This window comes from Xiphophorus hellerii, chromosome 6, assembly GCF_003331165.1.
Source record: "Xiphophorus hellerii strain 12219 chromosome 6, Xiphophorus_hellerii-4.1, whole genome shotgun sequence".
In the NCBI taxonomy this organism is placed as follows: domain Eukaryota; kingdom Metazoa; phylum Chordata; class Actinopteri; order Cyprinodontiformes; family Poeciliidae; genus Xiphophorus; species Xiphophorus hellerii.
In genome coordinates, this window is record NC_045677.1 from 6,432,069 (window position 1) to 6,567,310 (window position 135,242).

The 135,242-nt window shown below is 41.0% G+C and overlaps 8 protein-coding genes across 21 annotated transcripts in view; 4 read left to right on the plus strand and 4 right to left on the minus strand.

Moving 5' to 3' along the window:
* The window catches only part of LOC116722125 (MAGUK p55 subfamily member 7-like), a 28,815-nt gene extending 14,620 nt beyond the window's left edge, over nucleotides 1-14,195 (plus strand). For 2 of the 4 annotated variants that reach the window (XM_032566286.1, XM_032566281.1), the window contains 8 exons: nucleotides 382-402; nucleotides 773-826; nucleotides 6,185-6,358; nucleotides 8,096-8,176; nucleotides 8,290-8,383; nucleotides 8,489-8,597; nucleotides 10,142-10,282; nucleotides 13,833-14,195. In XM_032566286.1, coding sequence (XP_032422177.1) covers nucleotides 382-402; nucleotides 773-826; nucleotides 6,185-6,358; nucleotides 8,096-8,176; nucleotides 8,290-8,383; nucleotides 8,489-8,597; nucleotides 10,142-10,282; nucleotides 13,833-14,063 — 905 coding nt within the window. In that variant the 3' untranslated portion in view covers nucleotides 14,064-14,195. The remainder of the gene's footprint in view (nucleotides 1-381; nucleotides 403-772; nucleotides 827-6,184; nucleotides 6,359-8,095; nucleotides 8,177-8,289; nucleotides 8,384-8,488; nucleotides 8,598-10,141; nucleotides 10,283-13,832) is intronic. The other 2 variants (XM_032566285.1, XM_032566284.1) reach the window with 2 other exon arrangements.
* Nucleotides 14,196-21,951: 7,756 nt separating this feature from the next.
* On the plus strand, nucleotides 21,952-36,408 carry LOC116722139 (homeobox protein Mohawk-like). Its single transcript, XM_032566316.1, has 6 exons — nucleotides 21,952-22,482; nucleotides 22,616-22,784; nucleotides 22,871-23,024; nucleotides 23,379-23,717; nucleotides 30,687-30,720; nucleotides 34,482-36,408. The coding sequence occupies exons 1-6, from the start codon at nucleotides 22,301-22,303 to the stop codon at nucleotides 34,804-34,806; spliced, it is 1,203 nt and encodes a 400-aa protein (XP_032422207.1). The 5' UTR covers nucleotides 21,952-22,300; the 3' UTR covers nucleotides 34,807-36,408.
* Nucleotides 36,271-41,961, minus strand: LOC116722154 (ras-related protein Rab-18-like). Its single transcript, XM_032566336.1, has 7 exons — nucleotides 41,756-41,961; nucleotides 41,333-41,388; nucleotides 41,157-41,218; nucleotides 40,642-40,714; nucleotides 39,632-39,750; nucleotides 39,304-39,370; nucleotides 36,271-37,422 (listed from the first exon to the last, which is right to left on the minus strand). The coding sequence occupies exons 1-7, from the start codon at nucleotides 41,821-41,823 to the stop codon at nucleotides 37,250-37,252; spliced, it is 618 nt and encodes a 205-aa protein (XP_032422227.1). The 5' UTR covers nucleotides 41,824-41,961; the 3' UTR covers nucleotides 36,271-37,249.
* Nucleotides 41,962-43,303: 1,342 nt separating this feature from the next.
* Nucleotides 43,304-55,367, minus strand: LOC116722122 (ATP-dependent zinc metalloprotease YME1L1-like). Of its 2 annotated transcripts, none has more exons than XM_032566277.1 (18): nucleotides 55,154-55,367; nucleotides 54,700-54,834; nucleotides 53,264-53,450; nucleotides 53,038-53,136; nucleotides 52,678-52,787; nucleotides 51,925-52,075; nucleotides 51,767-51,850; nucleotides 51,380-51,532; nucleotides 50,242-50,394; nucleotides 49,408-49,540; nucleotides 49,207-49,269; nucleotides 49,004-49,116; nucleotides 48,098-48,253; nucleotides 47,356-47,507; nucleotides 47,135-47,261; nucleotides 45,689-45,762; nucleotides 45,525-45,611; nucleotides 43,304-45,435 (listed from the first exon to the last, which is right to left on the minus strand). In XM_032566277.1, exons 1-18 carry the CDS (start codon nucleotides 55,184-55,186, stop codon nucleotides 45,292-45,294), a joined length of 2,154 nt encoding a protein of 717 aa, XP_032422168.1. In that variant the 5' UTR covers nucleotides 55,187-55,367; the 3' UTR covers nucleotides 43,304-45,291. The 2 variants fall into 2 exon arrangements, with proteins under 2 accessions (XP_032422168.1, XP_032422167.1); XM_032566276.1 differs by having other exon boundaries at nucleotides 51,380-51,553.
* A 1,245-nt stretch (nucleotides 55,368-56,612) lies between these two features.
* LOC116722126 (acyl-CoA-binding domain-containing protein 5A-like) lies at nucleotides 56,613-70,249 on the minus strand. 5 transcript variants are annotated; one of them, XM_032566290.1, is made up of 14 exons: nucleotides 70,043-70,249; nucleotides 67,892-68,034; nucleotides 67,409-67,532; nucleotides 66,038-66,110; nucleotides 65,713-65,860; nucleotides 65,568-65,606; nucleotides 63,975-64,145; nucleotides 63,669-63,884; nucleotides 62,642-62,736; nucleotides 61,258-61,444; nucleotides 60,121-60,323; nucleotides 59,930-59,980; nucleotides 57,717-57,832; nucleotides 56,613-57,621 (listed from the first exon to the last, which is right to left on the minus strand). In XM_032566290.1, the coding sequence occupies exons 2-14, from the start codon at nucleotides 68,016-68,018 to the stop codon at nucleotides 57,609-57,611; spliced, it is 1,563 nt and encodes a 520-aa protein (XP_032422181.1). In that variant the 5' UTR covers nucleotides 68,019-68,034; nucleotides 70,043-70,249; the 3' UTR covers nucleotides 56,613-57,608. The 5 variants fall into 5 exon arrangements, with proteins under 5 accessions (XP_032422181.1, XP_032422179.1, XP_032422180.1 ...); XM_032566288.1 differs by lacking the exon at nucleotides 70,043-70,249 and adding an exon at nucleotides 68,289-68,684; XM_032566289.1 differs by lacking the exon at nucleotides 70,043-70,249 and adding an exon at nucleotides 68,289-68,684 and having other exon boundaries at nucleotides 67,892-68,129.
* Nucleotides 69,571-101,432, plus strand: LOC116722130 (abl interactor 1-like). Of its 5 annotated transcripts, none has more exons than XM_032566300.1 (11): nucleotides 69,571-70,000; nucleotides 78,063-78,230; nucleotides 85,048-85,224; nucleotides 87,217-87,231; nucleotides 87,375-87,478; nucleotides 88,156-88,296; nucleotides 89,730-89,834; nucleotides 91,145-91,173; nucleotides 92,680-92,814; nucleotides 94,710-94,895; nucleotides 98,370-101,432. In XM_032566300.1, exons 1-11 carry the CDS (start codon nucleotides 69,884-69,886, stop codon nucleotides 98,543-98,545), a joined length of 1,353 nt encoding a protein of 450 aa, XP_032422191.1. In that variant the 5' UTR covers nucleotides 69,571-69,883; the 3' UTR covers nucleotides 98,546-101,432. The 5 variants fall into 5 exon arrangements, with proteins under 5 accessions (XP_032422191.1, XP_032422189.1, XP_032422190.1 ...); XM_032566295.1 differs by lacking the exon at nucleotides 91,145-91,173 and adding an exon at nucleotides 89,954-90,169 and having other exon boundaries at nucleotides 69,579-70,000; nucleotides 89,730-89,830; nucleotides 92,725-92,814; XM_032566298.1 differs by lacking the exons at nucleotides 91,145-91,173; nucleotides 92,680-92,814 and adding an exon at nucleotides 89,954-90,169 and having other exon boundaries at nucleotides 69,577-70,000; nucleotides 89,730-89,830.
* Nucleotides 101,433-102,056: 624 nt separating this feature from the next.
* LOC116722136 (amyloid beta A4 precursor protein-binding family B member 1-interacting protein-like) lies at nucleotides 102,057-121,272 on the minus strand. Of its 2 annotated transcripts, none has more exons than XM_032566313.1 (13): nucleotides 121,158-121,272; nucleotides 116,673-116,732; nucleotides 114,165-114,249; nucleotides 112,327-112,532; nucleotides 110,175-110,246; nucleotides 109,937-110,096; nucleotides 109,731-109,852; nucleotides 109,589-109,660; nucleotides 109,346-109,489; nucleotides 104,882-104,992; nucleotides 103,287-103,385; nucleotides 103,117-103,201; nucleotides 102,057-102,494 (listed from the first exon to the last, which is right to left on the minus strand). In XM_032566313.1, exons 2-13 carry the CDS (start codon nucleotides 116,730-116,732, stop codon nucleotides 102,484-102,486), a joined length of 1,227 nt encoding a protein of 408 aa, XP_032422204.1. In that variant the 5' UTR covers nucleotides 121,158-121,272; the 3' UTR covers nucleotides 102,057-102,483. The 2 variants fall into 2 exon arrangements, with proteins under 2 accessions (XP_032422204.1, XP_032422203.1); XM_032566312.1 differs by having other exon boundaries at nucleotides 102,057-102,935; nucleotides 121,158-121,271.
* A 2,240-nt stretch (nucleotides 121,273-123,512) lies between these two features.
* LOC116722120 (uncharacterized) lies at nucleotides 123,513-131,828 on the plus strand. Its single transcript, XM_032566270.1, has 6 exons — nucleotides 123,513-124,438; nucleotides 124,863-125,068; nucleotides 126,703-126,873; nucleotides 127,026-127,178; nucleotides 127,819-127,885; nucleotides 127,996-131,828. Exons 1-6 carry the CDS (start codon nucleotides 123,754-123,756, stop codon nucleotides 129,558-129,560), a joined length of 2,847 nt encoding a protein of 948 aa, XP_032422161.1. The 5' UTR covers nucleotides 123,513-123,753; the 3' UTR covers nucleotides 129,561-131,828.
* The last annotated feature ends 3,414 nt before the right edge of the window (nucleotides 131,829-135,242 follow it).

The window sequence follows — 135,242 nt, forward strand, 5'->3', positions numbered from 1 at the left end:
TGTCTGCCGTTCTTTTAATAAAGCAACTGTCTGAAGCCCTTTTCATGTTTTGGATTTTTAATGATACACAGATTTTATTTAAAAAAAAAAAAGAAAAAAAAGTTTATCGTTGGTAGGGAAAAAAAATCACAGCAAACAAATTTTTTGCATTTTTAGTTTGATTAATTTTGTGCCAGGCCATTAGTTTAAATTTGCCAATTTTGGCCTCCAGTGCAAAAAGTTTGGGAACCACTGCTTCAGTTCATAAAGTCACACCACCCGAAGAGCATAAAACACTTTATAAAGAACATCTTCCAGGATGAGAAGTGGAAACCACCTCCTCCCACCCCCTACAGGAGAATAACTTTTTTGTGTGTTTTTTTTTCTCCACATGCTCGGCAGATGTCATGGAAGGCACTGTCGGTACGCATTTTGTTTTTTTGAAAGCTTTCCTTCGGCACAACTCATAAAATAAGCACGCATGCGATGAATTGCTTCACAAGTTTAACATTTTAAAACGTTGACTTTTCCAAGATCGGTGTGTATTTTTCAAGGTTGCCTCTCCCCCGCCCCCAAAATATAAAATTTTTACGAGCCGTATCTTTGCTGTAAGTAAGATTGTTAAAAGTATCCATGAACTGAACGGGCTCCCTCATATGGTACTCACAGTTACTTAAATTTTACAAGCCTAACGTATTTCAGAACGTTTGTAATGAGCATGAAGTTCATGTTTCTAGATTTAAAAAAAAAATTTTAATGATGGTTTTTCACATTTCCTGTTTCTCTCCTTCAGTTTTTCCAGTCCCAGAGGATGTAGACTACGGAGCCATAACAGGAATCCACATTGGTGAGACGCTGGACACTCAAAGCACACTGACTCCTACCTGAGGACAGTTTTTTTTTTTTTCTTTTAATTTTCACTTGCAGCATAGAATAAAAGTGTTCTTGAAGTGATTCAGCTGTGGAATGGCAGAAGACGCTGCTTTAAAGTGTATATTTGCAACTTTTAATCCAAACCACAAAGAAGACTGCTAATCTTTTGGATTACCTTCAGCCCTGTTAGAAGGTGTCACATTCACAAGCATTAGCGTCTGAAATCCACAAATACTTCAAATTGTCTCTGAATATACTGTAGAGATACTGCCTATTTTAATAATCCAGACACCAAATATGCCACTAATACACCCAATGACAGCTGTTTTGCCACCAACACAGAAGTCAAGGTCCACAGTTTTTGCTATTTCCGCTCTTGAGAGTACAGCCAATCAGCTCCAAGGAAAATGAACGGAGGTCCCAGATTGGCTGCGTTGGAAATGCCAGCCGATAAGAGAGTTAAGTGGCATTATTTGAAGCTATTTGCTGGATGAAAAAAAAGGGGAAAAAATCCGCAAACAGGTGAATTTTTCACAAATAATTTGTTGGAGTTGTGATCCACAGAAAAATCTGTGAATAGATGAAATCCACGAATACTGAGCCGCAAATTTGTCTTCAAGTTCGATTTGTATGACTCTAATTCTTTTTGATTCAATCAAATCAGATTTATTTAAGTTCTAATTACAGTACAGTGTATTTTATTCAAAACAGTCTTGGTGAAAGGTTAAACGTCATTATTTTTTTGGGCTTAAAAATATGTTTTCCTTCATCTTCTATATTTAAGGACCAACAATTTCCCAGACATTGGCTTTGTACTTAGGTACTTAAAGGCGTTTACACCCCATGAAATATGTTCTGCAGTTATTGAGAAGTGCTATTAATAAACCAAAAGTGTGTGGGTTTCTTGTTTGCAAAGTTATATTTACGAGGGTGATGAATGTATTTATCAAAGTAATGTCAGTTGGAACAGATCCATTATTGTTACCTGAGTGCAAATTGACAAACATGTTGGTAGACAGAGGGATAAAGGTCAAATCTGAACCTAATATCAAACTCGCATCGCAAATGCTGTGGAAAGTACGTTGCCATAGCTACAGTTCTGTCTGTAAAAGTGCCGCAAGACGCCAGATAGAAGAGAACAAGAGTGAAACTGAAACGACCGCAGGGACTGAAATCTCTTTCACACCTCGTCTGGTAGTTCTGGGTTTCAGAAGTAAAAACGGTGTTGATGAAAGGAGTCGGGGCGCGGGGGAAATCCAGTACACATCACTGAATGTTTCAATTCTTTTTCGAGAAACGTTAACATTCTGATGTCGACCTGTTTCACTTGAGCAGGGAAATTAATTTTGTTTTACTCGTCAAGCAAAAGACCGAAACAAAAACGCATTTTCTAGACGAGGACAAAGTTAGGACGCCCTCCTCTCCTTGTGTGGCTAAAACGGCATGAGTGAGAAAACGTCTCCGTCTGAAGGTTTTACACTCATCTGTCCGGTCAACAACATTTCATTTAGTCTCTCTTCAGCAGTCCGGAGCGCTGAACTCAATATCGAACGATTTAAACAGCTCAAACCATCAAAGTGCTACAAAATGTCCAATAATGTCTGATGCGAGGGTCGTACGCGCTGACACGTTTTCTAAATAACATAATTACAGTAAAATCGCCAACCATGTTTTACCAAAAACCTCCATTTAGCCAAAAATATCCATGGATTACTGGTTTAAACTAACACACAGTGATGTTTAGAGCAATGCGTGAATGGAGCTCACTGTCACAAAACATCAAACAAAATATACCATAAAAAATAATTCATCCTTTTAATACGTGTATATGTGTGTGTTTGTGTATTAACGAAAGTAGAAACGTCATTAGACTGTCATAGTATAACACAAAACAGACTAAAATGAAGATATAAATTTGTTTTTTAATGTTAAATATGGACCTATTTTAAAATAAAGTGTGTGTCTTCCTTCAAAGTGGTGATAATAGAATGAGTTGTTTTAATACTTTAGCTTTAACACGATTTGTTTCTCAGGAAGAAAAGCGGATGCAGCCCGCTGCAGGTCACTAACGAGGGCCTCAAAACACAATGGCCAATAAACAACAAAACAATTATTACATTTTCAGGATTGTTAAAATTCAAAATTAAACATCAATATGTTGAAATACACTGCCTGGCCAAAAAAAAAGTCGCCACCAAAGAATGGTCACACTCTCTAATATTTTGTTGGACCGCCTTTAGCTTTGATTGCAGCCCGCATTCGCTGTGGCATTGTTTCAATAAGCTTCTGCAGTGTCACAAGATTTATTTCCATCTAGTGTTGCATTAATCTTTCACCAAGTTCTTGTATTGATGATGGGAGAGTCTGACCACTGCGCAAAGCCTTCTCCAGCACATCCCAAAGATTCTCAATGGGGTTAAGGTCTGGACTCTGTGGTGGCCAATCCATGTGTGAAAAAGATGTCTCATGCTCCCTGAACCACTCTTTCACAATGTGAGCCCGATGAATCCTGGCATTGTCATCTTGGAATAAGCCCGTTCCATTTGGGAAGACAAAATCCATTGATGGAATAACCTGGTCATTCAGTATATTCAGGTAGTCAGCTGACCTCATTCTTTGGGCACACAATGTTGCTGAACCTAGACCTGACCAACTGCAGCAACCCCAGATCATAGCACTGCCCCCACAGGCTTGTACAGTAGGCACTAGGCATGATGGGTGCATCACTTCACCTGCCTCTCTTCTTACCCTGATGCGCCCATCACTCTGGAACAGGGTAAATCTGGACTCATCAGACCACATGACCCTCTTCCATTCCTCCAGAGTCCAATCTTTATGCTCCCTAGCAAACTGAAGCCTTTTTTTCTGGTTAGCCTTACTGATTAGAGGTTTTCTTACGGCTACACAGCTGTTCAATCCCAACCCCTTGAGTTCCCTTCGCATTGTGTGTGTGGAAATGCTTTTGCGTTCACAATTAAACATACTCCTGAGTTCTGCTGTTGTTTTTCTTCGATTTGATTTGACCAAACGTTTAAGTAATCGCCGATCACGATCATTCAGGATTTTTTTCCGACCACATTTCTTCCTGGAAGACGATGGTTCCCCACCATCCTTCCAGTTTTTAATGATAGGTTGGACAGTTCTTAACCCAATTCTAGTAATTTCTGCAATCTCCTTAGATGTTTTCTCTGCTTGATGCATGCCAATGATTTGCTTCTTAAACAGACTAACGTCTTTTGCACGACCACAGGATGTGTCTTTTGCCATGGTTGTTTAAGAAATGAGGAGTTACTCATTGCATCAGCTGGGGTTAAATAACTTGTTGCCAGCTGAAAGATAATCGCCTATGCAGTACTTATCCAACAGGAGGCTTGTACCTATTTGCTTAGTTAAATCCAGGTGGCGACTTTTTTTTTTGGCCAGGCAGTGTATTTTTGCAAGCCTGTCTTGAGGGATGCTCTTATTTTCTCACAGGGCTGTACATGTTTCAAAAACAACCCAAGAACGCCATTTATACTTCATGAGCAACATCTGATCACTGTATGGAATAATATCCAGTTGTTTTTAAGTCTTTTGTGATGCAGAATGAAACCCGGATCATTTCATCTGTACTGGCTCAGTGCAAGACTCATTTGCAGCACGTCCAAACCGATCTGCAGCAGGATTCATTTGCAAACGACCTAGAGATTCTCTGACAGAAAGACTTAAGATAGAAGAAATATGAATTTATGTTACATTTCAGACTCAACGCAAATGTTTAAAGGGGCTTTCCAGGCACATAGTGCCATTTTACAGTGCAATCAAGTTACTATGTTAACTTCAGTTGTTATAAAATTGTTATATACTGTATGTCAAACTTGACTTCATAATTTAACGCCTTGAAATTGGGCCTCTGTCACTTTAAAAACTCTTCTGAAACTCCGCCTTCAGGAAGTCGTCACAACGTGGCTCCTCTGTTAACCCTTTAACGTTTTTACCGGCGTTGCACTGAGAAGTAGCTCGTATGATGAGTTCAACAGATGTGCAGCTCCACCAGGTGCTTGCTAATTGCTGCTGGCTAGTCTGAAGGAGCTGAGTGGGGGAGTCACGAGGGAGTGCTGCTCTGTGACGCGGAAGCTCATAGCCTTGGAAACTGCCACTTCTAGGGTGAGCTGTGCCTCAAAGGCGGGGCTAGGTCCACCCGGGCGTTTTGCACAGCTGATTGGTTGCCACGGGAGATTAAAGGATTTCCCAAACATGCATGAAAGAATCAATCCAAGCAACAATCCAAGTGTGTTTTTGATGTGGAAATGACATTATGACATGACATAAAACTAAGAAAACAATCCATTTTACATATTACTGCCCCTTTAACTTTTTCTTTTTTCCACAGAGGAACATTCTTCTTTATGTGACCGAAAAGGAACACATTTAAACATGCTAGAGGAGTTAAAATTAGTAGAAAAAAAAAAAGGACAATCTGGCTATGCCACCAGAGTGGTGGTTCTGATCGTGAGCCGATCCCAGAGGAGCCAGACCACAGATGTGCTGCAGCAGCTGGAAGTCAGACAGAACACCAGCAAAGCGTGACGGACCGAGTTGTGTCTTCACTGAGACATGCTCCCGCGTTGCACACTGCTCCTGAAGCAGGGCCCGTTCACAGTCTCCGCTCTGTGTTTAGCGCTGAGCTTTATAATCTGTCCCGTTAAACAAGCCGGTCCCAACTGGCCCGCCGTCAGGGGCAACGCTGAACGACTTGAGCAGGCCCTGAAACGATGCGACACGTCAAAACAAATAACCGTAATTTTGCTTCAGGATTTATGAAAATTTGACCTGATCTGAAACGTTGAGCTTTAAGTCGGCGGGGTTTGCATTTCTGCTTCAGGAGGAAAAGATGGCAGATTCATAAGCAGAAGGTTCTGACGCTAAATCACACACAGCACAACGTTACACCTGTCAACGTTTTGAATTACCATCTGGAAGCAGGATTAACTTAGCACTTTTTATAATAATTGTGTTGTAGTTTCCTTACTTTGTTTTTTACTGTTTGTATTGATTGTATTTATTGACAAAACTTAAATCATTTGTGTAACCTTTGTTTTTAGCGAGACACATTACTCATTACCCAAGAACAACAGATTGAAAATCACCTTTTGGCTAATTCTGGCACATTTACACAAATGTTCAGCAATGTAACTGTTACATATGTGATGTAAGAGTGACATGATGTAACTCTTCCAAAGAAATTATTAGCTTTATTAGTTAGCCACAACTGGCTAATTAATAGTTAGATTTTAGATTTCTGCAGTTTCAGACACTTCTTTAAAGACTATTGTCGGTTTTATTCCTCCAGCCGGTCTGAGAAGGAGCTTCCGACTCGGACGGAAAAGCAGCAGAGCCAGGAAATCTGCTCAGTTACGGAGGTGGAGCTCTGAGATTCATGGTGCAATCTGTCCCCGCACTTACATCGAGGTGGTACCCTACCATAAGGAGCCAAAGGACAGACACCGCCTCATTGTCCTGGTCGGTACGTGAAAAAAAAGTCAAAAATGCATCTGTATTCAAAGGCTGGATTTCTACCTGATGTGCATCAGCTTTGTGATATACTACACTGACGTACTGTACATAGTGAAAGTTGGTGGAGGAAAAAAAAACAAAACAACCCGTGGTGCTGTAGTCTGTTGAATTCTGCTTTATATCTGCTGCTTTTATGGCTAAGCAGAGAACACAAAACACCTTCATCCTATTTATTTAAATAAAACATGTCGAGCCTGTTGTTGATCAAAAGAAAAAAAGTAACGCCTTGATGAAGATTTATGTCTCCACTTTTGATCGGAAAAATGATCCCTTCCCATCAGACCCACGTAAACAGTGTCAGAAATCTGCGAGTCAAAATATATTGCGTTCACTTAAGTAACGCAGCGGTCCAACCCCGCATTCACTCCTCCTGCCAATCCTGCAGGTCTGCTCTGTGTATTTCTGAGCTCTATCTCCCCACAGGGAATTCCACTGCGAGCGCCGCCAAAGGTCTTGTTAATGTCATAATAGGATACAACTGAAGGTCACAGAAAAACCGAGGGGGAATAAAGCAAGGGAGGAAATGTGGGGAGTCGGAGGAAGAAAAAGTACATTTTGAGAAGTGAAAGACGGGACGGCGAGAAACACCAATAGCTGAAGAGATGTAAAAGCAAGGTCAGATAGGGAAGAGATAAAAGATAGCTGACTGGGAGGACAGAGACGAATGCTCATGAATCAGATCCCTCATGATGTCCGCCAGAAGGCGTATCATCAATCTGGAACACTTGAGACAGCTTGGATTTACATTTAGACTCCTTTAATTGAGTTGGGGCTAACCTCGACTCCGGGTCCCGTTTTACTGTCGACTGTCGCTGGGGAGAGTCGACATCGTTAGGTCATCATTAGGAATATATCGCTCACTTGCAATGAAAAGTTACAGACGGGAAAAACCCAAAACCGAGTCTCCCCTTTGCGAGACAATGAAGGCCGTTTCTAATCCAGGACCAGACGGAGGATGTTAAACCAAATTGGAGGAACATTGTTACCGTTTGCATCGCTTACACGTTTCGTCTTAAGCTAAAGACCTGTTTACCGCCAAACGGCGTGGTACGTATACCCTGTAGCTCTTACAAAGAAATTACGATTGGAGAGCGTCCAATGAGCCTGATGATAGTCCTCTGCGAGATCTGCATAACAGCTGTGGAGCACATCAGCACTGAAAGAGTAGCAAGTCCATAAACTGGATATTTGGTTATGCATCAAACTCATGGAACCCAGTGATGGAAAAGGCAGATATGACAGGAATCCTGCTTTTAGACTGCGTCCCAACAGAAACTGATACAATCTGGCTGCGCATCAATCCCGGCTGCTACAGTACTGAACATGTGGACGAATGCCTGCGCGTGTGTGTGGGGGTGTGTATGGGTGTGTGTGCAGATTCCGTCCTGTGTATCCTACATTATAACGACACCGATACTGCACGGCTTTGCAGATGGCACATTTAGATACGACGCTATGGCTTTCCCAGAGAGTGTAAGACCGATCAGACGGAAGGCTGTTTGAGCATCATTGTTCGAATGAAATCAGAGCTCCGTCTGTCTGACTTTCATTTGCTCTCTAATTCTCTGATGATAAAGACAGCTGTGTCATTTACCGTTGGGATTCGCTCAAGGAAAGCATTACCGCGCGGTGATATTGAGAATTAAAACCCACATTCAGAATACCGTGTTCTGATCCGTGTCTCCAGGGCCCAGCGGGGTTGGCGTGAACGAGCTGAAGAGGAGGCTGGTGATCTCCGAACCGGACCGCTATGGCGTCAGTGTGCCGTGTAAGTTGCACATCTTGAGGTTTCATTACTTTCGGCTTTTACGTCCTGCGCGGAGCGTAAATTCTCTCCCCGCGAACACAAAGCAGTGTCCCGTCTCTTTTCCCGTTTTGCAGACACGACGCGCGAGAAGAGGAGACAGGAGAGCGAAGGCCTGGATTATCATTTTGTTTCAGTTCAGGCGTTTGAGGAGCTCATCCTCAACCACAGGTGAGGGATATGTGGCACTACTTGAGCTGTTTGCCCATTGGGGGTCTTGTTCAACCATTCAAAGCCTTCTTACCCGGTTTTCTGCTTGCCTCACCGTGTCTGTAGGTTTGTGGAGTATGGACAGTACAGAGGTAACTACTACGGGTCGAATCTGGACTCGGTGCTGAGAGTGATGGCTGAAGGCAAAGTCTGCCTCCTTGATGTTCACCCAAGCGTAAGCATAACCCCAGCAAAAAGACGTTCACGTTCACTCAGTTTTGATGAACACGTTTCCGTTACAAATGTGCACAAATCTTTCCGCCAACGTCGAAAAATACAATTTCTCAATTGCTGTGTTTCCATTAAATAAGAAATTAAATTAAATTAAAATGTGGTGAACGAGCTTGTTCAAGCGAGAAGTCATTAAAAATTGTGGTAGCGACAGATGTAAACGGCTACATGAGATATATTCATATTTCAGCCATGGAGCTAGTGATCATCATCTATCAGAGGAGAGGTTGGCGTCTTATTCAGGCATTGGAGCAACAAACCCCTTATACTTAGGAGAGGCTACGTATTCTGCATTTTGGGGAATTTGTAGTTGCCAATTTTACAGAAGAGTTATGGATTCAATACGTTCAAATAACAAAACTTTTTATTAACTGTGCAAAGCTGTGAGCGCTCAGGTGGAGCCAGCTGCACTTTGTCCAACAAAACACAAACCATCACCCTCCTATACTTCCTGTCATCGTTTTCTCCAGTAGCAACATCCGGCTGTTGATCACGTGACTCGTGATGGTTAAAAAAGTGAAAAACCAAATAAAAAAACATGAATTCTTTTCGAAATTTCAAAATGGCATGTTTTTATTAAGCAAATTTATTTTCGTAATTGCAATTTTTTTCACAATTTTATGGTTAATGGAAACGCAGCTACTGCCTTGCAAAACTAGTCATATGGCATTTTGTCACATTTCTATCAGATTAGTTTGTTTATTTTTTGAATAAGTACATTATGCTTCATGTACTGCATGAATCATAATGTCAAAACTTTTGTTTTACATATTCCAGGAAGTGGAGTGGAAGTAAAAACTTATCAAAATTCCCACTCCTTACAAATCTACTTAATCTCACATTAAACATGTATCATCCATACATATAACAACTAAACCAGTATACTATAGCTATCCCATTAATATAGTATATATTTAATTTTAAAGTTCAGTATGAAAGTTTTATTAAAAATATTTCTCGGAAAGAAGATATTTAAAAAAAAACACCTGTATTCTTAAAAAATATATTCTTTTAAACATTCTTTATATGCACTGTTTACTGCAAATGAATTCATGTAATTTCAGTAAATGTTAAATCTGAGGGTCCTCTTAAAAATATGAGAACACCAAGGATTATAAATTCTTTTGCAAGGCACTGTATTATTTAACACTGAGCTGCATAAATCACAGTTTTAGTTTCTCTGGTATTTTTCAACTGGAATAAAGTTACTGGCATTTTCATGGCTTTTCTCCAATCTCATGAGGATGTTTCTGATTTTGACTGGTTATGAAAGAGTTACCTGAATCAGAAGTGGATCATGAAAGCGTACAAAATAAAATAAATAAATAAATTAACAAAACTTTTCCCTATGAATTGCAATTTCTTCCACAGTGTAGCAGTTAAAGTACATCGACAGACAAGAGATGCTCACAAACCATTAATCCTCATTTCTTTTATGCGTTCATCTGACCTTATCGTTTCTCTGTTATTTTTTCCCCCCCTCTGCAGAAAATAAAGCACGTTTACACTTCTGAATTCAAACCATACGTAGTGTTCGTGAAACCGCCAAGGATTGAGGAGCTTCGCCTCACCAGGCGGAGAGCTAAATTTGTCTGTGATGAAAACAGTACGCAAGTCAGGATGTTTTCAGTAAGTACATATGGATACTTTTAGCCTAAGCTCCAAAGTGAGCCTGTCGGTTCACATAACAACTTCACACGTTTAATTCTAGCTATTATTGTCACAAAGAGAGTTTTCTTCTTATCTGGAGAGTTGAAGAGTATCCAAAATGGTATGCAAGTAGTGGTACTCAGTGCAGTTAATACTTGGGTGGGCTTTATTTTGGCACTAGTAGGTAGCTTCAAATCTAGCACTGCTAGCATCGTTAGCCAGTCATGGCAATCTCATGTTAGCAAACTATAGGAGCCAAATATGTGTATTTTTGTTTTTTTGGTCTCTAGATGGGGCTGTGGCCTCCACTACATGAACCAAGAGGTGACAGGTAGTTGACAAGTGTTGAACCTGGAAGTGCATAAAGGTTTTTGACCGCTGTGGCGGAGTCATTGTTAACGCTGTTTCCGTGTATCGTGGAATAAATGGATTTTGTTCACAAATGGTTCATCTGACTGGAACAAATTTGGAATTTGGACTAAAAGAAGGTCTCTGGGATTGACTTTACAAGCGATCAACAGGTAAAACGTTAGCCGCTCAGAGCGTCATAACTACGCAGCAATGGATCAACGCATAACTAGTGCAGTATTAAACTGGCTAGTACACAAACCATTGTTTTTTATGTCATTGTAATTCCATTTCTGTTTTATACAAGTTACCCAAAATTTTGCTACATAAGCAATTTAAAAGGCAGTCAAACATAGATGCAACTAGCCACCAACCTAACAGCACATACCTTTATATCTGGGGCCCATAATAACATCGTAAGCTAACTTTACCAAACAATGATAGAAACTAGATAGCGCTTTGTGAGACAGAGTATATTATTGATGATTAATGTCACAGACCAAAATAATGTGCCTAGAGTTTTAATACCTTTTTCTTTTTTGCAAAAAAAGAAAAACATCTGTAAGGTGTGGTGTGCATTTGTATTCAGCCCCCATGAGTCTACAGTTTGTAAAACCACCTTTTGGTGTAAATGTAGCACCGTTTTAGGGTGCTACATTTACACCAAATGTAGCACCCTAGATTTGGTGCTACATTTGGTGTAAATGTAGGGTACCCATCCGTACCCATCCTAGGGTCACGGATGGGTATAATCCCATCCGTGACCTACCAATGTTGGTAGGTTTTCCGACCAACATCGAAACAGCACTGAAACTGGATATATGAAGTCAGGTGCTTATTGCATGCCTTGAGACTTGCAGGCCGGTGTGGGGGTTATAAACCAGGCACACACCTTGCGTTGACCGTGTAATTTGCTTCTTAGACACTTTCAAGAGACAGGAGACATTATGGGTAGTATGCGGGTGGTTTTCTTGGTCTTGGCTGTTTGCCCAGAAAAACGTTTGCATTTTTGTAGATGTGCAATGTTTCTAGGCAATGACTGAAAGCAGGTGGTGGTTCAGTTTATCTTGTAGGATTTTCTCCCCCCTCAAACAGAAGCATATAGATTTCAAAGTGCACATACATTTACTAAGAAAGACAAGTAAGCTTTTTCCTAATTGATATATGGCTTTACATTCACTGTCGGACTCTGTTTGTCCGTGTGGCCCTTATTAGAACCGCGATGCAGCAAGGCTTTGGTGCTTTGCCCGACACCAACAACCCAAACCTTCAAAGAGTCCGAGCCAATCCAAAAAGTCTGCTTTCAACTCGAACCACATCTGGTCTGAAAAGGTCTCATAGCCATTACGCGGAGCATGTAACTACTGTGGCATGCCTCCCCAGTGCAGCTCTGCGGTCATGGTTTTGTATCCTGTTGTGTTTGAGTACTTCAGGTTAAACTAAAACAACCATCATCAACAGCGAGGGCCTCTGTGAAAGCAGGTGTTTTAGCGGATTGCTGGTTTGGAGAATACAGGTGTGTTTTAGCAAATGAAAAGACATTAGCAATGACATCAAAGAAGCAATTGTTTGTTGCCCGTCAGTCTAGAATGGGTTACAAGGCCACTCATACACTAAGGAGATTTTTTTCCCCCCACACATTCAAGATAGTTGCCAGTCTTCACATGGATGTCCGGGAGAATTTACCCCAAGGATGGTCTGGGAAATGCAAAAAACCAAAGAAACCAAAACTTCAGTTGAACTTCATGACACGACAATCAGAAACAGGGGGAGTGAGTATTGCTTGTTTGGAGGGATTGCCAGAAGACGACTTCATCCCTTCAAAAGCAGATTAAGTTTTGGCAACAGCAAAAGACAGAACATTGGCACAAACATGTCACAATATCTGTCGAGTATGGTGGTGGAGGAGTGATGATTTGGGCTTTTTCTACAGCCACAAGACCACCAAATGAATCATGGAATTAAGGGTCATCTGGGTCACCAGAGAGAGCTCTGTCCAAACTGGTTTATATACAATCAATAAACCAGTTTGCACTATCTACTGGGGTCAAACAACGCAGTCCATTGACTGATTGGAGAGTTGGTTATAATACACAATACACTTAAAAATGTATTACTAATTCAAGTTATTGCCATTGAAATTTGTTCTGTTAAGTAACAAATCTTGATACTGTAATTTTTGTTTACTTGAGGTAAGATTTAATCTTTTCCAATATATCTTTTGTTATTTAAATGTGTATTGAATTTTTAGCAGAGCACTAAAACAAATAGAACAAATAATAGGAAAGACCAAACCAAGCTGCATATACACATCACACATTCACAACAAAATTTAAGATTGTAAACGCCACAAAACACTATTTGTCTTTAATTTTTTTAAAAAGCAAAAGTTATAGGACTCCTGTCAGTCCTGTAGTTTGGCTATCAATAAGTCAAAATAATTAGGTTAATCCGTTTTTATCCATTCCCTAAACTAAGTTCTATCTTGACGTTTCTTGAAACTATTCAGTACCAAAGCAAATGCATATTTGGACGTTTTTAAGCAAACATGACCTGCCTCTAGAAAGCAAAGCTGAACAGGTTCAGGCAAAGTTATACCAAGCCATTTTCCCGTTGTTCTGATTATTTTTTTGCCAAATAGGGCTGAACTAAAGGACCAGGCCCACATTGTATGAATAAAAGCACCTTCAAGACTCTTCCATTTTTCCAGCACAAGCTGTTCTCCAGTACACCCACTTTAAAAAGATGATTAGGTGTGAAATAATCACGGTTAAGTATCTTATTGTGTGTCAACTTTCCTTGTGCCTCTCTTATGAACCATCTAATATAGTCTTAGAAGTAAACCTTAGAATAAGGGTTAACTTTTTTTTTTATACCCGTTTTCCATTTTTCTATCTACTGGCGTCAAACAACAAAGTCCGCTTATTGGGGCACAGAAAAACATGGCAGCTAGCGACAAGCTGGAGACGTACCAGCACGCCAACATTTGTCGTCAAACCAGTATGACGTTTGCCCAGTGAGAGTCCAACTGGCAGTGGAAACGCTGTCCGTCAATAGTGAGGAATACGCCGGAGATAAAAAACAAATATGGCGTCCGACCGCTTAGTGGAAACAAAGCATTCGTAACCTTCCTTTTTTCAGGGTGCTCAATTTGTCGGGGTTGTTTTTTCTGGGTTCACAGGAGGAGGATTTTGAGGACATGCTCGACCAGGCTGAGACGCTGGACAGCCAGTACGGCCACCTGTTTGACAAAGTGATCGTCAACGGAGACGTCGCCGCGGCATTCAGAGAGCTGAAAGCCGACGTCGAGAAGCTGGACGAGCCAGAGGTCCAGTGGGTTCCTGCGGCGTGGATGCGCTCGGCGCCAACAAAAGCGTGGAGGAGCTGCAGCAGCTTGACTGGCTGGATTTGAGCGGGGATTGCATCAAATATTCCTTAAGGCCCTTTTTAAAATCTTATTTAATATAGTCTCCTTAAAAGTGATGCACACTATGTTCCTCTGTGCATAAGTACCGCGTTTGAGTTGAATAAATTTGGATAATAATCTCTGTCATTTTTATTAGTTTTTCATGATTCCCAGCTTCCCTAAATTTTTACGTTGGTGATCTAGTTTAATCAAATTCATCTCTCTCTCTTTCTCTCTCTCTCTGTCTAATGCTTTTTCCAGTCGTCTCGGACTCGGCTTCTCTTTAAGCATTTAGTTGACATAACTTTAATTTGTAGAGCGAAGAAGGGGCGGGGGGGGGGGGAAAACTTGATCTTGTGAAGAATTTGCGGCCGAGTGTCGTCCCTTTGCTGCCAAGTTGCAAACATCGGCATGGAATTATTCTGACAGCTGCTGCGCTTCAATTAGCTGTAATGTGCAGCAGTGAAACATTAGTAGCAGCCCGTGAGGCTTTCTGCCAGCTATGCGCTCGCTGTGCGAAACGCACATAAACAGGAAAACAATCATAGTTGAATCATAGGTGTCCACGCTCCTCGAACTTTTTCAGATTTCCTCATGTTTGAGTCGCCTCTCGCCCTGCGTTTACAGCTGTGAGCATTTTGGGGGTATTTATCGGCTTTATACATCTAGAAATGGACATTTTTGCGTCTTTGTGAAATATCTCAAGCTTAATGGGAGTAGATTTAACGCATCTGTGAACAGCGATCTTCAAGTTTTATCCAAAAAATAAAAGAGTGGACTTTAAAGGGGCCATTCTAACCCATGAAAAAAACTTTTATTTAGTTTTGTGGATTCATAATATGGCAGCAAATCAATGAATCTTATCTATTGTCCCTTGGCGATACTTATATATAACAACTTCAAATGCATACAAAAGACATCCAGTGAAATGATGAAGAAACATAAAATTCATGGTATGAAGTGCATTTGTTATGCGCCACATCATTTTCTGGAATTAAAAAAATGATTAGTCAGTCCCCTGGAGAAGATCTAGAGTACTGGACTCATAACTAAAACCAGCAATTAACAAAGCAGACTCCATTCAACAAGGCTTTTATCCAGACCACTCTGTTCTAGAACTGCCTGGCACAGTCTAGTCCATAAAGAAAGATACAAGTATAAACGTGGAATGGTACAGGAAAGAAGTAATGAACACATGTATGTTTAGAAAGCCAAGAAACCAGCTGAAATCTGGCAGCATTTAGAAGTCATTCTTGCTATGTGCCAATCCATATAGGCTGGTTTAATATTAACTCAGCAAAAAGGATTTTCATTACCAAATTATCCCACAGATTGTCACAATTGGCAAAAGCGGAGAAAGCTTCTAAAAAAAAAAAAGTTTCCTTCGCAAAACTTACTAACGGCCACGGTTGTGGCCGAATCTTTAAACTACAGAATGTTCCAGCAAGCTGTGCTTGAGCCGTAATCCGAAGTGGGACAGAACATTATTTTACCATAAATCAGCCAAGACCCGGTTATAGAGGAGTCAGAAGAATAATTAAAAGAGTCGAGGAGCCAAGGAGCATTCACAAATATCTTTTGAAAAACCTGGAAAAGTTAGGTAACAGTTTTTCAAATGAAACCAATGAGTAACACATTGAACTGCAACAGCCTCTGTGCACAAGACTTCACTGCTGAAGGAAAAGCTGCGCTCTTCGGATGTTAGTGCACACACACCGTGTTTGGGAGAAGAATGTCACTGGAAACGTCTCGGTCGCATCAAGCCAGAACGGAAGTTTGCAGGTGGGAACAGAGGTAGCCGTCTTACAGAACAGACCTGAAAGCAGGACAAATGGAGAAACGTCCCGGGGACGTCTTGATCAGAATCTACGGATGAAAGGAGTGTGGGTTTCCAAACGAGATCTTAGTCCCAAACACACAGCCAAGGAATGTCTGAAATGGTTTCAGAGAAACAAAGCAAAACTGCTAGAATGATCTAAATGTAAAAATCTATGAACTGAAGACTAGAGTGTATATAAGTGATCCCAAGAACCTTCAAGCATTTGAAGACAGTTTGTGTAGAAACACGGATCAAAATCGCACAAAAGAAATGCAAATGGCTAACTTCTCCATAGAGTTGTCATTAAGAAAAAGGGCTTTTCCAAAAAAAAAAATGGGTGTATTACAACCGCATACTGGAGCCATTGTAGGTAGAAGAAAAAAAGGAGGCATAAATTTCCACCAAAAAACTACAAAGAAATTTTGAGACGAATCTCAAAATTTACTCCTCTTTTTTATCCTACTTGCAATTGCCCTGATATGCCGTTGTAATTTTTTTTTGTGAATATAGATTACTTTGTTCCCAACAATGAAATGGTGTGGATTTCATTTAAATAGCCTCAATAAAGATATTTAAACGGAAGACAACGTTGATGAGTACAGTACTTGTATTTTACCCACTGTAAAAAGCATTGCAGTAAATCGGGGGAGAAAAAAAAAAGTCAAAAATCTGTTGTGTCAAACTCTTCATCTCCAGTTGGTGTAGTCAAGAGTGTGCCACTGAATTATAAGACCTTAGGATATTCTCTTATAACCGAACTCGGCTTTAAACCTCTTCACATCTTTCTATCCACAATTAGACTGAATTATTTCATTTATGGTCATCGGACCACAAATTCACGTCATACTCTTCACATTTGTATTCATAAAAAGGTCTAAAAACAAACATTTTTTTTCCCTATTCATGTTATGTGCTACTTAATGCTAGTCTACCAAATGAAAATCTCAATAACATACATTGAAACTTTTTGGTTGTTGTCTTATAAAATTTGGAAAAAAGCTCAAGAGATACTTTTGCGAGGTCTTTGAGTAGACGTCAGTGTTAGGTGTTACAACTGCTCGAACTCTCCAACTCCAAAGGCTTGAGGGTTTTTTCTCACCATCAGGAGGTACTTAATTATTCTTCCATTCCTCTAAAATTCACGGGAGTTTAACTCTCTTTGTCGGCGCTTCGCTCCATTACGTGTGACAAAGTGTTCATCTGCTTCATGTAGCGGGGAAAGTTGGGAACAAGGGAGCGCAGTGTCATGCCGGGAAACGCCGATGGCTCTCGAGAGACATGACCGTCACAGAGAAATTACGAGCTGCCACAAAAGCTGACTGTGTGGGTCGAGCACTGCCGCTGGGACGAAGAGACCGTTATTTCAGCAACGCCGGAGAAAGACGGTGGCAAAGTGTGCAGACGAGTCGCTTGGGTACTCTACGGCGCAAACGGACAGACTTTCAAGACGGCAGGCAGGCAGGCAGGCAGGCAAGCCTTGTGCCAGGCCTGAGGCGCGGCCTGGACCGAAACCGTGGCAGTATAATTTCATCGCCGCGCTGACAATCTGCAGGCACCCTGTGAAACTGTAACAATGCCATTAAAGACACGGGAGCCATCCAACCAAAACCCACCGTTTGATGTGCGCCGCACCTCCCACATCGAAAGAAATGCATGATGTCAGCGGGCCTTGGATCATTTCAGTCCTGATCGTCTGCCTAAAGTGTGCTAAAATAAATACAGTGAATGTTCAACATCATCTTCATCTTACAGAGTCTATGTGTGTCTTAAACAACCAGCATGTGTTTAACTCCTAACTACTAAATTGAGCAGCAACTGTTGTGCTAAGTAACCGGGCTAACCATTATCAGCAACACAAGCTAATGGAAAAGCATTAATACCATAAAGTAAAGTAAACATTACAGCTTTTTCCTTCCATACGTCTGTGTATATGTGACAGAATTGACATAAGACCAAGTGCTACTGAAATGTTGCAGCAATCAGGGGCGGAGTCAAAGGGTCTGGGGGGGCAATGGCCCCCCCTGATATCTAATTGCCCCCCCCAGATACCCTCCAGCTGATAACAGCACCAGGTCATTCCTATACATTATTTGGAATCATTGTAAGTCAACCTAATATCCAAAGAAGAAAAACAATAATAGACATATGAAAAGAAAATTTATAAAACTTTAAATAATTCCATGTGATGATATATATATAAATAGATTTATATCAGGCGCGATGCCAGCCTCCATTATACTCATACTCATAAAAGCAAGCTCTGCTGGATGTTTCTCTTGTGCTGCACTGTGTTGCAACTCAAAGGCTAATTCACACTTCATATCAGGTGTTGAAGGTAAAACCCCAATAAGTTATTTACTGAACCTCCACAAAAAAAAAAAAACTGAAGAAGGGAGAGGGGGGCAACGATGTTCGTAGTTTGGAGCAGAAGTTGCACTAGATTTTTTTCGTTGTCCGTCAAAGAAAAGAAATCATTTCATTTCCATTCTGTAGTCCTCAAGCTAAACATTTAGCTTTTTCTCTGTAGTGAGAACGTTTTTGGAATCAGGTAACATTTCACCAAATGAAGTGATCAGAATTCGGCAAGGCTCTGATTGTTACCTGATCCTGCACTCGCTCCCCTCGGGGAGAGAAAAATCCCGCAGAAGCGGATCAGCTGCACTAGCCTCTGGTCTGTTAAAGGGTCCAGATCAGAGGTGACACTCTGACAGATATTGTTCTTATAATGGTCGATAGTGAGCTCCGCGATGTTCTCTGTGCGTAAAGTTGAAACTGTCTGCGCACCAAGCGGTCAGCTGCGCGTCATCACAGTCTGGATACGAAACCAGCAGACTCTGTGCTTATCCAGACGAGGGTGAGGAGATCTGATGTGTTGCTTCAGTTAAGTTTTTACTGGTTTCGTTTTTAGACCACCATTAGCGTAAGCAGAGTAACTATATATTGTATATTTGTCGTTGGTCATCTGATGTGTGACTAGTTGGAGCATAAAGGTGGAGCAATTATTGTCCAGCGCACTGCGCTTGTCTCTGTCTCACGGACGTCTGTTTCTTTCCTTCAACAGCCACCTGCTTCTCCTTTATTTAAACTACAATGCAAATATAAATCCACACAACTTGATCACACATTCTCTTTAGGTTTTCCCTGTGTGCTACAAACTCATTGGCTCGGCCATTAGAAGCCCGACCCGGACCAGATTTCGGGTCGGGCTACAGATCTAAATTCTAGCGAAAAATGCATTTTTTTTTTTTAACCATTAATTTGATAAAGTATTGGAAGACTAAGCAATCTTATTGCTCCATTTGTGATTTGTTAAAGCAGTCAGAGAAGAAGAGTCAACCGTTTCTAAATACAAGAAATTTGTCCTCAAAAGTTCCTGTGTGAAATATAAGGACCAACATTTTAAACTGGCATCTCTATCAGCAACCATCTCTACAGTTGTACCTGATCTGATTGTCTTAAAATATATAGTGAAATGTTCACAAAGTAGGTTGAAATATTCAACAAAATGATTCAAAAAGACAGAATATTCAATTTATTCTATACATATACCGTATATACACACATTATATATGTGTATACATACACCTCTCATATATATACTGTATATATATATATATTCACACTCACACACACACATTCTCATTTTTGTCACCACCAGCCCCCCTCGAGATAGCCCTTCCCCTCATGCCCCCCCAACTTTAAAAGTCTAGCTCTGCCACTGGCAGCAATGAACCAGGAATAGCATTATTACCTAATCTCATTTTAATGACAGACACATAACCATGAGTCAGCAAAAGCCTGTAATACTCACCTATGGACCCCTTGAAGCCGCCGCGTGCAGGATCCCGCCCCCACTTTTTAGTGGAGGGCAAAAAGCCGCTCGCGACGACTACCATTGGTTTTAGCTGTTATCAATAAAGGCCCTAAATCTTAAATGTACCCCTGATATATAAGGTCAGGAAAAAGTTTTCAGTAAAGTGAGGGAGAGTGAAGCAGCTCAGTTATGGCTGCTTGACTTTGGCGACCGTAACGCGTAGATGTTGTGAGGAATTTAGTTGTGTTTCGGTTTTCAAGCGCGAAATTTCCGGACATGAACAATAACACGCAGGGGGCTCCATACCTGATGAAGACCTCATATGCTAGTCAGTGAAGTCTCCGTGTAATGTCACAGAAATATCTGACAGCCCGCTTGGAACCGCAGCTATTCGGCAATACGGCAAAAAAACGCCCATGTTTGACGAACCCTTCGCTTCTCCCCGGCGTGTCCTCGCTACACGTTTGGCCCTTAGGAGGATGAGCCTGGAGTTTGTGAACCTGTAAGGCAAACACCGAACACTGGAACGAGCGCCAAATTATCCAAACAACAACAGCGCTGCCGCGGGGCGGCTCGCGGAGGGACGGCGGGTTAAACGGCCTGTAAGGCCCGGCGCTCCTCCAGCCGCCGCCGAGGAATGCGAGCGAGGAATTTACGGCACCTACCGGAGATGCTTCTGCTCCATGTGGTTTTCAGCTCTGAACGCTCTAAAACTCAACCTGCCCATTCACAGTGCTGAGTTATGAACTTGGAAAAGACATTTGTCTTTAAGTGTGTCGAACGAGCGCTGCTTGAATTTCAGCCATAACTCAGAGGAGACCCCACTTAGAAAAATAATTACGGGGCCTCGCAGAAGTATTCACACCCCTTTTGACTTTTTTCCCCCCTCTCTCCACACATTACTGCATTACAAAGAAAACTACAAAGTTTTTATTTTTATTTTATGTTACAGGTCAAATCTTATTTGGGTATTATTTCAAAGTGGAAAGATTTTAAAGTGTAATGAAAACTACACATGTTTTTAGGTTTTGTTACAGATACAAATCGGTAAAGTTTTTACTTTGATAAATAAATAAAATGTAATGTTACAAAGACTTACTTCTAGCAGAACAGATATACAGCAAGAGCCACAATTGAGTTGTTTAGATCAGAACAGATGAATGGCCCAGTTAAAGCCTAGCCCTAAATCAAACTGAGTATCTCCTGTAAGACTTTTACATTCGTGTCCAATATACTTGAGCTTGACTTACAAATGGGAACGTGTAGGGCCGGACACAATCAATAACAATATATATAGCAATAGAATCGATAATACATCATTATAGAATATCGAATATATATAAATAGAATATTCACTGAGCTCCGATCCAGAATTGAACAGCTTTCTGGGGGATGTAGGCAGAGGAAAATTGTAGCTGCTCAACCTCTCACAGCAATCAGCAGCATCAACTAACTCACTCACTCTTTGGTTTCCTAGCAACAACTTGCCGATTAACTTGCGCAGCAGCAGTTTCAGGTTTCCTTGCCTCAGAGCTGCTTAAAAATAATCAACAGCGGCGTGGAGAGAACGCTGGATCAAACAGGAACGCCACCGGTTTGGCAGTATTTAGGACATTAAAAACTAGACTAATCGTAATTATTGATATCGACTGACATGAAACGCTTATATTGCGATATGGTTTTCCAGCACTAGGAATAGGTTAAAAAAAACTTTAGTCTCGAAATAAATTTTACAAGAGGCCGTATGTCGTAAACACGATGGGAAATCCATTAGAATGGACGCAATCATTCTACATGTCTGGATGGGATGAAGATGTGTCGAAGATGCATTTATGGTGAATTGTTTATGTGTGTATTTGTGATCCTAATTGAATAGTATCTACAAACTGAACGCGGTTCCTCTCTGAACAGCTGGTTTTTACTGAAATCCATACCGAAGTCCCCCCCCCCCCCTCAGCCCCTCCTGCAGAAAAACAGCGGGATCTCCTGCCTGACATGAGCCGTCGTTTTGTGGTTTTTAGCAACCGTGTTATTACGCTCGTAAATTTCCAGAATCCCCTGATAAAACATGGATTATTATTTGCTGACACCATTCTTAGTGATGCCGCAAGATCCGCAAGAATCGCGCGGCTCATGCCGAAAATATGAGGCCACGCTTAAGCGGCTTCGCGCAGACTGACAGAATCACTTTCTAGTAAATCTAATGACTGGGTTTGCTGATATTCTTTGGAGCGGACTCGTTTTTCACATCCAGAGGTACTTGCTGCAGGACTCTCTCTGCGAGGCAGGACTCTGCAAGGAAAGGCTTGCAGAGTGTTGCAGCGAGGCGATTGGCCGGCGTGAGGGCCAATAGTCTGCAGAGCTGAGTGTTATTTGAACTCTCCTCAGACAGAACAGTAAAACCAGACAACATCATCTGACTTTTCTAAAATTATTCCCTGGTAAGGTTCAGTTTTTATTTGCTCCTGAGACTCAAAAAAAAAAGGAGCAGTGGACATAATTTATATATATTTTCCTTGTCTATAAAGAATGAGGATCTACCGTTTGTGGACGTCTTTGGGAGTCTGTTGATGCACCTGTTGACAGAGGACAAACCCTTAGTGTTTAAGAATGGACAAATTTGCAGCGATGAAGACTGACGATGCTCAGTTTTGTTTGGACAACTACAGAAGAGTTGAAGACAGGACCGGGCCGAACTGTGAAGACTCACCTCAGACGAGCTTAACAGATGGACAGAGCCCAGACATGCAGCAGGCCGAGAAAATCTCTGCCATGAAGTACAGAAGATGCAGGTAAGAATCTCTTCTTAAAGAATTTTTAGAAAATTCTTTAAATTTTGGACTTCAAAAAAAATAATACGACCTGATTTATGGAAGTTCCAACCTAAAACAAAAAGATATATGGCATGAAGTATTTGTCTTGTAGCTCCCCCAGGTCTCGTCTCGGTGGGGTGAAAGCTCGTCACAAAAGGCAGGTGCTCCAGGACATGGCTCGGCCGCTGAAACATTGGCTGTACAAGCACCGGGACAACCCTTACCCAACAAAAACCGAGAAGGTTCTTCTCGCTCTGGGTTCACACATGACACTAGTGCAGGTGAGACCGTCTCGTCAAAGGACTGCTTTTTTTTTTTTTTTGTTAGGGCTAGTCATACTGATCGATCCAAGTGATGTCTGTGCAAGGTTTCCAACTGGTTTGCAAACGCCCGGCGAAGGCTGAAGAACACGGTGAGGCAGCCAGACCTGAGCTGGGCGCTGAGGATCAAGCTCTACAATAAATACATCCAGGGAAATGCTGAGAGGCTGAGTGTGTGCAGTGACGATACAAACTCGGACGGTGAGGCTTTAAGATTAATGGTTTGACATAAATCAGTCTTTTCGTTTCACTAGACAAGAGAATTCTAAGAGTTAGGTCTGGACCAGTGGCCCTCAAGGGCCGATGTCCTGCAACTTTTAGATGTCCCTCTTCTTCACCACACCTAGCCTAAGAGGCGTGAGAGAGATTGACTGCATGTTAATGAGGCAGTTTCACTGTTTACTTCAAGTGTGTAGGACAAGGGACACGTCTAGAAGATACAGGACTTCAGCCCTCGAGGAATGCAGTTCAGAAAGTCTAAACCTGCCGCTTTGTCCACTAAATCTCTCTTGTTAAGCAGAATTTGCAGTGACGGTTTTGTTTCCTCCTCTCTAGACGAAGAGTGCACCCTACCGACTCCAACGGCCCAATCAAACTTTGGCGGCTCGTCTTACCGCCGAAGCCTGCTTGAGAAACAGGCCAGCGTCCTCGCCGGGGCAGACTTCTCCAACGAAGACGACGGCACGTCTCCTCCGTCCAAGTACAAGAGTAGCTTGCTGAACCGCTACCTGAACGACACCCTGCGACACATGATGGCGGCAAAGGCTGACGCCATTGCCTCCGCTCATGGGAAGAGATGCCTTTCCCAATCGTTCAGCTCCAACGAATGCGATCGAGATGTTGTCTCGCCGGATTCTTCCTCCGAAGCAGAGGCCAACTTCATCTACAGCACGGGTGAGAGATTGTTGGCCTGCTAAAAGCTCTCGGCTATTAAGAAACGATTTCTTCCAGGAGACGTGAACTCTGTTGAAGGTTTCAATTTTACCCAGTTGTAAGGTATGTAATGCATCAGTTCAACACTATGAAGCTCACCGGAAATTGTAAACAACCATCCTCCAATGCGAAGAGAGACGTGGCAAACCAAACGAAGCTAATGGTAATGCTAATTCAATATTTGGAAGTGGGTCCAACACAGACTCAACAGCTTTGTTCACCTCCTCCGCTCCCATTGCTAAAACTACAGACAGACAACGATGCTAAAACTTTGCACAAAAATGTCGTCATTGTTCACAACCGGTAGAAATTTGACTCTGCTGTAAGCAAGATTTGAATCGAGTGGAGTAGCTCAGGAAGACAATGGCCAAGCTAGTAAGAGACGGTTGACCTTGTAGGAAGATGTTATATACATCAAGGTTGATGAAGAGAAACAACAGGGGCCCTCCGGCTGAAGAAATAATAAAGACATCTTCCTCGTTAATTAAAGATTAACGATGAATGCAAAGCACACTGGCAGTTTTACTACCCTGTTTCCTCGCAGCTCCATTTTAAAACACCACAGTGTGCAGTAAAATAAGAACACAGCAAACAGAAACCTCCAACTTGGCTCCCGAGGGCGATCTGACATTAATAAATCTCTGGCGTCCGTCTGTAAGTCAGAAGCTCGGCGAGATTCAATCATAAATGCAACGGCGAAACAGAGGGGGGGGGAGCTTGACACATGGTTACCTTCTCAGACTTAACGGGGAGCACGGCGCACTGGCACGACTCAAAGCCACCCGAAGGAGTCAGCCAAAGCCTCTGCAAAGATCACTAATAAAGACTCACGCAGATGCTGAAATCCTACATTTAAGAATTGGAAGGGGCTCTCGTTGGCTGCCACCGAACACCACAAATATCATTTCCATATACTTAGAATGTGCCATTTGTTCCACTTCGACTCCTAGCCTTGGTGGAAATGTCCAGTCCGGCCTCAAGGACAATTACAGCATGTCTGAGACTTTATTTCTCCCAGGGTGAGAAGTGGAAACATCAGCCTGGGTGTAGAAAGGGAACAGTCTGTCGGCAAAAAAAAACAAAAAACGCTGAAGACAGACAGATTGTAGAGTAAGTGCTGCAGCAGCCACGCAAATGTGAGGCAACACGCTAATATTTACTTGGCTTGTTCTAGCAGTCTGTGAGGATGTAGCTGTGTGCCTTGGCAGTCTGTATCTTCCATGTGTTGCTTTCCTGCTCGAAAGCAGCTTCATTTGCGTCGCATTAGAGGAGTTGTGTGTAGCGTTTCTGTGATCACTTCCACTCTCTAGCACCTCTACATACGTTTCACTCCAACACTAAGGACGGCGCTGCCTAATTACTCCTGGCAACAAAGAAGTTCCAGCCTCGCAAAGTTACTTAAGGAATGGGGTTTTTTAATAGTTCGAGTAAAACTTGTGTGTGTGAAAAAAGTAGCTCCGACGTAGGTTAGCAATTAAACAGGAGAAAAGTTTAACACCTGAACACAAACCTTCTGCGGTTGCATAGGCTCACGAAACGAGAACGTCACGTTCATTTTAAAGGCTCGTCATGAGCTGAAAGTACAAAAATGTAGGGGTTTCGTTTATGTTTTTGCTCTGTGAGGAGTTGTGTCCTTCTCTTAGTGGTTTTATCTTCCTGCTATCGGTTAATCAGCGCACCTGTTACTCATCCTGTGATCACTCTGCTGGTTTGCTTTGTTCATTGTCAGCCAGAACCCTGCCAGTATCATTACCTGCATATTGCCCTCTGCTTACCTTTGCTTTTGGGGTGCTGCGCTTTCAGGCGATTTTTGCATTTTCTCGATTGTCTCGGACAACCTCGCAATTTTGCATTGAAGCTACTCTCTCAGACATCTGCTTCTGGAGTCTGTCTGCACTTGGATTCATTTGAGCTGCTCCGTTAGGACAGGAAAATACCTGGAACTCTATAGTTTATTGTAGAGTTCATATATTTATTATATAGATCTCTAAGATCCCCCTAAGAGTTTCAGTGGTTCAGTGGTGCATCCAGTACAACAAAATACAATGCAATCAACAATTGAAAATCATCCCACAGACACTTAAATAAGATTATTCATTAAAACTAAGACTGTAAATCATTGATGTCACTTTTAAACTTTGCTTAATCTCTACTGCTTTTTAGAAATGTTTTGAACTGAAAGCTAAGCTGTGATTGTGAGAAATTCATTATAATTAACATTCCAGGAAAGCAGGTCTAATGAGTATAGCTTTACCTTTTCTAGAATTACTTTATAAGTACCTTCTTACAAGCAGAGGCCAGGTTTTGGATGAAAAATACGGTAAGGCATACAAATGATGCTAAAGCGTCCATTAAACAAGGCCAGAATGACAACAAAACTGGGGTTTTACAGTTTTCCTTCTCATGGTTTGATTTCAGGAGGTCCTGACAAAAACCATCTCTTGGTGTTTTAAGAAAACTGGGTCTGCAGCCATTAAACTGGCAGAGCTGCCTTTTCAGTTTGTTTTTAAGCCCAAACCGTATCTTAAAACAGTCACAATCTGGCTGCAGTCTTTAGCTAGCTATACTTAGCTGCAAGACTTAGCCTCTGAGATCTATGCTAAGTATTACCGTATTTTGGTGTTTTTTATTGCAGTTTGCCCTAAAGATTTCTTTTCAAGTTTTCCCCAACATTTGCAGTTAATGTTGGGGAGTCCATCCTGAAGACAAGAAATTAGGGGAAACAATGAAGCTAGCACGCTAGCATCTGTTGTATTGTATTGTGTTTAAAGTCTAATTCCTTCCTATGTTGTCAAACCGTTTGCACTGAATTTAAAACTGGGAAGCATTGTGGCTTAAAAACCATGATAATAGGATTAGTTTTTTTCTCAGCGTAACATATTTAGAATCAGGCCTTGCTTCGATATTATAGTGGCTGACTACATGCACAAAAAGCAAGGAAATTTGTGTTTGCCTAGTTATTCCTTTGTTTTACAATCCTTCCTCGCAAAAAATGAAAAAGCATTCGTTTGGAAAATCTTTTTTTAATATCCAGTTAAAATGGTGCTACATATTTGAAAGGAAAATGGATTTGCTGGTTTAACAGCAGAGTTATGCGGGGAACGCGACCTGCCAAATCCACTCCATGAATCCCTCCTTCTCTATTGACTCTGGTTTGGTGTTGGATTTCAGGCTGTTTTGGACTGGAAGATGACTGGAGTTTGAAAAATTATTCGTTTAGCAAACGGAGGCCAGAACAACACAGAGTGTGTATGTGTGTGTGTGTGTGTGTGTGTTCAGACCATTATGTCCACCTCCAAATCCTGGAAGTGGCCTCTGATAAACCCCAAATCGGTGGGCAATGACATGTTGGATAGTTTGGTTTCTAAGAGTGGAGATATGGTATTGGTTGCAATATCTCATCTCCATATTTGAGCTGAGACGGCCTTCACTGATGACATGCGTTATTTTTTTCCCATTAGGGCGTCGCCGCCTCACACCCTCACAATACCTCCACCAAGAGCTGATTGGCATTGGCAGAGAGGCCTTGGCAAGCCTTTCATGGGTGCTGCCAATACACTCAACTCTGCTTATTAACACACAAATGCATTTTCCTTACAAACGTGGCCCCGTTTAAGGGGGAAATAAACAGGCTCTCCAACAGTATAATATTAATTGCCAAGAAGCTTTGATACATCAAAGAAATAAATTGACCAAAGGCAAATTTCATTGCTCTTTGTGCTAAGCTTAGTTAAACTTGTATAGGAGTACTGTAGTCAAAGGAGAGTTTCTTTTAAGCTAAAAAGAGCTGGACACTTGAGATATTTATTAGAGATTCAGATACAAGAGACATGATTTCTTCTGCCAGCACAGATAAAATACACCGGATTTTGTCTGGAATATTTTTTATTAACTTAATGAAGAGAATGCTTTGTTCATGTAAATTGTCACTGCGCTTGTGAAGCCGTATGATAAATGATATCCACCCATTTTCCACTAGTAGTCATTAGGCTGAAGGTGGGTGCACAAGAGATGCTGATAATAATCATTAAAGCAAAAAAAAAAAAAAATCTAATCATAACTGATTGTTTTCAATTAACGATGTTCAAATTTAAATGTAATAACAAGCTGTTGTAAATTTTGTACATATAACAACATATAAAAGGTGCTTTACATATTTTACAGTGTAGATATCCTTAGAAATCAGACCGTTTTAATAGAAGTCAAACGTCTGTAAATAGCAATGTTTGCCATGATCTTTTTTTATTTTATTTTTTCAAAATGTCAGTTGGCTCCTTCACTCACGCAAAATGCTACGATTCCCTTTAGCGCTACTGGCAGAATTTAAACTATTAGCAACATTTAAGCTATTGGTTGGTTAAATGCTACCAATAGCATAGCTACATGCTATTATTGCAATAAATGCTATTGCTACCAATAGCATTTGGTTAGCTTAAATGCTACTTGTAGCACTTAAGCTACTAGTGCTAATTTTACTTAATTGCTAAATTAGCTTGTAGCACTTAAGCTACAAGCTAATGTTATCTTAAATGCTAACAAACATTTAAGCTAACAATCATTTATTGGAATGCTACTTCCAACAATTGCTACTTTATTGAAAGTAGCAATAATGTTTTTATCAACTCACTGAAGGGAATGCTTAGTTCATGTAAACTGTGGCCACACTTGTGAGACCATTTCAAGCTACTTGTAGCATTTAAGCTAACATTAGCATTTTAGCTCCTTTTTATAAGAAAGCTAAGAATTACATACTAAATTGAGTATGTCTTTTTTTTTTAATTTCTGGATTATTTTGGGCTTACCTTCTTGCTAGAATCCCCTAAACACTATTCCGCTCATTAAAGCTGCCCCTCTGGGTCATTATGGCTCCTCTGTGAAGATAAAACGGAGAGTCACGCTGCCAGAACATGACAGTCACCAGCACCGTTAATATGTTTTCAGAGTGCATGGGAGACGCTGCAGCAGCCACTAAACCTGCAGTGAGCCTGAGTTAGGTGATGCCGCTGGAGTGTGTCGTACAAGTTGTCAGTCTCAAAGGAGGTAAAACTATAAGGAATGGTTTACAGGGAATTTTATGATTTATTATTAAGAATTGTTTACAGTGGACACTAACACCAGCTCAGTTTTACCTGTAGGGATCCTATCAATGTGGATGGAGCTGTGTTTTGGAAATATTGCAGGACACGGGCCTTGCTGTGTTTTTTTTCACCCCTTTTTTCTCCCTCTGTTTGTCATTGTTTCAAAGTGGGGATTATGTTGCTAAAAAGATGTGTGCTCTGAGTAAAAAAAAAACAAAAAAACACACTTTGCACTAAAAAAAAGGAGAATGCAGCTCAGACAAAAAAAAAAAAAACTGGTCACATTCAACCGAATGGAGTTTGTCAAGCTTCCTTTTTTACGTTTATTTAACTTGATGACTTAATAAACTTAGTAAATTAACTTTGCATAAACTTAATATGATTACCCCCGAACAATCAACAACATATTTAAGTTGGATCACATTAAAGGTTTATGTAACGGTCTTAGGGAGTCTGAATGTTGTTCTTCTACAACAATCAGAGATTCCTTTAAAGTACATTTTCAGATTCATCAAGCTGATATTTAGTAATTGTTTATTCTATTTTCTCATTGTCTCTGTAGGAATCTATTTTAGTCTATATCTTGATGTACGTTAAGACAGATATGGATAAATATTTTGGTTCTGTCCTGCTAAGTATCAGAGTGTATCAGAATCTGCCTTACAGAAATTGTTAAAGTAATGTTTATCAGATCGTCCATTTTGTCTGTTTTCTGAAAGCCTACTTCTTTATGGCGTACCTCTGGGCTTTGTTTTGAGACCCTTAGTCTTTCTGGTTTCTGTTTTGATTTTTTTTTTAATTTATAAAACACAGTCATACATCAGACAGATAAAAAAAAAAATTATTCTTAATTTGTGTGAGAGTTTATGTATTAAAAAAGCTGCAGAAGGTAAATTGCCGTTTGTGGCCGTGGAAGCGGAACAGGTGCGCACAATGTTTATATTTCAAAGACCAGAAGAAGTTAAACAGATATTTGCTGCTTGTGCGCCAGACTGCAGCTTTATGAGCACAAAGCTACGATCTATTGCGCTTACATTTTCATATTGATTAAGATGTATACCCCACTGGAAACAAAGCCCTGATTGGATTCATTGCTAACTTATAAAATTAAGGTGTCACTAATTCCCTTTCGCATAATGAAACTCACCAGAGGTAAAAACCAAGTTTTTTCCCCCTGCCAATAAATATAGCAGAGGTACAGAGCTACTTTCTTGGCAGGGGCACTTTATGGCTTAGGAGGGACATGGTGAGGGATGTTCAGTAGCAAAGCAAAAAAGCATAACACACAAAAGTGATTTACTATCAGCAAGAAGTTACTTTTGGCTCAGGTCTGCGGTATGTTTCAGACTGTTAGCGCCGAAAGGCTTAGCTTCAGCATCTAATTTCTTTTTCTATTGGACTCTGAAGAAAAATCGGTTTTGGCCACTATCTATGTGCTCAAACCTAAAATAAGGCTGTAATCCAAAGCAAAGATGGAAAACATATTCTACAAATATCGCACATGTATGCACAGACCGCAAACAGAAATTGCAGGTTAGAAGCAACGTAACATTGGTTATGGTCTCTCTCTCTCTCTCTCTGTCTCTTCTTTTCCTCTCGTCTGCACTCATAAAAAACGTCTTCGAAGCCCCTTTGGAGAACAACTGATCCTTAGTTATTCAGGAGATACAGCCAAGGCATCCAGGATTTGCACCAAACATTTGAATAATTGCTTGGACACATGCAGAAAAATGAACCAGTTTCACACAAACATGCTTGATTTTACAAGAAGCACACGACAACCTAATAATCTGGTAAGTAGCTTTGTGGCACATTTGCTAAGTTTTCCATGTTTTTATGTTTTTTTTTACAGATACAACTGACAACACTTCAGTTAAAAGTTGCAGGTTAGTACCGTAATTCATATCTCATAACCTTGGCAATGCGGCTTGTACTTTTTCATACTTAAAAAAACAACAACAACAAAAAACTCTGCTTCCAGTGTTGAAGAAGACCTTTCAAAATAAATTCCTCTTTTATTGCAGAAGCATAACCTCACTGTTAATTTTAGCAAAGTTAAACCTTAACCTTGAGTAGGTCGATTGATTCAATGTTAAAGGGACAGCATTATCAAAAATCGACTTCTTTTAACATCATGTTGTAATGTTATTCCCTCATCAAAAACACACCTCAAGTGTTGCCTTTATTCTTTTATGCATGTTTAAGAAATCCTTTAATCTCCATGGCAACCATTCAGCTGTGCAAAACGTCTGGGTGGACCTAGGCCCGCCTTCGAGGACCAAGCTCCACCTCTGAGCTAAAGTTTCCGAGCTTCCGCCTCACAGAGCAGGCTCCACCCAAAAAACGTTGTTAAAGAGTTAATACAGGAGTGACGCTATGACTTCCTGAAGGCGGAGTTTCAGAAAGACCAGGACTTTTTAAAGAGACAGCGGCCCGGGTGCTGTGGTGGTGCAGGGGCAAAGCACAGCCCATGTATTGAGGCCGTAGTCCTGGTACCGGTGGTCACAGGTTCGACTCCCGGCCTGGCGACATTTGCCGCATGTCTTCACCGTCTCTCATTACCCTCTTTTCTGTTGAACTACTTTAAAATAAAGGCCACTAGAGCCAACAAAACCTTTTAAAAGAGAGACAGAGGCCCAAATTCAAGGCGTTAAATTATGCAGTCAGGATTGAGCTATGAAATGGTACTATGTGCCTGGAAAATACATAATACTACTCTATAGGGAATAACTGATTTGAGCAGAATCCTTGGAGTCACAGTTATTGACATCTCTGGTGGCAATACTTTAAAAAAACTACTTTTGTAAGTGATTTTTGCAAAGTCTCTTCAGATTGTCCAGAGTCCTGCGGGATCTGAGGGACTGAGACAAATATTGTCTTGGAGGAAAGTTGACTTTGTATTTCCTGTAACATTTCCATATTGTTTTGGCCATTACATGTTTTGGGTAGTTATTCTGAATGAGCCCATGGCGACGGCCCGTTAGAGACTACCAGTCCTGGCATTTGCTTTCAGTGTGATAGTATTTTGGACTTCCAGGTTCTCGGTGTATGTGGAGGAGAAAAAGGCCAACAGAATCACATATTTTCCACTCTGCTCAACAGTGGGCATGAAATAATTTCCCCCATGTTTATCCTCTGTTTCACATCAAACCCACATGGAGTTTGTTACCATTAAGCCCGAGACTTTGTTTTAGCAAAGTCCACATGTCCGTGTTTGTGTTGGAAGGACGTGTTTCCGTTTGACTCAGATTCAGTTCAAACATGCTTTACTTATCGCAAAGGAAATTAGATACTGTCAAAACTCACTGTGAGCTGCTGCGGGAAAGACGGATCTCCTGCAGCAGTCAGTTTCGCAACACATCTGAAGATGCCTCTGATTGAAGACTGTTGCACGTTGGTCTCACAACTTTCATAAGATGCTCATATTTTATTAATAGTTCGCAGTCAACATCGCATGGATGACACCATCAGTTGTTGGCAAGCACTGCTAATCCAACTGGTTTGCTTTTGCCGCCCCAGTTTAAATCTCTGACTGGCCGTGTGGTTAGAAAGCCGGGCTGTAATAATAATAATAATGGTAATAATAGTGAATATTATTTTTCTCTCTTCTCTTTGGACCCGCTTTTCATCCACGAAGCCTTTTTGTTTCAACTCCTCTGGGATTTTGGTTTTGAAGTTCAGGTTTTATTAGAGCTTTCGAGATGCTAACCAGCTGCTCCTGGATGTAAAAACAATACCGTTTTTTTTTTTTTTTTTACCACGGTTACGCATCATAACAAACTGTCCAAAAGTACAAAAAGTGAGAGGAATAATCCCCCGGCTGCACAGCATCCAAAACCAGACAGAATAACTGCCCAAACATGCAACGCCTCAACCGACAAAATGACGAACTAAAAGTCTACAAAATGCGACTCCACCGTGAGCGGCGCATAGAAAGAGTCTAACGGTTTAACTTGCTATGTCGTCATTTTTTTCGCTGTAGTTCCGTAGCAGCAGTAGGCTTTGGAAATGTTTTATTACCTCCTTCATCATGTTGCTCACCACATGTGATGGCAAGATATATATGGCTCTTCGTTCAATCTAGTGGTCAGTTGGTAAAAAAAAAAAAAAAAAAGAAAGAGCGGGCCTCATCATATTTATAGTCCATGAGAACGGAAAATTGTGGATTACGGATTACACTACAAAAACACGACATCTCACCGAGTGCTTCTGGTCTAGTTCTGAGTGCAAGCACCTCAGTACACTTTAAATAAAACAAAACCAACTTACACACGACTTTTCAGCAAGAGATATGATCTTGTTTTTAAGTCAATAAAACCTTAATTTTGACGAAGAAGTACTACTGGCAGATTATTTCACTTATAATATAGATTTTTAAATAGATTTCAAGCTTTTATTATTTGTTTATACAGCTATCAATGGCCTTGACCATCATCATTTATAAGAGTTGCTTAGCCTTGAATGTAATTTTTGCAAAAAAAACCCTATATATATATTATATACTTTTGTTGAAACTTTCATTATACTGAGACAGAATCATATGAGACAGATAATCTGTGAAAAAAATTTAACTCCTCTTCCTGCTCGCAGTGCTAACTACAAACAGCCAATCAGAGCCAGGGGGCGGGTCTTAGCAGTGTCGATCACCTTTCGTCTGGCGCTGCTCATCGCACTTCCCTCTCCTCCACTTGCTCTCTGCTATGCAAGGATCAGCTTTTCTCCGTCAGCAGATCCCGTCCTGAATGCTAAGGCTAGTTAGCATAGCCATTGATGACGGCAGACAAGGGTTAAGTTGTTTCTCTGCCATTAACGCATTTAGCAGCGCATACACGTGGTTGATTGAGGCTCCGATTGGTTGATTTTGGTCGTTGCGTCTCTTCAGACGGCAAAAGCAGCTCAGAGAGAGGGTGGAGGAGCTAAATCTTTTCACAGATTATCTGTCTCATATTATACAATCATGACATGGTGATCGATTTAACAAATATATAAAAACATACTTTTTATAGAGGTTACATACTGCACCTTTAAATGTGTGGTGACACTTTTGGTTTTATTTTTGCTTGTTCTGTGTTGCTTTGCTGTGTTTTCTTCTTATTATTTATTTTCTTGTTGCTATGTTTTTCATGTTCTTTTTGACCCTGTAAAACATTTTTTGGTCTCCCATACTGTGGTTGTACTGTGAATTATTGACTGATAAAATGTATTTCTAACGTGATGCCAGTGGAACCGCTTTTTTTTTTGTTAGTTTGTTTTATTTTCGAAACAGAGGAATACATTTTTGACTTAAATGTTGAAACAAGCTATAATATATTTCTGAAAAGTTCCTTGCAAGTTGGTTTTGTCTTTAAGTGTACTTTAGATTTTTGCACTAGAAACTAGACTAAAAAATACTTGGTAAGATTTTGTGTTTTTGCAGTGTAGAAGTTCCTAGAAACACACACACGAAATTAAAACAGCAACATTAAAAAAAAGAAGGAAAAGAAAAGCTTTGGCTACAGCTGAATAAAGGTGCTCAGATTAAATATATAATTTTCCTCAATGCTGCTGCAATAAAGTTTGTTTTTTTTTATGGCGAGTGGCGTGAATAAAGTACAACCTCACCTGGCAGCTCTAACTCATCTGGATCTCACTGGCTGTTTGTGCACAGGGGCCAGCTGCGGAGCCGAAACCCACCGAGAAAAGACGGCCAGGGCTGGAGGGAGATCCACGCCGCCGTGGCTCTCACCAGCCTGGCCCAGGGCAAGGCGGCTCAGAGCGCCGGCCCGGCACCCGGCGCCGCCACGGGGCAGAGCCGCGCCGCGGAGCCCTCCTCCGCAGCGAAGGCCAGCCTCACGGGCAGGCTGTGCGTGACGGGAGCCGTGTCGGCCCTCAAGCAGAGCGCGGGGACCGCCCTCACCAGCCGCATCATCCAGAAATCGTCTCATATCTCCGAGGTCCAGACTGTCAAAGCCCCCCTGGCAAACACCGGGTAGGCACTGGACGCCGTGTTCCACTCGCCGCCAGCCAAAGTGCCTCGTAGTGTACACGGTGTGCAGGCCTGATGTTTTACACCTTTAACACATTTCTAATTATGTTATATACTGTAACATCTAATTAGTACCCCGAAGAGTGAATCCAATTAATGTCTGCTTGCTTTGCTACGCCCTACATGACCTTCGTTTTTCCATAACTTATAAGAACTGTCCAGACACCGGAGAATCCTCCCGTGATGAAGTTGTACAGCAGCCGTTTGAATAAAGCCAATGTGAAAGCGCCTGGCCTGCCTTTTTTTTTTCTCCTTCTGCTTTAAATCATTACTTTACAGGGGCTGAGACGACCTAATTATGTTCCACGGAGCTGTACTTAGTGGTAGGTTTCATGTGCTTTATGGTCTTTCATTTTGAAAATGCACCGTGGAAAAAGAAAAACAAAAAAGATGGCACACCAAGAGGAGTCCGAACACGGAACACAGAGGTCAGGGAGAATCAACTGGGATAAAAATGGGCAGACACTGGCTGCTGTTGTTCTTCGTTGTTTTCGCCAGTAGTGACATCCGGGCTGTTGATCACGTGACTCGTGTGACGCGACAAAAAAAAAAAAAGTGTCTCCATTGCAGTTTTGCGAAATTCCTCGCTTGTAATCAGAGTCAATAAGGGTTGTGACTTCTGTAATTTAGCTATTTCTTACTGAAATTTCCCACTTTATGCTTCCTTTGATATTTTCTCATGTTTTCCTCTTTTATTTCAGTGTTTTAAATCTGCAGGACTGTTTAATAGCAACTATATCCAAATTTAATTTCCTTTGACTAAAATTCGGAACTTGCAAAAACCAGATGATTTATGGATGGACTGATAGATTAATGAACGATGGACAGATAGAGTGATGCTCCGAAAGTTGGACTGATTGGTTTATGGACGGATCTACGCTTTAAATTCGGATGGGCAGAGAAATTGACAGACTGGCACGTTATTGTGTTATGGAAAAACTGACAAATAGACGGAAAGATCAATAAACAGATGCATGGTTTAAAGTCTCTCCGTCCAATAATTTTCAGAAAAAGTAATGAATGTCTGGATTAATGGATAGATATCACTTTTAGACAGTGGGATAAGGAAAAGAGTCTGGAAATACATTTTTTCAAACTCAGTTTTATCTATTCCTATCCCAGCTTGGAAAACACTGCCATACTTTCCCAGGCTGCATTGGAAACATTAAAGCCATGTTACTTTTCCACTGCTGCAAGTATTTCTGAATTATTGTTGTTTTTAGTCATTTTATCTTGGATTTTCAACATGTGCTACTTTTGCTCTGCAGACTTTTTTTTGGGGGGTGGGGCGTTGGGGTGAATTATTATTTTTTCCAAGAAATATTTTCATTCTTACATCCAGTCGTCAACAACGTGCTACGCCAGCTATCAAACAGCAAACACACAATTATTGGAGCCGAGAGATCCCATCTTCAGGTTTCTATTTATTTAAGTTCAAAACAAATCAAATGCTACTCGACTGCAGCTCTTAGTGTTAAGGCAGGTCTCAGATCGACGTGTGACAGTACATGACTCAAAAGCACAACCAAGCAACAGTAAAAAAAAAAAAGAAGATTAAATTCATTTCTTCTCCCAGGTAACAGTAACTAGGAATAATAAAGTATTAACTAAAGCTGGAATGCAAATACATAAAGGAGACGGAGGGAAAGAGTGCTTGTTCTCACTCTATGGTTGACAGATGATAATTGCAAAGGAAGCACTGCAAAACTAAAACTCACCAGAGGTGGAATTAAGCTGGACAACAGAGGCTGATAATGCTGAGAAAATAGCATTAGAGCAACAAGTGGGAATATTTTGTAGCAAGACGTAACGATGTGGAGGCAGGAGTGTAAAGACGGGGGGCAAAAATAAATAAATAAAAAGGCAGTAACTGGGCTAAACTGTTTAATGAATCATTTCAGAGAATTCACAGGGCTGAGGCGTAATAAAGTCGGGAATCTGAAGGGAATCGGACGTAAACTAGGAGATTACTTTTTTTTTTATTGCTTAGGATTAAATATTTAGAATAAAACCTGAAGCGCCACCTAAAATCTGATTATGTTACAGGCACAATGCTGGTAAAGTAATGCCGAACTGAACAACTGTTGCGAATGATGGCGAGCCGCCCCAGACGTGTGCCGCTGCGACGCCCTGGGCACGTCTCGTTTTATTCGAAGACACCATTCCACCGCTGACCGAAAGCCGATTGATGCGCTCGCTAACCAAACATGATAAAGAGTCAAAATAAGTGATGATGTTTGAACAGTAATTGTGCAAAACTGCAAAGTTCGTTCAGATGACGGAGCTCCCAACAATTAACTTCCTTTTCTTCTTCCGCCCCTCTTTAGTTCCGTTTCTCTGGTCCGATGCGTTTCCCCGTCAGGTCGCCGTTTCCGTGGTTTCTGTCGGTTTCAGGGTATGGAGCAGTAGCCGCCACATGCCCGTCCCCCGCCCTGCTCCTGCTGCCCCAGCTGGACCTTCTGACCCTGGTTGTCGCTCTCCCAGAGCCCCGGAGTCTGGAGGATCTTCTCCACTAGCTCCTCGAAGGCACACTGGACGCCATCTTTGGTCTTAGCACTGGCCTCTGAACAAAGACGGGATTAATGTGGTCAGGGAGGTAAAAGTGCTACAGAAGAAACAAAAAGTAACGATGACACAAATGTCACTTCAGGTCTAAAGATTTTTTTTTAAAATCGTAACCCTACTTATCGGTGAGCATTTATTTTAGCGTTTATCGCGATAAATTTCTTGTCGTGACAAGAATCTTGAAAAAAAACAAACTGTCCCTTACTATTTTCTCCACTGTTCAATAAGAGTATTCGTAAATTTAAAAGCAAATGATTAAATGCAGTTACTGTGTGCAGTTTAGTGACACAAATCACACTTCTCATGTCAGAATGTGACTGGTGTTAAAAGCTTTTCTGCCTCAGTTACAGTGAACCCTCGTTTTTCGCGGGGGTTAGGTTCCAAAAAGAACCGTGATAGGCGAAATCCGTGAAGTAGTTACCTTTATTTTTTGTACAATTATTATACAGCATCAAATACTCTACATTGAAACCAAAGAGCAAAGCCTGTTTTCAGGCCTAAGTAATTTGTTTTAACAAATATAACGCTTTCCTACAAATAATTACAGTAAAATAATAATTTTAGTCATCAATACGAAGTACAGTAAGACAAATTGTGACTCGCGTATTTCACTGTTCCTCTGACTGTGACGCTGCGGCCTGACTCCGCTCTCTAGTGGCTTTTTCTTCTGCAGCCCGCGGTGCAGGTGTGTTTTTTCGAGAGAAGAACGTACTGTAGTTATCGGTAGTTGTTGTTGTTGTCGCTCTTTTTTCTTCTGAGCAAAAAGATTTGCCAAAATTTGCCAAGCTGTATTACGTATATTTAAATACCGTAACGTTATTGGCACACAGGTAGAGAAGAAGCGCGGAGACTGTTTAGCCAATCAGGACGCAGAACACAATGTACTGTGGGGAAAAAAAAAAAAAAAAAACTGCACAAAAAAATCCGCGAAGCAGTGAGGCCGTGAAAGGTGAACCGCGTTGTAGCGAGTTTTCACTGGACACACCCTGTAATCTTTAGCTGCATCATCACAAGAAACATGAACACAAACGGCAAAAAGATGGAAATAAACATTTGTTGTTAATCGGCTCAGTTTTGCTTATCGGACCAATACCGATGTGTAAAAAATGACCAATACCGATCTGTAAAAAATGACCAATACCGATGTTGATGCCAATATATTTGTGAATCCCTAGTTCATGTCAAATTCTTCACATCAGAACTAAGACATTGGGATTAGCCAGGAGAAATCGGTCCATTTCTATTTCCATCCAACAACAGGAAGGATTTTTCTTGAATTTGCTCATTTTTTGCGACAGTTCTGTAACTTCTGGACTGTGTTTTGAGGAAACATTGCTCTTATTTTAATATGAAGATTTCACTGTTTAGATATTTCACTTTTCAATTTCTTCTCCTTCTAAAGAAATTCTGGACCAGCCAGTCATAACTCAAAGAAAACTTATAATGTCCAGGAAAACCTTTAAATAGTGCGTCTCTAAATTAGGAAATAGTAATTAGAATAAAGAGCAGATTAAATCCATCACATCTTGCAATTTTGCCTTTAAACTTCTTCATTCAGTTTTTCTAAAACAAATTCTAGACAAGCTGATGAAAAGGTGGGAATCAGGACCAGACGCCGACATGGATTTGGTCACTTAAAGCAGTTCAGTTTTAATAATAACGCCATTTTATTGTTTTTCTTGTCGTGAGCAGAGCACTGTAAAACCAGCCCAGCTAATCTGAGCTGTGTGCATGGCTTCCTCTGTGACATTTAATGACAGCTGTAACTTTTAAACACAATTTGAAGAGTTTTATTGGCGCCGGCTGGAACTTTACGGCTTTCTCGCTGTAAACGAACATGACCGACAACATCTGATTCCACACTTAGGCCAGTGCTTACCAATAAAAAGCATCGAGTGTTTCCTGGCAAATTTCAGTCCTTCATTTCTGTCCACTTCACGGTCATCCTGAAACCACATCAGATGCTCAAGAACCATAAAAGAACTACTCCACACCGCACACGCACAGACCAACAGCAGCAGAGCAGCACAAAATGCATAAAACAGATATTTTCACTGCTTTTCTTTTCTTTTTTCTTTTCACCAAGGAACAATAATGCAAGTCGTCCTACGTTGAAGAAAACAGTCAAATTCAAACTTAAAATGTCTGGTTTTAGCGTTTGGGTCGGTGACCCGTTGCGCATGCAAGGACTCCAGGAAGTGACTCACCTTATCGATTTTGTTGCCGACCAGCATTTTGACAATGTCGTTGCGTGTCGAGTAGGTTTCCAGCTCGTTCAGCCAGTTTTCGAGCTTCGCGAAAGAGTCGCGCCGTGTGACGTCGTATACTGACAGAAAACACAACAACAACGTGATTACGGAGGCCCGACACGTCAGCATCAACATCGTTGTTGACTGGATTTGAACGGAAGCACAGAAGCGGACCAAGCGGTTTGGTCTTCTTTCACGGAGTCAGAAAGTTTGGGAGATATCTATAAATGTCTGTAAATATCGGCCCAACTTTTCGCATCGGTGCATCTGCAGCTGTGTTGACATATGTTGGTATAAAAATGCTTGAGCTCTAACTTCGCTAATGCAACTTAAAAACATTTTCTCTGAAGTTTGAGCAATTTTCTTCAGTTTCAGTTTCTGTAAACCAAAAGCATAACTACAGGTTTTCTGTGTGTGTGTGTTTCAGCATAAATAAAGTCATCCTGTGAAGGCAAAAGAGGTTTGTAATTATGGAACATTAGTGAATATACAGCATCATGAAGACAGAGGAACACAGCACACGGGTCAGGGAGAAAGTTGTGGAGAAGTTTAAAAGGGTTACACTGTAAAATAATGGCAATTTTTCCCAAAACTGATTTGGAAAAAAAAGGTTTTCTTCCAGATTTCTTCCAAGTAAATCTGGAAGGAATTTCTCTTTATTATAAAACCTAAAACTAACAAAAAGAAATGGTTTCTATAGTACATAACTTTAAAAAAGAAATCATTTCCTTGTTCAAAAGATCATGTAATTAGATGCGTTTTATTTAGCTGTACTGGGGGCATTAATGGCTTTTTGGAACGGAAAGGTTCAAGCAGTTTTAAGACTTAACGGAAGGCGGTGTATGTAAAGTTAAAGCAAAATATTATAACCAAAACACGAGGTAAACAAGTGCAGTGGATGGGGAAAAAAAACAAAAGAAAGCGGGAAAGTAGGTGGTAGTTTGACTTGAAAAGTATCAGCCGTTTACCGAGTATGACTCCCTGCGCGCCGCGGTAGTAGCTGGGTGTCAGCGTGCGAAACCTCTCCTGTCCAGCCGTGTCCTTAAAAAGAAAACACACCAGACTTTAAAAAGTACATTTTCCACCACTTAGTACCATGCACTGCTAATCTCAATGATAACGTCCCCATTTACTGCTGGCCAACTCAGAAATGACCCTTTAATAAACTGATCATTGCTTTAATAGTCTTTATAAGTCCACAAAGGGACCCCTTTGTAGTCCTTGGGACATTTTGGCCTGTTGTGGGGGGAAAAAAAAACAAACTCAGCAAACATTTCACCTTCTGAATAAGGATTAGTTTCTAAAATTGATTGTTAAAAAGGCGCTTGAATTCTTACTGTGACCTAGGCCACAGAGCTGCAGCTCAGCAGCTGTTGTTCCTCAACAGTATTTACTGCTGAGCAATGTCGCCACCGTGTGGAGAAAACGTTCAACTTCACCATGTTTGTGAACGTGGGCGATGATGGAGGTCATGAAGACTCACCCAAATGGCTAGCTTCGCTTTGTTTCCTTCAATTGCAAGGGTCTTTACTTTGAAGTCCACACCTTAAGAAACACGACAAAACAAACGAGAAACTGGATTTAAGAGAAAGATTGCTCACATGAAACAGTTTCTGTATTCTACAAAGGCCAATATGAGGGTATTTATGACGGTGGAACCTATTGTGGCCGACTGCTCTGGGTCAAAAGTGTCTTCTGTGAACCTCAGGAGGAGACTGTGAGGGGAGACAAGGACACATTGGAGATGAGCAGGATAACTCATCAAGCTAGCTCTCCGTCAGGAACATAGCAACACAACAACACGTTTCTGGTACCGAATGTGCAGCATCATTCCTTCAGAGCGAAAACAAAACAAAACTTTCACTGCTGCCGTTTGTAAAGTTACACGTTACAAAGTCAATAAAGCACTACGTTGTGTTTTTTTTTTTTAGCAACTTTCACTTTGTGTTAAACAAGTAGTAAACATAAAAGAATGACGTTAGCACTAAGCAGTAGCTGTCGAGCAGAGAAGAATAAACTTACGTAACGACGAGGATAATGTCAACATCAACAAGAGGCTAGCAGCTGCTAGCATACACAAACCTGGACTTCCCCACTCCGCTTTCTCCAATTATCAGCAGCTTCAGGGTGGTCAGGACGTCCTCGTCCATGTTGCCCAAGTTGGCTATAAGCGGACCTCCAGGTGCGGACGCGACAAATGTTGAACTTGTTGTTTGCAGCAGCAGCAGGCGGCTTTCGGCTACGATGACAGCTGCCCGCTGGCCGCGCGACTTCCGCCTAATCTGCTGCGACGCGCGTGACGTCGCCGAAGTTCACGAGGACTCGGCTCTAATACAAAAAAATAATAATAATTCATTTGTTTAATACCGACAGTGTCCTCCTACCCGCATTGGCAAATGATATTTAAAACGATTTCACTCTTTTGCCGTTTCATGAATCCAATAAATTATTTTTGTTCTATTATAATTAGCTCGCTCAAAATGATTCGGGTTAGGTCAGGGGTCAAAATCAGTCGTGAAAGTCAGCAGGCCCAAATGTACGCAGGACAAAAAGTACGGAGTGCCGTTTGTAAAGTTACACGGTCTGAAACTGATAGCAATGAGTGAGTTTATTCTTCTCCGAACTAAATATTAAGTGTGGAGCTACATGCTTTGTTTGTTGACTAGATATTTAGCTTACTAAATAAACATCTAGTTTGCAAATTAAATGTTTATTTTTAGAACAGTGACATTCATAAATGAATTAATGGGGATGCAAAGTCAAAACCTCTATTGACCAAAATGTTTCCAAAGGCATCTCACGTTTGTGGGAGACACACTAAACTTTATTGGAAAATAATCTCTGGACTAAATGAGGTAAAAGTGAAACTTAATGAAATGTATGCATCCAATAAAATTTTTTTTAAAAATTAGCTTTTCTGAGAAAGACAATCTTGCCGACAGTCAAACATTATGGTGGAATGGTGACGACCAGATGCTGCTTCAGGATCTGAAGCTGCATCTGGACAACTGATGTATGATCAGTACATCTGGACAACTGGTCCAGATTATACTAATTGATGAAACCATCAGCCATCAGTTCACAACCTCAAGTTCAAGTATCTGAAGCACAACAGAGTCCAACTCTAATCTAACAATCTAATCTAATCTTGATCTAAGTTTGATTAACAGATATGAGCTGTACATTTATTCTCTCCTGTGTTTTAGGTCCCTCCTCTGCTGTTGGTTTCATTGGGTGTTCACTTTTGCATATTTTGGTAATTTTTGTAAAATATTTTCAAATCGATTTGATTATCGTTTAGTCGTCTTATGCTAACTGTGATGGAGGTACTGTTTTGATCATTTTTGTTCTGCTCTTAAAACAGCAAACATAAGGATTTTTTTCACTGAACAGAAAATATTTGCTGTAGTTTTCTTTTTTCTCTCCCCTCCAGGGGGTCTTTTTGTGGGCTCTAGTGTCCCTTAAATGAAGGTAGGCTGACAGGAAAGGGGGGAAGACATGCGGCAAATATCACCGGGTCTGGGATTCGAACCCACGACGGCCGCGTCGAGGACTCAAGGCCTCCAAACATGGGTCGCGCTAACCACTACGCCACCACGGCACGCCCTTTTACAAGAAGAAATCGGCCACTTTCCTTTTTTTTAAGGTTTTATTTGGAGTTTGTTTATTTCTGCTGCACATAATCAGTCTTTATCACACTATGAAAGCGATCTACAAAGGGGAGCCTTTCAGAGAGTACAGAGCATAAAAGCATTCCTATACATTTATATACAGGTTTCCCACCACTGAGTCGTATATACATGCCAAGCAAAGCTAAGAGATCAAGAAACAGAGAAGGTGTAAAACTGAAGCCAGCGCCAAGAAAATATTGCTAACTCTGTTGATTATGGTATAGATTTAAATAATGGACTGCTCTAAACTTGGCGTACGCTCTCAGTTGCCTCAGATATGAACCACAATAAATTAAAAATGTCCAAACATTTCCAGAGTCGCGGATGTTGCTTCCAGGTTCAGTTTTAGCCAGCCTGGTACATTTCTTCACTGGTGAAAGAGTCGCTTCTCCGTGCCGAAGAAATCTCAGCTTCCAAAGAGAAAAATGAAAGACACGTCTGCAGAAGCAAACGTGGGCAGGAGATTTGTCCGCAGCGAAGAAGGAGAGAGACGCAAAACGGGCCTTTTGGTTCGTCTTCGTTTCGCACGTTTGAAATTACAAGCAGACTAGCGTTTCACTCGGAGGCTTTCCAAAAACGAAATAAATAAGGATAGTTTTGACTTTGAAATGAGAAAATAAAGTGCACAAATAGTAATTCACTGAAGTAAAAAAAAAAAAAAAAAGGCTCGTTATGCAATCGCCCAAAAGGCCGCCTTTACGATGGAGGAGCAGATACCAAAGGAAGGAAGTGTGGTTATTTATGACACGCCTCTTCAAACACAAAGATGGAAAACATGGTGGCTAATGTCTTTTTGCGCTATTACCTGATCATTTTTACCGTCTTAGTAAAATCTTGGTGTGGAACACCTCCCTGTGCATTAAATGAGGCTTCATCCACTTTTAAAGTGGATGAACCTTTAAAAGTTCATCCATACATTCATGAATCATTACAGGTGAGGACAGACGTGGATAAACGATTCAATTGGATTCCTCTTTTATAGTAGCAGCATAATCTCATGCTGAAAATAACAATAAGAAGAAAATCCTGCCTTCAATTTGAGTTCTATTTATTTTAGCGAGAAAAGGAAAATCCCCCAAACAAAATCATCATCTATCTAAACAGATGACATTTTAAACAAGACAAAGTCTGAATTTTGTAAGAATGGCTCATAATTTCTGGCATTTTTTGTGCTGGTTGGTTTCTACCCTGTTTACGTGACTTGATGTTTATCTAATTTATTATGGAATAATAATAATAATAATAATAATAATAATAATAATAATAAAAGTAAATGCAGTTAGGAGACAAGAATTTGCATCCATTTTTAAGAACTCTTTCATCAGCAAAAATGTCACCCTTAAAATAATACAAATAAACATCTAAACAACAGAAACATCAACCGCCTGCCCTTGCTTAAGCAAAAAAAAGTATATATATATATATATATAGATAACTTTAATAATAATAATAATAATAATTCATAGGGCTGTAAAAGGCTCCCTGACACTCCAGGATCTAGACAGTCTGTGCCAAGATCTCTCTCCAATATGTCATTGATGATTGAGTTCAAATTTAATATTGATTATTTTCCTCCCACAGAATAAATACAAATAAATTAAAGTTGATGTTTTTTTCCCCTACAAATTTCAATGTGAGATTATGACCCTGCCATAAAAGATCTATTTATTTAAAGGCGCTCCACACATCGGTACCATGCGGCTCGAAAAGAAAAGAAAAAAAAAAGAAGATCTGCTGGCATCGGAACGCACGATGACGACGATGATGAGTCTTTGCTTTAAGAATCAACGCGAACTGTTTGGGAGGTTCCACGAAGTCACGAGGATATAAAGTGGAGCACTTTTTTAAAAAGGAGACACTGTGGATGGATGCCTCTGATTTAATTCTCTTTAAAATTGACCCGTCCCTCCCGCCCCCGTTCATTCCCCGGCTGTGTTCCTGCTGGTTTTATCTGGTCTCCAGCGTTTTGCCCTCCACCACCAGCTGAATCTCTTTGGCGTCCAGCGTCTCGTACATGAGCAGAGCGTCGGCCAGGTTCTTGTGCTCCTTGGCGTGAGACTTCAGCAGGGATTTGGCACGCTCGTAGGAGTCCTGAAAAAAACAACAAAAACAAAACAGGTGTTACACAAGGCTAACAGGAGTAGAGAAGGTTCATATGTTTAGATTCGATTGAGGTAGACCTTCAGCAGAATCCTGACTTCTTGCTCCACAGCAGCTTGTGTCTCCGGACTTTGGGCTGTCAGGTCGGAGTAGGTCATCACGCCTAACTGAGAGGCGGGGAGCGAAGTCAGAGCACAAATAAGCACGACGTTTTTCTGCCGCCAGTTGAAAGTTTTCGGCTTACCTTCTCGCACATCCCGTATCTGGTCACCATCATCTTAGCAATCCTGGTAGCGCTATCGAAGTCGTTCGATGCGCCTTAAAAAGGAGAAACGACAACACCTCGTTTACGTCAATGCCTTTTGAAATATCGCATTACAAAAGGTTGTTGGAAACTGCAACGCTCAACATAGCTTCCTCAATTTTGCAAAAACGCCATCTTGAGTTAATGCGCGAAAGGGGAGATGGGAAGACATTTGCCCGATAGGTTCTGAGATCATCTAACTTCCCCATCCACTAGTGGCTGTGTGCCTTACCAGAGGCACGGAAGTCCAGCATGGAGGGGAGAACTCTCCATTTCTCTGAGATGTGCACATCATGCTAGTTTGCAACCTCTGCTTCCTGTTTGCTACAGCCATGCGAATCGTCAACATCTGACGAAATTACGCTTTGTGTAGCCTGGTTGATTTGCTCCAAACCAGCAGAAGGAAACGCCTAAGTTTAATCTGTTTTTTTCTTTAAAAAATATATATATGGGTGTGCCGTGGTGGCGTAGTGGTTAGCGCGACCCATATTTGGAGGCCTTGAGTCCTCGACGCGGCCGTAGCGGGTTCGACTCCCGGACCCGACGATATTTGCCGCATGTCTTCCCCCCTCTCCTTCCCTGTTTCCTGTCAGCCTACTATCATATAAGGGACACTAGAGCCCACAAAAGATCCCCTGGAGGGGTAAAAAAATATATATATATATATATATGTGTATATATATTCCAACATTTAAAAAATTTACTCAAAATTCCTAAGACAATTAGATGGAAACATAGCTACACTAAACATTAGGGCGATATGGCATAAAAATTAAATCTCTTTAATCAATTTATTTCCCCCCCCCTGCTTTCTTTTCTAAAAAATAAACAACAAATAACAGAAAACATTTTCAAAAAGTGAATTTTAGTTCAATCATTCCTTCTGCGAGTTGGACGGGAGGTTATGAAAATTTTTGTTCAATTATGAAGATGTGATTTTACGAGAATTACGTCTTAAAATTACAAGAAAGTTGCTTTAATGAGAAAATAGCTCGGATAATTAATTTTTATTTTTCATGTCGAAGCTCTTGTAACATTACCATTTCATTATCCTAATATTACAATTGTATTCTTGTATAATTATGACTTTACTCTCCCAATCAACACAGAGAGTTGACTTGAATTCAAAGTCCAAACAAATAGAAACTGTAAAACGCACTAGTCAAACAAGATGGCCGCCCTGGGGGCGCCGACAGCATTCTGAAGTATGGAAACAAAAAGAGTTCTTTGATGGAAGAAAAATAATCCAGATTTACCAAAAATTAAATAGTCAAAAAGCTAAAAAATACATTTATTAATTTATAAAATTGGTCTATCGCCCAGTCCTAGTAAACAATGTTCTATACTTCCTTCTCCCTATCACCCATTAAAGGTGCTGTTTCCTACCTGTTGTGATGTTTTCGTGGCCAAAAATAATCTCCTCTGCCACACGGCCGCCCATACTGACGTCCATCTGTGCCAGAAGCTGAGAGCGAGTCTCGCTCCACCTGTCGTTCTCCGGAAGCATGGACACCTGGAGGACAGAGAGGCTCTCAAATGTTTACATCACGCTAAAAAACCCCCCATCGTAGTTCAAAAGAAAAAACACTAAATCTGGATTCCCCTACGTGTCCCAGACTCGGGCCTCTGGGCATGATGGTGGCCTTGTTAATCGGCATGGCGTCTTTGGTGTAGTACGCTACGATGGCGTGACCAGACTCGTGGTACGCCGTGATGAGCTTGTTCTTCTGGTCTATTTCTGCACTCCTTCTCTCAGGGCCTTGAAGAAAAAAAGGAGGAAGACGAGGACGTTCAGGGTCTCCTCTACACATAATTGATGGCGGCGCTCTGTCACAGCAAAATAAACACCGCCACACCTTCAGTATTAAGCCCTTTTTTGTTTTTTCACGTTAATACAGACAGACAGATAGATAGATACATGCATGCACATTTATACTAACCACAATCAGACTTTGAAATGAATTTAAATATCATGGAACGTTAATATTTTTGCCTGTCTGTCTGTGAAGATGGCTACTCTGCGCTCACTCTGAGGAGTGAAGTAAAACTAGACGACAGTCCTGAAGTAGAGGGAAAGAAATTAATTATAGTGATTCAAAGAGCCCTGACACACAATACCATCTATAAATTAATAGCACAACAAAAAATGTAATCTTTATGACACTTAAATCCAATTTGCATAATAAATTGGAACACGGTGTAGTTTGGCCTTCATGCCTAAAGTTCCAGGTTTTGAAGGCCATCCTCCCTCCCCCTAAACTCTCCTGGGCAGCCCACCACCACGGTTTAAGAATGTCCTTGAGGAAACTCTGACTACGGTCTGCAACTACGCTGCGCGGTCTTACACACCCATGAGGATTTTGTCTTTAGCGAACTCCAGCTCCTTCATGGTGACCATGTCTTTGCCATCGACTGCTGCCTTCAAGGCGGCCTGGTTCACCAGATTTTCCAGATCGGCGCCAGAGAATCCGACTGTTCCCCGGGCGATAACATTGGCTTCAATGGCTGCGGACAGAACAGAGAACAGGTGTGTAGTTGAGGAATTGCTTGGCTGTAGTAGTAGCAGCTTTGTTTAAATGCTTTATCTTACTATATTACTGTATCACAAAATACTTGGGTGCACAGAAAGTGGACATAAAATGCTTTACGAAAGTGTTCAGGCCTCTTGAGTGAATATTTTTCAGAAAAGCCTTTTACAATTACACCTCTGAGAGTTTGGGGCATCTTTCCATCGCTTTGCACATCTACAAACGTTACGTTTTTTCACCAGTTAGACTAGATGAGAACAACTATGAGCGTCAATGTCTGGATTTAAATCCAGACTTTGTGTTGAGCATTCTAAATGATCTAAACTAATCAGTTTTGGCTCTGACTCAATGTTCAGAGTCGTCTTAATTCATCTTCCCATCAGCGCTGACCAGCTTACCTTTTGAATGTTTTATTTAAGCAGCCTTTCTCAATAAGCCTGGGATGCTTTTGTTACCAGGCATTTTAATTAAAATCAGTTCAATAAATGCAGAAAAATTAGAAACAATTCAGAAGAAAGTCTGCATGTATTTTCTTCTTTGATATTTTGCTGGTAGTTTCTGTTTTATTCCCGGCCTCGCTGCCCCTCATGCAGATGTGCTGCACTCTGACCGGACGAGCCCCCGCAGAGAAAACTCCGCCCCCTCATCTCAATGTGAACATGAAATAACAAGAGTGTGAAATAATTTGACTCGAATGAAGAAACGCCTACAGACACCAACAGCTCACCTGGATCTACTTTGATCTTCTTCAGGTACCAGTTGAGAATCTCCTTCCGTCCCTTGACGTCTGGTTTGGGTACGGTCACCTGCATGTCGAAACGCCCCGGGCGGATCAGCGCGCTTCGAACACAAACACAGAAACAGAGTAAACGTACAGCTGTGCAGAACCCGAACGGCGGGCACTGCATTACCCAGAGACATAAAACGTACTTATCCAGAGCCTCTGGGAAGTTAGTTGCTCCAATGATGATCACCCCCTCATTAGGTTTAAACCTGTAATGAGAGCTGGTCAGTGTCTCTGCTGTCATGTTCTGATTGGCTTGAACAAATGCTTAGCTTGGAAGATGGGAGATTTTTTAAAATAAAAACGAGCCAAATTAAAAATATGTAGCCGACCGTTTCTGAGATTACCCGTCCATCTCGGCAAGCAGCTGGTTGATGGTCTGTCTGGAGTAAGGGTGCATAGGAGACTCGATCCTTTTCCCTCCCACGCTGTCCAGTTCGTCGATGAAGATCACACACGGAGCGTTAGCTTTAGCCTCCCCTGAGAAAACAGCAGGTACATCTAAATGAATGCCTGGGGGAAGGGGTGTTATACGTTACCCGTTGAAGTAAACAAAGCTCAAAGGATTGACAATCACCGTGGCTGTGATTCATAGAGATATAATAATACAAAACACAACTGCAACGATTTTTCTAAATAAGACTTTTCTGCATAATTTTGAATCTAAAATTTATTTTGGGAAATCCACAAAGGCTAAAGAAAAAAAATAAAGAAACAATCGAATGTATACGCGTACACTACTTGTAATATGGGGTTAAATATCTTATGGACATTTAAAATTTTAATTCAAATTCAAAAGTGCTTTATTGAATTTCCTTTTCAAAAATTAAAGCTTCAGAATGTAACTTTTATTTTAAATTTTTTTTTTTACATATTTGTTAAAACTGTCACCATGTTGTGACAGTTTAATACAGATAACCTGTGAAAAGACAGATTTCCTCCACTTCCTCCTTGTGCTGCTATAACCAAAAACAACCAATCAGAGCCGAGGGAGGATCTTAGCACTTTCAATCACCCTAGCGTACGTGCTGGTTAAATGTTCTAATGGTGGAAAAACCATTTAACCGTTTAAATATTCCAGCCTCAAAAGAAAGACGCCCGATACAACTGATATGATATCCATGTCCATGATGGGAGTGAGTAAACGTCTTTAGGCTCCCAAAGAAGGAAAAACTACCCACTGAAAAGGTTCCTGATGCGACTCGCTCCAACGCCAACAAACATCTCGTCAAACTCTGAACCAGAGGCGTAGTAAAACGGCACGTCGGCCTCTCCGGCCACGGCTCGGGCCAGCAGAGTCTTTCCTGTCCCTGGAGGACCAACGAGCAGAACGCCTAAAATAAAAACAGAGACGGAAGAGAAAGTTAAAGTAAAACAAATAAAAAGATGCCATAACTACACCTGTTACCAATAAATTAAAATGAGCTCCATAGTTTTCATTCTAATGATTAATATTTTTTGAAGGGAAACATTGTTTACAGAGAAATCCTAATTTTATTCATAGGTTTGATTGTCTTTTATTTCCATTTTGTTTATCGTTACTGGTTGTTTTGCTTTTTATTGTGGATGTTCAGTTTTGTGAAGAAAACCTCACACTGCGACTTGAAGTTTTCAGAGGGCAAACTTGCGTTATTACGCTACCATCAATATATTAGGGCAGCAACAAATTATTATTTTAGTAATTGATTATTTTGGCTCTTAACTGGATAAAAATTGGCAGACTTTACAGATTTTTCACTTAACTACTTAAGTTTGTTTGGTTTTTTTACACACTATTTGAAATACATTAAAACTTGCAAATAATTCAGTTACTTTTGTGCATGAGGACATCTTTTCTCCCCAACATGCAATAACATATCATGCCTTCAATGAACGTTTAACCAAAAACAAATATATATATATATATATATATATATATATATATACTGTCTAGTAATGAATTTATTTTTTGAGTTTTTAAATGGATTTAGAATTTTATTTATTTATTTTGCTACAGAATTTGAACCAGCTGAGTTCTGGGTTGAACATATTAAAGAAAGCTTTTCATCAAAAAGTTTTTCACCTTACTATTCTTTGTGCAGTTTTGGCTACATTTCTGCTCTGACTGTGTTGTTCTTTGAGAAAATGATCTGTTTTAGAATCTGTATACTCCCAAAAACAATTATTCGATTACTAAATTGGTTGATGATCATTTCAACAATCGATTAATCGTGACTAATTGTTTCAGCCCTAAAGCATTTCACTTGAAAACGGTCTCAAAACGGCATTATCGTTTATCGCAATAACTGCAGGGACCGTTTTTCACCCATGACTTCTCACCCTTTGGCAGCTTTCCTCCGAGGGCCGTGAACTTCTGCGGGTTCTTCAGGAACTCCACCACCTCCTGCAGCTCGTTTTTGGCTTCCTCGACGCCCTTCACGTGCTCGAACGTCACGTTTTTCATCTGCACCGGGTCCACGGCTGAGTCCAGGCCTGTTGTTGTTCGGAAGCGCACTGTCCAAGTTCAATACAGCACAGGAACGTTATCTAGTCAGAGCAGCGAGCGGCTCAGTGGTGCATGGAGCTGAAGCTGAGCTCCGTGGAAAACGTTTACACCCGATTTAAGCCGATCAAGCAGCTGAAGCCCGGATCGAAAATGTGAAAGTAATTTTGCGCAACTGGGGGAAAATAAAACAAAAACAGAAAAGAGGAGAGGCGGGCGTTTACCAGATATGAACGGAGTCTTGGAGATGCCGTAGAGCCCGACCAGAAGCAGGACCAGCAGGAACAGACGAGTTCTCCTCAGAGAGTCTGAACAGTCACAACAGAACCATTTTAGTTCTGGTATCAGTTCTTCTCTCGGTTGGACCAGGAGTGCAACCTGCCTTGGGTGCGCTGCGTCAGCGCCTGAGCTTTGAGGAAACCCTCAGCGAAGCCCCTCTTGAACGCCTCCTGCTGTCCATCAGGTATGTTCTTGTTCCTCACCAGACCGTCCAGGCTATCGGCGTCCAGCCCCTTACCGCGCGTCAGGAAACCCTGTAGAGAAAACAAAACAAAACAAAACACAAGACTAAGTAAAACTAAGAGAAATTTTTGTTTAATTACGAGAAAAGATTCATAATATTAACAGAAAAAAGGTGCAATTTTACCAGAAGAACATCTTTAAATTTTAGGGAAAATTTTGGTTAAAGCTTGGATAATTACATTTTTATTTTTTGTGTTGAAATTCTCACAACTACTACCTTCGCAACTAGTACCAATATTACAAATTACTACTTTGTTTTCCTAATATTTCAACTTTATTCTCGTATTATTTAGATTTCACTGTCATGACTTCTTTATTGTAGGATAATGACTTATTCTCAGTCTGGTCCTTCCATTCCTTTGTAGAGTTGATCTGAATTCAAAGTCCGAATAAATAGAAGCTGGAAAACTTGCTTGTCAAAACAAGTTCGCGCTGAACAATGGATACCCAATGAGAGCATTGGTGAATAAAAAAAAAAAGAAATTATCCCAAAAATCTGAACCATTTTGGACAAATTATTTGGAACTTTTTCAAAAACCAAAACTTTGATTCATCGATAAAACTGATTTACCGCCCAGCCCTGCTTGGTGGGCGAGTATCCTTCAGAACCCACCTTGATAAAAGACGGTGCGAAAGTCTCGGAGTCGGCAGGCCGTTCGAAGGCCGACTGCACTCGCCTGGTTTTGGTCCTTAGAGTTTTGAAGCCTCTGCTCTGAAACATGGCTTGAAAAAATCGATACAGTGGTGAACAAACTGGGTGAATTTCTCACCAGATGAAACCATGTATTCAGCTATTTGTAAAATCACCTGTATGTTGAAAAACTAACACTGCATATTACCTCCAACAGACATCGTTGAAACATGTTGGTGACAACATGTGACAACGCAGAACTTTGTAACTAATCCGACTTATTAGTCTCTCAGTGATCACAGTTGACTAAACCGCTCATAAATGCAACTAATCAGCAATTACCTGGCCAGTGTTTCAGCTCTGTGCAGACCGTCTGAAGGGGAGACGGGCGCTTGTTTAAGTAAACAGGAGGCGTCAGGGGCAAGGCGCCCAACGAAAAGCCTGAGCAAAACAGACGACAACAGCTGTCTGTTAATTGCGAGACAACGAGATGAAAACACCAACAGGCTGCTGAGACAACCGATGAAAAACAAATAAATTTTTTCTAAATAAAGCAGTTCGTTTTCACCGTGCTTGTTGTGGAAAAAGGAGTGAGAGGAGAGGTGCGAGGTCCTCCATGCCGACTGTCCCCAGGCCGGAGGGGGCGCCTCCTGCGGGCTCAAGCGTGGCAACACCTGGCTCACCAGCTCGTCCAGCTGCTGCTTTCCAAGGTCGGACAAACCGAGCTCCCGGAGGTTCCCGGCGGACAGCGCGTACTGAAAAACACGCGTGCAGACGACACGGAATGTGTTAAGGTTCAAGAACAATTGGTTTTTGTTCAAATAAGGAGTGCAGAGCTCTATGACGCAATCTGATCTAAAGGAGTAGTCCAAAAAACAAAAAATAAAATCTGAATGTCAGAATGGTTATTAGAGTTTGACAGATTTCTCTTCTCTACCCTGAATATTTCCCCACGTTTAGATTAATTTAACTTGACGGGTTGCAGCTTTTGATTGACAGCAGCACTCTCATACTCTTACTAGAAAAACCCGTCAAAATTTGCAGTAGTTTTATATTTGTGTAGTACATACATGTTAAAACGAGTAAAAGAAGAAACAACACCTTGTACTTGTTTTCCAATTCAAATTAGGTCCTGATGTTAGAAACAGGTTACAAAATTACTGTTATATTTGAAAAAATAAATATCTTTTCGCATCATCAGCCTGTCATGATCATTTTTTCCTGGCGATAAATTGTCCCAAAAGTTATTGCGATAAATGATAATATTGTTGGTTTGAGGCAATAATGGCATAAAAATGCAAGTCTGCTCTCTTAAACATCCATAAACTTTCATTTAATTTAATTTAACGGAATATGTTTTAAATATCCAACATAAATAAACAAAATAACAAATAAAATGGATACTGAAATCTCTAAATGAAATGCAAGGCTGAAGAGATTTGTCATCCACTATTTGGTAGAAAATTATGCATATACAGCAATCAAATATTATGCAAATGGAAATTATCGAGCTTGTTTGAATTGATCATGCGATGAATTGATTTATTTCTTATTGCAACAGGCTTGATTATAATTCATTCCATTCGTTTCTTCTCGGCATCTTAGTCACCAACACGTCTGGTGTCGGAATCAAGGGAATTTGATGAGCTGAACACACATTACTGGCACCCAAAGCATGAATGATTATGATTTGAAATAGCTGACCATAAGTTGAATCCAAACAATTCTCTGCAACTATGAGTGAATACATTGTGCAACTTTATATATATATATATATATATATATATATATATATACACACACACAATTCCAGACTTGAGGAGGAAAAAAACAAATCAGGCACATCTCACGAAAAGTTAAATCAAAATCTCCAGCCAGACGATCAGAAACAAATGAAAGCCTAATCTTGAAGCACAGCTTGTTTAATGTGACTGAATCCAACTTGTGGCTGACGTCAGACGATATTTGAACAATTTAAAGTCGCCCAGAGTTGTTGCATTATACCTCTGTACGGTGCAGATCTGCATCCGGGGCATGCTCCTTTTGCTTTCTCGACGTGCAGGTGGCACTGCTGCTGCTTCCCACTGAGCTCTTCAGGGGGTGAAGGATGTTGATGAGGTGACTGAGAGGTAGAGTCACCTGCGGTGATTCAAACAGTCACGATCAAAACCCAGTTTGTTGTCCCAGAGTTCTGTTAAAGCTACACCTGAAACACGCGACGTATTCCGCGTATTACTATTACTCTATGTGGTGAAGCAAGGCTGGAATAGTTTAAATGTATGCCAAGGTAGAATAGGAAAGCTTATGCACAATTGTTGAGTGTCCTTAAACGTCCACACAAACTAATATGGCTTCATTAGATAAGCAGCAGGGTCTGACCTAGCAGGCAAAGCCCAGCTGGGTAGGTCAGAAACAAAAACAAGAATGCTAAAGCTAGCTCGGCCTGCTTGTTTCTTACCTGTGGCTGGACAGACATTGATAAGGAAAACATCCTCCGCTAATATGCGCTGCAGCAGCTCCAGCAGTCTGAGTCACTGTATATCACTGTCCCCGAGAGTTAAAGGCGTCGGTATGTTCCCCTCGGTTTCTCCGCAGCAGGCATAGCAAGTTCAACTGCGAACTTCGGCGGAGCAGCACTGACACCGGTTGGGGTGGGGGGGAATAAACCGGATATGACGTCGACGGTGTTGTGGCAACAACAACAAAAAAGGGGGTCCCTGCCGAAAATTGTTTTGTTTTGATTAGTTCCGTTGGTTAAGAAAGTTGAAAATAATGGAGAATCAACTCCAGTACATTCTGGAAGTGAATTTAAAGTGATGTTTGTTTTAACAGAATAAATTGTTGAGAGTTATAATGGTGACGAAGTAGTTGTGTTATGTATTTTTTTTTTTCTTGGCCGACGTGTTTTCGTTGTGGAGATATTGCACACTTAGACAATTATTCCCTGTGGTCTTTAATTCTTTGGATGCGATTTTTTTGTTGTTGTCTTATTTGTTTACTTTCAGACAATTGTTATGATGTGTAATCATGGAAACAAGGTATTGTTTTTAAAACTGGGAAAAGCTAAGTAGGGTTCGAAAAAGAAATGTACATAAAACCTGATCTATGACGCCAAAATTCAGAGCAAGTGAAACGGAAACTACAGAAAATAGAATTGAATATTGATATACTATCAAAGAAATATAGGGCCAGTGTCGCCGATACCAATAACAACACTTTTTATTATTCAATTCTAAAATTTAAGCAAGCTTCTGACCTTTTCGTGTTTTTGTGGTTTCTCTTTTGAATTATTTTGTTAGGACATAATTTGGGACAAATTTGTCTACAAAATACTTACACAACATACTAACATAATAAACAGAAACAGTAGAAAAACGAAATAAATGTGTTTTCATTTTCCCCCTAAATATAATGCAAAAAAAATTAATAATTTAAGAACAAAATCTTTTGTGAGATAGAGGTGAGAAACTACATTACAAAAATAAAATAAAATTTCAATAAGCAATGTGCTGTTGTTGATGTTATCGACAATATTTTTGGCTCAAACGGCTCACTGCTACAGAGCAGGACCAGAGACCAAAGAAGAGTAAGTTCTACAACAAAATGTAATTTCCTTTCGGGATAAAAACAGTACATTTTTTAACTGATTTAGAACTTCACATTTGTTTGTTTTCTTGTGTTTCTTACCTAGCTGGGTTCCACTTAACACCCAGAATATTTCTAACCCAAACAAAAATAGATAATTTAACACAGAGTCCTTATTTTGCCTATTTGGGGCTTAAATTTGATTCCATTTTCTCTCCATACGCACCCCATATATACAACTGGGATGGTTCATAGGCAAAATGAGCTGGCTGTGGCAGTAGCTTCTATAGATTCACTAGCACCAATGCTCAAAAACATGCCAGTATTTTTATTTTTTTTAATTGCAAATATCAGCTGAGGGAATCAATACTTAGTGCATGGAATGTTTTCAACAACCACAGACTAATAAAAACTTTAAATACTGACCTAAAAACAGTCAGTTTTAGTTACAAAAAATGTTTTATTTTATCTTTTAAGTTTCATACAGTCACATATTACAACTAGTCTTGCTGTAAGATCATCTAAAATGTACATTATCTTAATTTATACTGTAAAAGTGAATAGATGAATGATTAGCTAAGGCTAATATAGATTGTCTGTAGTATACGTTGCAAATGTAGGAGGTGTTATGACATAAACAGACACTTGAAACCACATACTGCAACCCCCCGACACTTGGTCAATACTTCTGTAGCAGTTTCTTTGTTGCTATTATTGTTTTTCATTTTTTAAAAAGCATATATTTTTCTTTTTTTTCCCCCTCACACAAGTTTTTTTTTCTAAATTACAAAAACGAAAGCTGACTCAGCAGTCAGCTTTTGACTCAGCTACCTCTCCATGTAGATGGAGGAATAATTATTTATTAGTTCACTGCAGCGACAAGCTACATATTAAAATTTCTGCTTGCTACATGAAGTGTATGTCAGACATTAAGAAAAATACCGTCAGCCTATTTAAATGTAAAAAAAAAAATTACACACGTTAAACATTGATTTATAATTTATAAATATATCTTCCCAAGGCATTAAAATTAACTAAATTGCACAAACATGATCCACCAAATAAATAATAATGAGAATCTAGAAAACGCCAGGAACTATAGTCACTGTATAATCATAAATTATCATTTCATTTCAGTCATTTTATGGCGTCAGGCTATAATTAAACCTTCTCACACACCTAACAGGGCTCCTCTTGCTTAGGAGAAACCACCAATTTCCTGCAGCTTTCAGATTTAAGTTTCATAACTCCACATCTGGAACGTTGGCTTAAGTGAAGCCGCAGCGAAACAAAAGTGCATTTTTGGTTCCTGTCGAGTGTCAGAAGCCTCACGGTATTTTCCTGTGAACAGAAAAGAGGAGACTCAGTCAAAATAAAACATTAAAATCTAGTTAGCTTTTTTAAAATTATTATCATTAGGCATGAATCCTGCTCACCTTCTTTTACGTTGGAAATAAAGTTGGACAAGCCAGTGGGTGAGAAGAGGCCAGAGCGCCGTCAACACCACAGTGAGAGGAGAGAGGCGGAAAGGCCACCAAGATGGCCTCAGGAGCTACAACACACACAGGCAACCGACATAAGCTGAAATGAACAAACGATAATAACATTTTGGCAGCGATTGTAGCACATTTTGTAACAATATGTGAAATCTGAGAGCAGCTGTTCCTTCTATAGCTGTTCTTGTGGATTACCCTTTTCATGCTGTTTTCCTTATCTGAGAAAATAAACATCTAGAGAAAATGAAAGTCTTTATCTCCGTTTAAAGATGCATCATGCAACTTTTATTTGAAAAACATATGACTTTTTTTAACGAATTTGTTAGAATTAATATTCTGCCTTCTCCCAGTGCTCCCAGCACTAACTACATTAAAACACCATTCAGGAGGAGGGTCTTTGCACTGTCGATCACTCTCGTGCTCACCCCCTCCTGCTTGCTCTTTGCTAAGCTGCAACTGATTCACCACAACAAAGTCTGCCACTAACGCTAATGCTAGTTAGCATAGCCACCGCCAAACGGTTTTCCTGTAACAGTAAGTTGTTTTTCCACCATTCGCACATTGAGCAGCGTACACGAGGATGATTGACAGCGCTAAGACAATCCTCCTGGCTCTGATTGGCTGTTTTTGACCGACAATAGGAGCGCTGAGAGAAGGCGGAGGAGCTCAGGTTTGTCCACAGATTATCGGTCTCAAACGAAACTGTCATAACATAATGACAGTTTTAATAAGTTTCATAATCTTATTTATAATAAGTTTATAATAAGATTTAATAATTATGGAAAAAACATGTTTTGTAAACATGTGGCTTTAATGCAAAATGTTACTCATAATTTATTATTCCAAAAATTAACTTTTCTACTGAGGTGATGGGATATTTGTCGGGGGAAAAACATCATTTTTGAGCTCATAAGATGATTACGAGTAAATAAATTCAAGCTTTCTGGGCTTCTTACAAAAACTGGTTACCATGGTGCAAATTTATGTGTCTGCTTGAACCTCACCGAAGTGGCTAGATGGCAAAATCTTTGGTATTTTTGGTCTAGGTTTTTTTTTTTGTTTTTTTTTTTACCCCTCCAGGGGGTCTTTTGTGGGCTCTAGTGTCCCTTATATCACAGTAGGCTGACAGGAAACGGGGAAGGAGAGGGGGGAAGACATGCGGCAAATGTCGTCGGGTCCAGGAGTCGAACCCGCGACGGCCGCGTCGAGGACTCAAGGCCTCCAAATACGGGTCGAGCTAACCACTACGCCACCACGGCACGCCCCTTTTTGGTCTAGTTTTGAGTGCAAATATCTCAGCACACTTTAAATAACACAAAACTAGGCTACAAGTAACTTTTCAGCAAATCTAGAGATTGTTTTAAGTCAATATTTCCTTAATATTGATTTTTTTTAATGTACTAGCTCCACCAGTAGATTATTTCACTCATAGCAGGACATTTTTATTTATGTTTTTCTATGTTCTTTTGCAGGGTAGAACATCTGAATATTTTATTGTTTAAAGGAAGCTGCTTAGTTTAGCTAGGAAGCTAGTATTGTGTAATTACCTGCTTAATCTAGATTTTAAACTATTTGGATGAGGTTTTAACAGATTATCCTCACTGATATGTTCAGTGCCTTTTAAAGGTAGGTCTGATATTCGTGTCTTCATGTCATCACATTACGTAAATCCCACAACCGAATACGTGAATAAGTTTCTCACTGTTACCTAAATGCCTCCTTTATTATGATTGTGCATACTTACAGCTTCCAATGATTTTAAGTCCAGCATATAGTTGCTGGTTTATGGAGTGATTCATAAAATCACTCTATGTATATATTTGGGGGGAAAAAAAGAAATTCATTCCTATGAGAAAAATAATTGCTACCTAAACCTATTATCTTTTTTGCTTAAAACATCTTTTGGAAAGAAAGACGTGGTAATTCCTTTTTTTTTTTGCCAAAGTCAATTTTGGCCAAGAAATGACTCGGAGTTGTTTTAGGAAGGTGACGATTAATTTTGTCAGCTCAAAACTAAAGAATCTCATGATAATTTTATGCAGAAAACCCTATAGACATACTGTATACACACTGTATATACCATTGATGTCCACTCTTTGCTACTGTAATAATAAGAGTGAGAACAGTGAGAAGAGAACAGAAATGACGAGAACCTTTCGTGGAACAGGTAAGAAGCCTTCCTCTCTTGGAGACGGAGATCTTGACTAAAAATAAGAAAATAAAGGCTTCTTTTAGTATACGCAGACCGGTGACGGTAAACAAGGTGAGCAAAAATGTGACATAAACAGAACAAGTCCGGATGCCGCTGAAGCAAATAAAGCAGCTGGCGGTTCTGGTTGATCACCTGTGACCTGGTGAGCTCTTCTAGAGCATGCAGCCTGTGCAGCACGTCGGCCATGTTGTGCTGCAGCCTCCGCAGAGCAGCTGCTATTTGCTCGTTCGTGTTTCCCCTCGTAGCTACGACAGGATGTCTGCTCCGCAACACACAATCGCAGGCAGCGTCTGCGCTTACACAACGCAGAGGGATGCAGGTGGCTCTGGGCGAACCTGCAACAGAACAAGAAGCATCAAAGAGCAAGAACTTGGGCGTGCCGTGGTGGCGTAGTGGTTAGCGCGACCCGTATTTGGAGGCCTTGAGTCCTCGATACGGCCGTTGCGGGTTCGACTCCCTGACCCGACGACATTTGCCGCATGTCTTCCCCCCTCTCCTTCCCCGTTTCCTGTCAGCCTACTATCATATAAGGGACACTAGAGCCCACAAAAGACCCCCTGGAGGGGTAAAAAAAAAGAGCAAGAACTTTGTGGGGAAAATCAACATTTTAAAGGGGCGGTATTATTTAAAATTCGACTTTTTTGAGCTGAACATCGTGCTATAATTTTATTCCCTCATCAAAAACAAATCAGTAGTGTTGCCTTGATTCTTTCATGCATATTTGAGAAATCCCTTAATCTCCCATGGCAATGACTCAGCTGTGCAAAACGTGTGGTTGGACCTAGCCCAGCTTTCAGGGATGAAGCTCCTCCTCCGAGCTGCAGTTTTCAAGCTACAGAGCTTCCGAGCTTCCGCCTCACAGAGCAGCTATCTCGTGCAACCCCACCACTCGGCTCCTTCAGACTAGCCAGCAGAAATTAGCAAACACCTGGCGGAACTGCTGAGCTCATTATACGAGCTACTTCTCAGTGAGACGCTGGTATAAACGATGTTAAAAGGCTAGTCCTCACACTTCCGCTTTCCGGATGACTTCCTGAAGGCAGAGTCTTAGAAAGAGCAGGAGTTTTTAAAGAGGCCCAAATTCAAGGCATTAAACTACGAAGTCAAATTTCTTTTAAGTAATATTTAATATATGTGGCAATTTTTTTAACAACTGAAGTTAACACAGTTACTCGATTGTGCTATAAAATGGCACTAAACGCCTGGAAAACACATAATACTGCCCCTTTAGTGATGCAGTGTTATCAAGGGAAACTACTGCAGGTTCACCTCGTCCTCGTTTCGACAAGGAGCTGCTGGGCTTTCTTGAAGCCGCTCTTTCTTTCATGTAGAAATCTCCCGCCGGTCCTTCATCTTCCGCATCTTTCAGGGTTGTGCTGCTCTCAAACCAAACGTCGCTCGTCTTCACCGATGTAGCTCCTGACCCGGGGGACCGGCCTTTAGACGGAGGCAGCTGCTGCGCACACAAACGAGAGTCGGGCACAGCCGAATAGAGTTATACACTATCGATTAAAGACAACCACCTGCACCTGCATCATGAATTGTGCTTTTCTTTGAGGCCCGACTGAGAGATTGCAAGTTTTTTAAAGCAATATAATAAACACAAAATGAGACATAGTTTTTTATTTTAAATGTCGTAGTTTTGAATCCAATAGAAAATAAAGAGACACTGCAAAAACACAAGTATTTCTGGTCTAGTGCATGTATCTCAGTACACTGGAAATAAGACTAAACTAACTTACATATAACTTTTCAGCAAAATATAGGAGCTTACTTAAGTCAACAATTCCTTAATGCTGATGAAAAAGTATAACTTACACTGGCAGAATATTTCAGTCATAAAGCAACATTTTTCCCATGTTACAAGGGAAATAATCTGGCAGTGGAACTGGAACTTTTTTTAATCAATATTAAGGAATGTGATGGAAAAATTACATTAAGGTCACATCTGCTAGTCATGTTATATGAATGATTGTGAACTCTCACCAAAAGAACTATTTGGGTTACATGTAGAAGGTTGGAAGTTGTTTTCTACAGCTGCATCAGAACCAGACAGTCTCACCCCTTGTTAATTCTTTACCCTTGGTATAAAACTCATGAGTTGTCTCTGCCTGACAGAGTTTTTCATCCAGACCTGCTTCATTACTGATTGTCCTACAAGCTCTCTGTATTGTGCACAATATATGAATAAACCTGATTGAGTGATTTCACCTCAACAGTGCTTGGAAATGGTATTTTTTCCACGACAGGAATCATTGACATAAAACAGGTTCTCATATCTTGCCGAAAAGTTACTTGTAAGTTAGTTTTGTATATTTGCACTAGAAACTAGACCAAAAATATTTTGTAAGATTTTGTGTTTTTTGCAAATGTATAAGTTAATTCCAGCCTCAAAAAATGTGTCGCAAACCGTTATCGGATTTCTAGCCGATAACTTTGCAAAGTGCTGTGATGTACTTGCTGTAGGTTGATGTGTTTATAGGCTGACAATTGTGGGACTTTATAGCTTTACATTTAAAAATCCAAACTACTGTCTGCCAATCAATCCAATTAGGAGTAAACTTTCCAGTTCAGAGCTGCGTTGTTTGTCTGACTGGTGCATCTCTAGTTCCGACATTTATTTTCATCAGGGAGATGAAGAGACAAGGCAAACCTCCTCCATGGCCAGATGCTCCATTGAGTCACAGAATTCCTCGTTGTCAGAGTCTGCGGGTCGATGGTTCTGCTCAGGATTTGCATCGTGGTCGTCTGAGCGGTCAGAAAACAAAGCATATCAAAAACATAAATGTGTCACCAGAAAAAAAAACAACACACCAATCATATCCATCTAATAATTGAATATTTGGTTTGAAAGTCTGATAGTGAAACTGCTTCACTAGCACACAGTTTGCTAATGAGTCAATATTGGAGTGTTGTTTCCATTAAATAAGAAACACAATTTTAAAAAATCACACGTGAATAAGTTTGTTCACACGACAAGTCATTAGAAATCATTTCACGACACGATTCTCCAACTACTTCCTGCCGTCTTCTTCTTCATGGTTTGCACCGGTGGCAACACCCGGTTGTTGATTATGTGACTCTTGTAACGCAAGAAAAGTGTTCCCACTGTTGTGAAATAAACCAATTTCTAAATATTCTGAATAATTTTCCCAAAAATCAATAGTCGCAAAATAAACATTAAGCCTAAAACCATCTTACTGCAACAGACTGAATGTTCTGTTTTTTGTGGGGGAAATATTTCAGTGTTTGTTTTTTGTTTGTTTCGTTGTTGCCAGTTGCTATGGCAACGAGCCTTCTCGTAGCTGTGCTGATACAGAGAGCGAGAAAGAAGTGGTTTTCAGTTGTACTGTAACAGTTTTTCCTTTTGCTGTGGAGCACAGCACGAAATTAATAGTATCTGCATGTCCAAGTTTGATTGAGTTAACGGAATTATGCTACGGCGGCAGCGCAGCTATGATGACATGTTAAAGAATTGTCTTTTTGCCGTCCAACGTTGTCCGCATGCGTGAAATTTCCTTATGTAAACAATAACATATAGGGGATCTATGTTTGTAAATATGATTATGATTAAGTCAGTGCCTCACCAAATATGAACCTCACCGCACGTCACTGGACTCTACAGAACACAGAAACCAAAATAAACACACAAAAGCAGCTAAATCCGTACAGGATCCTACCATTAAAGTATCCATTAAAGTGCAGGTATTGGTCATGGAGTCCAGTGGGCTCCATGGAACAAGCCAGCTCCTCCTCCTCCACCTCGCTGTTGAGGGAGCTGTGCGTGCCGTTGGTGAAGGACGACACGCTGGGCTCCAGGCTGCTGTTGGACCCCTTAGTGTCGGACCGCCACCTCCTGTCCTCCACGGTTAAAAAGCGTGGGTCCTGGTCCCAATCTGGGGTCAAAAAAACAAACAAAAAAAAAAGAAGCAGGAACATTTGACAATGTCTCTTTGTGTTTTTGAATTTCTGGTTTTTCGTCGTACCTCTGGTCCCCACGTTGTCGGCGCAGAAGTCGTCATTCCAGTTCTCCCCACTTTCCTCTGTTATCACTTTGCCTCCCTCTGACTCCTCGCTGCTCGCACTTCGTCTCAGGGCACTGCCGTCTCTGTCGCTCTCCTGGACGTTTTGTATGTCCTCCCACAGATCCCCATAGCCTGAAAAGTGACAAACAGCACTTCAGGGTCCACAGTGTCTTACCAAACATTCACACCACTTAAACCTAAAGATAAAAACCTTTTTCAACTGTAGGAATGACTGATGTAGATCACTTCAATTTGAGGTTTTTTCTGATCTAGAAGATCTAGATCAGAAATATAGTACTATGTACTATATGGAAAAATCGTATTTTTCCACATAGTACAAAAATAGTACTATATGGAACTATTTTTTCCACATAGTTTTAAACTGTGTGGAAAAAAATTAAGGTGTCAAAGTCAAAACCTTTGACACCTAGCTTAGCGCTATCAGTGTAGCATGCTAGCAGCAATTGTTGCTAGGCTTACATTTACTCTTCTTATGACAAAAAGATGATTTCCGTGATAAAATTCTCATTGTATGTCAGTAGAAGACCTCTTAAAGAACATAACTACTATAGTTGTGTTTGTTTATCAAAAGTATTTTACTCACGTCCTCTTGTACAGGTTTGAGGCAGACATTTACCTCCAGCTGTTCAGGCAGCAAATAAAGAGGTCTGGTCATGTGACCATTCACACTAGCCATATGAAACGGATATTACCTAAGAGTAGACAACTTATTATTTTACGTTAAAACTTAAATTAGATGACCAGAGCCAAAGCAATACTTTTACATCTTCCAGAAGTAAAGAAAAGAAATTACGGGTTAATCATATCTTCAAATGTATTGATACTATCATTGAACAAACAGTGGAGTAAAATAGTAAAAATACCAACCCCAACAATACGGATAGTCTGAGGGGTTTTTAAACATCATTGATTGGAATTTATTGTGACAGCGATAAATCAAAATCGTATCATGATAAGAAATTTATTGCGATAATTGAGGAATGATACGATAAACACATACCCATGGGGAGTGAATACTTACGTAAATGTGATTTATTGGTTTTCAATTTTTAACAAAAATTGTAATATATCTGCACAGTTCATTCTGTTTACACTAAATTAATTGTCACATTTACGGTGTTGCACGTTTTTATTTTTATACATATTGAAATTTGCACCAATTTAAATTCCCTTTGGGATCAATAAAGAATTTTTGAATTGCGTTAATTGTTTCCAGTTATGTCTATGTCTTATATACTACTGGTAGTTTTGGCAATAAAGTGAAATTGAACTGAATTGAAACAAGGGTTATTGATGTGGAAAAGCACCATAGGGAGTATCAATACTTTTGCAAGAAGCAGAACAGTATGCACACACACGCACGCACACAAGTTTTGACCAATTCTGAATTCTGCATGAACACAGGTCAATTAAATACAACATAAACAATGAAAACACACATTTGTTCTAATGGCTTTTCTTTAACTAGACCAGGCTAATGCACAACACAACCTATCTCTACTGAGTCTAAAGCAACTAACGTCAAAGACTTGCCTTCCATTGTTGGCTTCTTAATCGATTTAACCAGCTCCTCTAATGATACGAACACGTGGCAAAAACACAGTACGCTCTTATTACATTTGATGTGCCTTTAGGTCTGACGCAGCATGAACACTTGGTTGTTACTCATCTTCTTTACCTGCGTGCTCCGCAAAAGGCCTGGTGAAGGGCCTCCTGACTGCCTCGTTTCCTTCCTCCTCTCCCTCTCCGTCCACCTCGGTGTAGAAGTTGCCAAGCCTCTGCACCAGCTCTGTAACTTCCTCTGAGATTGGGATGGTCTCCAAAATCTGACAACACACACACACAAAGCGGAGTTCCAGTGGATATGACACTGACTCAGCAGCATAAAGGTCCGACGTCTTTTTTTTTTCTTCTTTTTTCTGGGCACAAACGTTGACGCACGGAGCAAAACTCGGAACACGTTACTGTAGTCTACGCTTCTGTTTTGTGGGAAAGCAGCTTACCAGCTGGATGTGCTCTATGTAATTCTTCATGGCTTCCTCTTTTGTCATGTTTCCCAGAGAACTCCATGCGTCCCTGACAACACAGTCCAAGTTCAACACAGAGGAAAGAGCTGCATGCCAAATAACTTTAGCGAGGCTGTCTCTCTGAAAGTCTTTTCAGAAAATTAATAAAGCAGTAAGCTTTGGGTAGTGATAAAATGCAATGCCTTGAAAAAAGTATTACACAACCCTCACGTTTCCCTGCGCTCTATGTTTTAAATGATTTTTATAAAAGCTTTGGCCACTTTTTCTTTGAAAGTTAGCTCAAGCTCATTGAGACTGGGTGGGAAGTGTCTTTGGACATCACTTGTTAAGTCTTGCCACATTTGTTTTTCAAGACAAAGTCCCAATCTTCAGCCTTCTGCAACCTTCAACAGGGTTTCTTCCTAAATAAGTATTTAAGTATTTCCATTAACCATAAACTTCCTTGCCCCTGCTGATGAAAAGCATCCCCATGACAGGTTTGTTAATGGATGACAGAAAGACCAGAAAGTTCAGCTTTGGTCTTGTCTAACATGAGCACTGCTTTTCAGAGGTTTGCTGTATCATTTATACTTCCATGATCTTTAGGACTCACTGAGCCGCACGGTTTAGACGTTTTCCTGTTGTCACATCCCTGGTTAAAGTTAACGAGTTAAAGGCTTTTACAGGGATGTTACTCTGGAGCAGGGAAACATAAAACACGGAGGATTACAGGCCCAAAGGACCGCTGGTGTGCATAACTTGTGGCAAACTGAAAACTTGACTTCTTCTGGCTATCTTTAAAGCTGCAGCATAACTTCTATATATATATATATATACTGTATATATATATATATTTTTAAACTGTCTCCATGACATGATGGTATGAGACAGATGAGCTGCCAAAAAAAAAAAAAAAAATCAAGCTGTCCCACCTGATCTCAGTGCTACTATTGCCGTCTGCAAACATGTGCAGGAGCATGATTGGCAGCGCTAAGACCCGCCTCCTGGCTCTGACTGATTGTTTCTGACCGGAACCGGTGCCTCTCCGTTTAGAAGGAGGCCCACATCTTGGTACCAGTTATGCAGAACCTGTTATTTTTGAATAATGGACTGATCTGCCACCCAAAACAATTGGTTGCTCTTAATTTGATTGAAGATTATCCTTGAAAATGGGGATGACAACAACATATTAACGCCACAATATTAACATTTTTGATGGTAACAGGTTTTTACAACCATATTGACAAAAAAATAACAGTTCCAAGGCAAGGCAAATGATCTCCAAAGCATGGAAGTGGGGTTAAGCTCTAATAAATTCATCTTTGCATAATTCTAAGTTGAATTCAGCTTTAAAAAGTTAAGGTTTACCATTTAGCTTTGCCTCCAGTGTCCCAGAAGCCAGTGGGTCTGCGGATGTGACAGGGCCCCATGGTAGCCTGCTTATAGTAGCTATAAAACCTCAGCATTATGTCATCTGAAGGCTGGAAAGGACCTAAGAAATGAAGAAAAGGTGGATGACAGGATGACATTTAAAACCTCATTAAAAACAAACAATATAAAAGAGTCCTTTTAAGAATTGTGTGCTAATCCATGATCTAAGCCTCTAGACCAGACAAACGACGGACTCCTTTAATCACGGCTCTTTATCCTGGTGCAGCAGCTTTATGGGAGCAGGGAGCGGGGGGAGCCAGGAGTGACAGCTCCGCATGTAGGTCAGTCACCTGGATTGTTTACACTCCACAAGGCGCGCACGTCACATGGACTACTGCGCATGATTAGACAACTCTGGGTTTATTTTATAATTGCCTTTGTTTTTTTGTTTTTTTACAACAGACCGGGATGATTCATCACCTTCCTCCGGCAAACTCCGGATCACTTTAACCGCAGCGGTAAATTTCGCCTGCAGGCTGTACTCGTCCTTCTCCTCCTCCTCCTTCTTCTCCTGCTGCGCCATGCCGAGTCCACACAGGGATGACATGAAAGGAGCCTCAGATCTTGGACGAGAATAGGGATTAAAAAAAAAAAAAAAAAAAAATCAAGGTGGATCAGAGAGTGTCCGATGAAGGGTGCAGTCCCCCTGCCGTGCAGCCTATAGACAGAAACAGAAGATTCGCATGCTCTCAATTCAGTTTTTTATTAGTCTATAAAATCCGCGTAACCCTTACTATCTGTTGCAACCTCTGTGCTTTTTTTTTTTTTTAAGTCATATGCCCCCCAACCTCCCATCTCGGATTTTGAAGAAACCCACCTTATTACTTCATAAAGCCGGTGTCTGCCTGCAGTATTGAAGCAGAGAGCCAATCTCCTCTCGGGTTAAGGACAAACCCAGCAGTTAAAGCTTGAAGCGCTACTCGTTTGTGGGAAATGTAGTTCATAGCAGCGAGAGCCACGCTTGGAAGAGGTTCGCCTCCCACCGCTGAAGGAGTTCAAATCCCACAAACCTCATTTACTTGGGGTGGGATTTAAAACACAGGGTTGTTATGGGAAATGTAGTCTTAAAACATTGTTTCGTCTATGCAGCAAAACGCTGAAACCCAGTTGTTGCTTTTAAGATGTCAGACTGCCATATCTTTGGAAATGTATGTCATATAAGCACTCTGGATTTATTTTAAGCGTTATCATAATTATTTATGTAAATTTCGGACAAATGTTTTACTTACAAATGTAGAAAATAAGGATTGCTTCGAATTATATTATATTATATTATATTATATTATATTATATTATATTATATTATATTATATTATATTATATTATATTATATTATATTATATTATATTATATTATATTCGCTGTTGTCTTACAATTTCTCTTCGGTAAAATCCCAAAGGAAATAATAAAGTTTCTATCTATCTATCTATCTATCTATCTATCTATCTATCTATCTATCTATCTATCTATCTATCTATCTATCTATCTATCTATCTATCTATCTATCTATCTATCTATCTATCTATCTATCTATCTATCTCTATCTCTATCTCTCTCTCTCTCTCTCTCTCTCTCTCTCTCTCTCTCTCTCTCTCTCTCTCTCTCTCTCTCTCTCCGTCCGTCTGTCTGTCTAATGGGCGACGAGGGGGTTTATGGGAAATGTAAGCTTTGGCTCGCTGGTGAATGCATACTAGATGTTTGTCATACCAATTTTATGTGGTTTTACAAGTTTTTAAAAATCTATTTCATTTAAAAGTTTAATTTTTAATACGGAACATTTTGGATTTCTGAATTTCATAGCATACTCAAAATTGTTGACGATTCAGATTTCTGAGTACATTTGTGTTAATGGACGACAAGAGTAAGATATATATTTTTTATTAATTTAGTATTAAATTTGTAAATTCAGTTAAACTTCATTGGATGATATACGTCAGAGAGATTAAATTTACACCTCCATTTGTGATGTATTATTGTAGTTAAAAATGTAATAATTATTACAGGCTTTGTTTTATTATTGTTATTTTTCTTACTATGACAGTTAAATATAAAAAGACAAAAACTGTATAATCTATTTATATTAACATATTAAATATTACTTTTCTATACCAATTATATGAAAACTCTACTAAAATATTACACGGCCATATAATTACGTGTAAAACCGCCGCAGCGAAATCTGATTGGCTAGCTCATCCACCCGCTCGGTTTTTGAGCCAATGAGTGCTCTCCGTTTGCAACGTAGTTGCGATTAGTCACGCACTGTTGTGAATCCGAGGCCAGCGCGGAGCCACAATGCCAGACGAGGGAGCCCCTTTCTCAGCAACACAGCACAGCATCACAGCCTCGCCTCATTGAAAAAAAAAAAAAAAAAAAAAAGACGGGCAGGAGAGCAATGCAAAGGGATGTAAGATGGCAGAGCTACAAATGCTATTAGAGGAGGAAATCCCGGCCGGTAAACGAGCGCTGGTGGAAAGCTATCAGAACCTGTCCCGGGTTGCAGAATACTGTGAAAACAATTATGTTCAGGTAAGCAAAAGGCCGCCGAACGCGATAATTTCCCCTCCTCACCCCGTTTCTTCGTCGTGCCTGCGGTGTTGTAGCTGAGGAGAGTGAAAACCACAGCGACAGGAAATGCTGGTCGCAATGAAAGCGGTTCTCCAAGCGCTGGCCTCGCCGAGTGGTCTCGGCTCCCGGCGAGCCGCTTCTGCCAGCCGCGGCTCGGTGTGGGCTCGGGCAGGGCTGCACGTCGGCGTTTTCTCCTTTCGGCTTCATTTATGAAAGCAAGGGGCTTTGCTCGGCGAGCTACAAACTGCTGGGGGGCCTTTCAGAGGGTGTGTCGTTATTAAGGCTATAAGTGGTTTGTCACTTCAGTCTCTTATAGGTACCTGTGAGAGACAATGTCGACCCCATTTTTAATTTGGACGTTTTTATCCTTCTCTACACGAATCCCACTGAGTGTGCTGGCAACGTTCAGGCGTCATAACAGCGTTACGAATGCTAATTTTTCAAATGAAACTATATTCTTTATATATATATATATATATATATATATATATATATATATATATATATATATATATATATATATATATATATATATAATTTGGTTTACCTAAATGTGACACTTTTCTTCTATTAATCTTAGCACTGAATTACAGCACTAATCTTCATCCCTGCGTGCCACAGAGTAAGCCTTTACCTTGCAGATAAAAAAAAAACTAAAACAAACAAACAACCCCCGCCCCGCCCCCCCTCCCCCACCAAATCAACGCAGAGATGCACCAATCAGTCAGCTAGAGATCGGAATCTGTCAATTTTCCCCTCAATCTTTTCTGATAAGTAATCAGCATATTACCGTAGTTTAAATGCAAAAAAAGAAACACCAAGAATTCCCATTATATTTTTTTTATGAACACATAAGCTGCATGAACTTTGATGTGTTTTGTAGTTTAACAAAAAGTTGCTAAATCTTATGTACATCAGTAAATGGTATCAGCATAAAAAAAATCTTGGCTGTTGCATCTCCACTTGTATTATTACATTACGTCAGGTTTCTTCTAAGGTGTGGTTGTGTGCTTTACACAACTTTTTGTGAGCAGTGGTGCACATTGATAAGATGTAATGCTGCATTTAATTTGTTCTCTGTCAGAACATGTGACTCATTTTTTTCTGTCTCCTATGGTGTAATCATTGGAAATACATCTAAACCATCAAAATCAGAGTAAGCATTTCAAAAAACCAGAAATTAGCAACGACCTGGAATTTCTCTAGTTATTTATGACTAGCTTGTTGCCAACTTTGGTTGCGTCTTAGCATGGTTAGCCACGCTTCCCTCCCTCTCTTCCTTTTTCCCAGCATGCCATTGTCCACATGCCACTTTCCCACCTACTACTTTTCGCATCTCAGTCACTTAAAGCTCACGAAAGTTTGAATTGAAGAGTCCATCCAACCGGCTAAATGTGGAATTTGAACGTGAAAGCGAATGCACCGTGATACGATGCTAAATGTTGGCGATACGATGCTCCAGCTGTTGGAGATTGCAGACCTTGATGCTGCGATTTGATTTCATATAGCTGCTCTCCCGCTGAGTGTTTTCAGTAAACGTGCGAGCCGGCATCGCTGGCTGAGTGGTCCGGCATGAACTGCTGTGCCTCTCAGCAGTGAGACCAAGAGCTGTGCTCCACAGTGGTAATTATTTTCACTGTGATGCTGTGGAAGACCATAGTTCAACATAATATCACATCTTTTTTTCAGTTTTTTTTTGTTTAACTCCAGTCACCATCGTGACCTTCCTATATAAAACGTAGGGTTGAAAGGATTAATCCAATTTATCGTCATTACTGAAACAATCATCAGCTAATTTAGTAATCATTAATTGTTCACTGGAAAAAAGGCCATTGGCTGAAAAAAAACTAAACATATTGAGAGCGGAAATTAAGCCAAACCTGTACAAAATACACATTTTGCCTTTAAAACAAAAACACTGTTCTCTGTAAACACGTTTTATCCAAAACTACTCAAATTTTTTTTTTTTAAACATTCAACCGGTTCAAATTCGGTAAAGAAATTCGACATTATTTTGTTCTAGGCAATAAATATTTATTTTCTTATTTAAAAAAAAATAGAATTGAACCATTTTTTCCTTTCATTTTTTTTAATGTTTTAATGCTATTGTGTAAAAAAAAAAAAAGACTTAAGTTGTTCAGTAGAAAATCTGCAAAATGTTATTATGTCAGCTTGTTTGTGTTTCCCTTGGACATATTTTGCACAAACAAGCTCTTCAGACAGACCAAGTACCAGTCTGAGAACCACAGATCTGTAATATTCATTTATTAATTCTACTTTTATTTCAATACATAGACAAAATTTTACAATAAACAAGTAATTTGGAAATATTTTTTAAGTGGTCATGACTCTTTTCTTCCTTTTTGTAGAATCGCTGATTTGAATTATTTAACTAATAATGTTTCTGCTAAACAGAAACATGTCACCTACAGCAGGGATGCAGTAGGTGACATGTTTCACAGAACACAGACACCATGACTGTCTGTGTTCTTCTAAGCAGCTGATTTTGGGGGAAACGTCAGTAGTACTCTGTCAGCTAAATAATCAGCAGTACATAGAGGACAGCGCCTCCAGTGATCTGTACTTTAAACAGCTGGAGAAAGCTCTGGTCACTCCAGCAAATTATCGGTTTACGTCACAAGAAAGTGTAACTTTACCCAAGAAGAGCCAGTTCTCAAACCTATCTAAGGAAGTGGAACTCGCAAGTTTAAATGTTTTAAATATATAGAGTATTAATTATCTGTAACTTGTGATATTTATGTAAATGTTAAGCAGCTATTAATATTATAAACTGCATCATGACAAAAATTTCTGTTGTGCATAGACAGCATATAGAGATATTTCAACTTGGTGGGTAAGAAATGCACATTTTCATCAATTTGTTGTCATAACAACTATATAATCTCGTTAGTACTTTCTTAACCTATTTATCAAAATATGATGACACAGTTATGTTCATTTTATTTTCTGTGGATCTTGAAAGCTAGGGGTGTAGCGATACATGTTCTTCCAGTTCCGATACCGATACCACGGCTTGGAGTATTGGCCGATACCGATATTGACCCGATACAATGTCAGCACGAATTATTATTACTGTTTTTGTAACGTGGAATGTTAGAAAAGGCTTGATTCAGTGATGTCACTCAGGTATGAGGTATGAGAGACACTGACACATTTATTATTATCCAATGGGACAGAAGCGCTGCTGGATTGAAATGCTGGGGCAGAATGTTCTATCAGAGATTTTATGCAGGCCGTTATAATCCGATTCACATTTTTTGTTTGATATTGGACCAAGATCCAATATCAATATTGGTTCAAGAAACCCCTATCGAAAATTGTTCACTAGTGCAGTGCTTCTCAGCAGGTGAGCCATGGAATATGAACATGAATCTTTTTTGGTTTCTGTTGAATAATAATCCCTTTAGGGAGATTAGGAACAGTGAGAATCTGTATGCATCTTAACGCGCTTTAAAAAAAAATTATGCTGTGAAGCATGCAAATGGTCAGCCAAAACAGCTTCAGTTAATATTCTCCCCAAAACGACTGGTAATATGTCTGCTGAGCATAATGACTCGAGCCTCCTGTTGTGAGTCAGTGATGTTGAAGCCTAGAGCTGAAATCTGCTCATCTAATTTCAAATAGTTCTTCATCCTCCTGCATATAGGCCATTTAAAAAGCACTCATACTGTCAGATCATCAGCTTAAATAGCAGCGCTGCACAAAAACAAACAGCCACGCTGTGATATGGAGATCATTTGTGTGATGCTGCAGAACTGGGAGTTTTATTCTTAGATCAGATATTTGCAAAAAAAAAAAAAAAAAAAGAAATCCATTTTAGAGGAACTGTCAAACTGTCACCCATAAAAACTGGTAAGAATAAAGCAGATTTTAAATTCGTTTGAGTCTTTTTGTTGTTTCTGGGTTACAGATAGGTCAGTGTGGGATAAAGGAAAGAAACACTATTCGTTCCACCATTCCAATTCTACTCTGCATATTGAACTCGTTGTCTCAGTTTGGGACTTTGTTGGACAAATTGTAGTCAGTCACTTCAACTTTAAAGTAGGTTAGAGGAATACATTTCTAGACATGGTCCAGTTATGTGTTTAAAGGTTACGGTCATTTCTAAAGAGGATTTTTTTTTTTCCCGTTCATTTTGTGTTGATGTCCACAACATTTGTTGAGGTTGGATTACAGCTGCTTCACTTACCTTGAAAGCCGTATCTTGAGACTACATCACGTCCATATTTACCGTGGTCCAATTGCAATATATAAAAGTGGTTGAATTTTCTTTGGTGTTATGCTCAAAGAAAAATAAAATCAGTTCTTTCTATTTGGTTTCTAAACATTAGGCACTCCAACATCCAACGTTTTCCTCCTTAATTTGTTTTTAGGAACTATTACTACAAGCATTTGTAATATAGCCCTCACCCGGTGTAAATGAGAAAATATACAAGCTTATACTTCTGTTTTAAAGAGGCAAAATCCTTATTTGGCTATAAGTTTTATCTTTAATGATGAGCACCGTAAGAATTAATAACTATAAACAGAAAGAATGTTCAATCTTACTTAAATTTCAGAAATTTGCAAATGGCTGCCAACATTTCCAAGTCCAGCATGCTGTGTGACGGACAGCAGTTTGAAGTGATAAAGAGAGAACAGGCCATCTTTGCCTTGATATGTTCAGCTTTCCTGCTCAATGCGATATTTGTTAACTTTAACCTATTCTATGCCTTCCCTGCCTTTAATTTTAAACACCTCAGTAATATCAAAAAGAACTAATTGAGGTTTCTTCCCTTATTGACGACTTCTACTCCAAAGAGTGTCATAATTAGGGCAACCGAAATTTTTAAGTCAAAGAAATAGATTTTTGTGTTAGTGAGCCGGTCATTTACCAATTGCACTCATCAAGCGATTGCTCTGTACATCCCAGCCTTTAGGACATCAAGGTTTTCAGTCTACATTCCAGCTCTGTTCTAACTCTGACAGTCTGGCTTATTTGCTTCCATCCACTTTATAGAAAAGTGATGCATATATTTTAAAAAAAAAATTTCTAAGTCTTCTTAGTTTCACTTGTGAATCGATCACTGATTACTGGCTATTTTTAGTAAGAAAGCTAAAAGAATTTGCGTCGTGGTTCTCAGCTTTCCTCTGAATTTTTGGTTTTAACAAAATCTTTCTGACCCATAAGGGATCATTTTGATTCCCAGTATAACCAGCAGTTTAGTGGCCAGGACAATTTTACCGCATTAAATTGTGTAAAGGTTGCTGTTTAAGTTAATGTTTTGTTAAAATTAAAAGTTTTGTACTCATACTTTACCTTCCACGCACTTCTTCAGGTGCTGGTGTGAGAGTAATTGTAGTTATGTCTGTTTCCTATGCGCATGCAAGGAAAACGTTTAAATATGGACCTTCCATCCAGTGTTTGTGATAATACCCAACCAACAGGGTGTCTGCTGTGTAGCAGGCTGGTAAGCTGGGACTCTGCAGGTAGCAGCAGAGCCTTTCAACAGATATTAGTGCAGCAGGTGGCCTGTCATAGTGGAGGAAGTGGAACAGGAAAACTGCTTGTGCATCATCTTCAACGTCATTTTCAAACGGCTTTCAGCTTACGGGGGTTCTTGATTTTCATCTTTTAAAAGAATGTTTCTTCAAAAAATCTTCTTTCTCCCTTCTTAACACATTGCTATTAAGTCTTTAGGACGCTAATCAGCCTAATTTTTTTTTTGAAGGGCAAAAAGGGACCAAATTAAATAAATAAATAAACCATTAAGTGGTTAATTAAATGTACAATGAGATAAATAAATGGTTAATTAAATGTTTAATTGATAGACAATTTGTTAAATAAGTCCTCCTGCATTTAGCTCTCCGTTACATGAGCCACCATGGTTTTCAAAGGATGAAGCTAATAGTTTAGCATTAACCCTGCCGATGACTCCGACCCGCGACTTCAGTGGGCAGATAAAATTACTTCATGGTGACACTGCAGGAACAGGAGCCGTGAAGTAATTAAATAGTGAATGAATTATCTGCATCTGCTATTATAAGTTTCCATTTTAGCAATTTAATGACAGGTTTAGAATTATAAATTAATTGAATTCCATTAGTAATGTAAATATTCAAATATTTATTTATTTAAATACATTTATTGTAACGATTAATTTGTTTATTTAATTTAAGCATTTAAATTATGTATTTAAATAATTTAAACATTTAAATAGTTTATTTAAATGTATATTTTAATAAATCATTGTATATATTTACTTAATTTTGTCCCATTTAACCCTCCGTACATATGGAGAAAAAGATCAGTGCTAGCCCCGCCTGTCTTATGATCACAGTGCAGGAACAGGAACCATGAAATAATTAAATAGATATTTACCTAATTATCTGCATCGGCTATTATAAGTTTGCATTTTAATGATTTAATGAATGAGATTTAGCACATTAATTTTTTATTAAATAAATGACGCAAGCATGTAATTAAACATTTGTCGGTTACATGATGCAGTTAATTAATGATTTAATTATGTATTTATGTTTAATTTTGTCCCTGTTGACCCTTCATGTATTAGAAGAAACTGAACATGTAATATGATAAGACCATTTATGGAAACGACGGGCTTTGCTGCTGAAATGTGCATTTTCCAAGTGTTAAGCTAGTTTTTAAATGCGGGTCAGCAGCGAGCTGGATGATAAAGTGTGCTGCTGCAGCGAGATTAGATCCACCTCGTAACGAAAGGAGGAGTCCAAGTCATTGTTCCCGCATTTAAGTCTTTGTTCTGATGAAATAGGCACCAAGAAGCAAGTCATGATCAGCCTTGAAAGCTGTTCATAACACCGCCTGTCGTTCTTTAAGCAAAGATTAGGGATAGTGTGGCATTAAAATCGCTGTTGGGGGAATTAGAATTGGGGAATTAGAAAAGCCCTGTGTCATGCGACAGATCTTCAATATTCTTACATAAACCAAACAATAAAATCACATCGCATCAGATTGGGCAATGAACACATCCTTTCTCACATCTAAGTTGACTACTTAAATCTGCTGCTTCGAAGAAGGCCTCCTTATCATCACCCTAATGTATATTTTTCTTCATAGATAAGTCATTCCAAAAATGTTAATATTATATCAAATCAGAAGAGAAATGGTGATAAAACGAAAAGATTGTTTCAAAGCTGAAGTAAGTCCTTTTGGGCTTAGCGGAGTGTGTAGTTCAGACGTCGAAGACTGCATTGATCATATTAACTTTCAGATAATCCTGGAATTCAAAAACACAACTAATGAGTGGGTGAGCTAATTTGCATATTTATGGAATTTTTCTTCCCCTACAGTTTTTTTTTAAAATTTTATTTATTTTTAGGATTTAATAAAGCTACAAATTCCACTGTGACAAACTGCATTTTGATGTGCAAAATTAGATCATTTTTAATTTTTTTTCCAATTGAATACATCTGTGGAATAATTGTAGTCCTGCTTCCTAACCGGACTTGGCATTTCCCCTGTTAGAGAGCCTCTCTGTGTGTGGCTGCATTATCCCTGTTTGGTTTCCAAACTGTAAATATGTCCACTCAATCTCAGTGCTATGCAGAGACATCCAGAAACAGATGGTTTGTGCAGCCAGGCAGAGATTTGGGATCCCGTAAAAAAAAAAAGTTTAAAAGAAATAGGAATGTCCTGGCATTCCTTCATTCTGGGCTTAATTCCCACCATGCACCTGTTCCCACACTGCCAACCTGGCTTACTCTGGAGTTGTGTGGTGAAATTTCCTGGCTTGGGTTATCTTCCTCTAGAGTCTCGCACACTTGCCCTCGCTTCTCCTCGGAGCTTAAAGGGGAGCTTTGCAGTTTGAGAACAGCCGAGACTGAATGGTCCTGTCAGATACCCGCTCTCCACACTCTCAGCTTAAAAAAAACCTGACAGAGTGAAAATTAGAGTACAGCGTTTCCTCCTACCACACCTCCTTTCACTACTTTTTTTACATTTTTTTTTCTAACTTCTGCTTTCTCTTCCTCTCCCTGTCAGGCTCAAGACAAAAAGAAAGCCCTGGAGGAGACCAAAGCCTACACCACGCAGTCTCTGGCCAGCGTTGCCTACCAGATCAATGCCTTAGCTAATAATGTGCTGCAGCTGCTGGACATTCAGGCCTCGCAGCTGCGACGCATGGAGTCCTCCATCAACCACATCTCCCAGGTACAAAGGCCAGATCGACGCTCGGGAGGCTTTAGTTGCGCCTGAGTTGCCTCAGATGATTTCGACACGAACCGTTTCACACGCTGCAGGGTTTCCTCTTCATGTAGTTCAAAATAAAAGCACAAGTAAAGCATATAACATGCATATATATTTGCACACTTATACTATTCATAATCAGAGTTTGACATTTTGAATTGAAACATCACACAACATTAACATTTTCGCCTGCCTGGATGTGAAGCTGGCTGCTGTGCGCTGCGCCTCTTTCAGGAGGGAAGTAAAACTAGAGACTATAGTCGGAAATAGAGGCAGTGAAAAGATGCAAGGAAAGTATCTAAGCAAGGTTAAGTGGATTACATTTTTAGTTAAACTGTGAAAACAATCCCAATGCCATCATATGTTGTATTTGAACGACGGTAGTTAAATTATATAGTTTGGCCTTGATGCCTAATGTTTCACATACGTTTCTGATTTATTTGATCATCAGTGTCATATCGCACACGCGCACCTTGACAGCCTATCACCAAGATTTTAAAAATAATCCCAGAGGAAACACTCCACCGTGTACCAAAATTTTGGGTTGGTTGATGTGGCTGAAAAACGTATCATGATATAAGCATTTCAGAACCGCACAGCATTCTGGGAGATTTACCTATTTACTTTCACTCGGTGGTTACTGCAACCGAGTGAAAGTAAATAGGTAACCGGTGCACCGGTTGCAGTTTTCTGACCGAACGCCGACATTTAAAAAGTCGATTCCCCTGCTGATTCCCATTTTGGCCAATACCAATTTTTTTTTTGTCTGAAATGTCGGTAAATATAGCAAGAAAGTCACAGAGTTGTCAACACTGGGGTGACTGGTGTTCGCTGCAAACGTGTAGATATGACCTGGTGAGCCGGTCTATCAGTGGGAACTCTGTCACAGCAGAGCAGAAGAAGACAGTTGCTGATTTTTAAACGTTTGCGAGATAAATAAGATTGTGTGAAAAGATCGACTTCGTATGTAATTATCGGCCGATCACCGATGTCCCAAAATTAAGTGCCGGTTACATAGCAACAACTTGCTGAGTAACTTGCATAACAGCGGTTGAAGATTTTGCCCGTCTCAAAACTGCCTAAAAATAAAAAAACAACGATCTGGAGTGAAAACTGTGGATAGGAGAGGAAAGGCCACGCCATCATTTCATATATTTAAAACAAAAAACTGATTAATAATGATCAATATCGGCTGATATGAAACATTCTACAGCCCCGGTCTTTCACGATATAAACTGTTATTGTTGTGTTATGGTGTTGTATTACGCATGATTTTAATTTAGAAATTCATTCCAGTCAAGTACAAAGACATGCATTCCACTGATGTTCTCCAGTGTGATAACATTAGAGGAAGTAATAAACTCCTGGAGACAGATATGATGGAGGGCATGCCACACCTCCTCTGTCTGCTCTCTGTCAGTCAGTGAACGTCCCGTGCCCTGCCTCCATGCTTCATTAAGCCCGTCAGGAATGAAGAAAACATCCTGACAGCAGCACTCTCTCTCTCTCTCTGTTTCTGCATTCTCACCTCCCGCGGCCGGATGGAGCGGCGTTAGGTGCGGTCCGACCAAGAACAATGCGCCGCCTTTATCGACCCCTTAAAGAGGCTTAGCGCCCAATCTTGTTTCCCACTTGACATCGCTGCTTCACATTTTATAGCCCTCAGTGCTAACCACAGTGTAACTCTGATCAGCCATCAAGTGCAGAATTCCCTGTCAATACGGTCTGAGGAGTGTAACTTGGACAATTTCACATAATCAGTGGTAATAACTCTTAAAAATGTAGCTTTTTTTTTTACTTCTGCCAATCGACAACATTTTTTTTATCACAATTAATCACTTTGCTTAATAAGCTTGAAATAAAAATATGCACGCAGTTGGGCTTGCCCAAGAACGGTGCTCTGGGCAAGCTCCTCCTTCTGTGCGCACACTCCAACCGATGAAACTGCAAGCAATAATCAGTTTATTATTTTTTTTTTTTTGAAGCAGAAAGTAGGTAATGTAGTCTCCCAGTAATCATCAGCAATTAATGGAAACTCAGTTCACTACTCATGCATACAAGTTGTAGTAAATTTGTTCAGGGGAAAACCGACAGATAAGATCAATTTTATTTTCTATTCATGGGAGCCTCACTCCTTACTGATGCCGCCCTGGGCAACCGCCCATGACTCCAAGCCCGGAGATTCAAAAACTGCTGCTGGATGTGGACTGAATGGCTTCCTTGAAATAACAGCTAAAAACTTATCTTTTTAAATCTGCTTTTGCGTAAATTTGTTTTGTGTATTTGTTGTTTTGTTTGTTGAGGCACTTTGTGATTTCTATCTTTAGAGGGGCTTTACAAATAAAACTTTACTTACTGACTTTTCACACGAAAAAAATTGGTAACGGCCAAAATTAGAAACAACTGCAATCGGTTGTTGCAACCCTAACAATTACAGGTCAATTCTTGAAGAAAACTTTGACTGCATGACAGAAGCTAAGTTTCCATTGACCACAACATTGTGCAAATTGGAATTATGGGAATAAGTTTGATGTAAGTAAATAAACCAACTTTGATAAAAACATTTTTGTGCTAGGATGGGGTAATTTTTCAGCCATAGTGAAGACACTTTTTTTCACATCACACCAGTTTGTATACAGCAGCATTGTAGGCACTTGTAGTGTTAACAAGCTTGTTAACGTGGGATTTTAATTGTGTTTCTTATTTAATAGAAACACTGCAATTGCAAAATTGAGCTTTTTCAACACTAGTGGAATACCGACAAAGTTTTGCGCACGTTTGTACTGGAAGCACAGCTACTGACCCGGATCCAACAAGGACTGCAGTAGTCAAAACATATTTAGGCGTTACAATGTCCCAGTCAAAGTATAGACCTAAATCCAATTGAGAATCTGAGGTGCTCACAGATTAATGAGCTTGAGGTCATACACCCAAAATGCAGTTCAGTTTCTTTTCATTTGCACAATACATTTTTAAACTACATATTTTCCTTTCACTTTCCAATTATTTACTACATTGTGTTGGTCCATCACATAAATTCCCAATAAACTCCCAACTGAAGATCGCGGTTGTTGCATGAGAAAACTGGAAACGCCCCAATGGGTAGGAATAATTATGAATGTCCCCCCCCTCCCTCGTTCGCGCATCTAAAATAGGCATTTCTGGCTTTCGTTCAGCGTTCAAGTGTTTTTTGTGTCTAAGGAATTAAGTTTGAACTTCCAGCTTAGTTCAGCTGAAACGGTTGAAATGAGATTAGAGCGAGAAGGAAGCCAAACGTGGCTTGCCAAGTCCAAGCCTCGTTTAAAAAGCTCACAACAGAGGAGGCTGTGACGGATTAACACAAGGAGCGCTTCGACATCAACACGCCATCTAAAGCTGAGATGTGAATCACTGTTTAGGTTGGATATTTGTGGCTAAAAATATCTTCAATGCAGAGGTAGATAAAACACACACACTCTGGCTGTGTAACACTTTCCCGTGCCTGCTTTTTTATTTATTTTTCTCCATTTTGTTCCCCAGAAACACTTGGTCAATGTCAGGCGATCCAGTCGACCGTTAGCTGAGAAACCTGGGTCCAAAGTAAACCTGTGTGAAAAGGAGAAGCACCGATCGGATACTAATATCTGTATCGGCATCGATATTGTGAAAAAATTCAACATTGGGTATCAGTGAAAATGTTCCCGATGCATAAGCGTTGATCTATCCAGTGTAATTCTATTCTATGCTTTGTGCTCTGAGCGATGTCATAATTCATCATTTATTTTACATTATATTTATAATTCCTTATTGCACTTTCTCAACCATTTGAATGAAGGTTTGTTGCACAATATTTTCTTTTACATTTTTGACCAAGGTAATCAACCTATTGTTTTTGCCAGTTTCAGTTTCTTTATTATTTATTTTACGTCGGCTGTTCTGACCGAACAAATTGAAGTTGTGTTGTTTTAAAACTTTTGACCAAGCTTGTGAAGCTGTCGGTGTAATTAAGTGTGCTGCCCTGGTGCAGAGTTATCAAAAAGATGTCTTAATTCAGTACGTTTACGTCTGTGTTCACAAAATAGAAACGTTTTAGATTAATTCAGCATCGTTTTTCTGTACCAGATTGGTATCAGCCGATGCTAAAGCCTCAAATATCGGTATCAGGAGTGAAAAAGGCGTATCGTTGCGTCCCTAATCTGAATACTACATTCATGACGTTTGAAATCGTCTATCTTGTGTTGGACTTTATCCTCGCCGGTCCAGCCACAACTCAGCATATTTGGCTACTTTGTGGCAATGTGGAATTGTTTTGCCAAAAAGGAGATTTATTAGGCCGAGGTGGGAGATCATCGCCCCTGAACCATCTGCTCTTTGAAACGCGCAGCCGGGACGTCTCTGAGGGCAAAGATTACAAAAGAAAATGAGATGGAGCGAGTGCAGGAAGGGCAGACAGAGTTGTGCCGTCAGCGATTAGGTAACCAGTTATTACGTCTGAAAGTTTGACACAGATCATCGCGCCTGTTCAGGCCTTCAGCAATGGGCGCTCCGAGGAAATGTTGAAATAGAGATGACGGTGCAGCGTTTCAGGATTACCGTGTTTGTTCACGGCTGTGGTAGTAGAGCAAAAGACGCGCGGCGGATGTTTACAGCAGCTGTTGTTGCTGAGAAACGTGTCTGATCTGTGTGCTGGATTTGTTTTAAACCCTATATGTAAATCTCCTTTACTTTCTTCCCTCTTCTTCATTGTTTTTGTTGTTGTTTTTTTGTTGTTGTTTTAATCGCAACATAATGTCAGAATCCTCTGTTTGCCTTATCCCTTTCTGTTCTTCTTCTTGGTTTTTCTCACTTTATCTAATCTTCACCTCAGCTCGCCTGTCGCTGGCAGGAAATGGGCGGCTCTTTTCTCTTACTTCCCAGCTGAAGCTGGGTGTGCAACGTTGGTTTCCTCTCCTAAAAAAGGGCTCAGCTGGTTCTCTATATTTAACTCGCATTCAGCCAGTCAGAGACTCCAAGATCAGGCAAAGGCACTTGACAACACCTAGCAAAAACATCCACTCATTCCTACATACTGGGTAGTACACCGTTATTTATAAACATTTATTACCTGCTACAATCATATCAACTATCTTTTAATAAAAATATTTATATATCTGTACTCAATAAAGAAGCATTCAGTCCTTACCAATTGGATAAATGCAACAGTAAATGTCATTATGTGAACAATTGTATGAAAAGCTAAATCCGTCACTTGATTCAGTATTTCAATGGATTAATAACTCTGTGTAATGATTTTGCACATATGCTCAGATTTAGGCCTGCCACAATAACTAATTTTGCTGAATGATAAATTGTCCCAAAAGTTTTTGCGATAAACAATAATTTTGTTTTGAGACAGTTTTAACACAATATAAAGGTAGTGGCATAATAGTGCGAGAACACGTTCTCAAAAATCAATAAAATTTAAATTCTAACAGATATTTAACACTGAACCGGAAAACACAACAACAACACAACTCAAACAACAAATGAAATGAATTATGAAGTGTCTGTGAACAAAAATTGGATAACTTTTCCATCCAGTTTTAGGTAGAAAGAGAGAGAGAACATTTTTATTCCTCCTAGTCTTCTAAAACAGGAAGGATGCTCTTTGTTGTTCCATAACCTACCTCTACATCTTGACTTAGTCTTATTAAAAAAAGATAGTACGCCAATTATTGTAATTCATCCGAGATATTGATAAAATTTTTAAGATTTCATCAAGGCCAGAGAACGGGGAGCTGTTAGTTTTTACCAGCGGTTCGTTCATTAGCCCCGGGCCCGCTTCAGCTCCACTCGTTTTTCCTCCTGCTCTCCTTAGCCCCGCCCCTCTGCCTCTGAGCATCACTCATCCGTTCCAGTTTCATCTATCATTCATAGATTGAGGGCCAGTTCATACAGGAGACTGCTGTGAGTGATAATGACTTAAGCCTTAGAGGAGAAGTAGGTCATTGGTATTTTCAATTAGTGCTTGTGTGAAGGGCCAAAGGGGATCTTTGTGAAAATTGCATGGGAAAAACAAAATGAATCTCCAGTTTAGTAGTTGGTTGTTTGCTCTTTTTAGTTTTTTTTATTTTTTACTGTGGTTAAAAAAAAGACAAATTCCGAAGACTTCCTTTGTTTTGTTTTTAACGATCTTGATATGAGGTGTAAAGAGCTGTAATATAACCCCTTAAAATGAAAATGCAATAGCTTTAATGAGTTTTTAGCAATGTAATACAGCATTTCTTTATAAAACATCATAATAATGAAAAACAAAAAAGGATTAAAAATAAATAAAATAAGCACAATGAGGGGGTGCAGTGGTGGCACAGGGGTGAAGCACAACCCACATATGGAGGCCTTAGTCCTGGACGCGGCTGTTTCAGATTCGATTCCCGGCCTGGAAATTGTTTCTCAAACATATAGAAATTAGTGGTTCTTGCAAAACTGCAACGGAGACACCTTTTTTGCATCACACGAGTCATGTGATATTACTACTGGCGAAGATGACAAAGAAGACGACAGGAAGTAGAAGGAGAATGGTGTGGCTTTTTTTTTTACTTATGTAAACAAACATACAGACGTGTTCACATGTGATTTTAGTCGCATTTCTTATTTAACGGAAACGCAGCAATTGCTAAATTGTGTTTTTTCAACATTAGCAGAATATCAACTAACTTTTGTGCACATCTGTAAAGGAAAGAGTGTTAAAGTTTAATATGTCAGATGGCTAAATGTGCTGCGTCCCATCAAGGGGGCTTCATCCTCCGTCTCTCTTTTTCAGACGGTGGACATCCACAAGGAGAAGGTGGCGCGTCGAGAAATCGGCATCTTGACCACAAACAAGAACACCTCTCGCACCCACAAGATCATCGCCCCGGCGAACATGGAGCGACCCGTGCGGTACATCCGGAAACCCATCGACTACACGCTGCTGGACGACGTGGGACACGGCGTCAAAGTAAGAGAAGACAGTTAAACAGTTAAACTTCAGACGAAGGCAGACAGAACCAGAGGTTCACTGAGGTGATAAATCAGTCAAGGTACCCCAGATTGGTTGCCACGGGAGATTAAAAGATTTTTTTCAAAGATACAAGAAAGAATCAAAGCAACACTCTGAATATGTTTCCGATGAGAGAATAACATTATAACAAGATATAAAGCTGAAAAAGAGTGGATTTTACATAATACCGCTCCTTTAAAAATATCTAATCAATATCAGAGAAACCCAGAAATGTGATTCTGGAAGAGTCTGGAGTTCTGACATTAAAATGTGTGGGAACTCTGCGTGTCGCCCTTTACCAGTCGATGCTGAGCAGGTTGCTGACTATGGCTGAAAACAGATTCACTAACCAAAGCTCTTTTTTGGGCGGGGGGGTCCGGTAATGTCTGAAGCTAAACGTTGTTTGGTGTGGGGGCGTGTGTGCGTGGGTGTATGTGTGTGAGCAAGGACCGAGACATCTTTGCCAAGTGTTATTCACACATCCACATCCACTGTTGAATCGTGGAAGAAAAGAAATCTCTCAGCCTTCTTCCGTTTCATTTTGGGAGTTTTTTTATATTTCTCCCCATGATCCATCCTCTCCTCTCCCCACTCTCTCCCGTGCGTTTTGTACGTGCTCGTGTGTGTGTGTGTGTGTAACCGGTCATGTGCGTAATGTGTGATTCGGCCTGTGCGTCGTTTTTTCTTCCCCTCCTCCCCTCCCCCTTGGGTCTGTCTCTGTTGAGATAGCGGCTGTCTGCCGATTTTCAAACATCCGCTGATTCAAATTCAAAAGCCACTGTCTCCTCCTGTGAGAGCTGGCTCACACTGAGGCAGATCTGGCATGGCTGGCTATGCAAATCAGGCATCATTCATGGACACAAGAGATGATGGATCTCTGTAGAAATCAGTGCAGATCAGCGGAGCCGGAGGTTGTTGGAGCTCAAAAAAAAAAAAAAAAAGAAATCAAAGATTTAAAGCATTTAATTCAACTACGTTTGGAATTTATTAGGATTTATTTCTCGGTTTTAGCTTCCTATTTGTCTTCTTCTTCTTTTAAAACTCTCTCTGTCTCTCTCCTCCTTCCAGCTATGTGTGTGTGTGGATATGCATTTAAATAGATCCATGTGGACAGAAATACAAATTGCATTCCAGGCCCTACCAAGCCCTTTCTTCCATACACATCTGCAAATAGTTCAGAAGCAATGAAACTCGTCGCTGCCACACAGAAATCTACTGTGCAGCTTATTAGTGCTCCATCCCTTCGACATGTTTTGTTTAAGCTGTGGCGGATTCCCTCGAGGTCCTGAGGCATTACCGTCGTCGTCCTTCTACCTCTTCTTTAATTTCCCCTTCATCAGCCAAAAAAGAGAGCTGGGTATTCAGAGACATTCACACGTAGCGTGTTGACTGAGCTCTTCTCTTCTTCGCCACAATAACCTTAGTGGACATTTCTGAGAGTTACCACAGCGACAGATTTTCTAACAGGTTACAGCCTTCCCATAACCCGGACTGTCTGCTGTTATTTATGACCTCACAGTCTCTCATGGTTCTTGTTCAATAGCAACGCTCGAGACATCAGCAGGCCACGTCAGTCAAACAGTATGTAGAGAACAAGTGGGCTACGAAATTAACATATGCCAATTTTTTAAGAGTAAAAAAACAGGCAGTGTTTTCCCAGAGTATTATAAGCCTGGCAGGAAACCAGGCTTTACTTGCTCTAAGCTTCATTTGTTTATCTGCTACAGGGTTTTTTTTATATACACCAGTAATAATGATAGCAAAGACAGGTTAAAGAGTAAAACGGTTGGAAACGCAACATAGTCTGGTTAGTACGTGAACACATAGGGAGACTGAGATTGGATGTTTTTCATTTCCGTTCTTTTTCCTTTCACTCCTTTCTAAGAAACAGTGTTGTTAACCAAGCTTAATAATAACTTGTTTGTCTCCTCTCTGCCTGCGTGCACTCAGTGGCTTAAAGCCAAGGTAAGAGTTGACTTGGTCTCTTTCTTCTCCTCTGTGTTGAATAGAATAGAAATTAGAGTTTTCATGACAACTAATTTTCAACCCTATTTAAATCAGTAGAGCTATGAATGAGCTCTAGACTTAACTCCTCTTTGCTTCTCTAGCAACACGGGAACAATGCAGCAGGACGAGGAGGAACCCTGTCCAGGACCAACCCGCCTTCACAGAAACCCCCGAGCCCCCCTATGGCTGGCCGGGGAACGCTCGGGTAGGAAGCTACAGCATAATGCTAAATACTTCAAAGTGTCTGCAGGTTTCACCAACTCAGATTTACCTTTCCAGAGGACCAAAGCTGAAATATCTGGGGTCTCTTTGTGGCTGTTGACAGCGACTCTCTTAACCCCTTAGTGCAAACTTTTTTCCCGCACAGATTGCGTGGAGCATCGTGTGGGTTGGTGAAGATGAACGTAGTCAATTTACTGCAATAAATTTACGCTTACGGAAAAAGTGCTAGCCAGCTAGCTAGCAAGCATTAAAAGCTGGTAGCTGGCAGCTTCTACCGCCTTGAGACACAGTGCAGTGAGTGATAATGTCTGCGTCTGGACTCAGACGTTAGCCTGAAAGAAAAGTCCCATTAGTGCAAGACCTGTGATTAATGTATCTTAGGCAAACTTATGTTTTCTTTCATGAATTTAAGCCATTTTAAGGCCTTAATTTTAGATACGTTAATTTAAGAATTTTTAAGATTTTTAAGGATGCACAGACACCCTGTAGAAATATTATTTTCCAATAACTCTTCTAATAGTACATCTGATTACTCTTTGAGCTTTTTATGAAGGTTTTAACCCCTCTTTTGTTTCGATTGTGAACATTTTTCTTTCTCTACATACTGAGGTTGAATTCTGCTCTCTCTCTCTCTCTTTCGCCTGGCTGGTCTGAATCCAGGCGTAACACCCCCTACAAAACCCTGGAGCCCGTGAAGCCTCCGGTGGTGCCTAACGACTACATGACGAGCCCGGCCCGACTGGGGAACCAGCACAGCCCCGCACGCACGGCCTCACTCAACCAGAGACCCAGGACACACAGGTAGCAAACATGAGACCCTCTGTCTAAATCAGGGGTCTGCAACATGCAACTCTGGAGACTTAAACATAAATATATTAAGAAATTCAGGTTTTTACTAGGTTTTTTCCCTGCAGTGTTAGTATTAAATTCTTACAGAGAATGACACTGAGGACTCATTCACACCATACCAGTCCTCTTTAATCGAACGCCAGTTCATTTGCCTAGAAAGTCTGGATCATTTGTTGAGGTGTGAAGGCGCAATCAAACTCTGATGCAAATCAAAAAAAGCGAACTCTAGCCTGCCTGAAAACGTCTGTCTGGGTGTGGTTGAAGTGAATTCTGGTGCAGTTCGAATGCATATGTGAATGCCAAGCTGACCAGAGACCGCTCCAAAAGCAGGAGGCAAACTGTAGCACAGGGCATCTTGGGTAAATACAACCAAAACAAACGTGTGAGCCTAGCGTTAGCGGGAAAAATGGCTTGTGGTTTTTCACCCAAAAAAAAAAAAAAAAAAAAATCCCACAACCACTAAAGTTAAACACCACTCCATTTGTTTACATTTTATGAAGAAGGAAGGCTGCACAGTGGCACAGTTGGTAGCACTGTTGCCTCCCACAGTCCAAAAACATGACTGTCAGGTTAATTGGTCTCTCTAAATTCTCCCTAGGTGTGAGTGTGTGTGTGTGTGTGTGTGTGTGTGCGCGTGGTTGTTGGTCCTGTCTGTCTCTGTGTTGCGACAGACTGGCGACCTGTCCAGGGTGAACCCGCCTCTCGCCCGTAACGTTAGCTGGAGATAGACACCAGCACAAGGGTGGATGAATGGATGGATGGATGGAAGTTGCACTTATGTCTTCTTCTTCTGGGGTTTTTATGTCATTTCCTTCAGTAGTTCTTGATGCAGCACCATCACAGGCGAGGAGGTGGACTGGCTTTTCAAAAGGTTTGATGCCAGTTATATGTATTTACATCTGTTTTTGAAATATATATGTGTAATTTACATCATTTTCCATCCCACAGAAAGATAAAAGATCCTCTTTTTGCTAAATGTCATGTTTTTCTCACTTTTAGAGAAGAAAAAGGGGGGATAAAATGTTGGTTATTAAAAGACAAAGTAAATTATAAGTTGTCCTTTTTCACAACGTCTTGTGACATTTGCGGCTCTGAAAACATTTTATATGGCCGGCCTGAGAGCGGTAAAGCCTCTTCAAGCTGTAAAGGTGTGTGTGGGCTAAACGAACACACACCCAGATGCAATGGCAGACTGTTGTTGGTCCACTGTCAAGCTGCAAAACGCAACTGTGAAACACTTTTTGCATACCGCATGTGAACCTGTTACTATGGCGATGGAATGAATAAATGTTGCGACAGAATGACACACGCCGGAGTAATGACGGCCTGCCAGACCCGGTTGTGTAATTAGGGCCTTCCTGAAGCTTCTTCTGCTGTGTCTGCAGCGGCAGCAGCGGCGGCAGCGGCGGCCGGGAGAACAGCGGCGGCAGCGGGGTCGGGGTCCCCCTCGCCGTTCCCACTCCGTCCCCTCCCAGCATGGGGCAAGGTGGGTGCCGGCAGCTGCAGCTCACTTCGTTTGTCCTCTGTCAAATGGAGAATTCACATGGAATACAGCAGCCGATCGTTTCACCGTTTTAATCCTGGTTACCTCCCTTTTCCCGTCCCGCAGTGGCGGCCTCCGCAGCGTCGGTGCCGCAGGGCCCCGGCTTGGGTCCCATCCCCATGTCCCAGTTCGGCACTATCTCTCGCCAGATCTCCCGTCACAACTCTTCCACCACTTCCTCGGCCTCCATGGTGTCAGCCACAGGGACCTACCGCCGCGCGCCCTCCGTCTCCTCCCAGCAGCCTCACGTCAACGGGGGCCCGGCGTTCCAACAGAACGCAGGTAGGTCAGAACTTTAGGAGGGAAACACTTTAGTATTCTTTCTTGCATTTCAACTGTAAAATCAGAGATTTTTTTACGTTGTTGACTGGGATGAAAATGGTTGAGGAGATTTAAAAGTTATGTTTATCTCTCTAGTTTGTCACATCACAGGCACATTTTTGTCTGGGATTTTATGTCATTGAATGGGAATAAATGCAAAAAATAATAATTAGGGCCCGAACTTTAAGTAACTCCAATGAATTAATAACTGATTTTAATGTGTTAAATACTTTAACGCAAATAATCTTTTTTTTCTTTTCTTTTTGTTTTTAACATACAAAAGTCTCAAGGCAGAACCTTTGCTTTCATTTTTTCTTTTTTCTTCAAAAACAATCTAATGGGACGGTGGAAAAGACTATTGTTATGTTAAAGTTGTGCTTAGCAGAGTTAGCTTATTAGCAAAGCTATTAAAGCCTATAATAGCACCTGAATGCTAAACATGCTAAACATGTAGCAGAACGTTGTAGCACAACGTCCTCATTTCTAAAGGAGTTCTATAAATTATCAGGGGTTCCTGGGTAGAATAACACCTTGGACCAATCTGACAGTTGAATAACAGATTAAAAACAATAAATATCTGTTGTTAAACTTATACTTTTACAAGTGCAAAATTAGCAGAGGGATATCTCAAAAAACTATCTGACTTTTTTCCAAAATGTTCTTTATGTCTGTAGCTGTTTCCCCCCCTAAACTTAAGAAAAAACCTTCTGACTGTATCTCTAGCTGAGGCTTGGTCTCTTAAGTATTGTTCCAGACCGACTGAATTAAAGACAGTGCAATTTTTTTTATTTAAAATGTTTTTTAAGCAGTGTATCATTTTCCTTCCATCTCATAAATATGTGCTACTCTGTGTCAACCTAATACAAAAATACAAAGCTCTCTAGGCTTTATAATACTTATGCAAGACGCTGCAGATGATGAGTCGTGCTAACTCAGGCCTAGGATGCCGAAACCATCCGGTTTCCGTTCTGATTCGTTTCATCATTGCTTCTTACCGCTTTACGTGACAAACCTTTAAATCACCTGGAGGAAACTTACTACTCTTTAGACAAAGTGGGTCTGAAACACAAACGGCCGCCAGACAACGGGGGAAACCCATTCCTTCTTATCCAGGGAGTTGGATTTATTCTCCCCATTCTCCTCTAATGGCTCCTGCCTCCGAGGACGACCATCTTTCTTGGCAGAAAACGCAGAAGGACGAGGCAGCCTCTGTGCCGGTGTAGCGTAACCGGACTAAAAGTGACTCCTGGATCTGCGGCGGTCGGTGGCGATTACAGGAAGCAGCTGACACGTTTGAGCCGCAGACGGACAGCAATAAGGCTTTGGAGCGCAGCGAGACTGCAGACGCCCTTCCATTACATGTGATTTATGAGTCAGAGCTGGCATGTGTCTGCGTGTGACATCATCTTTGAGTGGGGACGGCTGTTTGCCTGTCTGCTTATCGCTTTCTCTCTTTTTTATTTTTATTTTTTGAGACGGTGGGGGTTAAACTGCTTTCTTATACAGGCATGATACAATTTATATTCTTTAAATGACCTGGATTACTTATAAATGCTGTGGCTTTCTGAATGCTTTTCAGTAGGGCTGAAGCGATTAATCGGATTAACCACAATGAATACTTTATTGAAATGATTGTCAATTAATTGATTAATCGTTAACTGCAGAATGCAGACTCAACGAGAGCAATAATTCAACCAAACCTATGCAACAATATCTACATTTTGCACTTAAGATATATATATATATATATATATATAAACTTTGTAACTATGTTCAGGTGCCCCAGTTTTACTTTCACCTCATTCAAATTCTGCACAAAAATATCTTATCTTAAATATCTTTTTGCTCTCCAATTATTAATCTGTTAATCCAAAAATAATCAACAGCTCAGCTGTATTCTGGATTGATTTTTCATATGTTGATGTTAGTAGTATTTTTTTTAGATGCCGATGCATTCTTTGAAAAAAATTATCAATATGTTGTTGCATTTAGGCAATAACATGTTTGTTTGCTATTTAAAGAAGAAATTCAATTATCTGTTTATTTGCAATGAAAAATCTGCAGGAGGTGGAATAAAATTGTTTTATTTTATCCGATTAATCGTCAGAATATTTGACTCTGACGATTAATCAGCTGGTGAGCTTGCGCCGCTGCCATGTGTTTGGGTCTCCGCAGCTCTTTGCTTTCTTTTTACTGTGTCTGAAGCTTTCTGCAGTGTACAGTTTATTTTTTAATAAAAAAAACAGATGCTGATGAGGCATATCCTCAAACTGAGATTAGAAGAAATTCCACTCTAGACCGGAAAACCGAAATGCATTTCGTCCTGCGCATTTTTACCATCTCTGGCTATTTTATTTATTTATTTTTTTGGTAGTCTTTCTTACCACGCTGACTTTCACGCTCTTGTCATGTCCTGTTTCACGTCTCCATCACTCTCCCTGTCCACCTCCGTTCCCTGTCTCTCTCCGTGTCTCTGTCGCTTCCTCTGCTTTCTCGCCTGGGCGTCGCTGCTTCAGTGTCTGTGAATCCTCCGCCTCCTCCCCCCATGGTCCAGCTGACCCCGCAGATCCCCCTGACCGGCTTCGTGGCCAGAATGCAGGAGAGCAGTGAGTACAGCATCACACCCAGCCGCTTGCGAGGACACACACGCTTACACACATCCGGCTTCAGAAGGGCTAGCTTTTACTCGCGCGGCCTAGCAAGGTCGCTGGCGGAGCACCCTCTCTGATGTCTGGGGGGTTGCCATGGTGATGAATCAGCCCGGATCCTCGAATGTCTGTCCATCAAAAGGTGGAAAATGTGACGTGATGGCTTGTCCTGAATTCTCCACCTGTCTGTGTCTGCCTGCTTAGAGTGCAGGAAACATCTGCAGACATTTAATCTGGAAATTTGGAAAAGCCTTACATGGGCGGTAGCCCAGGGCACCAACTTTTAGGGGTGGCCCCAAAGATTTTTTAAGTTAAATTAAATCTTTATTTTTATCAAGTAAAATGTCAGAGGAAAATTAAATACTGAAGAAGAAAACAAAATATATATTACAATAACAATCAAACATAAGACAACAAAATTTCCACACCCAGTTTGACAAAGGAGAGGAAAGAAGACGAAGCTTATGAAATCCTACCCCAAACTGTCTCATCCAAATATGTCCCACATCACACATATTTACACGTCTATGAATGTGTGAATGTGTGTTTTGAAAATATTGTATAAAACTTTATTTAAAACTCCTAGGCCAAAATTATGTGAGTTGTAAGATTTTAGGAATTATTTTTTTAAATAAGAAACAAATCCTAGAATTATTAGAAGATTATGAGGTTACAGTCGATTACTTTGACAACAACAAGGAGTGATTGGCTGGATGACATATTAAACCTACTTGGGTTCATACCTGCAGATGCATAGAGGGATTATTTGTTTGTAAATACGCAACTTGACTGCAGATACTGCATGGGTTGCCATGGCTACCTGCATTTACCTTGCTGTTTTAACATTATCCAGCATGTTGTTGGCATAATACAACTGTTTATCACAGCGAGATAAAATAAGGCATGCCACCAAATTGACATCAGTGGAGGAGAAACGTCTTAAAGAGCCAAACCGCATGTAGGTGAGTGGATAAATGACAAGAAAAAATGGCCGTCATATTTCGCTCACTTGGAACATTAAAGCAGTTTTGTTCACGGTAAGATCACCAGCGCTCAATGGGATGAAAGTGTACATGGTTTCTAAACACATTGCAATTAGATGCAATTTTTTGTTGCTCTGTGCCTAAAGCTCACAATACATTAAATAAAATAAGCTTACCGTATTTGCAAGAATAGATAATAGCAGGCCGTAAGTTAGAATCACGTATTTTAACAAGGGAGCTTCCCTGGAGAGGGAGCTTCAAAGGGTGGGACATTTCAAACAGGCACTACTATCGCTCCGCGTATCATCCTTAAAACTGTTTTATTACAGAAACCTTTGCCAGAAATATACTTAAAGTCTGACTAAATCCGGAGTTTTTACTGCAGGTAATAAAACTGCTGTCCGGGGTCGTTCAATTGTGAACTTAAAACATCGCTGGAGTCAATTGGTCGACCAATAAGAAAAGGGAGGTTGGAACCAAAGAGTTGCTTTAGTACATGAGCAAGACATTGTTTATAAAAACGCATCATGTGAAAACAGATGTGATGTAGACCTACATGCCAGACAAACATATTTTTAGTCAGGATCCTTCACTGCCCTCTACTGGTCAGAGTATTTGCTGCGTTCAAATTTCTTTTGAACACAGATCCTGAAGGAATACCAGTCATAGGAGCTCTTCTGCACTAAATGGACACTTTATCCTGGATGAAATACAGTTTTCTTTTTTTTTTTTTTTTTTGCTTCTTCCCACCATCGTTTCTTTGCTGCGTTCTTAAATTAAAAAGAAAGGTTTGTGACGACTTTTACTCAGCATATTTAGATCAAATTGAACCAAAAAACTAATCGTTTTCTACATTTTCTTGTGTTCCAGTAACAGACAGTCCAGCTCCGCCTCCTCCACCTCCCCCAGAAGACATAGGTGTGTTTGAGGAGCCTGCTCCCCCTCCACCTCCTCCGCCTGTGGACTACGAGGAAGAGGAAGCTGCCGTCGTTCACTACAGCGATCCCTATGCTGATGGAGACCCCCACTGGGCTCCCAAGGCGTTCTTAGAGAAAGGTCAGTGCCAGTGGGGAAGGTAATATTATTCAGAGTCCCTACACAGACTGGAAAGGATAGAGTGTCATTTATGTATGTCAAGAAGTGGTGCGGGTGAGGTGGTGAGGCAGAGGCAGCGGACCCAGGAATGATGAAAAATATGAGGATTTAATGAAAATAACTTGTCCAAACAGCAGGCACGAGGAAACACTGACGACACAGAAGCTAACATTGACGAGGACCCGACGAGGAACAAGGAACACAGGTGGAGTTAAATACACAGGAGGGTAATCACAGAGACGAGACACACCTGGGAACAATCAAGGGGAGGACAGGACAACGAAGAGACTTAAGGACACAAAAAACTCTAAATGAACACAGAAAACACAGATCCTGACAGTACCCCCCCCTCAAGGGCGGCTACCAGACGCCCAAAAAAAAAAACACAACAAGGGTGGGCGGAGGGGCGCCGGATGGGGGGCCAGAGTCCAGAAAAAACAAAAACACAACAAGGGTGGGCGGAGGGGCGCTGGACGGGGGGCCAGAGTCCAGAAAAACAAAAAACAACCCACCATCGTGGGCGGAAACACAAGAAGGGCCAAGAGTCCAAAAACAAACAAAAAACTACCCACAGGGTGGGCGGAGGCAAAGGAGGCAGGAACCACGGAGGTGGTCCGGCGGTCGTCCGCGGCGGCGGGAACCACGGAGGCGGTCCGGCGGCCGTCCGCGGCGCTGGAGGCGGGAACCACGGAGGCGGTCCGGCGGCCGTCCGCGGCGCTGGAGGCGGGAACCACGGAGGCGGTCCGGCGGCCGTCCGCGGCGCTGGAGGCGGGAACCACGGAGGCGGTCCGGCGGCCGTCCGCGGCGCTGGAGGCGGCGATGATGAGTCCCGGGGGCCGCCCACAGACGGCGACGACGAGCCCCCCGAGGCAGGGTCTCGGTCGGAGCACAGGGGGTCTCGGTCTCAGGTGGAACACTGGGGGTCTCGGTCTCGGGTGGAACACTGGGGGTCTCGGTCAGAACGGATAGGGACTGGGTCTCGGTCGGAACACTGGGGGTCTCGGTCTCTGGAGGAACGCTGGGGGTCAGAGTCTCTGGAGGAACACTGGGGGTCTCTGGAGGAACGCAGAAGGTCAGGGTCTCTGGAGGAACGCAGAAGGTCAGGGTCTCTGGAGGAACGCAGAAGGTCAGGGTCTCTGGAGGAACGCAGAAGGTCAGGGTCTCTGGAGGAACGCAGAAGGTCAGGGTCTCTGGAGGAACGCAGAAGGTCAGGGTCTCTGGAGGAACGCAGAAGGTCAGGGTCTCGGGTGGAACACAGAGGGTCTCGGTCTCGGGTGGAACGCAGAGAGTCTCTGGAGGAACGCAGGGAGTCTGAGTCGGAACGCAGGGAGTCTCGGAAGGAACGCTGGGGGTCTGGGTCTCGGAAGGAACACTGGGAGTCTCGGAAGGAACACAGGGAGTCTCAGTCTCAGGTGCGCCGGCTGGAACGCCGGCTGATTCGGCCTCGGGTGCGCCGGCTGGAACGCTGGCTGGAACCGGCCGCGTAGGCGAGCCGCAGCGAAGCCTTGGAACCGGCCGCGGAGGCGAGCCGCAGCGAAGCCTTGGAACCGGCCGCGGAGGCGAGCCGCAGCGAAGCCTTGGAACCGGCCGCGGGGGCGAGCCGCAGCGAAGCCTTGGAACCGGCCGCGGGGGCGAGCCGCAGCGAAGCCTTGGAACCGGCCGCGGGGGCGAGCCGCAGCGAAGCCTTGGAACCGGCCGCGGGGGCGAGCCGCAGCGAAGCCTTGGAACCGGCCGCGGGGGCGAGCCGCAGCGAAGCCTTGGAAACGGCTGCGGGGGCGAGCCGGAGCGGAGCCTGGGAACCGGCAGCGGAGGTGACAGCTCCGGAAGGCGACGAGGGGCCGGGTCCACCGGCGGCTCACGTCGCTGTCTCCGGGCTGACCGAGGAGGTGGCGGCTCCGGAAAGCGACGAGGGGCCGGGTCTGCCGGCGGCTCACGTCGCTGTCTCCGGGCTGAACGCGGAGGTGACGGATCCGGAAGGCGACGAGGGGCCGGGTTCACCGGCGGCTCACGTCGCTGTCTCCCCCGGCGTGAGTAACGGCGGGGGCCGAATCCGGAGGGCTTTGGGGTGGTGACTGGTAGGATCTGGCGGCTAATCGCCAGGGTGTAGTCCGACTCCAGTCCCAACTCTTCCAGCAGCAGCGGAGATGGCAGGATCTCTACGTCCCTGTAGAGATCCCGCTGAGCCAACTCCAACTGCTGCTGGAACCATACCTCCGGGTCATGCTGGGCCATAAGCTGCTGTCTCACCATCGGTCTGGTCGGGTCCTTCTGTCAAGAAGTGGTGCGGGTGAGGTGGTGAGGCAGAGGCAGCGGACCCAGGAATGATGAAAAATATGAGGATTTAATGAAAATAACTTGTCCAAACAGCAGGCACGAGGAAACACTGACGACACAGAAGCTAACATTGACGAGGACCCGACGAGGAACAAGGAACACAGGTGGAGTTAAATACACAGGAGGGTAATCACAGAGACGAGACACACCTGGGAACAATCAAGGGGAGGACAGGACAACGAAGAGACTTAAGGACACAAAAAACTCTAAATGAACACAGAAAACACAGATCCTGACAATGTACATACAGAGCTCAGTTCGGTTTGGTTTGTGTCAAGATGCAAAGAGGACTAAGCAAATTTCTTTTTTCTATTGCATAATTAATTTCACTTTACATAACTCCCGCTTTAGGAGCCGTAGTTTGTGAAATACTTTACGAATTAATTCATCCTATATGAAGACTGTTATGAATATCTCCACAATCAACAAACGAACGAGGCAATTAGTCTAGTTTTTGTCTTTTATTGAACCTCCAGAAATTACACGGCCACAGCTAGGCGAAAGAAATGCTGAAAAATTGTTGAGAAACAATTCAAAACCACAAAATTTTTTTCTTCTTCTCTGAATCTGCTTTACTCCACATGCATACCAGTTGTCCTGGCAACCGACTGACATCACCTCCACTAGCCTAAATGTGCCTAAATCTTCTACACCAATAAACACGCAAATATTTCCCCCACAAAAAAAACAAAACAACAAAAAACAAAGCATTCTGTCCGCTACAGTTTTATGGTTTCAGGCTTTATGCTTATTTTGAAATTATTAATATAACACTAGCTCTGGCTAACTAGCTAATTTAAATGCCTGTTCTGCTGATGATCTGTCAGAGAACAAGCACGTGGGTCAACTTTTTTTTGTTAACTGAATTCTGCAGTACATCTACATGGTAAGGTTGTCAAAGTCAAGCTAGCATAATGAATGATCTAGTTAGCATAATGAATTATCTGCTATATAAGTGCATAGTAAACATTTGTAATTCTTGTTAAAAAGTGGGCTGATGTTGAGCATGGAAAGGTCTTGAATTTTGACATGGAAAATTTGTACTCACCCAGTCCTTTATATTCACTAAACAGACAGCATCTTATGTTTCTTCTGACCCAGTTGTGGCCATCTACGACTACACGAAGGACAAGGAGGACGAGCTGTCTTTCATGGAAGGCGCCATCATCTACATAATCAAAAAGAACGACGACGGATGGTTCGAAGGCGTCTGCAACGGCGTCACCGGACTCTTCCCAGGAAATTACGTCGAATCAATCATGCATTACGCTGACTAAAGAAAATAACCCAAAAAGCGAAGAGAAACCTCCACGAATGATGGAGCTCAGTTTTTTCTAAATATAGATCTACATATGTACAGCCGTGTGACGAGAAACGAAACTCCCATTTTGAGTAAAGTGCCATGGTGACTCTTTTTCTTTTAAAGGATTTTATTTAGATCCGCGCGAGTTGTGCTTGCATTTATTTAGTCTACTAAAATACGAATGTTGCACAAAAACGCGGAAGGAGTTTAATATTTGACAGGCTGCGGTCTGCTAATTTACACTGGAAATACAAAAAGAGGAGCCTCACTAGAATTTACCCGTAACCATACGTTTGTCATTTCAAACTACTGTGAAAAATACAGTAGATTCAGTCTGAAAACTGAGACGAGGCTCCTTTAGCTTCAAACTGCTACCTGATTATTTGCACTGCGGACCACCAGAGCGACTCTTCCCTCCGCTTCAAACGGACAACTAAAACGCCAACAAGTGCGTTTAGTTAGGACACGACTGAATGTTCCACCCTGTCGAAATCACGAAAACGTTTACGAGCGGGAGTGTGAAGGTGTGTGTATTTACAACGCTCTGTGTCGAATTACAAAGGAAGGTTGTACAGAATGCATCAATAGGCGGAAAACAAAAAAAGAGACAATTTCCTTCTTCAGTCTGGTGGAGTTTCTTTCTGTACTCTAACGTGTATATAACGTGTAACGTGACCAACTGCCAGTTCAGTACATTTTGTCGGTGTGCTTCGTCAGTGGAGGTGAGCGGTGCCAAGGTTGGGTTTCTTTTTCAGTTTAGCTCATTTTTACTTGAATGTTCCAGTTTTTTGTCCTCAACAGTCACGGCGCCATTTCCGTTTTGGCGAAGGGATTGTGTCTGTTCCGTTCTGATTCGGTCGTCGCCGCTGCATTCGGTGACTCTGTCCGGCTTCAGGACTCACTGTTGCGTCTGTTCATGTTGTTTTCCTTTGTGTCGTAGCTGCACTGATACTTATCAACGACTGTAGCGACTTTGATTTTCCGTCTCGCGTTTGATTGCGGCGCGCCAGTCGCCGTCAAGCGGGGAGCGACGAAGGACGCCCCGGGAGAACTCGTTTATTCTGCAAACATTTGCTGGTTCTGCGCTTTCCAGTTGGTGCTCACCGACCCGAACAACCTCAAGTACGACACTGCTTAACGGAGAATTGTAACGAAGGACGCAGAGGCGTGTCTCTTATTTTCCAACGTCGCTCGCTTTTTGATTGTAAATTCCTTCAATCATATCTGTAATGTGAATGTAGGCAAACCAGCAGTAGCACGCTGTCAGTCACTCCTGATCTTTGGTCCAAGATTATGTGCTAAACATCTCTAGCTACTGCTGAGAAAATATGTTTAAAGGGATACGTTAGCTTTGCTAAGCTAACATTCTATGAAAATTTTGAGTAGTAGTTCCCTTACCTGCGGTAGAGACAGGAAATATTCCAGTGAGTTTGCGGAAAAGTTAAGACCTCAGCTAGTCAGTCATTGTTTCAGCTAATCTTCTGCTGCTGTCTCCCAGCCAATTAAAATGCTTGAAATGATCAGAAAACCTGGGGTGTGATGGATGCAGCGCAGTCCCATAGAAAACAAATGTTGTAGGCTCCTTATTTTTGTTGCTTCCTATTCAACAGAAGCGGGCGCTAACTACCCATTGACTGCACTTGCGTGAAAGTAACAGAAAGTGCTTAAATGACCGACATGTTTGGTCTTTTCACCTGATACTTCAGTGCCTCCCTTTTCTAATGTCGCCCTGTGCAAGTGCCCAGATCAAGAGCCACCCACTGCCCTTCAAATACAATGCTACAGTAGAGGATATGACGTAGGGTTAGGGTTCACATGTAAATAACCATAACTCAGTCAGCAGAGTTTAATGTAGTAAAACAGATACTGTATGCCTGAGAAAATAGCAGCAGGAAATGGTATCCTGTGAAATGTTGACAATAAATATCCACTTATGTAGCAGTGTACACCACAGATATAAACATTTTTCAGTTTCCGTTGTTTTAAATGGACGAAATACGATAAAACGGGGGAGAGGTGGTGTAACTGACTAGCTGTTAGCCTCCTACCACTCTCACTCTTCTACAAACTCTCTCTACACTCTGATATCTCTCTGCTGCAGGTAAAGGAACCTCACTTCCAACAATATGTGAACTACACCTTTACGGTCTAAAGAATGAGGGCTGTTGGTAGTTTCCTCTCTAAAAAGAAAACCCTGCTCTTACAAAATGATTGTCGGTGGAAGTAAAACTCCTACATATCTCTGAAGCCTATTGATCACACACTCGTTTGTACTTTGAAGGGATGGCTTTTCGTCATTTTTACTTTTAACAGAGAATGTCCTGATGTGAGCAGTATTCGTTCAGCCTCTCTGCATGATCGTGTGTCATTTATAGACTATGATTCTCCAGTGCGTCTCTGTCTGGATTGTATTTGACATCATGAGGCCGTTTGTGGGTTTTTTTTTTTTTAATTGAGAAGACAACTTTTTTCTACATGATGCATTTTTAACTTTCCATTTGACTTGTTTTTTTGTTTTTTTGTACGTGAGAAACAGCAGAGAAGCGTTTGCTCGCAGTTTGTATGTGAAGGTTTTATTTATACCCTTTTTGTTATTTGGAAATCATGAACTGGCCACTGGCGGGCAGAAAATGTTTACTCGCCCCTAATGCCAGGGCATCACGAGACATGGCACCGTTTCTCCAACGTGTTTTCATATGCTCAAACGTGGAATCAAGAATAAGAAGAAGAAGGAAAAAAAACGTGTAACTTAAATGTTCATGGGAATAGAATCTGTTTGTCCTCCTCTCAGTTTGTACATAGAATGTGCTCATTGAAATTTATGTACAGTCTTTTTGTAATAAACAACTCATTGAAACAAATTTTAAAGTAGTTTTTTTTCCAAAATGAAATGGAAGTAAAATTCCAGATTTTTCAAAATCGGTCATATTTTCCTTGGCGTCATATAGATGTTTATTGTGACGTGTATTGACACTCTTGGGTCAGAAAAAGACAGAAAAGTATAAATTTGCACTTTTTTTCTGTGGTTGGTTGAAGGTAGCATTAAGTTAGGTTCTTTTTACCTGAAAATAATAACAATTAAAAAAAAACTTACTTTTTTGTATTACGTTGTAGCAAAGTACATTTCTTCTGATATTAATAACTTGCTGCTGATTACGCTTCACATAAACGTGTTTGTCGTTTCAGCGGAGGAAGTGAACGGAGCCGTTCAGCGATCTCTCGGCTCACTTCTGGCAGTGGAGGATTGCTGTAGCAAGGGCAATTTCCAGCAGGCTTCATAAGCTCCTGATGTGTTAATCAAATTTTGCCTGAATTCACACCACATGGTTTATATCCCCATGTCATAAACGGCGTTTACCCTTATACAGGAGCAACATTAAATACGCACAAAAGACGAGATGCTAACCAGTTTTTTTCATAGGCTAAATAATGCAGTCGCGAGCCACATCTTGCTCTTGTTGCTCAAAATACGCGCACAAAAGAAATCTGGACAAACACCATCTTAAATCAGCTTTAATAAAAACAATACCCTAACAATAAAAACTTTATGGCCCATGGAATACTTTCAGCTTTACATTTTTGGCCACCTTGGCAAAACGTTTGTACACCACACAGTTTGTACAAAGAGTCAAAGATCCCTGTCTCTTTATGGTCCAACCTCAGAGACGATGTATAATGTCTTGTTGGAAAGGGGGAGCAGGACAAATGTCCACAGCAGGACTCCCAATGATTGCACTTATTATACTTTTTTTCGTAAACAATAGTTTCCTAACCCCTTACTGCCTGAATTTTGCATTTTTATTTTAAGAAAATCATAAATTGTATTTACAAGTATATGTCATTCACACTGTGACCACTGGACGGTGATGGTGCCAAAGTGCCTCCAAACGGATCCTTTGTGTTAAATGAGCATCAACAGGAAACCGGAAGCAAATCGAGAAGATTTCTCAAGAACAATAGTCTAAATGGGATTAACACAGAATTCCTCTCTCTGACTTTGTACAACCATGACCTATAGTACAAGGTCATGCATATACTATGTGGTACAGGCATGACCTCGCACCTTACAGTACAAGGTCATGCCAGTGCAAATAAAAATGGGTTTATTTGAAGTCAGGGATGTCCAAAGTGTGGCCCCAGGGACAATTTGCGGCCCACTAAGTGATTTTGGACATCCTCCTACCACAAATATGCAAACTCCAGGCAAGATGCTGTGCTGAGGGAAGTTCTTGTTTGTTTCAAAGATATTCTTGTCCAGAAGGAGGATTGAAGATGTCAGGTGTCAGGTGATGATTTAGCTTCAGTGGATTTGGCTTATGAACTTGGGTATGGGCTTTCCAGGGAGGTAGCACCGTTAGATTTCTCTGCAGAGAAATATAAAGAAGTTCCCATTTTTGAATTGAAACGTTTAGTCAACAAGTTGTTCCTGCCTGATTGTTGTAGCACTACATTTGCGATATCTAAAGAGATTTGGAGGATTTAGCTTGGACAGAGCTGCTTCAGACAAACCATTCGTTTGTTTCTTCTGCATTTCTGGGTTCTCACCTTTGTTTGCTGCTGAGCAGGGAATCTGCAGAGCGGATGCTCTGGTCACCGCAGCCTGATAGTTCTTGTACAGCGCAGCACCGTACTGAAACGCACACACACACAGAGGACACACATCTGTGAACACGCAACACAATGCGCACATCACAGCGAGCGGCGATGAACCTGACCTTTGCTATTCTGATGGAGTTGACCCAAAGCAGAAGTGCGTGTTTGTCTTCACAGCACAGGATCTTGATGTAGGGAGACTCCTTCTGGATGCAGGGATGCTAAGACGTAGAAAAACTTCTGAGTATATTTGTATTTTATTGCAGAAGGATAGCCTCACATTGGAGCATTTGAAAACCACAACTTTAAATTTCAGTTCACTTTAACACTCCACTTAGGTTTGCCGTGAAACAAGAAAGGAATGCGTGGAAAAGCGCCTCATGTCTATACTGTGTATGTACAGTGGAGGATCTGTAATGCTGTGGGCCTGATTTTCTTCCAAGGATCCCTTGCTAGAGTGCATGGCTTCATGAATACTTTGAAACAAAAAAAAAATCTGGTGAACTAAAAAAGTGTCATCAGTGAGTCTTTCAGTGGGACAATGTTGCAAAACGTGGCCAAATCAGCACAGAAATGGTTTATCAAGAAAATCTGCACGGTGAGCTGAAGAGGAGTTTGTACAAGCGATGACTCTGATTCTGGGTGATTTAGATTAATAAATTATTAAAAAAATAATAACTATGGCGAAAAATTGCTTATTTATCAGATATTTTTCGATGGGATTTTTGTTCCCTCACTGAATAAATGTTTTCTGGCTTTGCATCAATTTGTCATCGTGAGATTATGCCACTATAAAAGCTGGATTTATTTTAAGACTTTTGACACGTCCAGGTGCCAACAAATGTGCCTTTGTTTGATTAAACCACCGGCCTCGGTTGTTGTGCTACAACCCCTCATTTTCCAAACTGGGTCAAGCTGAGATGAGCATGCTGACATTGTTGACATTTTTCATTTAGAGCTACACAGACAATGAATGTGTTTTATTATGCCTTGTATAAGGCGCTGAAGGAAATGGTTTCATTATTTTCTTTAACGAGTAGTACAAAAATAGAGCCAGCAGAGGGCAGTGTGGGCTCGCTAAAACTGAAAAAAGAAGGGACTGCATTTGCTATTAAATGGGGTTTTTTTTAACCCATATTTAGAGAGTTTAAGCTGTGCTGTTTTTGTTGTTGTGTAAAGCCAAAAAATATGCCTGCATGACCTCTTAAACCTGCAGCCTGATATTTGACTCCACATATTGTTACCAGCCCTCTTGCTGCTCTCTCGGATCTTTTCAGCTGAAACTACAAAAACACCTCAGCTCACTCCAGTGTAGAGCACCACCTCACCGCCCTCTGTTCCTTATTTTGAGCGCCGTCTTCCTCTTTCACTTTGGCTGTTTTCATATATGCACCTTCATGAAGTATGAGGGGAGCTAAAAATACACCCATCTGTGAACTCTGAATGCAAGACATCTGTTAAGCTTCAATAGCCCCAAGTGGTAACTGATTGGTACGAAGCTGATCATGAACCTGCATTTATTATACTTAACAGCAACTGTTGTCATCAGAAGTCCTCCTAATGCCAGTCACTACAATCAGCTGCTGTCGCCTCAAGACCAGTTTGAACATTAGGAACGAAAAATGTAGTTTCCGCCAGTGCGCGATCAAAGTACTTTTCATAGAGAAAAAACACCTGAAGAGTAAAGGAGCTCTTTAAATCTTGAACAGCATCTCACCTTTAACAGGAAACAGAAGTCTGTGGGCGCTCGGTATTTCTGTTTGTAGCTGCTGGCGGTGTAGACGTTGACTTTTTCGAAGCGAACAAAACAGGCGAGATCAGTGGAAGACTTTGGAGAGAAACAGAAATGTTTAGGATGTGCGTTGCTGAAAACTTTGGAAGATGTACAAAGGATGTCACAACTCCTTCAAGACAAGTATCCACAGCACCTCTTTGCGGTCATGAGCTACGGCAAATGTGACTCGTGGTCTGGCACTACATGCTGGTAGCGTTCTGATGAATCTAACCTTTCTCCTCATGTGAAAAGGCCTTTGGACATTGGTTCCCAGCCCTTGCCCTCAGGTGTTCCTCTTCTCCATGTTTTAGATGTGTCTTTATTGCAGCACACCTGATTCAAATCATTGCATGACCTCTTCTGTTATGTCTATTGTAATCACTCAGTTGTTTAAGTCAGGTGTGTGGCAGCAAGAAAACACCTAAAACATGCACTGTGACTAATGGCACTTGAGGGTCGGGGTTATGAACCACTGTTGTAGGAAGTCTTCTGTAACCAATTGGTAGCGTACAACTAATATGACATTTTCTGCCTGGATTTGAAATCCTGAGATTAAATCTAGCAGTTTTTCACTACCGGACGAAGCACAGCAGCCCCGTACATCACATCACCATGCTTCACTGTAGACATGCTAGACATTCTAATTCACAGACCTGAAAAGTTTCAGTTTTAATTCAGAATCCCAATACCTCTTTGACTCATTTATGGAGCTGTGAGGAAACTGGAACCATTTTTTTTTGTTGTTGTTGTGGTTTTGTTAGGCCTGCGGTAGAGTGTGTCTTGGAGTTCAATGAAGAAGCATTTCAGCGTTTAGTTTTTACCACTTGCTTTCTCATGGCCCTTGGCAGTCGGTGATTGCTTCCTGTTTTTACCCCAACTATGTGGTGCAGCCACTGCTCCTTCAACTTTAACTCTAAAAACTTTCAGCGGTATCTCTAGGAACATTCACAAGCTCTGTTTTGTTTTGGCAAACCTTTCCTTTTTTCTTGTTTGTACAAGGTAAGAATCTTCTCTGAAGATACTAGACAATTATATTGATGGAGTATTCATTGACAGTAGGATAAATCTAGACAAAATATTGCAAATGTTACTTTTATTTAACAGTTCCTGTGTAATTTGTTTCTTGGAAGCACCTACACAATTTTGAATTCGGCAAATAAAATCTATTTGTAAGAGGGATTGAATAGTTTTAGCTGCAACTAAAACCTTACAACTTTTCTTCCTATTTTCTTTCTCAGCAGATGAGAATAATGTTGACATGTTTACCCTCACCGACAAACACGGGGTCGTTGGTGACAAGTTGAAGCCTAGTGACTTCCTGAAAGTGAAGCATTTTGACTGGCTGCTATTTATCTCTCTCTTTGCAATGAGTTTCAGTCATCTTTCCACTACTTGTCTTTTAAATAGAGTCTCGTATCAGCTCATAAGAAAGACTGCCTGATCATGTGGGGATACAGCAAATGGTGTATGGCTTGTGCTTGTATGGTGCTTAATCGAGTTCAGAGGACTCCAAAGCTCTTTACTCTACATTCAGTCATTCACACGCTGATGGTGGCGAGCTACTACACCGCAGCCACAGCTGCCGTTGGCGAAACGTAAGGCAAATGAAGTGTCTTGCCCAAGGACAAGACACGGCTGGAACAAATGGAGCCGGTTTCCGAAATGGCAACCCACCAGTTACAGGAGAAACTCCAACCACCATTGCCTCAATATAAAATGTGACGTACAATGAAACACCCAGATGCACATTAAAAACTGCTGGGTGTAAATCAACTCAAAATAGGCTTCTTGTTTTTTCCTGCAAATCAAGTCTAATCAAGGTTTCAATGATCAATCCAAGTCTTGGTTTATTAACACAGTAGAGTTGAGTCAACACAATTCATTTTCAGCATTTAGTTATTACCTTTCTGTACAGATTCTGTGAACAGATCTTTGGTCAAAGTGTTAATGTTAATCATGGCTAGCACTAGCCGTTGCTAGCTACTTAGCAGTTAATGTTATTTTAAGTTAGACTCTACTGTATATGATCTAGAGTATATGTATAACAAATATGCTAACAGTAACTGTTTGACTAGCAGTAATGATTTCCGATCCATTTTGGGATTCCTCGTGGATATGCATTGGGTCCATTGCTCACTTTGTACAATTTGTCTTCCGTATCTGTTTTGGGAAGCGCTTTTCATTCTTTGCTGATGACATTCATGTTTATATGTCAGCTACATTAAACAGCAGTGCATTCAAATCACCAATGAACTGTCTCAATCTACATTTAGAAGAGGTTGAAAGTGACTGATGCCAAACTCCTGCTTGCAGGAAGATGGGACAGATCGTCATTTCAGGGTCAGATGAAGTTCCATCCTGTTAACTTCAATAGAAAGAAAAGTTGTTTGTTTGCAAAATCTAAACAAACTAATATACAATTTTGAATCATTTGCGCATCACATTTGCTCAGTTGTTTGCAATCTGAATGTCCAACTAAACAGACAGGCTGGATAAAGGATACAACTTTTTCACAGCAAGAGTCTCTGTTAAAACGAAGCCTTAATCTGCTCGTCAACGATCTCGAAGAAGATTTTTGGACGTGGGGGTTGAGTGTGAGTGTTTGCACTTGTTTCCTGCAAACACCCAGTTCTAAATAAAATTATTTTCAAACTCGACACAGTCGCGGCATAAAAATGTCGCGCTGTATCGGTTCTACAGTTTTACGCATCAGCATAAACTGATGTCAAAAATGATCTGCTCTTTACCAGATTCTAAAATAAACCCAAAGAGCAAAAAAAAACAGTAAACAGGTGTGTTAAAAAGAAACCCAGAGAGCAGAAAAACAGTCAGCAGTTTCCAGGTTGTAATTATTCACATTAGAAAAGTTAAACTATAGTGGAAAGACTATAGAGCAGTGGCTTATACCAACAGGAGCAAAAACTACTGGTAGCTGTTAGTCTTTCATATTGTTGTGAAGTAAATTGCTGCTGACTCCTCTTTACAACAGCAATTCATGTAGTTTTTAGGGTATTTGCTTCTCTGCACTCGATGTTCTAATAAGGTCCACTACAGCATGTCAGTCAGGTTGAGATCGGGGCTTTTACTGGCTCGCTGCATCACGCCGAGTCATCATCTCCAGTCATTCTGTTGTAGATTTGCTGCCGTGTTTGGGGACATTTCATTGTAGCCCGACTCAGTTTTTGCTCAACATCGTGACTCGGAGTTCGGGCAAGTTAGTAGTCAACCAAAACAAGCCCAGATCATCAACTCTCCCCTCTGTGTTTAACAGGTTCTGCAAGATGTTTTCACAAGCTATGTTTAGGTTTCAGCAAACAGGGGGCTGTGCATTATAGTCAAATATCTCTCTACTTCCTCAACCACCCCCCATTTGTCAAAAGAGCCTTCTTCAACAATTTGTTATATAGTCAGATGCAATCCAGCCAGAGTAAATAATACTGCTTCATTCTGTTTGGAGAGAGTGATATTTCTTGGCAACTTGAGATGTTGAGAAGATTTTTAGCTGTCATAAATGTTTTCCTGTTGTTCATAATCTTATTGTAGAATAATGGACTTCAGACAGCTCTCCAAGGTCAATGCCGATGTCTTCCCTTCTTAGTGTTGTGTTAACACACATCTGCATGCGCCGACCCATCTGTGAATGATTAGATAGTCCACTGCTTTCAATTTGAACCACCTGGATCTCACTTTACTTCTTAAATAGTTTAGAAGCAATGCAGTAGTATAATTAAAGCACTTTTTCACTAGTTCTATAAATAATGATGTGTTTTTACACTCTTGAGGTTAGATTTAAAGGAGCAGTAACATGTGTTTTCCAGGCATAGGCTTGTGTTATGTGGTTTTTTTTATTATAATTAAGTAACTATGTTACCTTCAGTTGTTATAAAAATGCTATATATTCCAGATATGACTTAAAAGGACTTTTAATTCTGGATTTAGTCTTGAAATTGGGCGACAGAGGCCGTCTTGCTCTTTCTGAAACTCCGCCTTCAGGAAGTCGTCATGACATGGCTCCTCTATTAACCCTTTAACAACATTTTTACCAATGTTTCACTGAGAAGTAGCTCATGTAATGAACTCAGCAGATACTCAGTTCCACCAGGTGTTTGCTAATTGCTCCTGGCTAGTCTGAAGGAGCTGAGTGAGGGAGGGCTGTTCCGTGAGGCAGAAGCTCTGAAGCTTGGAAACTGCAGCTCTGAAGGCGGGGCTAGGTCCAATCGGGTGTTTTGGCCAGCTGAATGGTTGCCATGGGAGATAAAACGATTTCTCAAACATGCGTGAAAGAATCAAAGCAACACTCCAGGTATGTTTTTGATGAGCAAATAACATTAGAACATGATATAAAGCTCAAAAAGGTTAGTTTTTTATGACACTACCCCTTTAGCTTCTTTCCTTTATGTGTCATACCTTCGTTTTTCCTTTGGGGACATAATAGATCCCAGAGGCCCTAAGCATGAAGTAGCGAGGTTTCCAAACCTTCTTCCCATCTTCTTTTAGGTATAACACGCCCTCGAGATTAGGGACAATAGTAGTAGAACCTCCGAAATGCTCCTATTGTAAGAAAAGAAAAACAACGCAAAGGTAATTCTCGGCTAACTGAGTTAAAATGTGTGATGGAGAGAAGACCGATTTGGTTTTCCCATAACCAACCTTGATAAGAAGCTCTTTGGCCTGGCTATTCATATCGCTGCTAGATTTCTTCTTCTTCCACATGTAAAAAATCTGCAAATTGGATTAGGGTTAGGGTCAGGGTAGGTAAAGCGCTCAGGCATTTCTCAAGACCGGAGCTTACCTGAGGCTCTGTGAACATCATGTACTTCTGAGGCGTTGACAAGAAGTAGAGTTTGTTTTCGCTGTGCCGACTCCAAGCAGACAGCGGTTCCACCAGACACTCGTGATCCTCAAAGGCCCTTTCTGAGACAATTTGAGGAAAACGCTGCCTGAATGAGTGCCTACATGGCTTCAGCTCGGATGTTCAGTGTGTGCTGGTTGTCTCACCAGTCTGCAGATCTGGATTGGTCTCACACAGGCTCCATTCAATGCTGCTCTCACAGTGTGTCTTCTCAAACAGAGTGTCCAAAACGTCCCTGACTGTCTGCGTCTCGTCCACCATCAAGGTCTTAGAGCTGTTGTCACTCATCAGGACCTTTATAATCAACTACAAGGGGCGGAGTGCTTGGTTTAATTGAGCTGTGCTACTGCAGGGTGGAAGTGAGACACTGAGCGCTGAGTTTACCTTCCTCACTTTGGCTTCTTTCAGTTTATCCAGAGCCACTTTAATTTTATCCGCCTTCATTTGGGGTTCGTTCTGGAAAGCATGAAGTGCAACATCAGAACAACAGTGGGAAAGCTACGATCCACATGATGATGCCTTGGCCTCCGTCTCTTTAAGAAGTTTCTGCTCTTTCTGACACTTCGCCATCAGCATGTCAACATGACGTTTCTCCATCATGCTATTTACAACTGTTCTTAGGAGTGAGAAGTAGTTTGGAGGAGGAGTTCAGCAGATTCACAGATCTATCAGGTGTTTGCTAATATCTCCAGCAGTATGATGTTAAATCAATTTGTTTAACATCATATCATGTTATGTTATTTCCTCATCAAAAACACACCTGGAGTGTTGCTTTGATTCATGCATACACATGTTTGAGAAATCCTTGAATCTCCCGTGGCAACCATTCAGCTGTGCAAAACACCTGGTTGGGCCTAGCCCCGCCTTCGAGCCCCAAAGGTGCCCCACTCAGCTCCTTCAGACTAGACAGCAGCAATTAGCAAACACCTGGTGAAACTGTACATCTGCTGGGCTCGTTATTCGAGCTACTTCTCAGTGAAATGCTGGTAAAAATGTTGTTAAAGGAGTAAGTAAAGGAGTAAGGAGGAGGAGCCATGTTGTGATGACTTCCTGAAGGCGGAGTTTCAGAAATAGCAAGAGCTTCTTAAAGAGATAGAGGCCCAATTTCAAGGCGTTAAATTAGGAAGTTGAAATTCCTTCAAGTCATATTTGATATATGTAGCATTTTTTAAAATAGAAGGTAAAATAATTACTTGATTGTGCTATAAAATGGCAATATGCACCTGGAAAATACATAGTACTGCCCCTTTAAGAGGCAGGATAGACTTTGTAGAGGGAGCTGGGCCATAGCAGTTCATTTTAACTCGCAGTGTTTTATTGTAAACAGTGCCTTAAGGCGACATGTGTTACACTGTATAAGAAAACTGTCTTGAATTGATTACAAAACTGAAACTATACAATAGTTTCATTTGGTTTAATATTCTAAACTAATTTGAGCTTTTTTGTTGTTGCGATGTGGCGCCAGTCCTATCAGTGTCTGGAAAATATTCTGTATTATTTGTGTGTGAAAAATTGGGAGAAACAGGTAAACAGTGGTTGACTTGTATATTATTTGTGAAGTACATACTATGGTGAAGATAACCTTATAAATAGTAAATCACTTCCTTAGTAATTGACAGATTCTGTCATGATGTGTGTAGGAGTGGACCGAATCGCAGCAGGCAGTAGACGTAGTTTATGTGGATACTTATTTTAATGAAGAAAATTAACTAACAAAACTACAAACTAGAAACTAGAAGATCTAAACAAAGAAATAACCTAACTAGAATCGCTAAAGAAGGATGGGCATACTGTAGATTCAGACAAAAGACTGACTAAACCTAAAGTGACAAAATAAGAAAACTAGAAACACTACTGAGGAAAGATAGAAGTACATAAGAAATAACTGGAACTACTAAACAAAGGTAAACCTAAACTCAGACATGTAAAAATAACTGAACCTGGAGTGATGAAAAATAACAAAGAAATAAACATTACTAGAAACACTACAGGGAGGCTGAAATAAGGAATAACTAGAAGGATTAAATAAAAATAAACTATAATCACTAAAGAAAGCTCGACATAGACTCAGACATACAAGAATAACAGAACCTAAAGTAACTAAAGAATAACCCCAAGTAGAAACACTATGAAGGATTGAAAATAAGGAAAACAACAAGGCAATTCTAATCACACTGAATAACCTCAAATAAAACTGAAAGGACCATGACGGGCTAACCTAAAGTGAACTAAAACATAATGCTAAGTAAAATGAAAAGCAAAACCAAAACCAAAAACTCAGTCCTGACAGATTCCAAGTTCAAGGCTTCATGTCCATAGTGGCTAAAACACATCTACATTTAAACTTCTAGCATCTAAAATCAATTCCAGACATTAAAAAAAAAAAAAAAAACAGAATTAAACCACATGTCTGTGTACGTTTGCCCAGACGTCTACAGAGCATTTCAATGTTGAGCTATTTTGAACTAAAAATGAATTTTTTTAAGGTTTAAATAATTTCACGTGTGCAGTGCCCTGTGAAACTTTTGAGTCCTACCATTTTCACAGCTCTCGATGACTGAGTGGTGACCACAGGAAAGGTCACCACAGGCTCGGACTCTTGATAAACGGCAGGTGGTGCGGTTTCATTTCCTGTTGGGTTGCTGTTGCCATTGTGTGTGGGAGATTGTTGATCAGTGGACTTTGACTCCAGATCGGCCACCAGAGCATCCAGATCATGGTCCTCCAGCTCATTCAGAGACTCTGCAGATGGATGTTAAAGGAAAGCTTTGCTTAGATCAGGGGTGGACAATCCTGGTCCTCGAGGGCCGGTGTCCTGCAACTCTTAGATGTCTCCCTGGTCCAACACACTTGTATCCAATAGCTGAATCACCTCCCAAGTGCAGTCAAGTTCTCAGAGTCCTGCTAATGACCTCATTATTTGACTCACGTGTGTTGAAGTAGAGACACATTTAAAAGTTGCAGGAGACCAGCAACTCTCTAAGCCTGGAGTTGCCCACCCCTGGCTTAGACAGTACTTTAGCTTTACACGTTCTGTCACCACAGTAAGATTACTGTACGCTTTGTGCTACCAGCGAATGCTAGCAGCCTGCATCGCTAAGCCTAGCCTACTGGTGTCTTTATCATTATTACCTTTAACTTCCAAACAGCATATTAAAATATATTTTTTGTTATTTCTAACCTACAAAAGTCTGTAAAGTATAAGGGACTTCGACTGGGATGCCACGCACTCAGAGAATACCACATCTGCTACAAGTTAGCTTAGCAGTTAGCTTTTGGCGCCAGGGTGGGCAAAATTTTGCTTCCAGAGAGCCATATTGGTTTAGTTAAAGGAAGAAGAAGACCAAACATTTGTTTTGAAACGTTAGTCTTCCAGGCAGCTACGTTGGAAAATACTTTCATGCTTTATTTTCTGACGATGATGAGTTTGTAGCGTAGTTAGCGTGTCGGCTCTGAGGTTTCTCCTTGAACACAGTGACACAGTCTTCTGGCGCGTTGTCTGTGAGATGACATCTGTGATGATACGTGGAGTTTGTGGTTAAATGTTGGAACACTTAGAGGGTTCGGTATTTTTTTCTATTTTCTTATGTTTTTAATAATCTGACTCTGCCAAACATGTCTGCCAAAAAAACATCAGATGTTTTGTAAAAAATACTTCATATTTCCAGATGTTTTTAGCTTAATAGAAGTTTTTTTAAAGAAGAAAAAAAAGAGACTCTGGTAGTTTGTTTAAACTAATTTTAGATTGGTAAAGAGATTTACTTCTGACCTGCTCTGCCAATAAAATTTTTCACCACGTCATCCATGTGCATTATTTTTAGCATCAGGTTCTGGCATGAGAGTTCATTTGGATGCAAAGCGATAAGGGCTGCATGCTTTTCCCTGGAGATAATCGTTGCTAACACAGGAGGAAATGAATACAACATTATCTGACCCTCGTGCATATGCTTATGATAAGACCTGGCTGAAATTGTGCAAGCTCAAAAATAAGAGTGAAAAAGACTTCTTCCTTCACGTATTAATACATTTCTTTAAAAAAAAATGTATGCATTGAATCTTGAATCAGTCTTTCTGTTGTGAATTTTCACAACAAAAACTACATTTGGCTAAAATTACATAAAGTATCAGCTTTTTTCCCCCCATTAGAAATAAACAGCAAATTTATAATCACAGTTTTAATCTTCACAAAAATATGAATCTTGCATGCTGAACGATGAATACATTTTATATTGGAGTGTAGCTCGCTCAAAAGCCCGCTAAGCTTCAGCTAATACCGGGTTCAATTGTAAATTGTTACATTTTAAATTGAACAAAAATCTGTTTTGCCATCGTCGCCGTCTCAGATGAAACAGCCGAGAATGATGGAGAACTTGCCGTTCAGGTTGTTGAAGCCGATGGAGAAGGAGCTCTCTTGCGGAGTCGCATCCACTTCTGATGAAACTGTGGCTTCTGCTAGACTCTGCAGAGACGTGCAGGGACCGGAGGTCAGGGTTCAAATTAAATAGTGAGCAAACTAGAAGACTAACAGAATAAAGAAGGTTTAGTTAGTTACGTTTGAACTCACTTGTAACATGGGATAAATGTCTTTATATAAGTGAAAAAATCTGCCAGTGGAATTAGTGCTTTTTCATCAATGTTAAGGTATTATTGACTGAAAAACAAGCTCCTATTTCTTTGCTAAAAAGTTACTTGTAAGTTAGTTTTGTCTTATTTCAAACATGCTAAGATATTTGCACGAGAAACTAGAAGAAAAATATTTGGTGTGATTTTGTGTTTTTGCAGTGGGTGAAAGCCTTAGAGCAATCCGATAACCATTAGCTGATTTTGTCAAAAAGTGGGCCGGGCTGCTGTCAGTTGGAGCCCCTTAAAGCATTCAGCATGCTCAGGTGAGTAAATCTTCATCAGTGAAGATGGAGCGCTTGCATAGAGCAACACGAGATTAATTAATGCACCTGTCTGGTCCTTCGTTTTTGAAAGCTTTGAGCATGTATTTATGCATTTTGCAGCAGTAGTGCGTTTGAGAATACCTTTGGCATCTCAGAGTTTTGAAGCTCAAGCTCAGGCTTGGCTGTGGATGTTCGTAATTTTACAGTTTTGGAAGTGACAGGCAAAGGCAAGGCTGGAGTTTAAATTACTTAATGCTCTGCTTCCCCAAACTAAGTTGAAGCAGATAATTAATATAATGAAAGGGATGTTTGTACTTTAATTTATATCCTTTTCATTCACACCCTCTTGTTTGAGATTGCTTTTGCAGTTATGGTTTTGCAAAGAAAGCGCTCCAAACTATCAGTGTGAGTCAATCTGATATGAACTACAGACTGATCCTATTCTCTGCGTTGCTCTCTATTCCTGCTTCTATGCAGGCATCGGAGACGGAGAATGGTAAAATATGCCTCAGGCTGAGTCTCCATGAGACATCAGTATGCTCTTGGCGGAAGCTGCAGTTTCTTATGATGAGCAGCTTACGTCGTCTCTGCGGCCTGATGTCCGACCCACATGCAGATGCTTCGGTTTTCATTCTGTTTATGATCTGCAGAGTCCAAACACAAAAGCGCCCGGTGTAATCTGATATCATCCGGACAAACGCGGCGTACATCGCACGATTAACTGATTCCCCAAACGTGGATTTGAGCAGAGAAAGGAACCGTCTCCTGACCGTTCTGGTGACACTTAAAGTAGAGCGTCTGCAGAAGAAACGGCTGCAAGGCCTTTAAAACTTGAAGCACAGTTTTATTAAGACACAAAGTCATTTATCAGTGGTATCTGGTTCTGTGGGATTGCTCCTTTAACTGAGCCGACCCATAAACATGGGAGGCTGCAGCTCATTTTACGAGAGGCAAAACCATCAGGAGCAGCAAATCAGTCAGAAACAAACGGACCTGCTGATGCCCAGGAGCCTGAAACATACCAACACAAACCAGTTAGGAAGGTCAAGAGATCCTGAAGAAAGGATGATGTCATCAGGATCAGACTGTTAGGTAAAGGGAGTTATCTGTAAACAGCTGTTTAGAGAAGAGTATGTGAATCGAAAAATGAAGAGGAGTCGTTTGGCCATACATTTACAATTAATATTTTGAGCCGCACAAGAACGTTGGTGAATTTAAACCAACCAAAAACATCAGGGAAACATCGTCTCGCCAAATCATTCATATCCATGAATTGTCACAATCACAAACCGTCTTGCGTTGGATTATTATTTTTTGTTTGTTTCTTTTGCTAATAAAAATCCGAAAAGTGCGGTGGGCATCTCCACCAAGTCAACACTTCGAATAAGCACCTCTTAATGCAGACGGACCACCTGCATGAGTAGTGCTAGCTAAACCTTACCTACAGTTAAAACCAGAAGTTTGCATACATATAAAAAAAGACACAAACACTTTTTTTTCTCCATGTCTCCAAGCCCAAAGCATAACTGATCCCTCTCCATGCTTACAAGATGTTTTTTTTAATTTTTTTTATTTTTTTATGAAAGCTGCTTTCACTTTCTCAAAATACTGTTTCAACAGCATTATGTAGAAAAAAGTCTTTGTTGCATATTGGGACTTTAATGCTGCAGTCAATCTATCAGAAAGCCTTTTTTTCTCACGCATTGATGTATTTTCAGATTTTCTTCATTGATTCAACGATTCAAATAAATGAACATAATGCGATGTACGGTGAAAAAAATGATAAAAGAAATAAAATAATTGGGTTGTAACTGTTGTTTTTCCAAATTTCAGCATATTCTGTCACAGGCAGGTTTTCCATTTCTTTCCATTGACACCAACATGCTGACTGACTTGCATCAAACTGACAGTCTTCCACCAGCTAGCTTGTTTGCACATTAACATTCAGACAAACAAGATCGGTACTTTCTACCTCGAAAAAGAAAAAGAAACTTACCTGAGAGAGATGATCCATCTCTCCCAGCAGGTCACTGAACATAGCATCGATCTCGTCCATCTGCCAAAAGTAGCAAAATTATTATTATTATTACATACTGTACATCTCCTTGCAAAAGTATTCTTATCAACTGAACCTTTTTTTTTGTTGTCATTTTATTATATTACAACCCAAAACCTACTTTTGTTTTATTGGGATTTTATATGGCGGACCAACAGAACGGAGAGGGCATAACCATCAAAATCTAAAAAAGTGTGATGTGTGTTTGTAACACACCCCCTTTGCTCTGATTTTCATAAATGTAATTGAGTGCAACAAATTGGCCTCAGAAGTCAACTTATCTGTAAATAGAGTCCACGTGCTTTCAGAGCATGTAGATGGGAATGTGGAACCAAAAGAGTCCTAGCTTGCAGCTAAGCAGTGTGAAGGTGTGTAAAGCATTTCCCCCTTTGTTTGCCTGAATCCCTGCGCAAGCAGCCCAAATGTTTTCAGTAAATCTAATACAAGAGAAGGTGCCTGTACTATTTCAATACGATTTTAAAGAGTTTGTAAAGTAAATTCAACTCTGCTTTGGTCTTTGTTTTGTTTTTTTCCCCCTGGTCTCAGCCTTCCTCAGCGTCTTGGTCTCGGTGTGCTGTGGTCTCGATTTCAACACAAGTCAGACTGCAAACTTGAGTCTAATTGAGACTCTGAGGCAATACTTGACAACTGATGATTGTTGACGCCGCCACTCCAATCAAACAGGCAGGAATGCCAGTTTCCAGATATGCATAGGTGATAAGAGACCAAAAGACATGAGACAAAAGACAAATGCTCACTTGACGAGGTTTTAGTTGTAAAAATAAGAATACCATGTGTCATTTATTGTCCTTTTCTCAAATATACGCTACTTTGTGTTGGTCTGTTGTGCACAAAATAAACTAATGTTTTTTTGTCTGCAAATTTCAAAAAAAGTAAAAATAGAAGGGATATGTACACTTTTTTGCAAAAGTTGAGAGAGAATATGTACTAGATTACAAAGCAAAGCACGTCAGGAACTGAAAACGCACCGACACTTTCAGTTCAGTTTAAAATCAGTTTCAGGCAAGAAGCACCGAAAATCGAAACGGTTTGAGCTTAATCACTCTCTTCACACACACACAAAAAAAAAGAACGTTGGGCATCTTGAGCGACGCTCTGCATCTCCAGAGCGGATGATGCAGAGCTGTAAAGGAGCGGAGCAGAAATGGTTTCCATGCTCCTCTGGCTGTAAACAAACACAAAGTGCCTTTAATCACAGCCCAGTGTGCTTCACCCCCAATAAACCCAGAATCAAAGAGGTGGGATCTCAATCTAGACGGTGTCCCACGTCGATTTCTATCCTCACACCTCGTCCAAAAGCATTCACTTAAGCTTCTGCTTAAAGGGCACGAAATACTTTGCATTTATTATTCCTGCTATAAGGTTTTATTGAAGCGGACAACTCTTCACAAAACTCAGCGTTTGGGTGTTTCCATATGGAGGCGTCGTCTTGCCAGCTCCCAGGATCAAAAATATACCTTTCATGTGGATTGTCTTCAAAAAGCAAACTGAGGAATGAGCTTTCTGTGGTTGCCAACTTGGTGAAAGTGTTGCAGAGAGGGGCTCAGACCCACCAAGGTTTAGGGAAACGGCGAAGAAGGACAGTCATAGTCCATCTGCGTTTTGATTTTACAAATTGGTTTTGTCTGTGACTGAAGAAGTTCAATGCACACAATCATAAAACTTGCAACTAACTTTTATTTTACTTTATTTATTTTTTTATGACATATTTCTCAGCCAGTTCTTGTTGGATTCACTGGTACGTTTTGGGTCGCTGTCACGCTGCTGGTCCCAATTTGTTTCAGTTTTAGTTTTGATTTTTCCAGATGCGCTCACATTGTCCACAAGGAACCTGGATTTTAAGGCAGATTCCATGACAATGAGCTGGACACATCCTGCAGCCACAAAGCATCCCCCAAACGTTCGTGTTAGAGTACGTTCACACCAGCCCTGTTTATTCAAACTCTACTCGGAGGCTCCTGAATCTGCTGTCGGTGATCTCCTACTTTCTCACTTCCACAAAATCTGGCCCATAATGGACCCTTCGACAATATAACTGTGACGTTAAAAGGAGATCCGGATCAGTGCCGATCTTTGTTGACTCATTGGGAAATATGTTTTCAGTTACAGACTTCTTCTTTCCTCACTGAGATCAAAAATGACCTTTGTCATTTCAATACTTTTGGTTAAGGCTAAACAATGGGGAACTACAGCGTGGCAGGACAAATCTGTTTCTTGTGCATATCAATCTTTTTCTAAAGAGCTCTTCAGGGTGTTTGATCCCACAGTCCCTGACTGGGAGGCATCTAGGGGTTAGCCATCCCTTAAGCAAGGCAGTAAAAGCGTCATAGTTCATAATTGACCTCCATTTGCTCGCTGCAAACACTTCCTGGAATCAAGATGCATTAATGGATGTGTTCATGCAATGACTTAATGATGACATCAAAGATGATCGGGCCACCCAGAACTACCCAAACTCACGCAACGATTTGGACTCGGATGGGTTCAGACTAGCAGTACAAAGGATAGAGAAGAAACACTCAGAGGCTTATTTTGTTTTCCCCAGACTTCCAAGACCAGTCCAAGAACCTAGAGATTGTTCTCCTCCTTTCTGTGGGGGAAACAGTTTCACAGGAGGAGACTTGACCTTTATTGTTACTGTGGAGCCAAGGGCCATACGGTCTCTGTCTGTTAAAAGAGCAGGTTCAGTTGACAGGAGGAGAGCTCTACACCTTGGCAAGGTGTCTAGCTAATCTTCTACCTTTTTCCCAGCCAACATGTTGATCTCTCCTTCAGCCCATCATGTCTCAGTTTTCATTGATTCCACAGCAGATACACAATAAATGGGTGAATCTTTAGCCGAGAGTCTCAGGATTAAGCTTAAGAACTGTAAGTCGGCACTTCACTTCATCGGCCCATTCCTCGTTTCCAACACTGTGGACCCAGTGGCTGTCCTTGAGGATTCACCCCACGTTACATGTCTTCCAAGTCAAACCCAATGTCATGTCTACGCCGCCACCAGTTCATCGCTCCACTGCTGAGGAGCTGAATTTCAGATTCTCGTGGATTCTGAGAAGGTTAGTGGCTTTAATTTTTCGTTTCTTTGAAACTTATCTCACATCTGCCACTAACTTATCTCCTCCCCCCCCCAGCGGCTCCTGAATCTGCAGTTGGCGGTTTCCTGCTTTTCCACTTTCGGAAATCTTTTAACGATCACTGATTGCATCTGGCTGGAATTTTGGGTCCTCGGTGCTTTTCATTACAATTTTACACCATTTCAAACAATGTCTTCACAATGACTTACTAACAAATATTTGTATCATCTAAACTTTACACAATGCTAATAAATGAAACCATCTCTTAGTGTTTGCGGTACATAAATCCAGGATTTTTCTCTGCAGAAACAGATCATCATTTCTAAACAAAAGGCAAATAATTCACTGCAGACATACAGACAAACTGAAATTGTCCTTCTTATGTGTAAGCTCGGCTAAATAGACTACCCATTTGCTTTAACAGAGTGAAGGGGAACAGGTACATATCCTTGGACGCCAAGTCTTGTTTTCGCATGAAAGTGAAAAACTCTGTCCAAACCTGCGCCTTCACCAGATGTGGAAATTAAGATTTGATTTCTGTCTTCTACTGCTTTTCAGCTGAAGAACCGAATTCAGGAACAAATACATAAATAAATGGAGTTTTTGAGCATGATTCATGACAAACCCACAGGCCTTTTATGATGCCCCCGTCTCATGGGGCCTGTCAGAGTTGTCGCTCGGTGGGAGGCATCGACCTCGCGCATCAACAAAACGAGAAACGGCTGCGAACCCGCCGGGCACGTAAGCAATCGACTTCAACCCAAACTCTGGGTAAGAAAACGATTCATCAAGACTGTGCGCTCGGAAGGAACACGACGACAGCAAACTGCTGACAGGCCACTGTCATGTTTGATCCCTTTTTTGTGGCTGAGAGCTTCTTGGTGTTTCCTAATTAGTTGCACGTCCCATGTGTTTGGCTCCTGTGAGCGAACATGTGCTTGACTTAATCGAGGCTGACGTGGATATTCTGGTATTTAACTCTTAGGAGGTCCGATGGACCTAAAAGAGTTTTGCTTCGCAGAAAAGGCCTGACGAGTTCTAAAGTCGTGTCCGCTGCGGGATTTCACTCAGACCCACTGAAGCACATTCGTTCACGGAAGAAATTTCCATTTTTCTTCGTCATGCAAACAGGTAAAAGGTGTTGTTGTTTCAAAGACGGCTCTCACACTACGCATCTTTGCTTTGCATCTGCATAAACTAAACTTACAGAAAACAAATACTGCTTTATAAATGCAACATACAGTTAAAAATCAACTGAAAAGACACACACACACACACACGCCCACGTGCGCATGCACATCTCTGCGAACTATAGTTGTAACCTTCTTACCTCTTCTGCCTTTCACACATGCGATCACCACCAAGTGAGTGTGACTGATGAGCAGCCCACAGGTCACTTTTATAATCTAACCACATGTCCACATGACTCATAGCAGACATTCACTGAACTTCCTGAGGAATCAGGAAGTAGATCAAACTTCTCTAGTAAAAACCCTGTGAGGTTTAGTTTTTTTCTTTTTCTAAACATATTGCTTACATGTGCTTCTGCACCACAGATAGAGTCGGGCATTTCTTCACGCCTGTGTGACGCCACCACTGCAGAGAAGTCTCATTTGAATACAGCTTTCTCTGTGTGTGCACAAATAGCCTTTGTGGCTTGTTTGTCTAAGTTGCAGCTATTTGCTTCTTTTAAATACTCACCTGGCATCAGATAAAGACAAGCTCAAGTTATTTTCCGACTTTCGATCAACCAATGGAGCTTATTTGTACAGCACATTTCAGCAATGAGGCAATTCAAAGCGCTCTGCTTCATGAAAACATAAAAAACATCAAAGACACATCGTGAAGTCAATAACTGCTCGATGTGTGCCATGATAAATCATCAATACATATCAAATATATTGGTCAATGCTTCAGTAACTGCGGCTCAAAGGTGGGTTTTTAGTCTAGATTTAAAGGAACTCAGGGTTTCAGCACTCTTGCAGTTTTCTTGAAGCTTGTTCCAGATTTGGGGTGCATAGAAGCTGGATGCTGCTTCTGCACGTTTGGTTCTGGTTCCGGGGTTGCAGAGCAGAACCACAACCAGAAGACCTGAGAGATCTGGAAGGTTCAAAGAACACAAATCTGTCTGGGTTGAATGGTTTGTTTTCTTGTTTTTCCCCATTTTTGAGAGCGGCTAAGAGGAATGGCTTCCCTGTCATGTGAGAGGATAAATGTAATCAAGGGATGCACAAAAAGAAAAACAACACACCAAATCTTACAGAGTATTTTGGTCTAGTTTCTACTGCAAATACCTTAGTAAACTTGAAATAAGATAAAACTAACTTACAATAATATCTCAACGTATTAATGTGCTCTTCAAATAATTCAAAAATAAATTTGTGGAGAAGGGGAGGTTTCCAAACCTAACACTGCATCCTGGGTGTACGAAGGAGCGTTAGGTCAGACCCTTCCTCTTTGTAACCATCACAACTCCCAACAGACTCAATAAATCTTTATAAATCTTTATATTTGCAGTTTTTCTCATTTCAAATAACATTCCTGCACATTCCTGTTGTCAATAGGCTGTTGTTTCTTTACACACTTATGTGCACATGCACAACTTGTGCTTTTTTTCCCCTTTAAATTACCTTCCTTGAAATATGAATATGCCATTTTTAATAACTGTACAGCATTACTTTATGTTGTAAACTTGCCCTTATTACTGATGGTCACATTGCACTTTTTTTTTTTTTTTTTACTACCTACGGTATGTATGTTTACTTATTTATTTATGAGCATGTGTGAATTTATTTTCTGGCTGGGCTCAATAAGGTATTTTTGAATTTGAACTGAATTTTATGAATTTGGTCGTGTGAGTTATCACTTGAGTCTATTTGTACTACTCATGTACCGTGACGTTGTCCATCAGGGACGAATAAAACTGAATGGAAATGAACTGAAGGAACGTGGTGCCTGTTTTAGAGAAAATCTGCAGGAAATTTTAAAAACTGTCATTTTGACACCAACTTTTTGTTTTGTGTATATATAGGCCTATGCCTCATATTAAAAAAGTTAACAGTTCAAAGGAATTGTAAAAATATATTTGAATCACTTGACCACTATGAGTATACTGCGGTATCAGTCTTACGTCAGCATCTAGTGTGCATTTACTATTACTATTATTAGAACTGATTATAGTAATGATGTTCGAAGAATGACGACTTGTGTGAAGGCTTATGAGAAGTAATAAAGCATTTTCAAGCAATTTTTAATCTTAAGTGAAGGGAAATGAGAGTGGTAATGAACTGTCATAAAAATGACTTAACAGTTTTGGCTCTAATTTTAAGAAGACAGTGTTCCAAAAGTCCCACCGCAGCCTTTTGAATTCAAGCAAGATGAAAGTCTGAATGGCCTTACGAGTTTATAATCCCTAGAGCACGTCGGCCTGTTAACCCCCCCACAAAATAGATCCTTTCATCAAAATGAAAAGCGTGAAGAGAGAAGGTAAATGTTGTCCTGAAAAGTCCCTCTTTCCTTTTGAAGTTGTAATTGTCTGGACACGATGGGTACAAATGTTAAACATGTCAACCAAATGGGATATTTGGGGGACGGGGTGACTCGGTAGAGAGGTATGTCCGGGAAAGCTACGGGTTAATTTAAGACTAGGAGCAAAGCCTGGTGCCAATTAGGAGCAGTGAGCGCCACATGTGGGCCAGAGGCAGATAGAAGCCAGAAGCCGTGCGCGATGGAGGCAAACTGAACCAGTGCAGTAAAGTTGAGTTATGTAGATATTTGCGCAGAAAGATTTTCCTTTTTTTTCTTCCCCCTCCTCGCCGTGATGATCAAACGGGGCCCATAAATCTGAGAAGTTGGACGCCTGAAAACTTTGGCCACCGTCCCCACGTGGCCCCCTTGCACATTTTCTCCCGTGGAACAACTGCAACATGAAGACTGCCTGTGCGACTTTTGTGCTCCTTTCCATTTCTGCCCTCTGCTCGGGGAGCGGACCCGAGGGGTGCCGGGGGACGCGCTGCTTCCCAGGCCAGGAGTGGAGCAGCAGACCGTGCGTCGGAGCGCACTGCCAGGGGCGCACGGAGGCGTCCGCTCCCAGAAGGCAACCACACCACGCTGCGCAATCTAGGACAGGGCAGGTTTATCCCAGCTACCAGCAAGACGGTCAGTTCCGCCATCGCCACCAAGCTCAAAGCACCCCGATATCCTCCTACAGCGGTGTCCAGAGTCAACACGGAGGCTTTGGAACCGATGGCACCAGGAGGACGAACCCCAGGACTATCACGGCGGAGGTGTTTCATCCCGGCTGCTCCGGTGGGTCTTGTCCGACCACCGTTTCTCATCGTGGGACCGATGATGACAAGGGAGAGTGCAAAGGGATTGGGTGCAGATCGCCCCACAGGGCGAGCCAAAAGCAGCAGCAGCAGCAGCAGCAGCAGCAGCAGCAGCAGCAGCAGTGCGTCGGGAGCGGCTGCAGGACGCATGCTGGAGACGACGGGAGGCAAGACTCTTCTCCCGTTCAAGCGACGGACAGGGCTGCACAGTTTCTCGGCGAGCTCCCGGACTTTGGCTTGGATCGTGGAGCTTGGATACAGCTGGCATGTGACATGATGCCAGGTGAGTGTTAGAGGAGACTTCCACTAGGACTTTTTTAAAAACTTGTGATGGAAGGCTGTCTGGAGTTGGGGGAAAGGGTTAATAATATTTAAATATTACATCTCTGGCTTTCCTTCAGTCCTCAGAGCAGCGCAGCGCACAGTAGCCAACTTCGCAGTCAGATAGGCTGCAGCCGGCGGGGTTGGTTTATCAAAATCAAGGAAGTTTTCACGTTTCATGATATTTAAATTCAATTCAAACTCTGATTGTGGTTAGCATAAGTGTGCAAATATAGGCTTTATATCCTCACCTTCCTAAAACAATGGCCGAATCACATGTGAGAGGAAGCCCTGAACTTTGTCTGATTTATGTTATGTCATTAAAATGCCTCTTAATCCGGGGGGGAAAAATACAGTCGCATAAAAAGTTTCTTTCTTCCCCACAGGGTCCAACGAGGTTCCATCAGAGGACGCTCTTGTCCTGCAGCTGCAGCTATCCAAGGGCCAGGAGAGATTCGTCGAGGCCCTCAGGGGCCAACAGAGCGAGGTCAAGGAACTGCAGAGACTCCTCAGTGAACAGCAGGGGGCGCTCGTTAACCAGCAGAGGGAAATACTGGAGCAACAGAGGAGGATGTTCGATCAGATGGAGCAAGTATGTCTGCAGCGATCGATGAGGAATGATTAATGTTTGGTTACTGGCGATAAGAAGAGCAGATCTAAAAAAAAAAAATAAAAAAAAATCTAAAAAAGAACGATTGATTCCAGGAGTGAATCTGTGTCAAGTATCAATCTTGCAAAAAAAATATTCACGCCCGCTGAACTTTTCACACTTTGACACAAACTGGAATGTACTTTATTGGCTTTTCATGTGAGACAAAAAAAAAAAACAAATTCATGAAAAGTACTAAGTTCATTTGCATTCAGCTCACAGGGATCAATTCTGCGTAGCACCAGCGCTCAATGCAATTGCACATGCTGATCCTTTGGAGGTTGACCCTGAACTAATTTGTAAAGAAGAATGTTTGCTGGAGACAGAGAGGCTGGATAGAAAACATCTGTAAACATTCATCCCAAGTCTCTTTTCAAACCCGTAACATCTAATTTTGAAACCCTAATCCTCAGTTTCCTGCACCCTTCAGGTTTCCACTCTTCAGTACTCCTAAATCAAAAAAGAAGGTCATTAGCAGAACCCAGTATAAGTTGATCCTAAGCTGATGATATAATTCAACAACTTGGTTCTGGTGCGCTGGATCTGGGATGTATCTAAAAGTTGAGTTCTAAGAGTTCTTCCAGCATTACTTTGAATGTACAGACATGGTGTGGAAATTTTTACACATTGGGTAAAATTTTCAAGACCTTATTTATTGTCATTTTGATGATTATGGCTTAGAGATAACGAAGACCCAAAATTCAGTGTCTCACAAATTCAGGATAATCTATAAGGTCAATGAAAAAAAAAAAGAAGCATATTTTAAACAGAAATGTGAGGTTTCTGAGAAGTTTGTTCACCCAGAACTTGGTTGGGGCTCCTTTTGCATGAATCAATCAAAGCAATGTGGGATGGAAGTGACTGGTCTGTGGTTCTGCTGGGTTGTGCTGAAAGGCCAGGTTGCTTTGACAGCAAACTCCAGGTCATCTGCACTGTTGGGTCTGGAGTTCCTCGTCTTCCTCTTGACAGTACGCCGTTGCTTCTCTTTAGGTTTCAGGATAGGCCAGTTTGCTGGACAATCACAGTAACATCATGGTCGCTTAACCAAATGTTGGTACATTTAGCAGAGTGGGCAGGTGATAAATCCTGCTGGAAAATTAAATCAGCATCTCCACAAAACGTGTCAGCAGAGAGAAGCATTAAGTGTGCTAAACTTTCCGGGTAGACAGCTGCATCGCAGAGGACTTCAGTGGACTAACACCAGCAGATGGCATGGCAAACCCTAAATCATCTCTGACTGTGGAAACTTCACACTCGACTTCGAGCAACGTGGATTCCGTGTCTCTCCACTCTGCCTCCAGACTCTGGGACCTCGACTTGACGTAATAAAACACAAACTTTGTTTTCGTCAGAAGAAGGCAACAGTCCAGATCTGGTTTATGAGAGGCCTGACACAAGAAATGTAACATTTGCAGCCCATGTGTAGGATTTGTTTGTCTCTTGATGCACTGAGTCCAGCCCCAGTCTTTCTGAAGTCTCTCTAAATCCTTGAATGGATGTGTTGTTTTGCATCTTTGTGTTCAAAGTGTGACGTCTGTTTAATGATCACACCGAACTGAAGAGATTTATGTGTGCAGGTAAAAGCCCAGTACAGCGTTTTGATGGACACCGTCAAGCAGACGTCCTTCCAGAACCTTCAGGAGGAGCTGGACAGTCACATGGAAACCCTGAGTGGGCAAGTCAGACCCCATCGAACACAACAAGCTATGTCATTGCATAAAATGGACATGGAGGCCAGTGTGATGGAGGTGAGCTCATGTTATTCTAGACATTGAGGTATCTAGATTTGCCTCAATTTTTTTTTAAAAAAGGGAAGATTCCTGAACCATCGCACCAGATTAACGCTTCGTTCCTGCTACTGGTTCAGGGATTCTCACTTTACTGCATTTAATGTGATCAGGTGAGACAACCCCAGCTGGCCTGTGGGAGCTGCGGTCCGGAGGAGTACTGCAGCTACAGCAGCAGACATCCTGGCTGTGAAAAGTGCACGGTTTGCCCTCCTGGCTTCTTCCTGGTCGCCCAGTGTTCTGTCCATGCTGACAGGATCTGCCAGGTTTGCAACTTTACGCTTTCGACGAATGGCTTTCTTAACTCAACTGAGTCATGCCAGTTTGGACTTTAAAAAAAAATAAAAATTGAACATTAAACTTTGCCAATACTCTGCTAATGTCGAAAAAACTAAATTTAGGAATTGCAGTGTTTCCGTTCAATAAGATGCGAAATTAAAATCACACGTGAATAAGCTTGTTCATGTGATAAGTTGTTAAAAAAACAACATGTCCCACCGTCATCCTCCTACCGCTTTTTTCTTCTTTGTTTTTTCCACCGGTAGTAACGTCACACAGGTCACATGACTCGTGAGATGCAAAAAAGTGTTTATATTGGAGATTTGTGAAATACACACCCATTTCAATTCTGCTGAAAAGCCACCTCATCCGTAAAAACCTTCTCTCGAAAAATGTGAGTTTTTTTCAAAGTTAACATGTCTCCATTTAGCAAATTTATTTTCCAGTTCCAATTCCCATAATTGCACTGTCAATGGAAACACAGCTATTGTCGGCTATTATGTGCTAACGAAACATAAAATAATGGTTGAACTGTATTTCTCCAGTAAAGGGAACAAGCAGGCAGAGTCTTGATTCATCATCTGCTCACTGCAACCAGTGACTCCAACAAGTTTGTTGTTATTACAGGACCGAGATGAATGTCTTGAAATATCAGACTTGTGCAGAGATAAACAGAAGTGCATTAACACTCCAGGTACGATGAATCATGCTTTTATTTATCGACATTGCAATATTTTCTCTCCTTTTTCCGATTGACGGATTTTTATTCCTACTTGTCCAATTTGCTTCCTGTCGTATCACCAGGCGGGTTCAAGTGCCAGGGCATGACGGTACGTGACGCCAACTCTGGAATGTGTGGCCATGGCTACTTCTACAACTCTGAGATGGATGAATGTCAGGCCTGCAACGAGTGCGATGGGGAACCGGTTGTTTCCCCTTGCACCTTAGTCACAGACGCTGTCTGCTCCGGCTCCGTTACCGATGTTCCCGCTTTGTCGCTCTCCTGGTCTGGAGACATAAGTCTGAAGGGTCCAAAAGGCCAGATCCTGGGTCAGGCCTTCCCCAGCGCGCAGCTTCACATACAGGGAAGAGACGACATGGGTCTGGTTTCAGCTGAGGATGGGCAGCTGGTCCTAAAGCAGCACGGTTTGGTCTGGCTCGACGGAGTTCTGTCGCTTGGTCACGGCTGCCGTAGCTTCATCCAGGTCTGCCTACGTGTAAATCACACAGACGGGACCGACGGCCGTGACCTGAGCGGCATACGGGTGGAGCACCAGGAACGAAGGTCTCTTCAAGGCGTCAGCATCAGTGGGGTCGCGGAAGTCGCCCCGGGTCACCTTATGTCCCTGTTTCTTCGGAGCGCCAGCCATCACTGCAACCAAAGCAGCGAAGGTCTGCAGCTTTACGACACCTCTGCAGCCATGCTCTCCCTCCTCTGGCTCTCTCACGACACCGGGGCTGTTGCCATGACAGCACAGGCCGTGGTTTCTGCACATTACCACACAAATTACCGCCCGGCCTTCCGCATCTCCTCCACCTCTGACCCCTACGTAGTGGGGCTGAGTCACGACAGTCGAGGGATCCGTTTCGCAGAGAACGGATCTGTGCGTTTTGTGTTCCAGCAAGCATTGTACTCTATGGGCCAAGCTTGTGTGAGTGACGGCTTTCAGCTCGTGGCATATCTCAACAAAAATGGAACCTCCACTGAGATGTTTCGGGTCTTCAAACCAGGGGTTCACTACCGAGACACATCTATATCTCTGTCTGGAGCCGCCACAGTCAGTCCCGGGGATGCCATTGGCTTTGAGATCCTCTCTCCAGCTCAGTGCAATGTACGCTTCTTTGGCGATGAGTCTGGCATCAGTCTTCTCAGTCTATTTTGGGTCCCTGCTGCCATCTCATCCTCTATGACTGCTTCTGTGGCCAACACTGGCCTTCCATCTGGAGCAGTACGGAACAAGCCTCTGTTCTTCCACCAGACCAGCCCCCAGGTGCCGCAAATGGGGCTGTTGGGGAAAGGATCTCCGAATCAGAAAAAGGACTTTGTCTTCAGGGAGAGTGGCACAGTCAGTGTGGCGTTGGACTTCAAACTCATTCACTCCTGCAACTTGGTCAAGGTGACTCTGCTGAGGCGGAGTGACTCTGAAGGGGGCCGTGAAGCAGAGGGTCTGCGGCCTGTACCCATAGCCCAGCAGGTGGCGGGTCAGATGCTTGAGGGGTGCCAGTGGGCCAGCTTGAGTCTACGAGCATCCTTTCAGGTTTATAATGGCACCGCTGTCTTCTTCATCCTAGACTGTGTACGTGGACGAGTCAATCAAATCAGTCACCAGGCAGGAAGTGGGGTGTCAGCGGTTTGGGTGGCAGCATGATAACAAACAGCCAGAAAGGGCAAAACCTTCCCATATTGATTCTTCCTATTTGAGTTTAACAATAAGGCCACAGACATTCATAATCTTACTCAGACGCATTGTCATTTAAGGTAATAAATGCTAACCCGAAAGTTTCACTTAACATTTGCATCAATACCTCTAAGTTAAATGACAAAGTTGCTGCACCACAAAAACAGAAAATATTATCAAGTATTTTATGTCTCTCATCCAAATATATTAGTAAATTTGGAATAAGACATAACCAACTTACAAGTAACTTTTCAGCAAGATCCAGGAACTTGTTTCATGTCTGTCGTTTCTTAATATTGACTTTAATAAATACTGGCAGATTACTTCGCATAAGACATTTTCCCCATGTTATATGTAAGATAATCTACCTTTTCATTAATATTAAAGAATTATTGGCTCAAAACGAGCTCCTATATCTTGCTGAAAATTTACTTGTAAGTTAGTTTTTGTCTTATTTCAAATGTGCTAAGATATTTGCACTAGAAACTAGACAAACGAAACGTGGCAAAAATGTTGTGTTTTTGCAGTGTACTCATTTGGCTCAGTTAGATGTTTCATTTGTCACTTTTCTGGTGTGAATCCCCTCTTTTACTCTGGGAGGTTTTGTACTGGCAATGCCTCAATCCACATCCAGTGGGGATGTTTCATTATTTTCCTATATTGTAATCATAATCTAGTACTCTAAGAACAAAAAATTATATGACTCAAATAAATACATCTGTTAGCAGGAGGTGAATCTAGTGGAATTGGCTTCAATTTTAACTCCTATCATGGCTATTTATTGCATAAAGCTTCCAGCCATCCATTCATCAATTAGCTATTACCAAGCAGAACCTGGAGCGAATCTAAGGATGCAAAGGGAGAACAGGTAAGCTTCATAGAAAGAGACTCCAAGCTAGAATTCAAACCCAGGATGTCGCTGTCGATCACAAGCATGATTGACAGCACTAAGATGCTCCTCCTGGCTCTGATTGGTTGTTTTTGACCGGAGCAGTGCGTTTCTTCAGACGGCAATAGCAGCACCGGCATGAGATGGAGGAACTTGAGCTTTTCACAGCTCATCTGTCTAAGCTTATACTGTCGCATCAAAATGATCATTTTAACAAATATGTGTAAAAAAAACCCAAATATTTTCACCTTCCTAAAAATAATGGACAGAGTCTTTTTTTTTTGGTGCCAAAACTGATTTTTTTTTTTTCTTTTTTTGCTTAAATCACTTATTGGCAAAAAATGATGTTGGCTATTATTTTAAGAAGGTGAAAATACTTTTATGAGTTACATAAACCAGCTTCAAAGTAAACTTCCTACCACTCCAACTATTCATATTAATTTAATTTTACATGCAGTTTTAAAGCTGGTTGATCAGCTATTAAACTGAGTGGCCTACAGTCTCACAATTATTAATCCAACAACGTCAAGGCCTTTAAACTGGATGTTGCTCACGCTGAAGTATGCGGTGGAACATAAATCATTGAAACTAGAGCGTCTGTACTTCGTCAGCAGTAAGCACCATACTGTTCACCCCCCCCCAGCACAAAGTCAGAGTTCATCGCCCCGCTGAAGTTCAAAGGACACAGCAAAAGCCCGCTGTTTCCTCCGTACCGTTTCATTCTGCCGCTGTGTAGCAGACGCTCCCAGAGTTTTTCTCATCTGGAAAATATCTTGTAAATATCGCCTACTGATGGCAAAACAAAGAAATTACATTTCTCTTAATTTTTTTTTTCTTCCATAAGCTGCTTGATGATGTAGTCAGCTACAATTTACTTTTTAAAATCTGTTTAGATGAACTACAGGATATTTAATGAAACAGAATTGATCTTTTATATAATGGAAAACCAGTGGTTTATTTGTACATAGTTATTGTTCACTTATTCCCATAAGACAGTCTTTCAAGCTTCAGCTTTCTGTTCTAAATTGTCTTCAGCTTGCATGTTTTTAGTTGCTGTTTCTTTTTGTATATTTAAGTAATTCAGACAGCCTACTCTTGTTATGCCAAAGGGCCTCCAGATAACTCCAGTTGTTTAACACTAGTTTCTATTCATTTTAAGGGCATGTGTTTTACATTAGATGCCAGTCTTGTTGCTGTGAGTGTACTGTACCAATAATGCAGAGTTTGGCTTAAATATGAAGAGAAAGAAAGACTGAGGCCATGTAAAAACAAACAGCCTATTTAAAACGGACAGTGACGTGTATATTTGATGTTTTGCTGTTAACGCAATAAAAATATTTGTCATCAGATTGGCTGTCGAGTCTAATTATGGAGCTGCGTGATTTATAAGGCAGGGTGTAAATGGAAGGCGGACGACATTTCAGAGACGAAGGTGTTAGTTTGTGCAACTTTTATGTTCGTGCAACTTTCCTATTACTGAAGAACTTTGAGCTACTTTACCATGAGCTGTGCTATAAAATAGCAGATGTTGCAAACGCAGTGCTTTGTAGCTTGGCCACTTCAATTGACATTCCCTCACAGGTTTCCATGACGCAGATTTCGAATGACGGACTTTATCAGGTGGAAAAGGATTTCAAAACAAACCAAATCCCAATATAGAATTGAATTTAAATCCCCTTTGTTAAATCAAAAACTTTATTTTTTATTACTAATTACTGCCAGACCTTTAGATTTAAGAAATAACATAAAGTAGGCTAAAACATCTTAAAAAGTAACGCATCACTCCCCGGATCTAAACAAACTGATGTGTATCTGCTTGAAAATGCTTCCAAAGCCTTTGCTAGGGATTTAGGACTCTGGTGAACCACAGTGAGAGTCATTATCTACATTATCTACGGATGGAGAAAACGTGGAACAGCAGGGAACCTTCGTATTACAGCTAACAACATTTTTAATACTGCATCAGAGCCTCATCCATTAGGCTAACCAACTAGCAATCTACGACGAGCCATCTTCCCTGGGTTGAGTTCAGTTCTTACGACTCAACAATAAGGAGACACTGGCAAAAATTGGAACTCCGCAATAGAGTTTTCGTGGGGAAACTACTGCTGACCAAAAAGGACGCAAAGACCCAACGCATATTTGCTCTTAAAAATAACAATAGAATAAAACAAAAAGATGTTGATGATATTGACGCCAGTGATGCTGCGGTGAAATACAGCGATGCTGCATTTCAGTGTTCAGCGAACTCGAGACAGAACTCTCAGTTTTTCGCTCACCGCTCACAGTCAGAGCTTCTGATGTGCCCGTTGACATGCAACTTGAAATTATTGATTTTCAGAGTGATGTAGAATTGAAGGACAAATTTGCATCAGTTGGCTTGGACACATTTTACAAGTGTCTCCTACCAGGCTGTCCTAAATTGACAGCACTGGCTGCAAAAATGTCCATGTTTGGGACTACCTGCCTTTGTGAGCAAATTGTCTCACTATTGAATATAAATAAAACAAAGCTGCGCTCAAAGCTCACATATAAGCACTTTAATGAGATTCTGAAACTGGCTGCTGCTCAGGACATGATGCCTGATGTTGATGTTCTTGTCCAGGATAAAAGATGCCAAATTTCAGGGGCAAAAACTGAGTAAAACCAAATCCTATGGAATGTTACTGACAATGTTGCACTATTAAAGAAATATAGCTTTGAATATTTGCTGAATTCATTCTGTTAAAGTTAGTGCTAGTCAGCAACAGATTTACAACAAAGAGTTTTGTTGAGTAAAATATACATGTTATGTATGTAAGTTTTTCTATATGTATACATTTTGTGCATCAACAAGAAAGGTGAGGAATCTACTTAATCAAACGTCTGTTTGAAACAGCTGCCACTAAAGACTTCAAATGTGTGAAGTCAAATAATTTGTTCAAATTGCTTCCCAGATGTGGAAAATTGATTTTAAATCATTTCTTAATTTGTATCTGTTTAATGTATTCTGTCATGCAGGGCAATGTTTTAAGTTAATAATGAATAAATGTTTTTGCAACATTGTGCGATCACTGTGATCAGTTCTTATGCATAATGCACTTAAATAAACGTTTAACTGAGTAAAAGTATTGTTGAAATTGCCCATACCTTTCTTAAAAACTCTGAGGTTATTCACAATATATTTTGTAAAAGTGAAATTTGTTTAATATAAAAATCAACAAGTCCACTTTTGTTTTAGTTCTATTTAATCTTGCAATGAGTTTACTAGTGTGGCCCCCTTGAGATCAGACTAAGCTGTATGCGGCCCCTAAAAAAAGTGAGTTTGACACCCCTGACTTAAAGCATGAGAAAACAGAGGTCCATTATGTAGGACATTTGATATCGCCCTTAACTGTCCAGTCTATTAATATAGGAGAAGATTCATTTTAATGTCTGAGTCTGACAATATCTGCATCTCCTGTCTATTGTCCTATTGATATGAAACTTATACCAGTAGTTTAGAGAACAAGTGTGATTATGTAGAAAAGGTGAAATCCCACTTAACTCCTTATTTCTTCAAGATAAGAGGGGGATGCATTTTTTGGCAAAGCTAATTATTAGCTTGCCGATATATACATGGCCTATCTACTTCCCACAAATATAATCTTATTGATATGAAACTCATACCAGTAGTTTGTATAATAGGTGTGATTATGCAGAAAGCCTTACTATGTGTCTGAGTTAGCAGGGATGCTTATTTTGGCACAGCAAATTATTAGCCTGCCGATATTTGCAAGCCCTGTTTTTCAGCTCGAAATGTGTCAATACAGATATGAAAATCATACCAATAACTTAGTGGAAACAGGACTGTAATCTTGTATATTTAAAGTGGTTTATTGCCTCGTGGTAAACGCACCATAATGGTGCGTTCACACCAAACACGTTACTTGCATCAAAAACGCCTCCGATGCTTCAAGGTCGACGCCTGTGCACTTTGAATGCAGACGCTTGACACCAAATGCTTGACAACTAGCATTTGGTGCGTCTGGTGTACATTAAAAGACTGTGGAGGCGCGTCGAGGGCACGTCAGCTCTAGCCGTTGTTTTCCGTTGGACGCTCTTGACGCCTCAAACGCTCCAAACGATTCAAAACGCCCAATGGCCTTCGTCGAGCCTCCACATAGACTTTGACTGTAAACCAGACGCGCCTGACGCTCAAAACGAGTTTGGTGTGAACGCAGCAAAGTGGACACGCGTCGAACTTGAAGCTTTGGGCACGTTTTTGACGTAACGCGTTTGGTGTGAACGCACCATTAGACAACCCCAAACCTTGACGTTACCAGAACACAAAACTACTCCTAACCTCAGTCTAAACTTAATCTACACCTTAACCCAGATACTAAATATAATGCTTCACAGCATTAGGATCAGCCTTCAACAACATAAATAAGTGAACAATAGAGACTATAGAGTCACCCTTATGTCAAAATGCCCCCCGCCCCCTACACACACACACAGAAACACCCACAGACACACAGATGGTGTGCTGAGCAGGGCAGGGGTCACCCCTCTCCCCTTCACGCTGTGTATCAGGAAGACAATCTGTTTAAAACTAGAGGTATTACAACACTCCAAATCTATTTACATTTCTCTAGGTATAATATATACTATATATTATTATTGATTAAGTGTTAACACTTATTGTTTTTCATACTTAATTGTATTCTTTTTAAAAAATCATAGAGGTGAGAAGGAGTATATGAAAACAAAGTGTCACAAAGATGGGATTAACAGATGTCAAA

Bases quoted from the DNA above. Each gene is read 5' to 3' on its own strand.
- LOC116722139 (XM_032566316.1), top strand. From the start codon at position 22,301: ATGGACAAATTTGCAGCGATGAAGACTGACGATGCTCAGTTTTGTTTG. The intron at 22,785-22,870 runs GTGAGACCGTCT...TGTCTGTGCAAG, and splicing joins CACACATGACACTAGTGCAG to GTTTCCAACTGGTTTGCAAA. The intron at 23,718-30,686 runs GTGAGAGATTGT...TTTTTTTTACAG, and splicing joins CAACTTCATCTACAGCACGG to ATACAACTGACAACACTTCA.
- LOC116722154 (XM_032566336.1), bottom strand. From the start codon at position 41,823: ATGGACGAGGACGTCCTGACCACCCTGAAGCTGCTGATAATTGGAGAA. The intron at 41,219-41,332 runs GTTCCACCGTCA...GTGTTTCTTAAG, and splicing joins AGAGCAGTCGGCCACAATAG to GTGTGGACTTCAAAGTAAAG. The intron at 37,423-39,303 runs GTAAGCACTGGC...GTCTTTGTTCAG, and splicing joins ACACTCGATGCTTTTTATTG to AGGCCAGTGCTAAGACCAAA.
- LOC116722122 (XM_032566276.1), bottom strand. From the start codon at position 55,186: ATGTTTTCCTTATCAATGTCTGTCCAGCCACAG. The intron at 54,835-55,153 runs GTAAGAAACAAG...GAATCACCGCAG, and splicing joins CAATGTCTGTCCAGCCACAG to GTGACTCTACCTCTCAGTCA. The intron at 47,262-47,355 runs GTAGGGGAATCC...TCTGTCCTCCAG, and splicing joins GAGGCCCGAGTCTGGGACAC to GTGTCCATGCTTCCGGAGAA.
- LOC116722126 (XM_032566290.1), bottom strand. From the start codon at position 68,018: ATGTCATCCCTGTGTGGACTCGGCATGGCGCAGCAGGAGAAGAAGGAG. The intron at 67,533-67,891 runs GTGATGAATCAT...TTCATTTCTTAG, and splicing joins CCGGAGTTTGCCGGAGGAAG to GTCCTTTCCAGCCTTCAGAT. The intron at 62,737-63,668 runs GTAGGATCCTGT...CTGACCGCTCAG, and splicing joins CTTTAATGGATACTTTAATG to ACGACCACGATGCAAATCCT.
- LOC116722130 (XM_032566295.1), top strand. From the start codon at position 69,884: ATGGCAGAGCTACAAATGCTATTAGAGGAGGAAATCCCGGCCGGTAAA. The intron at 88,297-89,729 runs GTAGCAAACATG...CTGTGTCTGCAG, and splicing joins CAGAGACCCAGGACACACAG to CGGCAGCAGCGGCGGCAGCG. The intron at 92,815-94,709 runs GTGAGTACAGCA...CTTGTGTTCCAG, and splicing joins GGCCAGAATGCAGGAGAGCA to TAACAGACAGTCCAGCTCCG.
- LOC116722136 (XM_032566312.1), bottom strand. From the start codon at position 116,732: ATGGACGAGATCGATGCTATGTTCAGTGACCTGCTGGGAGAGATGGAT. The intron at 109,661-109,730 runs GTAAGCTCCGGT...TCCAATTTGCAG, and splicing joins TGATGTTCACAGAGCCTCAG to ATTTTTTACATGTGGAAGAA. The intron at 102,936-103,116 runs GTGAGAACCCAG...ATTTCTCTGCAG, and splicing joins CTGCTCAGCAGCAAACAAAG to AGAAATCTAACGGTGCTACC.
- LOC116722120 (XM_032566270.1), top strand. From the start codon at position 123,754: ATGAAGACTGCCTGTGCGACTTTTGTGCTCCTTTCCATTTCTGCCCTC. The intron at 124,439-124,862 runs GTGAGTGTTAGA...TCTTCCCCACAG, and splicing joins GGCATGTGACATGATGCCAG to GGTCCAACGAGGTTCCATCA. The intron at 126,874-127,025 runs GTGAGCTCATGT...TAATGTGATCAG, and splicing joins TGGAGGCCAGTGTGATGGAG to GTGAGACAACCCCAGCTGGC.